Source organism: Anarhichas minor, unplaced genomic scaffold (assembly GCF_050575085.1).
Source record: "Anarhichas minor isolate MPS153535 unplaced genomic scaffold, ASM5057508v1 ptg000014l, whole genome shotgun sequence".
NCBI classification, from domain to species: Eukaryota; Metazoa; Chordata; class Actinopteri; order Perciformes; family Anarhichadidae; genus Anarhichas; species Anarhichas minor.
In genome coordinates, this window is record NW_027466460.1 from 5,663,014 (window position 1) to 5,807,192 (window position 144,179).

A 144,179-nucleotide genomic window follows, 5' to 3' on the forward strand; every position below is an offset into this window, starting at 1 on the left:
ACAGCACACAGAAAAAAGGCTGAATGTGGGGAATTTGTGCTGATAGATAAATCTGTCTTTTTTTTTACTCACGGAGTAATATGGTCACTATTTATTTGCAGCCTTTCAATGTGTTTCGGTGAATTATTTGCCTTTTAAAATGGCTATCATGGGCTTGTCTGACTCAAGTCCATACATCTGTCCTTCCCTGTCTGTCCCTGAGGAGACACATGGATGTGGGGAATGTTTTTAAACATTTGGTGTAGTTGCATGTAGTTCTACCTCTTCAGGTGCATTAAAATGAGAAACCTCTCATGCATTTACCTATGCCATTAATATTTCCTTGCATTCATGTTATCTGTTTATTAATAGTAGGTATCATTCAAGCTGAACACATCCTAAGTCCAAAGAAAAGAGCCATTAAAGCAGGGACTTTCAGTGCTCCTACAGGCTCCACTCTGGGTTTATTTATAGTCTGATGTCTGCAGCAACGATCTGCTCTGCTGTGGCACGACTGTGTCACTCGGGGCTGGTGGTCCCTAGTCACGACACGAAATGATGCCAAAATTCTGCACCACGGGAAGTTGACGTCACCGCGGTACAGTCACCTCCTCGGTGACGTCACGTGACGGAGGCTGGGTGGCAGCAGCCGGGGATGATGCCATCTGTTGGATGGACTCTGCCACTCACCCAGCATTACGTCATCGGGGAGAAACCGGTGCCAGCTCTGCCATTGGTATAGCCTGAGAGTCTGGATGTGAATACACAACGAGCCGAGAGGTTGTCTGGCCTATAGTAACTCTGACTGAAGCTGTTGGACAGGAGCCGTTTGATCGAGCAGGGAGCTTCAACCTTTTGGAGATTAGCTGACAACAGTATCAACACTTCTCCCCCATACATTTTGTTTGGCTTATCCAATGTGGCAAATAGGAATATAGGCCACAATTGTGGAATTGTAATAAAAAGTAATGAGTTCACTTTGAATAACAGCATAAATAAGACAAATACTAGTGTAGTGGCCATTTGTCGACTTAATCCAATTTAAATAAACAATAATCAAACGCCACTGATGCACCGTGGTCGATATTCTTACGCAGCCAGAAGAGAGTGGATTGTCCATGCAGGATTCCGATTTTTGTGTTTATTGAATAAAGCAAAACAAACGAACTAACAAAACTCCTGTCGTGCTGTCTCTCCTGTGATGTGATATGCTGGTAAAAACTATACGCCCACCCCGGTGCATGCTGGTCCTATCCTTCTACTCATATATATAGCAACAGGTGCCCACAGTAATTACCCAAAAAACAATATAACTAAACAAATTACTATTAAAGAGAAAAATAATCTTAATATATAAAACATCTACAATAATTAAACAATACTACTTATAAATGAAATAACAAAATACAATATCAAATAAATAGCTCCAACAACTAGAATACATACCAATAAATAAAAGGACAACAGAAGATAATTACCATTTTGGCTAACAATGCCAACATTGATATTGATCAATGTGTATTGTTTCTGTAGGAATTGATAAATACATACATTTTAAATAATATAAAATGGCACAACATAACATACGATTATTTTAAGGTAAACGTTTTAGCTTTAGCAAAGAGGAAGTCTGTGTTGCAGCCAGGTGAGACACACACGCACACAAGGATAGACACGCATAAGATACATATAAAACCTATAATACAAGTGACAATACGAAGGTATAGCAAAACAAAAACAAAAAAGCATAAAACTAAAAAATAAGAGGCTCATGACTCGAGCCAGAATACTGTATGTGCTGTAGTTGGAACAGAATCTGCCAAATAGTTTTGGTTGGACGTTTTGAAAAGATTGAGCGGCCAAGATGTTCGAATAGCTCAGAAAACCATAAGAAATAGAACATGTGTGTCTGTACAGTGTAATGTTCAGACAAGCTGCTGTCCATGGTGCTGAAACGTAAGAGGACAGGTTAGCACGTCTATATTCGAGGGTGGGCTTCAGGTGGTTTAAAAACAGGCTGTTTATTTGAATCAACAACATTATATCGCGAGAATTGGCAATTAAGGTCGGTTATGGCTGTTAAATGCTTCCTCTTGTGTGCACTTCTGAACTTCGTGTTCAACGTGTGTGTATGTTTGTGTGTGTGGTGAATACAACATTAGTGTGTGTGTGTGTGTGTGTGTGTGCAGCCACAGTAAAGCCTGTGCTCTTAAGGGATGATGGTGAGGACCCCATTCTCACATGAGTAAGCGCGCCTCCCGGCAAACGGGAGAGGAAGAAGGGCTGCATTCCCATTGACTGAGAGAAAGAGAGAGAGAGAGCGAGCGAGCGAGAGAGAGAGAGAGAGAGAGAGAGGGAGAAGCAGTACACGGACTCCGCCTATACCGCCCTAACATCCAGCTCGAGTCCGACGACGGCACCACAGACCAGCCGGTGATCCAGGGCCCCCCCATCAGCTCGACTCAACTCCCGGTGTGAAAAAACGGAGATGGGCTCCCCGTGAATCCGGGCGGTGGAGGGCACAGGCGGCCAGGCGGGGGTGGGGGGGGAACGACGACGAGAGAGTGGTGGGAGAAACACCCAGAGAGGACAAACAAAAGCACAACCGAGGGTGCCTGCAACCATGAGCGGCTTGCACTATTCGCCAGAGCTGCGGCTGCCGCTGCCTCTCTGCTCGCGGACCAAGTCGTGAGGTGTGGCTCGGAAACGCTCCGGGAAACCTGTCAGCCGAAACGACTCGCCGAGGAGGAGGAGGTGGGGTGGTGGTGGTGGAAAAGATGTCCGCCACGGTGGGGCCCCAGGGTGGCCCTCGCCCACCCACCGTGCCGCCATCCATGCCGGATCTGCCGGACCTCAGCCATCTCACCGAGGAGGAGAGGAAAATCATCATGGCAGTGATGGCTCGGCAAAAAGAGGAAGAGGATAAAGAACAAGCCATGCTAAAGTAAGGGCAACCTTTTCTTTTCTTTTCTGTGGAAGTTATATGTCATGTAACGCATACCAATCCCCGTTCGAAAGACGCCCCTTGTACACCGAGCTATCCATTAATACCCGGTGTTGCCATCGCTGTGGTTAACACCACACACCCATCACGTCCAGTAACCAGTGTGGCTAGCCGATGCACTTGCAGCTCCGTCTCGAAGAGGTGGTGGTGTGTTTCTATATAAATGTACCCAAAGGCACACAGAGCAGCAAGAGCGCAAGATGTGTATCTAAAAGAAATCAGCATCATCAAGGATACAGCGAGTAGCCTTCTGAGGCGCGATGCTGTTGTAATCAATCGATACATTAAAATAATAATCAGCCACAGTCAATGGAGATGACCCGAAACAGGGTCAAACGCGTTACAGGTGAAGATAGGGCCGCGAGGATGGGGTGTGACAGTGCTGGTGGAGAAGGGGCGGGGGGTTTGGGGGATGAATCATAGCTTTATTCATCCTTCACCTACTCGTTTTCATCAATGGGGACTGCACCCCATCCCTCAGTTCACACCGCTCTGATTCTCCTTTTACGCACGCACGCAGGCTGGAGTGACTTTATCACTGTAGATTTTTTTGCAACCGCGGAGTGAATGTGTGTGCACCCCCCCTCCTCTCTCTCGCTGTATGTGTGTGAGAGAGATCGCATTGACAATAATGGGAACAACAATGACATTATAGCTCATAGGCCTGCAGCGACACGATCCGTTTCATAAGCCCGACAGACGGACGGTGGAGAAGCGGTGTGGACGATCATTTGTGCTCCCCTCCGGCGAAGAGAGGAAGATGGGGTGTGGTTGGGAATCTTAGCAGCCCTGAGCCAGACACGATACAGACGAGAAAAGAGCCCAGATATATTGTAGCACTTTTGAAAACCTCCTGTATGTTGATCAAATCCCAAGAATCTGAGCTATTATAATAATAATAACCAAAAGGATGCTCTAGTATAGAGAAACATAAGCTACTAAAGGAGCATTGTTGGGAAATGACAGGAGACAGCCATAGGTCACTTTAAACTCACTGTCTCTGTCTTATGTTATGATAGCTTGGTGTGCTACAGCTGCCTTATACAAAGGGCTGGTTGCATTGCAGTTTGATGCCCCAGGGGTTTCTACCACAACCAACGGCAGTGTGATCCACTAGAGCTGCATCCACACCTGCACTGAAACACAGTGAGGGCCCAATCTCTGGCTTCATAATGAAGGATGCTACCGTAGCAGGCGTGCAGCAGCATCCCAGAGCACTCTGGCCTGCTTCGATTCTAATGGCTGTTTTCATTTCCTGACTGCAGCGTGAAGGGAAGCAGGGCGAGAGCTGCATCGGGAGAGGAAGTGATGTATTTAATGTTCCATGAGGCACAGGCTCAGGTTCAGTCAATAATGGCTTCATCATCTGGCTAACCATCAATGGGATCAGAAAACAATGGGCAAAGGAGAGATTTGTGTTAGAGAAACATGTAAATAAGGTTAAGTTAGCAGCAGTGAAGCAGCCTTCAGAAGCAGAAGAAGAGGGATGTGAAGACGATACAGACAGTTTCGCCATTTTGTTTAATTTCGGACACCTTCATGTGATCATGTCAACTTTTTTTGATTTCAATACGTTCCAGACAATGGTGATGCATTTGCTAAAATACAGCACCTGTGTCACACATGTTGTCACACCTTTGCAAGGCAGTCCACTCAAAAACAGACCTAGAAGAAATCCAAAGTCATGGACTTAGGATCTTCACACACAATTAATGCAGCAACCCAAATGTTGAAATCTCTGGAAGAAGTATCTTCTTCCAGAGATGTAGAGAGGGGAGAGAGGAAGTAGAGATAGTGCAAAGATAAACCTTCATTTAAAAAAAATATTTATTTTTCATGATAGATGAGAGAAAAAGCAGGTAAGGGACTTATGCTCAAGGATGTAAAAAATCATCTCATGCTAAGAATACACAAGGGATGATGGGAGGCTCAGAAATGCAGCTATTTTTCTCTTTGCACCATTCATATTCATCATATTATGAGTTGGAAGTTGGACGCATCCCAGTCCAAGATGCCACATGCTGTTGTTTGGGTAGTTTTTCTGCCCAACAATTTCCTGTTTACTACTGATTACCATATTCAGCAGGACATGGGTGTGTCTTTGGCCGTGCTTCAGAAAGAGAGATCATGATGTCCTCAACTGAAGCTCTAGGCTGCCATGTCATTTTCTACTTTTTCATTCCACGAGTGAATTGCTTGATATGAAGAAGGCTATGCCCCATTAGTGATGTGCTCTGGAAGATGGGCAATTTCCCTACAATCTTTGTTGTTACCTAATCACATGGGTTAAAGGAAAGCTTTTTTCTTAATCTGTGATTTGTCATGTTCTAGATGAAAAATTGTGTTGGGGTTTAAGCCTTGTAAAGTAACTTTTTTTGCCTTCACTTTCAAACTTCAGAGGTTGAATCATATCTTACTGAGATTGTGACGATTTTACAGATAATTTATACTTCATATTATGTCCTTAAACGGACCAACAGGAGCTCAGGTTGTGAACCTGAAATATCACTTTAAGTCCGGTAACTATACAAACGAGATTAATTACAAGGATAAACTGAATTTGAGTATTTTGCACCTTTTGTTTTGTGGTGTGAAAATAAACTAACTCTACATTTTCTTTTGTTTTAGGGAGCCAGGAGCAAACGGCTCAGTTCATCAAGCTGAGGGGGAAGAACGATGGCCTCTTCACCAGGGACAAACATTCAGCAACTGTAGTTTGGAATTAAGACATTCGTCCATTTGTAATATCTCCATTTGACCATCCTATACTTAAGGTTACAGTTACATTAGCTCTACTCCTATATAAAGCATTTACATATGACAACCAGTAGAGAGGACAATACACTTCTGATGTGTTATTGTGACTGTCACCTTTTTCTTTCTTTTATTTAAATTGAAATAAGACATCCATGTAAATGATGAATGTGTTATATGAATTTGTGTATATTCTGCTGTGTAAAATTTGTCAATCTTCTAAGTTTGCATCCATGTGTTAACATTATTGTTAAATGTTTCTCTTTTCATCATTTTCTCAATGTGATTTGGACAATTTTGGCAGTCACCCTCCCCTGGGTGACTGCCTTGCAAGCAAAAAAAGCGACAACTTACAGAAAAAATATGAAATAAGTGTTACTGCAAGTTAATAAACACGTTTGCTGATATTTGTTTTGCTGCTGTTGTTTTTGTTAACTGTCCTCTGCCTTAGGATTGCAAGTATCCAGGCTCTTTTCTCTAATAGAAATATTGAGAAATAAATAAATATATATGTATATATACATGTATATATGTATATATATATATATATTAGTGCTGGGCAACGATTAAAATATTTAATCGTGATTAATCTCATGGATTTTTTGCGATTAATCGCAAAATTCAATAATTAATTCAAAAGTAGCGTATTGCGCACTTTTATTTTAAAAGTACTGCTATATGAACAAAAGGGCAATAATATTTGATTTACAAACACTTTAAACACATCAGGTGCTTTTTAACAGCAGTATTCCCTTTACACAATAGCGATCATATTTCTTATATGATATCATTCTTATATCATATGTATATTTTCCCTTTAACTCACGAGATGCAGGTAGCATGTTTTATACTTAATGTGAATATAATTCATACTTTGTTGGCATCATATTCTGAAAACCGGATGTTCGTCTGAAGAAACCGGATGTTGTCTCACGTTAATCTTTCCGCTACAGCAAGTCCATGGAGACCTGAGAGAGCGCACATCCAAATGTTTACAGACACACACTACCAGGCGCTGACGATTCCATCACATGACACAGCCAATAGTGCCTATGATGGCCTAAACATTTAGACTGACAGACTTCGTTTCTTGCAGAATACATGCACAGTCCTACAAAGTTATAACAGCAAACAGTTCGCCACCCATTTCAGATCACACGCTGCAGAGGCGTTAACCAGGTAAATGTTTACCCAGTGATACTCACTTGTGGCAACGTGGCCTTATATGAATAAGGCACAGTAAGTGTAACGAGGCAGCAAAAGTCCCTGTCTGTTCTCCTGGTCACACTGCACCGATCCACCACTCCCTACAGATTAGCCACATTCCTCTAGAGCAGGGGTCTTCAACGTTTTTCAGGCCAAGGACCCCCAAACTGATAGAGAGATGGAGCAGGGACCCCCGACTATATATATATTGTATAAAATTGTGTTTTATATTAAATGGGCCTAGTGCCGTGTATAAACATACCTCTTTATTGTGCATTCAGTACTAAGCTATTCAAATAATACACAGGTTCATATCTTCATGTTTTCATTTTAAACAGGTACAGTGAGTAGGGTGGCCGTGCCACTGCCATTTATAAACATACCTTGTCAACTGATACCAATGCCAATATCAACATTGTCTGTCAATTGCATGATAATCATGCACACAAGCTATTCAAATTGATGTTTTCATTTTAAACGTGGAAATGAAAAATGAGTGATGGCCTATTAGTACCACTGCCATGCATAAAGATACCTGTTATCTTTCATACAATACTGAACTATTAAAATAATGGACAGATTCATGTTTAGAGAATTCTTTTTTTTCTTTTTCTAATCAACCAAAAATTCCGCGGACCCCCTGTTGAAGACCTCTGCTCTAGAGTGATCTGGTCAACACTTTCTCCTTCCCACTGTGTCCCAGGTCATCAGCGGTAGGCCACCGAGACAGAGCAGACTGGCTGCTGTTAGCCTGCCAGTATCACCGATAGTCTGTGGTCTTCAGGATCACCCACAACAGGGATGTTCCTCCCTGCCCCCCCCCCCCCCCCCCCCCCCCCTAGGCAGCATGTGGGAGAAGGGAGAGCAGTGGGGTAAGCGCTGGACACAGTGCTTACATCACCAGCACTCTGGGGCCCTTTGTACTCTCAGATCCAGGATTACTGAGCCGCTTTCAAACAGGCAGCAACACAAGCTGTGGAGGGAATGTTCAGGGAGACACAGAAAATATTTAAGGTGTTATGATAAGATGTATGTTTGGTTAAGCTGGGGCGTGACATGAAGATTGTATTGAATGTTTGAAGGCACAAGCTGTGATCCAAATGTAAACAAATGGGTCGGCCCACAAAAATTAAAACCTGTAATCGAATGGCTCAGAGAATAAAACTACGCTAAATTTACGTTATTGACGTTTACTCTCTGATTTCACTAATGACTTTGTAACCACCGCTGCCCTAAAAGTGGAAGTCCCAGGCTAAATGCTAAAATATAGCATACGGGTCAGGTCACACTAACAAGTGGCACAGCGAGGTGACGTCTATATGTGCGCCTTTGTGACACATAGTGATGCAAGAAGCAATTACCTTGACGAGCAAGTATTGACTCAGCTGACGGGCTAACTGCTAACATGCTAACCAGTGTTGTCAGCTTCACAGCGATATTCAGCTTAAGTTTGATAACATTAGCCGGCATAAAATATATTTATATATTATATATATTTACCATATAAGACTGAAGTAGAACAACACAAAATAAAAGCATATACATTTTCTTAATTTTTATTCTTTCAACTTTTGGTTTTGTTTGAAAAAAAAAAACTTCTTTCAAAAGTTATATAGCCTCACTTTAAAGGTGCCAAATTTGAAATTCATAACATGTCTATTGTCTCCACACGGCTCTCAACATAGACCTAACAGTGCACTTGAGGGAGAACCGGAGGGTGGGTGCTACGCTAACGCGAGGCCGCCGTGAGTTGTGGACGACGTTATCAGCTGTAAGCGGTGTATGAGAACAGTGAAGAGCAGCTGCCTTGAGCTAACCAGTGGGGCACGCTCACATGCACTAACATGCACTAAAAGGCATGCATGGCCGATCCAGCCATGTAAACAAAGCAAGGAGAAGCTTGGATAACAACATACACAGAGCGAGAGCGACTTCATTCTGCATTACTCAACTGTGTCTTTACAGAGCAAATAGTTGTTTGATGCTATATTAATACTCTGAATATCGTATAGAGAACCTGGTTCGATAACATTACAAATGTGTGTGAATTGTGAATGGTACAGATACATCTGAGTCTATATTAATACAGGGTTTCCCTGTTAGGAACATTTTCTTTTTCTTATCTGTTTCTGTGAAACCTAAATTTCAGGAGCAGAGGTGGAGGCATCAGAGGTGGACACTGCCTACGAGAGGATGAAAACAAAACAAGTCAGCCTCAGATTACAGGTTTAAACCATTTTAGGAGCTCTCGCATGTACCCGACCTCTGTGACTTCACATTCCTCTGCCTCTGTTGCCCACAAGGGTGGGCGCTTAGGAGCTCTTTGATCATTTGTGAGCCCTCATTTTCTGTACAAGGACCCTTTTAGGTGAAAAAAGAGAAACATCCGTTATAAAGACATACCACACTTTGACCCACTCTCTGACAATTCTAAAACAAACTCCCTGCCAGAAGGTTTTTGTCTGTACTTGATATCATTACATAAAACTCATTAGTTCTGGAGTGGAAGGTATTGTGGTGTAAATCCAAAACCGCAGGAGGGATTATCTTCACATCAACTCCTTACCAGACTATGCTGTAAGGGCTATGTTCAACTAAAGCACATTTCATGTGTGTTTACTTGTTGTTTAAAGGTATTGTAAGAGACAGAAAGTGCAATAACAGTAGGTCTTACAAATGCCACATCACTCAACCTCTAATTTACATAAATCCCTTCGAGCCTGTTGTGAGTTATGCCTGTCAAGTTCTGATTCAAGCACTCGTGATCTATGCCTCTACTGAAAATAATCATTATGATCATTGTACCAACCATTCAAATATCTGACGTGAAAGAAGTCGCTTGTAGTGACAAACCCAAGAGAAAACAGCCAAATCCACTGTTACCGTCAGTTCAGTTCTAGCACCTTACCGCTTATTGTTTTAGTTTTCCAGCCCTCAACTTTACTTTGGTTCAGACTTGTTGCTCTCAACAGCCTACTTTCACAAAAAAGCCATATTATCTGACCAGAGAATTCACCAGTGTTGTTGTTGCTGCTGTTTACATTCCTCCTCATGCAAAGGAAAAAATGGTCTTCGGGAATGCACTTCTGTTTTTATTTGTTTTTCTTGTGTAGCAGAAAGGAACACCTGTATGGACCCTTTTACAACCGAGGTCATCAAAAAATATGCTTGCACATGTTGTCAACGAAAGTTGTGTTTTGCCTCAGTCATCCAGACAGGTAAGTAAGCTTGAAACATTGAATTCAAATCTGTTAACCTGAGCCCAAGAAGAAGACACATTTCAAGTATCAATGAGCCCATTTTTTAAAATCTTAGATCAAACAGCAGCTTATCAGAACCAGAAGGGGCACATTTTCAGCCAAGAACATTTCCCTCCTCTTTTAATTCTAATGTTCCCTTCCCCTCCACACCTCAGACTTTCATGCTGATCATACCAGTGGTGAATTAGTGGTTGCCGTCCATACAGACTACCAGCCACACATCATTCCATACATTTAATAGTTTATAGTCTCGAAGACAAATAACTTTGCAGATGTTTTTAAACTATACAATAATGGGAATGGCTAGATTCTTCTGACGCACATGCCTGGAAAAGGCAGGGTGGCTCCTCCTGACTGACAAGGAAAGTTGGTAGAAAAGGATGCCATGGAACAGAATTCATTAGAAAACAGTGTATCATTAACTGCCGTCATTAATGCTGCTTTGTGCCATCCCACACTGGTTTTCAAAAGCAACAGAAAAAAAAAGTTTGAGTATTCCCCTAAGGCTGGAAAAGATCATTTAAGATCAAACACCTGAAGAAACTTTTAAACACTTACATTAAAGTGTCATTAATTACTTGCATAAGAATTGAAAAGAAGTACTGTGACAGGGCCTGAAAAACTATTATCCTTGCCATAATACGTTTTTGCGACGCGCCTCAGGCTTACACCATACAATTACAATAGGAGTGCCACACTTTGCTGTCATTTAGAGATGTGTAAAACAAGGTTGGGCAAATATTTTCACAGCCCAACAAGTCAAGACCGTGTTCTTGGCTTTTCCCCGATGATAAGCGGGGTCAGCAGAGAGGCTGGTGATGGGTGTTTGTATGTTTAGAAAGATGATTAGGTAAAGTGAGAAGAGACCTTTCTCCGTTTGATCTAACCTGACATGACAGGCGTGACAACCTGATGAACCCAGATTACCTTGTAAGACGATCTGTCACTAAAAAGGCATTCTAGGACTGCAGAGGTGGTGTAGGGTGCTACAGAGACCTGATATGCTTTAGCACTGGCTTTCCTTATGACATGATATCTTACCTTACAGCTATAGTTCAATTAGTAAAGGAGTGATTTATTTCATTACAGATTATTTTTTGAGTGATTTTTTCCGGGGGTCCATTAAACTTGTTGAATTCAAATCTTCCCACTTTGTCTGTTTTACTTTCATGTTTCACCTCTAAATCTAACTATAAAACAGTATGAATTAGTATGAATGTGTGTCCAGCGCATATTTCGTTCATCCAACCTACTTCATACTTGGCGGGTGTATTATGGGTACCAAAGGACGTGCAGTGTCGAAATTGGTGCAATTTGAACACATGACATATCCATTATTATTAAACTTTGGCTAAACAAGCTATAAATTGTTTGGGGGTTCAGGGCCGAGCATGATGTCCATAGTGGGTCTTTACAGGCCGCGGTGCATTGACTGCAGCTCACTTTAAAAACTAAGGTGAAAGACCTCCATCTCACAGATAAACATGGACAAACAAAAAGCTTGGCCTGACACTCTATGTTGAAAAAACTATATATTGGTCTAACCCAGGGGTTGGCAACCTTTTTGATATGAAGTGTCATTTTTAAATGTTTTTGCCATATCAACATTAAGGTTAACATTAAGTTCATTTATGACACCACATCAAAAATTTAATCTCCAACGGATCAGAATCAGAATCAGCTTTATTGGCCATGTATGCGTATGCATACAAGGAATTTGACTCCGGTTTTCACTTTCCTCACAACGTATATGTTTACAAATAAACAAGAAAAATATAAAAACAGAGCAACGCCGGCAGGCTCTTAATCCAATACTTTAATCTCTCCACAAACTCTTGTGGAAAATATTTTTCTTATAAAGTACGAAGTTGCTATAGTAAATGTAGGTTTATTAGCTGCTTGCTGTGTCTCGAAATTAAACTGATGACAGTAAAGGCTTTAAAACCACAACAATGAGCTGAAAGTTTCTGAAACGGTTAAAAATAGCTGTGCGGTTATCTCTGTGGGTTTGTGGCTCGATATTGTGGTTACTTGAGAGTGAACATTAACCCGGAAGACCAGTTTACTGAAGGTGTCCTTAGCAGATTGAAAGGTAGCAATAGACAAAAGAAACCACAGCTTAAAAACACCAAAAATCATTACCGTCCATAATACAACAGGTGCAAGTCTCTTTTTTTTTTTATCCCTGTCACATGGTCCACACTGGTAATAACAAATCATTTCAATGATATATAGACGCCTTTCATGGGAATTGGAGCCTTTCAAGTTTTCAGTTTCAGAGTTTCTCTTTCCCATAACAGCTGCTTGGCAGTTACCAAACCCTATTCTACTATTGCTGCCAATATCAATTTTTACTTTCATGGCCAAACATTTTTTTGCACAGTAGATAGGCAAAGAAAGCTTTTTAGCAGATAGAAAGGAACAGATTGCTCCACGTTTTGATTGTAATGTGAACTCCAGTCATCCTGGATCCCAATTGGGGCTGGTAATCGGTACTCCATACACACCACACACCCGGTGGTGTGTGGTTAAGTCAGTGGTGAAGTCGAGCGCAGTGTATTTGATGGAGTTTCTACTTCAGCGTGCAGAAATGCCACCAAAACGGTCGAAAGTATGGCTTTAGTACACACCTGTGGCGGCTGAGGAGGTGGTTTTAACACAACTGAGTGCTTCACTTCAGCCGGGTATTGAAAAGTAGCAAAAAAAGGTACAAATGAAGTACTCTATTGGTATCAGCATCACTTTAAGAGTACTGGTTATAAACAATACCCAGCCCTTATCCCAATACAACATCCCAGTCTTGTGCATCTACCAGTGAGGGATCAGATGACACTGTTGTGTTTGTGTGACTATCTTCTGCGATACACCAGTTGCAAATTGAGGTCACTTGAGTTAAAACATGCTGACAGATTGGCCAGCACAGACCTGCCTGGATATCAATAAACCACAACATGGCATGAAACGATTATTATCTGAGGGAGAAATGCGGGCCTCTGTCTTTCTGTAAAAGGGGATGATTCTTGTTCTTAGTTACATCCAAGTTCTGAGTTTAGTTAGAAAGTGAATTTCAAACTGAGAAGAAGAAGAAAATCTCATCAGTTAAACTATTTAATTAAAGCACAAATAAGAAATACTGTAATTAGAAGAAAACTTTGATATGAGAAGAGACATTCTCACATATCAGAAGCACTTAGGTGACATTTCTTCTTGAAAAATTGCGGTTTGTTTTCAGAGCTTCACAACGTTGGAAAACACGGATGTTTTATTATGACGACCGATTAGTTGACTAAGAGGGAGCAGCCCTAGTACACAAGGCCAGAGTGTATGAGAAAGGGTAGCTGCTCTTCAAGACATTCAACATAATTAGTTTGAGCACACAAAAATGCAACAGCAACAGCAGCCTGAAGCAGCAATAAAGGAACACGTAGTTATTCTGAGCAATTAACTGTGTGATCCCTGATAATTGTGCCAACACCAACAAAGTGATCCAAAGTCATATTAAAAAGCCCCTTGGCAGCACAGAATCATGTTGTGTAAACAGTGTGGGAGAATATTGTATGATGTATAGCTCACAGGGCTCAATACTTTGTTGAGTAGTCTACTGTTTCAACTATTGATTAGATTGCCAATGCATGGCCATGGTCCCCAAACAGGCTGCAAATAAAGCTGATGAGCCTTAAACCTAAGTGCCTTAAAAATGCATTCTTTCCAATGGACAGCAGAGGGAAACTTCTCTGGTTGCAAAAAGAAGTACAGTTGTATCGAAGTCTATGAGAAACTACTTCAAACTACTACTTCAAACATTGTAAACATCTTCATCAATACAGCATGATGGTTATTTAGTAACGTATGTTGCCATTTGGAGTAAAATAGAGGATAAAGCACGGGATGCTTTAGGGTGTGGCTACCTTGTGATGGACAGGGTGTTTTCCGTTTATTAGCATCACTCTCATATATCACTTCTGGTTCCACAAAAACAAACTGGCGATTATGGCCAACTTAGTTCTGAATATTTGAAGAAACTGTTCAAAGTTTAAAAATGAATGCTGACAATTGTATTAATAATTGGTTGTTGCTAACAGGCTGATACCTGCATGCTTGAAATTCATCACAAACATAATGACTTTTTTAGCCTATGGTTAGTTTGTGGTAGGCTATAAATGCTAAAAGTACAATTAGTAAGTTAAGTTTGGGGTCAGTTTTTGTTTTTTGGCTGAGGTAAATTAGCCATAGACTGCCCATAAAAGCCTGATTTATCTAGTTTAATTACAGGTGACAGTTTAATTCCTCACACACCTATGTGCCCTGACAGCCGTTATACATTCTGAATGGCAAACCACCACGCCCTGTGTGGTCACACCTGTGATGGCAGTAAGCAGCATCTTTCCTCCTACCTGTTCGGCCGCTCCCACCTCCAGAGAGAAGGCTATAAAATGCCTCCTCCGGGCCGCCTAAACTCCATCTCCTCCGCACCACTCTTTGGGTTTGACAGGGTTAATTGAACGCGTCAGTCAGAAGTCACCATGTCCACCATGTACAGCTCTGGGTATTCCGGCTTTCCCCTGTCCTCTTCGCCCAGGATGACAGGCTCCCGGCGGGGAACGAGCGTCCACGGTGGTGCAGGTGGCGGCAACGTCCGGGTGTCGTACGCCTCCAACGGCCTTGGCTCTGGCTTTGACTTGGCAGGGGCGCTCGGAGGCGGCGGGGGCGGCGGGAACAATTTCGCCGTTCCGGGCAATGGCAAAGGGACCATGCAGAATCTCAACGACCGCCTGGCCAACTACCTGGAAAAGGTGCGCTCCCTGGAGTCGGCCAATTCGAAGCTGGAGATTCAAATCCGCGAGTGGACCGATAAGCAGAGCCCCGCCGCCAGCGACTATAGCAAGTATGTGGCAGTCATCGAAGACCTGCGCAGAAAGGTAAACTTTCCCCTGTAAGAGTTTCCCTACTGCTGTAAAACAGTTAAACAATAACCTAAACATAATTATAATAAGTGATTTTCCCCGTTTCTAAACTTACCTCCAGCCATTGTTGTAAAAGAGATCATTATAAGATGCCATAGATTCAAAGCAATTACAGTGTAATGCAAGTCAGGTGTACAGAAAACCATTTTGCTGATCAAAAAAGAAACCCGCCAGCCGAAATTCTAGATAATAACACGCCCTTTGGTTGTTTTACATAACATGCCCTTTTGGTTGTTTTACATGTGGTTAAGAGACTACTGCTATTTGTTTTTCAGATCGGTGTTGCCACACAGGACAATGCCGGGCTGATGCTGCAGATCGACAATGCCAGACTGGCAGCAGAGGATTTCCGAATCAAGTGAGTGAAAAGAAGTAATCGGCACCTAATTAGCCTTATTATGGTTTATAATAACAGACACCTGGGACTTTACAGTTACAATAGCCTGCAGCATTTTAACTCGACATTGCATTTGTTCAGTAGTTCCAGGCTTTGTCGATGTTTTGTCACAGGGGTTTAACGGTGAGCAGAGTGATTAAACCGGTGTAACTGGTTTTGGTGGAGATCAACCTTGTCTTTTTTGTTGTTAGTAACACTAATTGAGCGGGTGCACCAACACGAATCTCTGTGCCTTTTTCTTGACAGGCTTGAGAATGAGATGGCACTGCGCATGTCGGTGGAGGCGGACATCGCCGGGCTGCGCAAGGTTCTGGATGAACTGACCATGGCCCGGTCTGACCTGGAGATGCAGGTGGAGGGCCTGAAGGAGGAGCTGGTCTACCTGAAGAAGAATCATGAAGAGGTGAGACTAGTACTGTTAGGAATAGCATCACACCATGTCAGTGAGCCCAAGTGACTTATCGTCTGCAATAGATAACAAAACATGAATCTTTTTCAGAGTAGTTTATATATCAGAAGGAAATATGAGTGATCTCTCAAGGTTTTTGGAAAGTTTTACAGTTCCAGGGGGCAAATGCAATATTAAAATAGTTTTTCACATTTAGTCAACTATTTGCCAAACGCCTCCCAATGTTATCTTTCACTTGTATAAACAACCGGTAGTGTAAAACTTGTTTGGATTGGCTGCTGTGCCTTCAGGTTGTGTACTGTACTGCAAAGTAAAAAAACAATGACTGATAACAAGACATGTCAGATGTTAGTCTGATTTATAGATGCCAAAAAAAGCTCTTCTAAATGATCATCAACATGAGAGATGCATAAAAACATCAAACAAGGCTTCATATAGAGACATTTTGTATCAGTACGTTAATTAAAGTGAACAAGTTCAGAACGGTGAATTCTAAAATGAAGTGAAAGAGCAGTGCAAGTAAAAATGAGAAACAAAGTCAGTGAACTGACTTAGGAATGTAAATGACAAAATATTTATCCATTTTAAGTTTGCTAACGCTTCATGTGGGTTTTATCTTTGGCCTTTGACTCTGTTGTGCCGCCTGTAGGAGATGGCAGGAATGCGTGGCCAAGTTAATTCCAGCTCTGTTAACGTGGAGGTGGACGCCAAGCCTCAGGCGGACATGGCCACCACCATGGAACAGATCAGAGCTCAGTATGAGGGCATCACTGAAAAGAACCGCAGCGAAATGGAGGCGTGGTACCAGGTCAAGGTGAGGGGAACGAGACAAATCATGTTAACATCATCTCATCTCGTGCACGAATATACTGTATAGTAGCCTGAATAGCGTTTTTGACAATTTTCATGTTCAATTTCACGTCTTCCAGTTTGACGACGTGAACAAGCAGGTGGCATCCAGCACAGAGACCCTCCAGACCTCCCAAAGTGAGATCAACGAGCTCAAGAGGACCCTGCAGTCCCTGCAGATTGAGCTGCAGTCCCAGCTCAGCCTGGTAATTCAGATCTCACATGCACACATCATTTTTCACCCCAACACAACATACATCTTTCTAACCTGTTGCGTTGCTCAAGTCTTTCATTTCTGATCTGCGCAACATATCATAGTAACATATCTTACAACATGTTTGACACAACACACTATACATAATCAGTAAGTCTGTAAACTTGTCACTCACCGTTTAAAATGGCTTTCTCACTCTGCTTTTTTTGTTTTGTTTTACATCTGAGTGGAAAGAGTTAAAAAAAACAAGTAATTAGGGCTCATCCATCCATCCATCCATTATCCAAACCGCTTATCCTGTTGAGGGTCGCGGGGCGCTGGAGCCGATCCCAGCTAACATTGGGCGAAGGCAGGGTACACCCTGGACAGGTCGCCAGTTCATCGCAGGGCACATATAGAGACAGACAAACATTCACGCTCACATTCACACCTACGGGCAATTTCGAGTCTCCAAATAACCTAAGCTGCATGTCTTTGGACTGTGGGAGGAAGCCGGAGAACCCGGAGGGAATTAGGGCTCAATAAACTGATATCTCCTGTGTTTTTTCTCCCATGCAGAAATCTGCCTTGGAGGGCCAGCTGGCAGATACAGAGTCCCACTATGGTCTGCAGCTGGGCCAGCTGCAGACCAGGGTCAACACCCTAGAGGAAGAGCTGAAAAATATGAGGATGGACATCGAGAGGCAGGCCAATGACTACAAGGTGCTGTTTGATATCAAGACCAGGCTGGAGCTGGAGATCGCCGAGTACAGAAGACTGCTGGATGGAGAGCAGTAAGGGAATTCTTTATTGAGATGTTTGTCACAAAAAGTCAATCAACTTGAAGTATGATTTCTCTGTAGCTGGACTTGAATAAGACAGGCAGGTACAATGTGTGGGGAAAGTAACTTACATGGATCTGTAGTTCCCATATAGAATGAAATGTTAAATACTTTTATTCGCTTTTGCATTGACTGTAAGATTGATACCACTCTTTTATGTTTGTATGGTAAATGTAAAGCTACAACCAGGAGCCAACTAGCCTAGCTTAGCATTGAGACTGGCTAGCCTGGCTCTGTACAAAGGTGACAATATTCGTCTAACAACACATTTAAAGCTCACTAATGACCTTACTATAAACAAACAAGATTTAATGTTTTAAGTGTATAACATTTCTGTATTCGTATGTTTTAAAAACGACGAGACCTATGTTGTATTTTCGAAAAACATATACCAAGCTAACTGGCTGCCGGCTGTAGCTTCATATTTAGCATACGGATGTGAGGAGGTGTCTGTCTTCTCATCTAACTTACGATTAGAAAGGGAATATGATTAATTGCCAGAATTTTTTTAACAATCATATTATCACATTGTATTAATTGTAAATTATTTTATGTCTTCTAGGAGAGCTGTAGTAGTGGAAGTCAAACATAAGTTTACATCAACACTTTATTTTTTCGGTCTTTGTTTGTAAAAAGTAAAATATGCTACAGATTTAACTTTGTTTTGATTTGCTCTGCAGCTAAATCAGTCTTTACCCAGAGGACGAAGATTGTGACTGAGGAGATTGTTGATGGAAAAGTGGTGTCCCGCACGGAAGATGTAAACACAGAGGTCATCAACAAGTAGACAGACTGGATGCCAAAAGATCCGGGTCAAATAATAAGTTAGAATAAAAGCTGTTTTCCTGTCTCTGACACCCAGCAAATGTTCCACCCACGTCTACTGAAAAAATAAATATATAATATTTTTCTCTTTCCAAATATCTGTGCAGTTAAGATTTAGATTTATTATCAGAAATATTTATTCTGATGTATTACCATGAAAAAAGATGGCAAAACCAATAAAATGTTTTAAAATATATAAGAAGATTGTATATGTGTTGATTACTAACCTGATTATTAACTGTGCTTTCTTAGTATTATTTCATAACATTTATTAAAATCCCACTAACAACTTTACTGACTGTCATCTAACCTGCCTTCTGAAATACCAAATGTAGCTACACATTAGGTGACCCCTGAAAGGAAATGCACTTCTTCAAAATGGAAACCATTGCTTCTCTGGCCATTGGATTGAATGGCTACATGGAGAGATAAAAGAAACATGTCCTAATTTGTATTTTTTATTTTTTTCCGGGAGGACATCTGTCAGTGTGAAAGCTTATGGAAAATATTTGTGCATTTTGTTATGGGGAATATTGTTATCAAATTAAATGTTATCCAAGTACAATTATCATAAAGAAATAAGACCATTTTTCAAGATGATTACCAGTCTCAAGTGATGTGAACACTGTAAAAAAAATCCATGTGGTTCAACTTAAAAACGTAAGTACAATTGCTGCCTTAAACTTTCAAGTCAAGTCAAATTGGATTTACAATTTGTTTCAACTCATCACTTTGAGTTTACTTTAGCTTTGGATTGCTCTTTGTAAGTTCACATGAATGTATAGTATGAGTTTATTCAACTTAGCAATGCAAGTTAAAAAGATATATAACTTATCATGCATTCTGTTCACTTGTCCCAACTAGTGATTTCAACTCACATATTTTAGTTAGAAGGCAGTCTTGACATTACTTTCCTAGTTAAAATGACCTAAAAGTATGAGTCGTTTCAAATGACTAGTTATAAGAAAACACCATGTCTTGAGGCAAAAATCGAATTTATTTTCTTGCATTAAAATAGTTTTTACATTAAAACATGCAGATCGCCAACAACTTCCATACTGTAGTTAAACAGAATATTCACAAAAAGTTCCACCTCAGCAGAGAATAACCTTAAAGTCACTGTATATTTAAACATTAACATACAAATCTCCAAGACCAACCGTAAACAAATGAGTGTCCAAGTTGTAGGATTTAGTGGTATCTACTGACGAATGAACTGAATAACCCTCCACTCACTCGTCCCTTTCCAAGCATGGTTGAGAACTACAGTGGCCTTCAGGTAACGTAACAACAAACCAAACACTGTGTCCATTCTGGGCTACTTCAGAAACATAGCAGACTCCGTGCTCATTCTAATGTGTCAAAAACACAACATTCATATTTTCAGGTTATTATATATTAAAGAAAACTATATATATATATATTATATTCCAATTTCTGGAATAAAAGAGTGGGTGTGCGTTCTAGTGAGAGACTGCACTGAATGTGTAACTGTATGAAAAAAAAGAAAAAGAACAATGAGCACAATTTTAACAGGACCAACTGACAGGATTTAGCAAATCTTGAGTCCTTTTCTGTCTTTTACAATTTGTACCTCAGGAGTTTGTTTCTCAATCCATGTACTCTTGCAGAGGCTTGTTCTGGTTTGATCTTCATCACCACTCGCTGGAGAAATTCAAAGGAATACTTCATGGCTTGTGGATACTCAAGATTCACAGTATATAATGCCCATAAGCATGGCAAAGCTGCATGGCACATCTTTCATGTTATGGAGCACAATTGTCTCCTCGATCACAACTGCGACGTTGAAGACCTCGCCTGGAACTGCATCCCGTTCCGGACCTTCGTAGCCTATCAGAAGGCCAACTCGCATCCAGTCTCACCATGAGCCTTGAAAAGCAGAAATAATAGTGTTTGACCTTTTACATCTTTAAGTACATATGCTCTACAAGCAGTGAGGGAAAGTAATTAAGTGCATTTACTCAAGTACTCCACTTAAGTATAATTTTGAGGTACTTATACTGTACTTGATTATTTTATGTTACTTTCTACTTCTACTCCACTAAATCTTAGAGGTAAATATTGTACTTTTCACTCCATATATTTAGTTACCAGTCACTTTACAGATTCTTATTCAGTGTGGCTTTGTAGCACAAAGGCAGTAAAACTGCCTTTGTGCTACAATCAAAACGTGCACATCAGACATTACCTTTATATTTGTGCACATCAAAACGTGCGGCCTGATCGGGAGTCGTGTGCTAAGTATTTTTTAGAGAGAATCACCCAGCGGTTTTCCCGAAAAACGGAGCAAAATTTCTCCATTCACTTGAATGGGGTTTCGGCATGAAGAGAGCTAAAAAAAACACTTAACTTTGGGCCCATATTGACTAGCCACATCAACGCATTCGACAGAGTCTTATCTTTCTATGCAGGTCCTGCATTATTTTGAATGCAGGACTTACACTTGTAACAGAGTATTTCTTCCACCACTGTCTACAAGGCTAATTCATGTCACTAAAATTGTTCTTCGGATGTTCGTAAACTCCTTTCTATTTATCTATGAACAGCCTGTGCTCAAATTGAGGGTGACTTTCCTGCTCTAGTAGAGAGGCAACAAACTTCTTACTGTCATTATACAACCTATAGGACATGTTATTCCATCTTCACATGACTACACAACGATGCCGACTTTGCCGTTGAGGTCATTTAAAAAGAAAATTCAGATTCCTCAATGCATCAGAGGGCCTACATAATATCTGACAACACAATTATGTTTTGCATTAAAGAAATACATAATGTCTTACGTCACACATCCTGATGACGTCTGATGGATCTTCGGATATGTAATGTGGCAGGCCAAGCAAAGCAGCAGTCCTCCTCCTTTCATTTGTGTCCTACAAGACCGAGAACTATGCAGTGAGATGACAATGTTGTAGCACACATAGCATCAATTTACAAATAATCAGCAACCCCTTACATCTTTCTCAAGACAGTTCAAAATGTCTTTGAGTGCCTGCTTCTTTCCAGACATGGTTGCAGCTTTGTAGACCTCCAGCAGTCTTGGGACCAGGCCATCAAGTCCGTCAAGAAAACACTCGAGAAGGTCTGTGGTGACGACTCTCTTGAATTCTGCCCTTATCTGAGGAGACGCAAACAGATAGTAAATACTAGTCAAACAACATTTCTGAATAGGACACGCAGTTTACACAGTATGACAAGCAGTGCGACTGCCTACCTGTCTCTCAAGGAACAGAGCTGGCCATCTGGAAAGGACCTCTGCGACGAGTGGCTGATCTCCAATAATCTCTTTTCGGCGCTGGGAACGTAGCTGTCATCAGGTGTTCCACCAGCTGGTGATCAGGGTCTTTGTTAAGCATTTCCACCTCCAACATCTTTCGCTTTTCCTCCATGTTTTCAGAACTCTGTCCTTCTGGTGGATCTGGACAGTAGTTGACCTCACCTTTCTTTGACTTCTTAACACGTTTCCCCTTTGCAAATGTCCTTTTAAATGAAGAAAATATTGTTTCATCTTGCTTGGTGCTGAAAAATGACAAAGTTCACAGCGAATTTTAGCAACTGGACTGGTTACTTTCTTGTGCTCCTTTATATGCTGTGTAAATTCCACATGGGATTAGAGATATGTTAGACAGTTTGGGTATATACAGCTGAAACCCCGTCTTCCACGTCCATGATTGTCTTTGTAATGACTCACAATTGTTTTTTCATTGTATGAGGCAAAACTGCAGAACTTACAACTCCACTTCATCAACAGCAACCAAACTCAATGAATGAACCATCGGCACCTGAAACACAGAAAATCAATCAATATAACATGATATAGCAAAACCTTTAGTCATATGAACTGCAAACTTCATTAAGAGAGTAAAATGCACACAATAGCCACAGTAATCAGAGAACAATGAGCTTCTAATCAATTTATGATTTTAGGATCCGAGGTAGTTTCCATAACCTATGGTGAGTTTTCTTAAATTAACAAAATCATAAGAAACTGAGGGAATTCATGAGCAGGAATGACATTAAAATAACTTGCCCCGTGGTGGGGGAGATTTTTAAAAAAAAGCTAGAGTGGCGCGAACACAGATAGCTCGCTAAAGTACGCTACTAGCTAACTAGCTAGCGAGCTAATTATCTTCACAACCATGTAGGTTAAGCTACACCATGTGCGCTGAGTTACTTAGCTAGTTCCCGTTTTCGAGTGGCCGTGTTTAGCCAAAAGCAGTTTAAGAAGCCAGCCAGCAGAAATTTAAACAGATTAAAATATTCAATTTAATTAGGTTTCAAATGTACTAACTTAGCTACTGACATTTTAGCCAGACAACAAATAGTCCATAATCTTACCGTAGCCAACTGTCTGGAGACCGCCATGTTGCTAAACGTCGACTAAGTTACATTGAGAAGCTGCCCAAAAACATTAGCTTATTTAAATTACTTTTTTCTAAATGCCCTCTGAAACATTCTTGATAGGACTTCGTACACTATTGTTCATTAACCTTATATCGTGTTCGGGTCCAATTAGACCGGTTATGAGGCTTTACACGGCTCAAATGTGACCATTAAAAACGAACTTTAATGCTAGACTGTTTGCCATATTGAACCAACTGCATTACACTTTAAGCGTTATGCATTTACAGACAATATAATAACATGACAGCAGATACTTTCTATACATTTACGAATTGGGTTGACTGATATTGCTGACGCATCCACTCACCTCACTTCGCCTTTCTCCTTCCGAGCCGTCGCGCCGCTTGTCAATGGTCGGTTGGTTGACGTTCATCGTCTCGCTGGCTAACCATATTCATCCGCCGCTTGGTTCGCTGAACCGACGTACTGCGTGGTCAGGTTCAGGTCACGTTCGTGATCCGGCTGCCAAAACGTATTGGTCCGCCGCGTGGCTTAGGTTAGTTCGCCGTCTGGTATTTACATAGGTTGGTGACGCAGCTGAGCAGACAGACAGCTTGCGACCTGCTGCGGCACCCACCTGTCACTCAAAGCGGCCACGCTCTCGATTATGCATAACTTTCAGCCTCAATATAATTGAAATGTATTAGTTATATTCAAGTCACCTCTGTACAGTTCATGAAGGGGCAAATTAACCGACGAGACCAAGAAGATACGTTTTTTTGTAGCAAGCTGTATGCATTTGTATTTCTGCTTAGAAGTTAGACAATTTAACATGGGGTCCTATGGAAATTGAATCGCTTTTAAAGCCTCAAGTGGCCGTTTGAGGAACTGCAGTTATTGGCACTTGTTTTTGACTGTTGGACATAGCCATACTTATAACTCACAGTATTCAGTTCATTTAACTTCTTGAAATTTACATTTCATTGAACTGGCTTAAATACCTGAGTTGGAGTACCGAAAACTTATACAATTGAGTTCAAATTGTATAAATCATCATGATAAGTTGAAGTAAATGACAGAAAGAAGTTAACATGACTTATTGTTCAAATCCTTTTTTACAGTGAAGTGTTTCTATAAATAAGGACCACACTTACCATCCAACTTGTATATAACTTGTTGTGAAATATATTTTTTTTCTACAGAGAATAAACTTCTGCCTTCATGCTCTGTGTAAATATTTATAAAAGCCCGAAGTGAGAGTTACTTCAACCATTAAGATCTGTTTTACTAATTATTCACCCTTCCAGCCTAAATAATTTGCCCACAGTCCATTTGCCCACAGTCCAAAGCTTTTGGTTACTAAATGTTAGCTAATGTTAGCAAACTTAAGCTAGATGCTAGATGCATGCAAAAGGCCCCACCAACTCTTCTAAATAGGACAAGACACAGCATTTATAGTTGTTAAGCCTCTTTTTGTTGTTGTTTTGTGTATCTTTAGTCATATTGAGTCTCCGTAGTTGCTTTGTGGTTATGTGTGGCGTTGAGGTTGTGTTGCCCCACTTCAAAGTTGTTGTGAGTCTCTTTCTGATTGTTTTTTGTTTCTTTGCAGCTGGTTTGCGCATCTTTGTAGTTGTTTTGGTCTCTTTGTAGTCTTTTTTTGTCTCTTTGTCAGGGACGTTGGAAGTTGGTTAGAGTTGTGGGTGCTGAGAGAAAGTCTATATAATGACGTCATATTAAATGCTGCGCAACATTCATGTGTCTTGTATTAATTTGAATGGCCAACAACATCTCACCCCAGTTTTAGAATGATTGAGACAAGAGCTATTCAAAGATCTATAGAGCGCTCTATTTCTACTTGAATTCACAAACAAATACATTTTGAAATTTACCGCAAACATTATATAAATAGTATCAGTCGATGATTTGTCAAGTCTTAACAGGAGGGATGGCTCAATAGAAGCATATTCATAGGAATATTATAGAAAAACTACAGTAAGAAGTGCATCTCTATGATCCTCTCACTCTTCCCTTGACTATGTTGCTACTTGTCACTTTGGTAATGAAAGGTGACACTACTCCATCCATCCATCCATTTTCCTCCGCTTATCCAGGGTCGGGTCGCGGTGGCAACAGGCCAAGCAGGCTGACCCAGACTTCCCTCTCACCGGCAACATGTTCCAGCTCATTCTGGGGGATCCCGAGGCATTCCCAGGCCAGCTGGGAGATGTAATCCCTCCAGCGTGTTCTGGGTCTTCCCCGGGGTCTCTTCCCAGTTGGACGTGCCTGGAAAACCTCCAGTGGGAGGCGTCCAGGAGGCATCCTAATTAGATGCCCGAACCACCTCAGCTGACTCCTTTCGACGCGAAGGAGTAGCGGCTCGACTCCAAGCTCCCTCCTGATGACCGAGCTCCTTACCTTATCTCTAAGGCTGAGCCTGGCCACCCTACGGAGGAAGCTCATTTCGGCCGCTTGTAGCCGCGACCTTGTCCTTTCGGTCACGACCCAGAGTTCGTGACCATAGGTGAGGGTAGGAACGTAGACCGAGTGGTAAATTGAGAGCTTTGCCTTCCGGCTCAGCTCCCTCTTCACCAAGACGGTCCGGTGCAGCGCCTGCTTTACTGCTGCAGCCGCACCGATCCGTCTGTCGATCTCCCGCTCCATCTTATCCTCACTCGTGAACAAGACCCCGAGATACTTGAACTCCTTCGCTTGAGGTAGGCACTCCGTCCCCACCTGGAGGGAGCAATCCACCGGTTTCCGGCAGAGCACCATGGCCTCAGATTTGGAGGTGCTAACTCTCATCCCCGCCGCTTAACACTCGGCTGCAAACCGCCCCAGTGAATGCTGGAGGTCACGATCCGAGGAGGCTAACAGGACCACATCATCTGCAAACAGCAGAGAGGCGATCCTGAGACCCCCGAACCTGACGTTCTCCACCCCCCGACTGCGCCTAGATATCCTGTCCATGAAAGTCACGAACAGGACCGGAGACAAAGGGCAGCCCTGGCGGAGGCCAACACCCACCGGGAACGTGTCTGACTTATTGCCGAGAATGCGGACACAGCTCCTACTGCAGTCGTACAGAGACCGGATCGCCTGTTGTAATGGGTCCGGCACCCCATACTCCCGCAGCACCCCCCACAAGAACCCCCGAGGGACCCGGTCGAAAGCCTTCTCCAAGTCCACAAAGCACATGTAGACTGGTTGGGCAAACTCCCAGAACCCCTCCAGTAGTCTTGCGAGGGTAAAGAGCTGGTCCACTGTTCCACGGCCGGGACGGAATCCGCATTGCTCCTCTTGAATCTGAGGTTCGACAAACGGTCGGAGCCTCCTTTCCAGCACCCTGGCATAAGCCTTCCCCGGGAGGCTGAGTAGTGTGATACCCCTGTAATTCGAGCACACTCTCCGGTCCCCCTTTTTGAAAATGGGAACCACCACCCCGGTCTGCCAGTCCATGGGCACTGATCCCATGCGACATTGAAGAGGAGTGTCAGCCAGGACAGCCCAACTATGTCCAGCGCTTTCAGCATCTCAGGGCGGATCTCATCCACCCCCGGCGCCTTGCCACCGAGGAGCTTTTTGACTCCCTCAGCGGCCTCTGCCAGGGTTATGGCTGAGCCTCCCCCTAGATCTTCAGGCGCTGCCTCCTCTGCAGAGGACATGTTGGTCGGGTTTAGGAGTTCCTCAAAGTGCTCTTTCCACTGCCCGACGATGTCCCCTGTCCGGGTCAGCAGTTCCCCCCTGCTGAGAACAGCCTGGGGTAAGCCCTGCTTTCCCTTCCTGAGTCGTCGGATGGTTTGCCAGAATCTCCTTGAGGCCAACCGAAAGTCCTTCTCCATGGCCTCCCCGAACTCCTCCCGTGCCCGAGTTTTAGCATTCGCGACCACCGCAGCTGCAGCCCTTCTGGCCTGCCGGTACCTGTCAGCTGCTTCGGGAGACCCCTGGGCCAACCAGGCCTTGAAGGTCTCCTTCTTCAGCTTGACGGCTTCCCTCACCTCCGGTGTCCACCACCGGGTTCTCGGGTTGCCGCCACAACAGGCACCGATGACCTTCCGGCCACAGCTCCTAGCGGCCGCGTCCACAATAGAGGCTTTGACCATGATCCATTCGGATTCCATGTCCCCAACCTCCCTCGGGATGTGTGAGAAGTTCTTCCGGAGGTGGGAGTTAAAGACCTCCCGGACAGGGTCCTCCGCCAGACGTTCCCAGTTCACCCTCACTACACGTTTGGGCTTGCCGGGTCTTTCCAACAGGGTCCTCCGCCAGACGTTCCCAGTTCACCCTCACTACACGTTTGGGCTTGCCGGGTCTTTCCAACCGGTTCCCCTGCCATCTGATCCAACTCACCACCAGGTGGTGATCAGTTGACAGCTCTGCTCCTCTCTTCACCCGAGTGTCCAAGACATACGGCCGCAAATCAAATGATACGATTACAAAGTCGATCATTGATATCCGGCCTAAGGTGTTCTGGTACCAGGTACACTTATGAGCCACCTTATGTTCGAACATGGTGTTCGTTATGGCCAAACCATGGCACGCACAGAAGTCCAATAACAAAACACCATTCGGGTTCAGATCGGGCAAGCCGTTCCTCCCAATCACCCCCCGCCAGGTTTCTCCGTCATTGCCCACGTGAGCGTTGAAGTCCCCCAGGAGAACTATGGAGTCGGTAGGCGGCGCCCTTTCCAGGACCCCTCCCACCGACTCCAAGAAGGCCAGATACTCTGAACTGCTGTTTGGTGCATAAGCACAAACCACAGTCAGGGCCTTGCTCTCCGCAACCCGTAGGCGCATGGAGGCGACCCTCTCGTTCTCCGGGGAGAACTCCAACACAGCGGCGCTCAGCCGAGGGCTCGTGAGTATCCCCACTCCCGCCCGGCGCCTCTCACCGTGGGCAACTCCGGAAAAGGACAAAGTCCAACCCCTCTCCAGGAGCTTGGTTCCAGAGCCAGCGCTGTGTGTGGAGGTGAGTCCAACTATATCTAGCTGGTACCGCTCCACCTCCGGAGGTGACACTACTCTATATATTAAAGAAGCTGCAAGTATAGAATTGAGAATAAATAGTACATAGTTTAGAGTCCATTATAGATTCAAGATTAAACTGACAGAAGGGAAGAAATGAGAGAAAAAGGTTATTTCAGATTTAGATTTGTTTAGTAATCTTTTTGCCTTGCAGATACAGCCTTCTGTCAGTAGGAGGTACTGCAGCCCCCTCAGCACTGTTACTTCCAGCTTCCATGCTCTTTGTAATCGTTCCATGTTTCATGTGTGGTAATGCTGAGTATCTACCTGGTTGGTCCATGACTCTCTGAGTGTCATTTTGTAGGTTAAGGCCCCTGGGCCTGAGCCTGATTGGCCCGTTCAGTAACACATCCATGGTAACAGACATCACTGAACCAGTGTGCAGACTTTATGACCTCTCCTGTTTTGCTAATATTGCACTATTTTTAAGCATTTAGCATGATTCCGTAATTTTCACTTGAGACCACAATGGCTACTGTTGAATAAACGTAAACGTTACACAGTCTGGCTTTCACTGACCATATAGTAGCAAGGGGGAGGTTTGTGTGAGCTCCCTGTACATGCAGTGTTTTAAACTGTCCAGTAGGTGTCAGTAAATTATCTTCGATAAAGTCTTGGATACGGAGACGTGCACCTTTTTCTGTGGGAATGTCTTCTTTATACAGTAGCAGTACTTCCCGATCAGAATGCAACGTAACCAATGAAAATATTTCTATCATTACTGAATATTATAGTAGGGATTCGTTCCAATAGTCACTGACAGTAGAGAACCATTTCACATTAGCTTAACTAGGTGACAAATCCAAGTCAACCATGCCTTAAAGTGGCAAATGTTGTATTGAATGTTATCACCAACAGCACATTTGAGAAAGTCTCTGGTTGAACCACTGGGTAAATCATTTAAACATTACTTTGACTTGCATTTTTCCAAATTGAAGAATTATGATATAAATGCTCAGAATTAATTTTTTTGTACTTCTTCAAAACATAAAAATGTATTAAATCCACATAACCTCTCTCGGCAGACAATGTTGTTAACCTGCAATTTGATCCATTTCCCCCAAAAATTAACTTTGCTCAATACTCCTCGATCAAAAGTTTTAGTAAAAAATGCTTTCCAGATTGGGGTGATCATAATAAATGTAGAGTCTGATAGAAGGCTTCGTGATATCCAGCAGGGAGCTCTCTTGCCAAAAACTAGTCTGCACCAACATCAACAATCCTTACTTCTATTTTATTTTCTACATTCTTGTTTTGCACGGCGTAAAATAAATTTGTATTTTCTCAGAATCCCCTGAGAGAATGAGACAGCACACAGAAAAAAGGCTGAATGTGGGGAATTTGTGCTGATAGATAAATCTGTCTTTTTTTTTACTCACGGAGTAATATGGTCACTATTTATTTGCAGCCTTTCAATGTGTTTCGGTGAATTATTTGCCTTTTGAAATGGCTATCATGAGCTTGTCTGACTCAAGTCCATACATCTGTCCTTCCCTGTCTGTCCCGGAGGAGACACATGGATGTGGGGAAAGTTGTTAAACATTTGGTGTAGTTGCATGTAGTTCTACCTCTTCAGGTGCATTAAAATGAGACACCTCTCATGCATTTACCTATGCCATTAATATTTCCTTGCATTCATGTTATCTGTTTATTAATAGTAGGTATCATTCAAACTGAACACATCCTAAGTCCAAAGAAAAGAGCCATTAAAGCAGGGACTTTCAGTGCTCCTACAGGCTCCACTCTGGGTTTATTTATAGTCTGATGTCTGCAGCAACGATCTGCTCTGCTGTGGCACGACTGTGTCACTCGGGGCTGGTGGTCCCTAGTCACGACACGAAATGATGACAAAATTCTGCACCACGGGAAGTTGACATCACCGCGGTACAGTCACCTCCTCGGTGACGTCACGTGACGGAGGCAGTGTGGCAGCAGGCGGGGATGATGCCATCTGCTGGATGGACTCTGCCACTCACCCAGCATTACGTCATCGGGGAGAAACCGGTGCCAGCTCTGCCATTGGTATAGCCTGAGAGTCTGGATGTGAATACACAACGAGCCGAGAGGTTGTCTGGCCTATAGTAACTCTGACTGAAGCTGTTGGACAGGAGCCGTTTGATCGAGCAGGGAGCTTCAACCTTTTGGAGATTAGCTGACAACAGTATCAACACTTCTCCCCCATACATTTTGTTTGGCTTATCCAATGTAGCAAATAGGAATATAGGCCACAATTGTGGAATTGTAATAAAAAGTAATGAGATAACTTTTAATGACAGCATAAATAAGACAAATACTAGAATACATACCAATAAATAAAAGGACAACAGAAGATAATTACCATTTTGGCTAACAATGCCAACATTGATATTGATCAATGTGTATTGTTTCTGTAGGAATTGATAAATACATACATTTGAAATAATATAAAATGGCACAACATAACATACGATTATTTTAAGGTAAACGTTTTAGCTTTAGCAAAGAGGAAGTCTGTGTTGCAGCCAGGTGAGACACACGCACACAAGCACAGACACACAGACTTAGGCTACGCATAAGATACATGGTAATATACATAAAACCTATAATACAAGTGACAATACGAAGGTATAGCAAAACAAAAACAAAAAAGCATAAAACTAAAAAATAAGAGGCTCATGACTCGAGCCAGAATACTGTATGTGCTGTAGTTGGAACAGAATCTGCCAAATAGTTTTGGTTGGACGTTTTGAAAAGATTGAGCGGCCAAGATGTTCGAATAGCTCAGAAAACCATAAGAAATAGAACATGTGTGTCTGTACAGTGTAATGTTCAGACAAGCTGCTGTCCATGGTGCTGAAACGTAAGAGGACAGGATAGCACGTCTATATTCGAGGGTGGGCTTCAGGTGGTTTAAAAACAGGCTGTTTATTTGAATCAACAAAATTATATCGCGAGAATTGGCAATTAAGGTCGGTTATGGCTGTTAAACGCTTCCTCTTGTGTGCACTTCTGAACTTTGTGTGCAAAGTGTGTGTATGTTTGTGTGTGTGGTGAATACAACAGTAGTGTGTGTGTGTGTGTGTGTATGTGTGTGTGTGTGTGTGTGTGTGTGTGTGTGTGTGTGTGTGTGTGTGTGCAGCCACAGTAAAGCCTGTGCTCTTAAGGGATGATGGTGAGGACCCCATTCTCACATGAGTAAGCGCGCCTCCCGGCAAACGGGAGAGGAAGAAGGGCTGCATTCCCATTGACTGAGAGAAAGAGAGAGAGAGAGCGAGCGAGCGAGCGAGAGAGAGAGCGAGAGAGAGAGAGAGAGAGAGAGAGAGAGAGAGAGAGAGAGAGAGAGAGAGAGAGGAGAAGCAGTACACGGACTCCGCCTATACCGCCCTAACATCCAGCTCGAGTCCGACGACGGCACCACAGACCAGCCGGTGATCCAGGGCCCCCCCATCAGCTCGACTCAACTCCCGGTGTGAAAAAACGGAGATGGGCTCCCCGTGAATCCGGGCGGTGGAGGGCACAGGCGGCCAGGCGGGGGTGGGGGGGGAACGACGACGAGAGAGTGGTGGGAGAAACACCCAGAGAGGACAAACAAAAGCACAACCGAGGGTGCCTGCAACCATGAGCGGCTTGCACTATTCGCCAGAGCTGCGGCTGCCGCTGCCTCTCTGCTCGCGGATCAAGTCGTGAGGTGTGGCTCGGAAACGCTCCGGGAAACCTGTCAGCCGAAACGACTCGCCGAGGAGGAGGAGGTGGGGTGGTGGTGGTGGAAAAGATGTCCGCCTCGGTGGGGCCCCAGGGTGGCCCTCGCCCACCCACCGTGCCGCCATCCATGCCGGATCTGCCGGACCTCAGCCATCTCACCGAGGAGGAGAGGAAAATCATCATGGCAGTGATGGCTCGGCAAAAAGAGGAAGAGGATAAAGAACAAGCCATGCTAAAGTAAGGGCAACCTTTTCTTTTCTTTTCTGTGGAAGTTATATGTCATGTAACGCATACCAATCCCCGTTCGAAAGACGCCCCTTGTACACCGAGCTATCCATTAATACCCGGTGTTGCCATCGCTGTGGTTAACACCACACACCCATCACGTCCAGTAACCAGTGTGGCTAGCCGATGCACTTGCAGCTCCGTCTCGAAGAGGTGGTGGTGTGTTTCTATATAAATGTACCCAAAGGCACACAGAGCAGCAAGAGCGCAAGATGTGTATCTAAAAGAAATCAGCATCATCAAGGATACAGCGAGTAGCCTTCTGAGGCGCGATGCTGTTGTAATCAATCGATACATTCAAATAATAATCAGCCACAGTCAATGGAGATGACCCGAAACAGGGTCAAACGCGTTACAGGTGTAGATAGGGCCGCGAGGATGGGGTGTGACAGTGCTGGTGGAGAAGGGGCGGGGGGTTTGGGGGATGAATCATAGCTTTATTCATCCTTCACCTACTCGTTTTCATCAATGGGGACTGCACCCCATCCCTCAGTTCACACCGCTCTGATTCTCCTTTTACGCACGCACGCAGGCTGGAGTGACTTTATCACTGTAGATTTTTTTGCAACCGCGGAGTGAATGTGTGTGCCCCCCCCCTCCTCTCTCTCGCTGTATGTGTGTGAGAGACATCGCTTTGACAATAATGGGAACAACAATGACATTATAGCTCATAGGCCTGCAGCGACACGATCCGTTTCATAAGCCCGACAGACGGACGGTGGAGAAGCGGTGTGGACGATCATTTGTGCTCCCCTCCGGCGGAGAGAGGAAGATGGGGTGTGGTTGGGAATCTTAGCAGCCCTGAACCTGACACGATACAGACGAGAAAAGAGCCCAGATATATTGTAGCACTTTTGAAAACCTCCTGTATGTTGATCAAATCCCAAGAATCTGAGCTATTATAATAATAATAACCAAAAGGATGCTCTAGTATAGAGAAACATAAGCTACTAAAGGAGCATTGTTGGGAAATGACAGGAGACAGCCATAGGTCACTTTAAACTCACTGTCTCTGTCTTATGTTATGATAGCTTGGTGTGCTACAGCTGCCTTATACAAAGGGCTGGTTGCATTGCAGTTTGATGCCCCAGGGGTTTCTACCACAACCAACGGCAGTGTGATCCACTAGAGCTGCATCCACACCTGCACTGAAACACAGTGAGGGCCCAATCTCTGGCTTCATAATGAAGGATGCTACCGTAGCAGGCGTGCAGCAGCATCCCAGAGCACTCTGGCCTGCTTCGATTCTAATGGCTGTTTTCATTTCCTGACTGCAGCGTGAAGGGAAGCGGGGTGAGAGCTGCATCGGGAGAGGAAGTGATGTATTTAATGTTCCATGAGGCACAGGCTCAGGTTCAGTCAATAATGGCTTCATCATCTGGCTAACCATCAATGGGATCAGAAAACAATGGACAAAGGAGAGATTTGTGTTAGAGAAACATGTAAATAAGGTTAAGTTAGCAGCAGTGAAGCAGCCTTCAGAAGCAGAAGAAGAGGGATGTGAAGACGATACAGACAGTTTCGCCATTTTGTTTAATTTCGGACACCTTCATGTGATCATGTCAACTTTTTTTGATTTCAATACGTCCCAGACAATGGTGATGTATTTGCTAAAATACAGCACCTGTGTCACACATGTTGTCACACCTCTGCAAGGCAGTCCACTCAAAAACAGACCTAGAAGAAATCCAAAGTCATGGACTTAGGATCTTCACACACAATTAATGCAGCAACCCAAATGTTGAAATCTCTGGAAGAAGTATCTTTGTGTTTCCCAGGTCACCGTCAGTGGGAGGAAGTTAACCTTTTCTGCGATCTCGTGTTATTCTTATTAGCTTTGAATTAATATTAATATCTCTGAGATAGGAATGATCATGATAAAGAACATGCTGATTCTGCGACAACCATCCAACTTTTACGTTGACATTTTCCATACACAGTATCTTGAGTGATGAATCAAATGGCATTGTGGCAAATACATTGGTTTAAGGGTATGCAGCAGTGTGAGCACGCATAATATCTCTGTGGAGAACATAGTTAAGTGTTTTGCATGGATTGCATACTTAATTTATCAGATTTTTAGGAAAGAACGAGCTCAGTTGTGGTATGAGAAATATAATATTTGAAGCAAAAGTGAGTTTTGTGGACCAATCTGCCACCAGAACAAATTGTTAAGTACCTATAATGCTGTATGGCGTTACAATTATGTGTAGTAGTGGGCAACAAGTGTGTTGAGAGAACCATTTTTTTGCCACAAACCAGTTGGATTACTGGAGAGTTTTGGTCTCCTGAACAAAAAAGATACTGGCATTGATGGGCGGTAAAGTCTTTGAATTATACACGGAGAGCATCATACGATAAGAAAAACCATGCACACTAACAGGCTTCATTTGGTCACAAATCCATTGATATACATTTTTGTCATACCACATAGTTTCCACCATCTTTATTGGGTTTCGCTGTCACACAAATTATCTTAGTTGACAAAGATACGTTTGGTTTCCAGACTTTTGTATCATTTGTCACAGGAGTTGGCCAGTAATTCAAATAGGTCTGGTCCTCAATGTTGGTTATTATTGCATTGGAGAAACAATCAACATTGCGGGAGGGATTAAGAACTTCCTGCATAACTAACTAGCTACAACAGAGAAATGGCAACAAGCATGGATTAGATCAATACATTTATGCAGGTGGTTGACTTAATGAAATATCAACTCTTAAACTGTAGCCTGGTCTCAATTACTTTTCGATTGTTTTCACCCAGCAGGCTGCTGTTCCTGTCCGTGTGAAACCAGAAGTCAACATTGACTTATTTTAATTTATGTCTGCTACTTAAATAATGTAACAAATATTCCTTATTTAAGCAAAACCATGATGTTTTACGAAACATAACCAACTAGTTTTGTTCCACTTTTGTTTTGTGTCAATTCACATTGTTTATCACATGTTTAAAACTGCGAAAGTAAACTGATTAAAAATAAGTTTCCCATGAAACCTAATTGATAATGCGTTTTTCTATTTATTTGTAGAATACAAGGTTGTGAACTGTCAAATTGAACTGTCACGTAAAAAAATGCCAACTGCTCCTAGCGACGCTACCATGCTTTTTGTGTCGGACAGAAATGGGCTAAGTACAAAATCAGGCCAAATGATTGGAGATGGGCCACTAAAAATACCAAAAGCGTGTACAATTATATTCATTCATCCATTTATGTTCTATTTATGTTGTTTTAACAAGGTCATAATACATGTATGTGTAATTTGCTACAGCCAAATATTTGTGGTCTATCACCATATGTTTGAGTTTCTTGTAAGCAATGTAATTCAAAGGAACGATCTATGAAACGTGTTGAGCAAATTCATCTTCACTGAGAGAGTGGACTTGAATAACAGCCAACACTGCTTTCCCCCCAGCAGTGAAAACTCACCTCCAAAAGATCATTCTGTAACTTACGTCAATACTATTCACCTGGTCAGCATTGGTGGCAGCGTTGCCTGAGACCTGAGCAGCTGGCAGTGATAAGGTTATAGTGATACAGGACTTTATCTGTCATGAGAGACTCTGAAGTGTCCTGATCTGTTACTGAGCCAGAACACCTGGTTCTGGGCTAATCAATGGCTGAGAAGGCATGCACCTGGGGTGTCCTTCACTGATTCAGGGCACTAACGAACACTTTGTCCATGTCTAATACACTATGGACTTCCGAGACTCCCTCCATTGACTTGCTAAACCTTCCATTGACTTCCTAATCCAGAGGATGTTAGTGGAGGGGAGCTGTCATGCTGTGGGGAGTGAACGAGATGCTGAACGCAGCAGTGACCAACCTCTTTGATGCCGTGATGTTAAAAATCCTCCTTCTTGCACAACAGGAAATATATTCCCTGCAACCCAACGCTCCACGTTCCCATCTACCCATGGGAGCTTTTGAGGTTTCCAAAATGTAAATATAGAAATCATGTGTAAAATATTGATGCGCTCACCAGCGAGGTTGCAGACATTTCAGACGGGAGTAGACGCGCAACGCAGGGCCTTAAGGTTGGAGTGTGGTTAATGGAGGCAGCCTCTTGTGTTGATGTTAAGGCAGAGCTAAAGCACAAGTAAACACTATCCGTAGTAGTTGTACTCCTTGAATTTATTGGAGCTGACTGAGCTGACATCTGGCTTTTGTATTATTTGTTATTAACATTTATCAAACACTTTTCTGATCGGTGGTACGAAACAAGGAGTCGATTGGCTGGAGTTTGTTCCTTCACACCAGATGGACAGAAGAAGAAATCAGGACCTAGGGCACAGGGAGAGCAGGGAGGATTTAGAGGTTTTAAGGATTAGAGTGGTGGAAAGAGAGAGAAAAGGGGGAGACAGAAAGAGTGGGAGGAGCCTCTGACAGGGGTCACACACACACTGTTAATCTCTTTACCAGGAGTCCCTGAGGCTGCAGGCTTCAGGGTGCATATAGAGGCAGCGTAGCCCCTCTCCCTGCCTCCTGTCTGATATGGCTGCTACTGTCCACTGACAGGTCATCTGGTAGCCAAGGTCAAGAGTAGGTTTTAATTTATTAGAGAAACAGATTGACTTCTGTTTTGATATGGGACTTAAAAAGATAGTTAAACCTTATAACTGCACCAGTCAATACCTTTATATCAACACTACATAAAATGAATTGCTCATATGAACCCTGTGAATTATCAATTGACTGCAGTTCCTCTCAGCTCTATGGAGCTTATTAGCGTCCTGTAACATAGTCATTACCAAATATTGTCTTATTTGGGTCGCCAAATACATTTTCAGAACTTTAATCGTTCAAATCGTTCTTTAATCGTCTTTAATTCAATATCTATATCTGCCGTACACCTTTGATCCACATGAAGACCCTGAATGTTTGTGCTGTTCCGATAATTGTAGCCTACATTGAATCTACATGAAAGGCTAGTGCTCTTGTTTTACAAAGGAGTGCCTTTTGGCGCCGCATAAATTAATTTGGTGTCATTTACAAAGAATTTAACACATGATTATGTTTTCAATAACACATGCATGTAAGCAGAAGTTACACGTTTTAAGTCTTAGAAAGCAGTGCAGAAAAATCTCTTTATGTTTATCGCTTTCAAGAAGGTTATGTTTTCAGTTTGGTTTGTTTGTCTGTTTGTCAGCAGGATTACAGAAAACTACTGGCCTGATTTTCATGAAACTTGGTGGAAGGGTGTAGCCTGGGCCGAGGAAGATCCAAATCACAGGGCGGATAGACTTATTATTTTGAACTTTCGTTAACATTGCGAGATGGGGCATTTGGCCTTGGTGGAGGTCTGTGTTCTTCGAGTGGCGTTCTAATTTAATTGAGTGTTGATGTGCTCTTTAACCACATGAAGAGGCCTCTGGGCCTTGTTGAAGCTGAACTGGACTGAACCAGAGCCAGAGTTCAAACAAATATGGACAATCTAGTTTACTTTGTGAAAATGACTGATTACTTCAAATATTCTGGTACTTGTTGTAAATAGCTCTTTGTTTTTAGATGTTATCAAATGTTTCCTTCATTGCTACTTTCCAGATATATTTACTGTATATAGTGACATAGTAACATCAACATGCATTTTAATTCACAGCAGGATTGAATTGTTTGAGCCAGGAAGAGAGAATTTCTCAGACAAAATAGTACCTTGGCAGGGGTCGAACTGTCTATTGTGTCCTTTTATCAAATGTCACTCACTTTTGTATAGTTGCCTGTATCTTTCTATTCTGTATAATATAGATATCCGTTTTCTTGCCTGGATAACGGTCACTTGTTTGCATAGCTGAAAATTGATGCAGCTAGCATTATGTCAAGTTACCAAATTGTATCTCTTGAGTAAGAAAAAGAAATCGGATTCCTACTAAACTCAATTTAGTACTTTCAGCTGAGATAAAGAGAAACATTTTCCTGAGCAGACTTAAGAGTTTTAAGGTTTCTGTGAGAAAAATGCTAATGTTGAATTATGGATCAGGTCTGAAAATAGCGCACACTTGGAAGTAGTTCCTGAAATATTTAAATATTCAGTTCCCTGGCTGCAGTTGATGTTCTGAACCTCATTTTTTCTTGTTAACCTCTTTCAGTTTTCACCCACTGTTGAATTCCACTAATTACAGTGTGCAATGCAGATCTATGATTGTGTGTGTGTGTGGTGTGTGTGTAAGGATTTGATCAAAATGTAAATTGGAAAGCATGTTAATTACTATATACACATACGTGAACACATGTACTTATACAAGCACTCTTTGTCACACACACATACACATTCCCACACTCACATACACACACCCAGTATCTATACAGTTCGTCTGAGAGCATGTGTACTGCAGTACTTGCAGAGGACTTGCAGAGGCAGCACACACAATGCACCACAAACCCAGATGGTGTTGCTGTTTTGTCGGTCTGTGGATGAAAGCTTGCAGAAGGAAAGTGCGCTCTTGCAAAGTACAGTTTGTACAGTTTGTCCTGTTGCTTTGCTGCCAGCCTCCACTGTTTTTCCAGACAGCTGGAGATTGTGCGAATCCGTGTGCTCCATATGTGTGTGTGTGTGTGTGTGTGTGTGTGTGTATTAAGAGTGTGCTCACTTGGATCTTCACACTTTGCTCTTAATTAAAAGAACTCAAAAGCAGTCGGGTGTGTCTGCAACACCTGGAGGAATGGAAACTAGTGCGGGGGGGGACGGACGGTGACTGCGTGTACATGATTTGTGTTTGTGCGACACCAGTGTGTGTGTGTGTATGTGAGCACTCCTGAGTTTGTCTACACATCTGTCATCTATCTCTGCTGCCTGTCTCAAAAAGCTTCAATCTTGTGTTTGCGTCTCAGTTTTTCATTCTCAAATGTAACTGCAAAAAAACAACTAAAGAACACAATCACTAGTACACATTTGGGTATAATTTAGTATGCATGCTCATCGGTGTGTGTGTGAGTGTGCATGCATGCATGCTGGTGTACACTCTTGCACTAAATGTGGGCCAGAACGTGAGTGAAGTTGTCAGAAATCGAAGCACTGATTGAAGCAAAAGTATGCAATTTGTATTGGAACACTTTAAAAAAACATGCACCCCCTTTTGTGCACCAGCCCTAATTACATTCATGGCCCTGGTTTCTTCTGAAAGGGTTACCACAAAAAGTCACAATTTGTCATAAAAGTTCTAATTTAGTGCATATCTAGTGTCTCCATGCCTTCAACATGGTGCCGGCTGAGCCAGTTGCTTGCAGCTAGCGCTGCTAACACTGCAAACAATGGCAACAGAGCTAATAGTCGGTCGGGACGGCGTTATCAGCTGTAACTGCCGTATGAGCGCAGAGCACACCAAACACATTACAACACACACAGGGGGAGAGTGACTCTCTGCTCAGGTAGACATTACTCCACTATGTCTTTACCTAGCAAATAGTTGTTGCATGGAGAACCGTTAAGTGACTCTGTAACAAATTTACAGACGCATGGCAACTTGTGAAGCGCCCTTTCTCTTTTCTGCTTTGTTGTATAAATGGCACACTACACCCGTGCATTGAAAACAGACTTAGATGATACGCTTCATTTTCATCCAATATGATCATTTAAACATTTAGAAACCATGACAGCCCCCCATAGAGACTTTTTAAAACCAGGTGCATAACGAAATGGCATTCCCAGTTTGGTGTAGAAGAACTCGACCGATGTGCATATAGAGCCCCTATCCTCTACCTCGACCAAGCCTTGGTCTTTCACTATCTTGTGCAATTTGGGAACCAGCCTTCCGTTTGTGTGTTGATACAGCTGTGCTGATTTGGTTAATCATTAGCTACAGCAGAAGACACATAGGGGACAAAATGTGACTGAGTACCAGGACATGGCCTTTCTCACTCACAGAGGATGGGAGGAGATGGTGCGGCTGGGTGTGACTCTGAGTGAGTGTGTTGAGATTGAGAGACCTGAACGAGCCTCGGTGAGTAGCCTCTTTAGTGCTCTCAGACCTCCCCAGCATTAAAGTTTAATGAGAATGCATTCTACTTGGGCTGACCAGGCTCTCTACATCTCTCGCCTTCACTCCTTCCATTTCTCTGTGTTTGTAGTCAGAAGAAGTGATGGGATTATATCATGAGCGGCCACACACAACATTGTATGGGACTCAAATTTGTACCCCTTGGTAACACCAGTCAAAATGTCTCAATATGCTTATTTAGATAATGTTAATTGTTAAATAATGTGTCAGGAAGAGTTGAGTTGTGCCTAAATATATGGCTGTGAGAGGGACTGTGGCACACCTGTAATGTACTGCTGCTTTATACAGACCATGTTTGCCTATCACAGCTCCCTCAGAAAGCACAATACAAACACTTGTCAGGCTGTTTTGGTTCCTTAAATAGAGAAGTCCAGAAATACTAAACCTTAATGTAAAAGATCTTCCCTCATTTGGTGTTTTGATGATGGTGGTGGACGGTACTAACTAATAAATCACTCCAACATCTCCCATAGGTGTTGACATCTGGTAAATCACACCATTTTCAGTATTAATCAAAACTGTGTCCTCTACTGCTCTGAATGAAAACATCTGCATTTTTTGTGTTTATCCACTCAGGTTTTCTTTAACTCACTACTCAACCAATAAACATGTGGCCATGGTAAACTGTAAGCACGCTCATCATCAAATACTACAGCATGTCCATCTAACTGTATATGTTGGTTTACACATACCACAGCAGTGCTAACTATTACATAATAAACTTCAATAATAAACTTTATTAGCACCTTTAAAGGCAAATTTACAAGGTGCTTTACATGGCTTAATAAGGACTAAAACATTTAAAGATTGCAATGAAGCAAATTCAATCATAGAATTAATATGATATAAAAAATAAAATAGAATAAAATACCCAACAATAATTGAAGATAAAAACAACGATAATAATAAAACATCAGATAAAACATGTTAATGAATAAAAACGGTGTGCTCGCATTAATAAAAACAATCCAGTTAAAAGTATCAGATCTTCAGGATGGAGAAAGTTCAAACTTCAAGTAAGCAGTAAGCAGTGTTTTTCTATCTACTCTGGTTCAAAGCCAGTTACACATGTGAGCATCCCATTATAACTGATGGGTGTGGTCAAAATAATGCTCTACTGCTCCTGTAACCACACCCACCGGTGATGTCACTGCACACGACACAGCTGGTTTATAACTCAAATGAACTCATTGCAATGATACCCTAACACAATACAAAATGTTCTATGTGTGCATGACTAGACTAGTAACCAGCAAACAATCACAAAATGCATTGGCATTCAAACAAAACTGTCATGAATCAGCATGTGCTGTTCAAACACAACATTTTGGACATAAATAAACCGTGGCGCTAGCAGTGGATCTTGCGCAGCATTAACAATCCCACTCAACAGTTTATTTTATTTGTAGTTTGCTGTGTGGAGTCAGGTGGGGCCTGCAGAAAATTAAGTGAAGAAGAAGGAGGAGGGGGGCAGCGAAGGAGCGGGCTGCCAGCCGAGGTATGTGGGATGGAGTGAGGGGAATAGAGGTCGCCCATGATTACTCGATAACTACTCCATCAACTAGATTCATGTCTTACATCACCAAGCAGGCTGTGTGAGGTCAGAGGCTTTGTGTTTCAGTATTAAAGAGAGAAAGAAACATATATATAGTGATGTGGAAGATAACTTTTTTTTATCAATTACTTGGCGTTGTCAGAGCGGAATCCAAATCTAAAGATAAGAGTGAGGTATGATAGGAAAATAATTAAAGTAAATGGAGGAAGAGTAAGGGATATAAATGGAAAAGAAAGAAAAAATAAATATTAGGAGGAGAGCGATAGAGTGATAGTCTCAGCATTCCATGCCAAAAAAGCACTCTGCTCCATAAATACGGGTAAAACACTCACAACATCAATAAAAAGAGTTATCAACATCCAAGCACCGGCTATGGGAGGGGCTGTTTAGTCTGATGCTATAGGTTAAAGAACTGATGGAGCATTATAGGAAACAGAACCAAACTCACACAAGACTTAACATCAAGTCTGTTCATTTAACCTCTTCAACAGCATGAACCCTTCCGTGACTCAATTATTACAAAATGTATGTCATGCGCAGAGCTTTGAAACCTACATTACTTCATTTTAAATTCTGGTCAATATCTTATTGTTTGTAAAGTTATCAAATATGTTATAGTGAATTCAATGGAAATATGAATTGCATAATAATGCACATGACATCCATGATTTGTTTTAAGCTAAATGCTAACATGAGCATGCTAACATGCTCATGTTTAGCAGATAATGCTTACCATTTTGACCATCTTAGCTTAGCGTGTTAGCATTGTAACCGCTCAAAGTACAGCTGAGGCTGATGGGATTGTCAGTAGAAGGTATTTGGTCCCTGGGTCACACTATTGGACACATTTAAATTCTGGACGTCAGGGGATCAACAAACGTATCACAATTCATCCTGAGGGGGGCATAGCTTCACAAAATTTTAGGGTAATCCATATAATAGCTGTTTAGACATTTCACTCAAAACGGCAAAAGTAAACTTCATCTTCAACGTCAGGAGGATTCATCCTCTGGGGACCATGAATGTCTGTTGACATTGAATGTTTAATGACAATTCATCCAGTTCCTTCACATATTTCAGTCTGGACCAAAGTCGTGGACAAACCGAGGATCAACATTGTCATCTCCGGAGGCCCGTCTAAATTAATTGCAGTGTGAATAAAGGGAAATAGGGGCTCAAAGGGTAGTGGCACTCCACGTCAGAAGGGGTAGTTTTTCAGATCTCAGAGTTAAACAATCCTAACCCTAACCCTAACCCTAACCGTCTATATATGATGCAATGAAAATATGTGTTCTCTAACAAAACGTATTAGGTCACGTGATTTTAGTATGTTTTAGTGTCATTTTAAGAGTTTTAAGCATATTTTGAAGGATAATAACATGAATCACACTTTTCGTTTGGCCAGGATGTTGACATCGTCCCATGCCTGAACAAACACCAGTCTAGATTCTTCTCAAAATAAATGATGGAGGACACAGGATAGATTTAATTTAACATTACTCCCTAGAGCTGTGTACTAAACCAGCAGGTTTATGTGACTACAGCTGTCAGATGTGGCTGTAACACAGGATCCTACAAAGAATGACAGCTGGGAATCAAACCAGGAAGGACTGACCAGATTTCTTGAGAAATTGCTGTCCTATAGATAGATACACACTGGCCATCTGGGTGGTATATTTCTGCTAGCATTATGACGTTAGTACGATGTTATATCCTTTTGACATGGATAACAGCATGGCAAGGCAAACAAGAAAACAAAGAAAGTGTTTGCATTTGGTTAAGCACCCATCTGTTGCTCTTGTTCCCTTCGCTGTCTCCTTCCTTCTTTTCATCACTTTCATACGCCACACTCCAGCAGGAATGGTTCGTTTTTGCTTTTATTTTTGACACATAACTTCAGTCTTCATTTACAATATTGTATATTACTAAAGTTACTTCTTTTCTGAACTGTTCCTTTTCCTTTCTCTCCACCTGTTCTTCCTCCCCTTCCTCTTTCCATCACCCTGTCTCCATCCTCTTTCCGTCATCCTCTCCTCTTCTCAAGTGGTATTTATAGAGTGGCTCCGGATGCATTGGCTTCTCTCCTCCGCTGGTTTCTGGCCCACGCTTGTTTCCGTCTTGGCTCTCTTTGTTCATCCTTTGCTTTTCCACTTGTTCTCCTCCCATCACCTCCTCCTCCCCTGCAGACAGCCGTTTGTCTATACATCTCTTTCTGAGATTGGAAGACTTCTGGGATTGTGTATAAATCGCTCCTCACCTGTTCTTCCTGTTTCCTTTTTTCACCGCAGGGTATCTTCTCCCTGTTTGTGTCTGCTTCCTTTCATTTACCCCTTCTCATCACTCCTGACTTCTCCTTTCCTTGCCTCCTCACAGCGTGTGCCAACATGTCTGTCATCTTCACGGTCTCTTGAGCTCCATCAGAAGCAGAGACTTATTTTTCTCTATCCAGCATGCTTGTTTGGTAAAAAGCCATTGTGGGGCGGCGCAAAGCATTGGAAATAATGGGTTTAATAATGGGCCTGAAAGGTCTTTAACTTTGTGTGGCTCCTCCGACTGAGGAAGAGTCTTCTGCAAAGCGTCACCAAGAATCAGCTGATGAGACAGAAATAGTACTGCCCTACACACATACACAAACACACACAGCTTTCCCCTCTTCCTTCCCCATCCTTGGGCAATGTATTCATAGCGGTGCTAATTAACAACGCCACACCAGCGACTGGCGAAGAGACTGGAGACCCAAGAGGGAGAGATAAAGAGAACAAGAGAGAGAAAGGGAGAGAGGGGAAGGGAGACCTTGGACATGCTGAGTTGAATGTGCGAGGCCCTAGGCAAAGGCAAACCCATACATTTGTTTATGTGGGTTTTCTGTCTGTGTCATTGTTTATATTTGCCTATGTGTGAGTGTATGTAATTGTGTGCTCATTTGCATACTTGGTTTTGACAAGGCCAAAGCAGGGCTAACCCACATCTGGCTCTTTGGCTGTCCCTGCTGGCCTATGGTGTTGACTTGGAGAGAGGAGACAGCTACAGTTCAGCCGGTTCACACCACTTGGATCCCCCTGGTCAATGTCTACCACGGCCACCTGCTATAGGTGTTAGATAGTAACTAATTAATGTAGTGCCAATATGTTACTTTTTTAAGTAATGTAGCCAAATGTACCCTACTATAACAGACACGTTAGCTTAGCACTGGAGCTGTGGGGCGGTCAGCGTATGCCTAACCTCTGCTGAAAAAAGGACACATTCCTGTAACTCTAAAGTTGTTGTATTCAAATGCAGTGTCTTCTGTACAACCTGTACATTCAGAAATAACTTTGGTTTTGTGAGGAGTTGGGTGTATGTTTGAGCATCTGCTCAATTAGCTAGGTTATTAGTTAGCTTAGGGGTTAGCTTAGGTTAGAGGTTGATAAATGGCTTGGTAAAAATGGAAAGCTATTTGGTCGTCATTGGCGGTTGCTAACAAGTGGCTAAATGAGACTACTACAAGTCCGCCTTTTGCTTAGTGCTGGTGACGTGAAGTATGCGACCATGGTGTAGTTAATTTATAGCCTAACGTTAGCTTTTTACATGTGTCGATTGGATTTACACTTCAAGAATCATAAAAGTGGTGTTCATTTGTGAAGATTATCTTGTTGAACAAAACGTGGATCATAAATGTTTGTTTGCCAGAGAGATTATTTTCTGCAATAATCCAAAAGGCAATGGAAAAGGTTCTGTTGATGTGATGCATGTTCATTATGGAAAAATAACTCTTGATGCGGCTATTTGTGAAAATTACAACTTTTAGGACTTAAAGATTTAAATAAGCTCTATTTTAGTGTTTGTTCTGGGAAGTTGATTTACCGAAAAAAATGTTCCTCTAATTTACAGATGTTTATCAGCACATCCATGGCAGTAGACTCATTCGCGTTTTCAGTCCAAAATGGTTGCACCGCAGCGCCATCAAGCAGCGATTGTCAAAAAGCTTCTGTAACCTACTCTTAGATTTAGAGTCGTTTAACAGTACCAATGACAGGGAAGGTAATGTGTTTGACATGTAGCGTTAATTCTAGTTGTGTATCAAGTTACTGCTAGCGCTTTTCACAGCAATGTTTAGCCATTTTGACCTGTCAAAGCCTTAGCCTATAGTGGGTGATGCACAGGTGTGATTAAAGCTGCATTATTTGATTCTGGGTCACCTGGGGAAAGCGGTAGGCTACAATTTCATACCATGACACATGGACAGACATTAGCATTCATTGGTGTTTTGTTTCTGTCCGCCTAGTTGATTTCAATCAAATATTTGCTCCAGCTCTGTTTTGGTCTCCACAAACTCCTGAAAAATAGTTGGCCCTTAAGCTGCTAACGGAATTATTTCCTGGTCCTGGCAGTTTTTGGCTAACATTCCAATAAAAATCCACTTAAAATATTGGTAAACACGGATAGCATGTCCTTACTTGAGAGGACATCTTTCCCTGTGTCTTCACAGAGTGATTAAGTTGGGTGATGCATCCCCTGCTGAGTCATGGTTAAGTTTAACATAACTCAAGATATGTATTTGGATGTGGGAACTGTGTGGTGACTCAGAGGACATGAGTCTGGACTGTCACATTGTCTATTGATAGGGTGCATATTTTAGATTTTGGATGGTGTATGTGTGTGTATGTGTGACAGTATTTGCACATGTTCTGTGAAAATACTGTATATTTTGTATACATTTTTCATTCAGTAGATGCTTTCCAGTTGAGTGTGTCAGTCATGGGCTGCCGCTTTCTCTTTGCACTGTTTGTGAGAGCATGTTACCTTCACACGTTCTGTGCTGTTGGCATCGGTGATGATGCACCAGGTGAGCAACACATACATTAAAACAGGTTTAAAGCCACAATAGGTTTCCACATTAGTAGTTAAGAGTGGCGGGAAGAGTTATGCAGAAATCATGCAAGTATTTTTAAAGGTATAGGAGAAGATTATCTAATGTTGTCTGGTCCGGATTTCACTGAATGGCTTTAACTTGCTAACATTTGAGAATTTCTTTTGAGTTTTGTTGCAGATGGGCAGGAAATTGTCCAGACCAGACATCAGAATTCCACCCGGCTATATCTAGAGATTCTCAGTCAAAGAGGACGAGACCCTGCTCACAGCTGCAAAGCTCCTTTTCTGATTCAGGCGCAGAACACAGATTTGTTTCTACATTGAAAAAGTCACCTTGAGCAGCTTTAACAGTGCATGTCTGCTAAATGTGTGGAAGTGGTAAAAATACTGCACGAAACCTTGGCTCTAAGAACAAGAACAGCTGGTGCACTGACACCCGCTGACTCCCAGTGCTTGACGCCACCACGTTACCATGACAACCGGCTGTGCACCCTCTGTTTCTGACAGCTGTTCCCATGGTGCCCGGGCTTGGCTCAGCCGCTGGACTCCCATTGGCGGGATAGATTGCTTCTCAGGGTCAGAGGTCATGTTTATGACGTTACTGCTGTGCGGTGTCATGTTGTTTTTCCCTTTTGAATTACGTACGGATCACTTTAGCTTAGGTTCGTGTCAACTCCAATGTCCATATATCATTATTTCTGACTGTTATCTTAAGCAAAGCCTACTTGAAACATTTACAATTCTGTTGAGTATATTTGCATGTGCAGACCCTTTTATCTTTGTTTGTCTGGGCAGCTACAGTTATAAAAGATAAAATCCAGTATTATCTGTTCAAAGCCTTCAAGCACAGCCTGAACTGCTGATGGATAAAGAGACCAGAATGTGTGTAATGGTATAAAACAATGCTCTCATGGTATAGTGATGATCTTCGTTGCATTAACTTATTTGAATGAACTTCTGCATTATAGATGGCTCAGATGCTTTGATGTTGAGCCCTACGGTTATTACAGCGATTCCCCTTCGGGCATTACAAAACTTCAGCATTTGAACTTAAACATTACAAACCAAATATTTGAGAAAAGTGCATAGAAGACATGATAATATTCAAAATATCAGCCTCAAGGTTGTGGCTGTTTGTGACGGAGGATATTTCCATTTCTAACCTTGACATCAATGTGTATTTTTCGAGAAAATATTCCTTACAATTACATTTTCTTTCACATTGCATTCAACATTCCACGTCACAAAATAGCTGTCCCTGTTCCAGCCTTTCCATGTGTCAGCTGATTGGCCAAATGTGTCCCAGTTGACCAGTCACCTCCCTGTTCCAGCTCTGTATGGTGGCAGTCTGCTGTTTCTGCTCTAGCACTATTCAGAGCTAGCTAGAAAGGCACGAGTAGAAGAGGAATGTACAATTTTTTGTCATCTCATTTGTTAGACTTTTTTCTTGAGACTGTAACCTTTGCGGGAATAACATAACGTTTTGTTTGGACTGCTTGTTTTTCAAAGACAGACCTTTTTTTCCAACTCAAACGTATTCTGGAAAGGCACAGCATCGTTCCTGGACTTTGGATAGGTCATGGTGGAGGACTGTTATCTCTTTGAACTTTCCTACCACCAGAAGTTACTGACCACGGATCAGGTGTTATGTTTTCTACCTGTTTCCTACCCAGCAGCTTAGCATTACAGACAGGAAGACATGTCTGCTCTCAATAGATCCAGGTGATCTAGTTTGACTAGTAATGAGAATTTAGTAAACTGAATGTCTTTGGTTTTTTTTGGACTGATGGTCAGAAAAAAAGGAATTTGAATGTTGGTTTAGGTCTAGATCTTGGAACGTGTGATTTTTTTTTAAATTATGTTTTTCTTAGATTTTCTCATGCTGAACCACTAATCAGCGTACAGGAGGTGTTCAGTGTCCTGCTTACCAGTGGGCTTTCCACTTATTCAACTTTCTTTTTTGGGTATTTTTCAAATTTTTAGCTCAACAAAAGTGTGATTGCCAGTGCGCTGCATTGTCTTGATGAATTTCTTTTCGACAAACAACTCGCAGACACGACTGTAAAGTCTGTGTGCGGCCAGAGGCTTAACTAAAGTTTGTCTGCTTCCACAAATACGCAAATTGGCTGCCAAGCTGTGAATGAAGCCATCTCCTTCCTCTCTATGTCTCTCACTCAGCGAGGCAATTAAAGTGCCTGTCTGGGTCGCCTATATGAGAGCCATGGTATGGTAATGCAGTATTCCTATGACAGTTCTGTTGAGACAAACATTGTGGGTGTTTTCACATGGCCTGATTTGCAATTCACACTCGGGTTATTTCCATCATAGGCATCCTGGGAAGCAGGGAGGGGAAAGGCTGTGAGCCACAGAGAGCAAAACTGAGCTTCATTTAATTGCGTGTATGATTTTTTTTTTTTTTGAAAGGCACCTTTCAAGTGGCACTCTAATTGCCAGTTATTTTGCTGAAATGTTGTTCTCAAACATGTCCAGGCATAACATCACTTTTGTTTCTGTTAGATTTGTTTATTTTAAAAATGATTAAATTATTCAGAAATTCCGCCACGTCCTTCTGTGTTTTTGTTTTTATGAATGTAATGATATTTAAACAGGAAGGTCTGTCTGAACAGCACTGGAGGGTTGGGTTTATCAAGTATGAAACGTTTGTGAATGCATGATGTACCACTAATGGGCAATCTTCCACTTTTCTCCCCCCTCAGAACACTGCACCAGCAGTTTGAGAGCTACAAACAGGAAGTGCGTCGCATTGGGGCAGACACGCGGCATCAGCAGACCCAGCTGAAAGATGACGCGCCCACCTGCGGTATCTGTCGCAAGACCAAGTTTGCCGACGGCTGCGGCCACCTCTGCTCCTACTGCCAGACCAAATTCTGCGCTCGCTGTGGAGGGCGGGTCTCTCTGCGCTCCAACAACGTGAGAAACCTGACCCGTGACCTTTTCCTTTCCCCCTCTCACACTCACCTCATTCCTGCTATAGCTGATGTGCACTTGGTCGTTCTGCTTCTGTGTTTGTCCCTGTCTGCTTTGTTGCCTCCTGGTCACACTTTGGTCTCACCAAAGTGTGTTGGAAGAATGGCTTGGCACCAATCCTTCAAGGCTCATTTCAAGTCAGAGGCTGTAGTGTTGTGGAATGGTTATAAATCGATCAAAGCACTTTAGCTCACCTGAACTGGAAATCATCTGTGTTGTCCTGTGTCTCCTGTGATGGCACTGCAGCCAATAAAACAAGCAGTGACAGTGCTGGCCTTCTCAAGCAACATGCCTAAATAAAGAGAAAAAGAAAGGTTCACAGGACGGCAGTTGTAGTTGGGTTGTATTTGCCACTGTCAGAATAGCATCCGAGTTTCACAAATAAACAAGTATCGAAATGTCCCAAAAATGTCAAACAACTCTTGCAGCATCATCCTCCTCTTTGCTGTCCATCTCTTTGCTTTCTCTGCACAGCTTCTGTTTCTTGCTTGCAAGATTAGCTGTTAAACTTTGTCACCAGAAACTATGGCCAGTGTGCAGACACTGGTTCCAAATGGCAAATGTAAACATCTTACCTCACTAGTGACAAAGGGAAACTGTGTCTTTTACTGTGTAATATTTAAAATAAAAGTTTTTGAACATACAGGAGACAGACAGTGGAGCTATTATTCAAGCCTACAGGCAGTAAGTGTTTGATTCTGTTGCCATTCAACATTTATTTTGTACTCTTCATAAATTACATAGCAGTAAATGGCATTGACAGGTTGTCATGTTAGCAGTGCTGTAAGGCTGTACTTAGGCACAGCAGTGCTTCAAACTAAATGCTACGTCAGCAAGCTAACATGCTCATAATGAAAATGTTAACATGGAGATGTTTGGTAAATAATGTTTACAGTCTTAATAATCTCAGTTTAGCAGTTAAGCTTGCTACATTTGCTAATTAGCACTAAACACAAAATATAACTGGAGCTGATGGGAATGTTTTTAGTTTTGCAAATATAGTCATGAACCAAAGTATTAAACCTGATGATGGTGCAAGAGTAACATTTAAGAAATCCTTCAAGTAATTTAAGATTATGCCATGGGGAACATGAATATCCACGAATGTCAGAGATATTTCACTGCTGGTGGTGCTAGTTTAAAAGTCAAGGTAACCCCAGAGTCTTCCGTCTCTAAATAGAAAACAACAAATAAACAAACAAAACATCAGTTTACATAAACCCACAATCGACTGAAGACACCGAGGAGTGAGGAGTACCACTAAGCTACAGGCTCTAGGGCCACACTATGATAAAACAAAGGCCCACACCAAACCACCAAATTATAACATTAATTTGATCCAGGTTAGATTTGCGAGGCATTCACCCCTTAACCAAACATCTTTGCACTATTTTAAGACTCGGCCTTCTTCCATTCAAACATTGTATGGGCTCCAACCCAAGACAGAAGTCCTCCCCCTGGGTATCGTACCTGACTATGGGCCCTCCATCCTTGGCCTGCTGGTCCCCAATCTGTTCAGGATCCGCCTAGCCCAGCTGGGCCTGAAGTCACACTGGCACCACACGTATGTAGAGCTCAAAGACCAGTGAGAACACGGGAGGAAGATAGTATCCTTGTTGGTGAAGCCATTAATATTACTTTCACAGCAAACAGGCTGTGACATGGAAATACACAGATGAGACCAGCAGGATATAAATGCAATCTAGTATAAATAACACTAAGTAAAAGATTTATTTGAAGGGAAATTGTAGTCAAATTAACGTCAATCGATATGGCCTTTTTGAAAATAAGAATAATTCATGTTTTAATGTGGAATTGAATTCTTTGACCGAGTGTCACTTAGAAGTGGAATTCATTTTAAGGGACCTAAATTATTTAACACAGTCAAAAGAAAGGGCTACTTTTATGAAACTTGGTGGAAAGGGTGTTTTTGTGTGTCTCTTTGACAGTGAATCAATTAATCAATGACTAAGTTTGGGTCCGATCAAATTAACGGGGTTTACAGCCAATACAAAACATGTTAAACAGCTAGTTCCTTTACATTATATAATTTCATTGTTTTGTACTTAAATCATGGGGACGTAAATAAATAGGGAAAATTATGTCTCACATTGAATAACGTATTTTATATTTATTTATAAAAAATAAGATTTATTGTATCACTCAACCAAAATGGATCTGAATTTCTACATTCACTGACCGATTGAATTCATAAATCCTTACAAGATGTAAGTGAAGACAACACTGTCTTCCGTTTCTTTTCTGTGTATTTGTTTGTGAAAGGTTGTGTGTGAGTGTATACTGTGTGGGTGGGATGCGTTAGAAGTGAAGCTCTTTCTGTCTCAGCGGTGCTTGCCTTTTTCCAGGGTCGTCCAGGCCGGCCAAGCAGAATAACGGGGTCAGGAAAGTGTGAGCTTTGTTTCATCACATAAAAAACCTTCTCCTGCCTACAGTGTGTTCATTTAACCCACATCAACAGCACTCTGCGTTTTGCTCTAGTTAGCAGTTTACCTTCTAAAACGATATTAATGCAGTATTAAAATAAACGGTGCGCTGTTGTTCTACAAAATATCTGGAGTATAAACATCCTGTATAAATGTACTGTATGTACAACAATTTACTTCATCAGCTGTATCCATGTGGTGTATGGATGGGCTATACACAGCTGGTGAAGAGGAATGCCCGAAATACAAATGCTTTTAAACTTTCGAACATAAACTATTATTACATAAATAAACAACAACAAAAAAGTGCAACATATTTTCTTGTCCACCTCTAGCAGTATCTAGCCATGCAGGTAGTTTAGCTTTGTTAGTGGTACCATACAAAATATCAAATGTCATATTGGAACAGTACCACAAAAAGTATCAAATGTTATATTGAAACAATACCACAGTACCATAAAAAATAACAAATGACATTTTGAAACAGTACTATACGACAAAAGGTACCAAAACAAACTAAGGTCAATTCGATTTTTTAGTTAGTCAGAAATAATAGCGTAATGGTTACCACAGTTTGTACTCCTGTGACAAAACCTGGGAATCTGTCATCATATGTTCTAAAAGGTCAGCTTTGCGGTTTGTGTAACATCATCGTTGATATCCATTTGTGTACAACAACTGCAGCCACAAATCAAGTTTTTCACAGGTTTACAAAGAGATTACATGCAACTACACAGGCTTTGAAATTATTTCTGAACATCATTTCACAAACTCAAAAATCTTACTGATCCTAATTTGAGCCTGCTATATAGTCTGAACTCCAATGAAAAAAATTCTGAAAAAAATTAAGTTTTGAAAGACACTTTAATATCAGTTCTCAAATCACTATATCCATTGCAAGGGACTCTGTAAAATTGCAAAATGATAGCAAGGCAATAACCTGTTTAACACTTGTTTAATAACTTTGTTTTTTAGCAGCTTTGCTGTAATAATTGATCAATTCCTAATGACCTGCAGAAGGCATCACAGCAACATGCTGTGCAAATGCCATCCAAACAAAGTGTTGCCCCTGCTTGACATTATAATGAACATACTTTATTAATAATAAAGAGAGGATTAGAAAAAATTGATATTTTAATTCATCACACTGCATTTAAATGTATGTACAGCATTCATGAAGCATTCATGAGGTTAAAACAAAGATGATCAAATAATTAAAAATTTTTTTTTGCCCTTCCACCAACATCGGAACTGCTTTCATTATAAATTAAGCCACGAAAAAAGCGGCATCAATGTGAATATTTGAAAATACCTGGATAGATTTTATGGGAATGTATAGACAGAAAGGCTTGTGGAAGAATGTGCCCTGTTGCTTTTAGTGTCCCAGTTTCCTCTTCATGCTGAGGAGCTGTGACGCATCCTGATGCTGTCTCAGGTCATGAGTCATGCCAAGGTCATGGCAAGCTGGATCATGCACGTTGCTGCAGCCTCACGTCAGTGGTCACATACATTTACATACTGTTGTCCCCACCACCTCACACTCCTTCTTTGAATATGAAGTATGTGTATTGATTCTGCAGAATGTAATTAACAAATGTTTGCACCACGTCCTCTTTTCTCCTTTGTTCTTTCTCCTCTTTTCCTACAATCTGTCTGCTATTGCATTTCACGATTTCACCCTCTCCGCATCTCTGTTTCTTATATCTTTTATGTTCTTTCATTTCTCTCTTTTCCTCCCTCTCCTGCTCTGCTTCCACCGCCACTTTTCTCAATACTCACTGCTACCCGGACTGCATGCCACAAAGGAGGACAAAGTGGTTAGCATCTTCTTTTTTTGTGTTCTCTCTGTGCTGTGACTGTGATGTTTGTGCCACCTAAAAGTTAAAATGCTGGCTGTGTTCAAATCTGGTGCGGAGATCTCTCGAATATTTCTAAGATCAGATCAGTCTAAGACCAAACCTATAATTTCCCAGCTGAAAGAAAAAAAGGGTTAAACACTAACAATATCAGATGCAAGAGAGCAAGCTATCGGATTGGAACGGAGCCAGTGTGTGTGTACAAATCCATTTATGGATTACTGACTTAACTGAACAGAGGGAGTCCCTGATAGGTCATGGTTTTTGTTAACTTTGATTTCTCAGAGCCTTACTGTACTGTGCGGGGTGGAGCTATTGTGTCCTCAGAGGAGTTTCTCCCCAGTGTAAACCCTGACTAACTCTGTGTCCGTTGTCTGTCTCCTCCCCTTGCAAAGTGTCTCATAGTGAAGGACAGGGTAAGGCTTGCTGGGTGATGGATTTTGCTGCATGGGTACACTACTATTGTCCCCCCTCACACTTGGGTCTGTGCTCATTCACAGTATCAGAACAAGAATTCAGACCCACTATCAGTTTTCTCCTCACAGATCATTGTGGTTAAGAGGTCTCAGGGCAGCTGGCTGGTGATCCTGCATCAGTACTCTAATTCTGAGAATGAATGCAGACCCTGACAGTCAACTGGCGGGCAGAGCGAGCATGAGCCATGATAAAGGGCGTCTGAACCTCCTGACCCATCCTGACCCATCCTGACCCCTCTTCCTATGGCTGTAGGCATGGCTGTGCTGAAAGGGGGCCAGTGGATACTGGTTTAAATCCTTGACAAAAATGGAGATGGGAGATTGGCTTTTCAGATGGCATGCATATAAGAAAGCACTCTACCTACAGACCATTTATCTGAATGCATAATGAACGCACACTCATGCCTGTGCATGCTTTTACCTGCCTGTGTGTTTGAGACCAGACCAGCCTTGCCATGGGGAGACGGGAGGGCCCAGGGATATGTCCTACCTTGTCCACTTCCCCTTAATGCTTGGTCGCTGCGAAAAGTCACCAAAGTGGTTTTACCGCTGAGCCCTGTCAAAAGTCAGGAACGGTGAAGAGAATGGCATTGAATGTTAGTTTGGGATGTCGCTGAGCCCTTGAATTGTCAGAAAGAGGATTCATTGTTTGACTGCGCTTATGATTCCAGATAAAGCAGCAAATAAGTCAGAATCGAAAACAGGAAAGTCGACTCATGTCCTTCACACAGGCTTTTGACGTGCTGCCCTTGGTATAGACCTGTAGGCAGTTGTGATTTTTTGTGTGGAAAAAACGGTGTCGCAACTACTTTTACGGATGCAAAACCTGGCCTTAATATCATTGTTTGCTTTTAGAACATGATACACATTACTTGGTGTATTTGATCTCATACAAGCAGGATTCTTGAAATTCGATATCACATTGTCATATCATTTATCAGCTCATTTATGCTACACAGGGACAACAACACGGGTCACTCACGTCCCAATCTGTACACCCTGCCCGATTGGTATCGCAAACTAGTACTACACACCTGCGGTTAAACACTCTTGCGCACCCTATATTTTCCCTGATAATGCTACATTGTGAACAACACATTTTTGTTGAAATCTACAAGAGAGCTAATTAACTTGAGCTGTTAGCAGCAGCTGGGCAGTTCAGCCCTGCTTGGCTAAATAACAGAGCTAACGTCTAATGTACGGCGGTTGCCTTGAGTTACATGATGATTTGTTCAGCCTCTATTCAGTAAAAAAAAGTAATGGGCGAGGGTAAATTGTATTTAATATGTGCAAATGTAATCTTTTAAAATGTAGTTTTTGGCGAGAAACTTGAATAGATAGAGTTGTTTAAAGGAGATGTTTTCACAGCAAAATAAAATAGATATTAGAGAGGAAATTGTTTACATTTTCTTTGTATTTAACACACTGGTATCATATTGGATCGGCACTTAGTATTGGCCGATTCGCACGTTCAGGTATCGGAATCTGTAAAAATGATATTATCAGTGTTGTTAACTAAAGGTTACTTATTGAGCTAATCATTGAAGGCCAGCCGCTTCAAGTTTAAATCCCTTTCAGTATGTGATAGAAAGCTAAGCTAGCTCTGAAGTGTGTGAAGAAGGTGATTTGTATTTCTTAGCCCTCTCTGTCAAGCTGCCCTGCTATTGCTGGTGCTATAGCTTGTTAATGGCTGAGTGTTTGTTTATGTGTGTTCAATGTCAGCTCCAGATGGCTTCCAGAAACTGACCAAACCTCTGACATTCCGTCTCCTTTATAGAGGAGCACTGCCTCCCAGTGGATAACAGGCAGGCGCTGGGTCCTGACACACACACACACACACACACACATACACAGCCTCGACTTAATATTTTCAGAATGAGCCATAAATGCTAGAAATATATTGTATTTGAAAAGCCAAGACAATCAGTTTCACTTCAATCCACAAATTACACCAGAACCCCTTTTATAGTCTTTCTGTTTATTTGTATGTATTTGGTACCCTGTGTGATTTGAAGTAGTTTAATGCCTACAGTTTACCAATAACACACAACACAGACACACAAGCTCAGATTCGCACTGATACAGCCACACAGAGTCTTGCTTGCTTACTGCATTAAGCTGACACAGCACTTTTTTACCGGAAGGGAGGATGCAGTGCATAATCTCCATCATGGTTCTCAGTACTAGATGACTAACAACTCCTCCTCACACTCCACTCCTGTCTTATCATACATCACTGTATCCGTAGTAGCCTCTGTAAACTCTTTGCTCCCTTCATCTGCCCATTGTAAAGCCTCTCCGTTTAAATCACTGTCTGACCCTGTGTCTGTCTTTTCTTTTGCCCTGTCCTTCTTCCACCACCATGCACCTGCACACATTTCCTGGGCTAAAAACAAATGCGCTTATGAGCCTGACAAACATTATAGCAAGGCCTGATTTTGGAGCTGACTATATCCCTTCACAGCCACTGCCTGTATGTCTAATAATAGCACCTCCCTTACTGGATCTTGCAAAAGCCAAGAGCAACATGCTCAAGTGTTCGATGTTTGTGAAGTGCTTCGTAATGCTGTTACAGAAGCTATTATTATCTCCCTCACTGAAAAGTCATAAGTGAAAAGTGAAAGTCACGTGTGGAGTCGAAGTTTTGGCCATGACTCTTATCAGTAAAACAGCAATATTAGACGCTCAGCGCATGTGCTCCGGAAGTCAGGAGATGTAGATGTAGAAGTGGTATTATTGTTAGTGCCTCTGTCGCAAAGACGACCTGATCAATTTCCGTTTTCCTCAGAACCATAACTACTAACAACCATCCAACATTACCACTGGGGATAGTAACTGCAAAGGACGTATATTGATACTCTGATACAATTGGGGGTAGCTACTGAAGCTACGAGGGAAAACAAAAGGGCAGTCCTCTTCCTGTTTTAGTTGCGTTATGGTTGACACACTTCCTTTTGTTCCGAAAATGGAGCCTTCACTTTCTGGGGAGATTCGGCAGGTGGCAAAACAGAATTGTATAGTGAAAGCAAGTCATTATTCTTTAGCCATTACAATGTACAATCAACATTTACTAAGTCAGAGCAAAAAGCTAGCCTATTACCACTTTTTCACATCATAAAAAAAACATTTTTTAACAGCGACGTGTAACAATGTTGGAAGGTGCAAACAAAAGATGTCATCCTGGTGATAGATGCCTCAGATCAGGAAACGCTTATAAGTGTCGCTTTACATGGCAGTTACATACATCGTACAGTATTTGTTGTTAAATTTGGATGACTTGTTGTTAATGTAGAGCACTACGATAAGCGGAATAGTCTTCTCCCCCGATCTTAAGCTCTGCTTTCCTTTCAGGCTGCCTCACCACTGAATGCATTTGGGCTGCTTGCAGAGTTGATCTACTACCTTATTAGAGGAAATAGAGCATTATGTCTTTTGCGGTCGTCTTTCTTCCCACCATTCAGGATTTACCATTCCCTGAACGATGGCAGTTTACACCCAGCGCTGCCTCATATGTCATTCTGCCGAGGTGTGTGTGTGTGTGTGTGTGTGTGTGTGTGTTGAGGGCAGGGTCACTGCACACGCTTACTGAAAGCCAAACACACCCTCCCCAATGCCTCGCCACCCCCAAGGCTCCCATTTATTCTGCCCATTTAAGGAAAAGCTGATGTTCACATAATTCGGGCCTAAATGAAAGCTGTTCTCGTGGTGAGCTGCTGTTGAATGCTGCTGCTGTTGGCAGACGCACGCCTTCACCATTTTGTCAGCAGATGGATGGAGCAGTGCTGGGGGCGGGAGATGAAGGGAAGGGAGTATGGGATGGAGAAGTATGAGTGGCAGGCGTGTTGTGTCTTCATTTGTCAAGTCAGCCAGGTGTGTCAGCTGACCTAGAGGGTGAGGAGAGATGAAAGGAAATAAGAAAGGAAATGAAAGGGGAAGGGAAGGGAAGAAATGACGAAAAGGAAGGTGAAAGAGGAAAAGAGAAGCACACAAAAGGAAAGAAAAAAAGGAGAGGAAAGGGAAGGAATGAAGGACAGTAGATGAATTAAAGAAGAAAAATGTGAAGGACAAGGAAGGAAAGGAAAGGAAATACATGGCAAAGGAAGGAAAGGGAAGGGAAGGAGAGGAGAAGAAATCCAAGCTCAGGTTCATATCAGATAGAAAATGCAATGGTAATTTGAGGCAGTCTAAATGGTATTTGTGCAGGTTTTTAAAAATGTTTTCTCTGCTGTTATTGTCCTTCAGTACTGATGCTCACACTCTGTTTCTCTCTTTCTCAGTTTTACGGGCAAACAGAAACACACACACACACACACGCACACACACACGCACACACACACACACACACACACACACACACACACACACACACACACTGCGTTGTCCCCCTTTCTCTCACTAGCTCTCCTTGATTTGGTTACCATGGAGAAGCACATTTTTTAGGCAGAAGGAGGTTGACATTATTACATGAGCGAGATGGCACTGCTTATTCTCCACACAGACACAGACACACACACACACACACACACATACATATACACACATCTCGCCTGCAGGCAGTCGCCCACGCCACACTCTTCTAGGCAAGAAGGTTTCAGAAATGTCCAACATATAACTACTGCACACATATCCGCATAGACACAGAGACATTCTCACAGCACTTTGCGCTCCACAGTGAAGAGATGAACTCGAGGTGACACTGTAGCGGGCTGCCTCTGGACGGAGGGAGCTGATTGGTCAGCTTAGCTGAGAGTCTGGCGTCACGCTCCGCCTGGTCCGGCAGCTAGCACTACTGCAAATGCATCTGTCACACACACTATGGGCTTTTGCGTCTTATGGACATAAACACACACACACACACACACACACACACACACACACACACACACACACACACACACACACACACACACACACACACTCACACACAATTAATTTCCCCCAACAATATCTTTCAGGCTATCCAAGAACATAGAGCACAATCACTCCAGTGAAGGATTATATGTATTATATCCTGTGTGTGTGCGTGTGTGCCCATGTGTTCTGTAACTTCTTTATTGTTTGCTACCCTCCCCCATGCAGTGTAGGTTTTAAAGAACATAACTAACACATGGAGGCGGGCCATTAGAAAATGAGATCTGTTTTTAATTTCTCTCTTCGGTTTCAGAACACACTGAGCTATTAACAGTCGTCCTATGATGTGCCTTTATTCTATAAGATGCTCTCATTCAAGGATTAAGCTTGTGGATTGGAGCATTTACTCCTCCATACTGGCAGCGACTAGCAAAGCAACCTACACATACAGTCTTACTTTGAGAAAACAAAATTTATTTCACAAAAGAAGTCAAGTTCCAGTTCTGTCCAATTCTGGAGACTTTCTTTTCTTATTATTTGTTTATTGGCACCTGATAATGCAGCCAAACTGTTCAAGAACGTTGCATAAAAATAGTCCAAAGTGTACAAAATGTTTAAACCAGGAACTATCTTATTATGAATCTGTCCAACCTATAGATACTCACACATACTCATATCCAGGTGCTGATTGAACCTATAGTTTACAATACGATAATGCGATATAATACTTAAAAATCAATAAATCAGTCAATCAATTTTATTTAAAGTGTCCTAATACACTTAACTATTACAACCATACACACACTAAGCACATACAATTACAGACATTGAAAGTAAAACAACCACAATAAAAACATCAACATTAAAGGGATGTTAAAAGGGTGATGGACCTGACTAAGTTCAGGGAAAGATGCAACGAATGCAAAGGACAAATGATATCTTATCTTGTAAGATATATGTTTGTTTTTCAAAAAATTTCCATTTTCTTTTTGGATGCGTGCTTACGATCTAGCACCTGGAAAATACAGGCAGAGGGCCGATTCTTTGTAGATACAGACACTTGTTGTGGGTCATAAGTGATGATTGAGAGGGATTATTTCTGCATGAGTCTATACATTGTTTTTTTTAGGAAGCCTTTAGGAGTTAAAAATGGCTTCAACGGTTTCAAATTGAATAGGCATTTTGAGACTGAAGGAAGCGGGGGGGGGGGGGTTTGGTCATGGGCTTTATCTCTAACCTGTGTGGTTGATGGAGGAGGGGGTTAGAAGTTGTGAATTGTGAGCTGCTATTGTCATCTGATGATGAGTTGAATAATGGTGAGGGTCTGAAAGGATTACTGGCCACTGCTAATCTGTGGCCCCTCATCTGAGGTAAAGAGGTGGAGAAAGACAGAGAGAAAGATACTGTGTGGCTGGGCGGCTGCCCGACAGCTGTGGGCCGTGCGGGCAGCTGATTTACTTTAGATTAGTGTGGACATGCGCCAACTAGGATTCAATCAGGCCATGATGAATATGTGCTTTGGCGCGCTGAAGGCTAACTGCTAACTGCTAAACTGACTGCTAACAGTCCATCCCAGTGGGCGTCAAGGAGTAACATTTTGGGTTTTCCGGAGGTCCCAGAGGTGTTTTGTTTTGTGCCAAGATCCTGCAGTGGAATACAAGGGATGCTATGTTTCCTCTTCACTTTGGATTTGTTCTCTGAAAAAAAAACATTGGGATTATAAATAAATACGGAGGGAGATAAATCCTGTTTTTTTGCGGTCGATGAGATATTCAGTAGCCATGGCTACATGTGAGTATTCGATGTTGTCTATAAGGTTTGATTTAGAGGATAAAGAATCAAATGTTATTATATGGTACTGTACATGGCTGTTTGTCATCAATCTTACTTTGTGATGTAGCATTTCATAGAGTCTAAATAACAGAAAAGCATTGCTATTCTAGTCAGTGCATCATCTTTGCACATGCAAAGATGATGCACTGACTAGAATAGCTTTACTCTTTTTCCTTTTGGATAAAAACAATACAGATATGCAGTATACAGTACAATACATTTAGAGTTCATCTTACCTTCCTCATCTTCCACTACAGTATTACATAGTTCTTTGTAGCCCTCTAAAGAGGTATGATTTGATTTTATTACCAACATGAGCATAACAGTTCAATCCCAAAAAAGAATTCATTTTATTAATGGTTTACAATGCAATACGATTCAGAGCACTAGAACCACAGTGCAGGTGTAACATGACCTCTTAAAGGGGTTCTGTAATTTTTCCAAATAGCAGTACAGAGCTTATCGTAGTCTCCGCCGAGCTGTGTTCACAGATAACGGATATGTTGAGACAGCACAGTCTGTCATGTCTGAGTGCTTTCAAATATTTGATTAGCTGTAGCAAAGGAGGGGAAAAGCATGTGGGGGAATATCTTTTTCACAGGTGGCTTACTGACATTTATGTGAGCTGAGAGACGCTCTAAAAGGTGTTTGTGAAAGTTGATAGACACAGATAAACGTAGACTTTTTATGCCCTTAGCCAGGACTCCCTTGGAAAAGAGAGATTTTAAATCTCAATGGTACTATCATGGATAAATAAAGGTTGAATAAATTGTTGAAGTCAACAATGCTGCCTTTGTTTGGTGCGAGCCAATATGTTAAACAAAATAAACTTGCGTTGTGTAATTTGTTCCGATTTTTTTTTGTCACAGGCATGCCTAACCCCTTTTTTGTTAGATGTTCCATTTTTTAAATATTATTCCTTAATGCTACCGAACCCAGCTTGCAAACACGTTTGTCCTTTCAACCTGTGTAGGTAATGTGGGTATGCAACCTGTGCCGTAAACAGCAAGAGATTCTCACCAAATCAGGAGAATGGTTTTCGGGGTCAGGGGTGCGGCCTGGGAGCCTGAGCACCTCCTTAAACAACCCAGCCACTGGAGGTGAGGCCCAGCGGGACAGGAAGCTAATCCGCTCCAGGTCCCAAGCCCCGCCCTCCAGCACCGACACCAACGCAGGGCCGCCCGAAGGGACACAGCCAGCCGCTGGTGTCACTGCTGCCAAGGGTGCTGACACCATGCCCGGCTCCCGCTCCCAAAGTGAACCACCTAGAGAAAAGTAAGTTCTGCGATATTTCTGCCACTAGAGGATATTTAACTTTTTTTTCCATAAAATGAAAAACAATATGAGAATGGGAAACAACATTTTTTCCAAAGCCCAGAAAGCTTGGACTACTTGCTGGCAAAAGCTCTTGTTGTTTTTTAATCCCTGGGGTAAAAAAAAGAATAGATCTGTGTTTGTTCTAGCTTAACCAGGGGAGAAGCTAGGTCAAAGGTTTTAGTCTTGAGAGGTCTTTGATTCAATCCCTTTGTTTTCATCCAGTGGGTGAGTTAGGTAAGAGTTGTTGGCTAGTAGAAGTTTTAATCTGTTATTAAAGATAACCACGGTTTTGCAAATATAGAAATACATGTTCTTAGAACAAATAAAACAAAGTTTTCTCAGCCTTTGTGTTCATTTTACAAATACCTGTTGTAATGTAAAAGATGCATTTGTGTTCATTTCTGTCTCTGTAGACTATATGAAACATTGGTATAATGAATAATCTTCTCACACAGGAAAAGGCCAGTTTCCCTCCATGAACAAAATGGTAAGGGAGGCATGGGGCGTGGTAGTGGCCGAAGACCTGCTGGGAAGTTGCCATCTCAGTCATCCCTGGATGAGCGAGTGGTTCCTGGGGACAGAGGAGAGAGATGTTTGGGAGATGGACGGAGGCTGGAAAAGATCCATTCTCAGGACTACGAGGACAGGGAGGGGAATTTGGGTCGTTCAGAAACACACCGGAGACGCCCAGAGGATGAGGAGCAGAGGGAGCGGCAGCGCCGTGAGGAGGAGTTCCAGAACCGTTACCGTAGTGATCCCAACCTGGCACGATACCCGGTGAAACCACAGAAGGAGGAGCAGGAGATGCGCATGCATGCTAAGGTGTCCAAGGTCCGCCACGAACGACGACACAGTGACCTTGCGATCAACGAGATCGGACTGGGGCCTGGTGAAGGAGGAGGTGGTGGAAGTGGAGGAGGGGAGGTGCCTGAAAACCGTCTGGCCAGGAGGGGTGGAGGTGGGGAGGGAGACCACAAGGCCGCCTTGGAGAACCACCGAGCCTTCTCTGTGGATAGGACCGTGGGGGTTGGAGGGGGAGCTCAACCTGCAGGAGGTGGAGTGAGATCAGGACCTCAACCTGGGGGACCGGTGCCTTCAGATTGGGGACCGAACAAAGGCCGCCTGGAGCCCGGCACAACACGGACACCAAGGGACAAGGGTGGGGATAGCCTGCTGAGGAAGGACTCTCAGAGCTCGGACCAGTCTGAGTCTTTGCGGCCGCCCCCTCCACGGTCATACAAGAGCAAGCGCGGAGTCAACAAGAGGCAGATGTCCATCAGCAGCTCAGAGGAGGAAGGCGGCTCCACGCCCGAGTACACCAGCTGTGAGGACGTGGACATGGAAAGCGTCAGCGAGAAAGGTCAGTCAGACAGATGTGCTCACTCTACTAGTTTACAAAGCTAAATCTATCCACACTTGCATATCTTGCACTGTTTGCTGACTGCCATTTCCTTACATTAGACACTGTTCCTTATAGTAAGTCACAGCTGTCATTTTCTACACACCAAATCTTGTTAATAAGCTGCTGCAGCTCTCACCTAGAGACATAGTTCACATGCTTGTCCTTAATCTGCACACACGATCCTATTCTGTCTACCTGAATCATAACGCACCTTTGATCTCTGCATATGTTGTATTCCTATCTCATCTTGTCGCTGAAGACCGCTTTCAGGCCTTGCCTGCACTACCTACTGTATACCCAGTGCAGCGTGCGCATCATTAGAGTCACAGGTTTGATGGCTAATTGTAGTGGGTAATTGACCTGCAGCTAATACTCTGAAGAACAGAAAGATCATGATTAAATGATTGGACAAATGAACATGAACTTTTCATGAACATAAAGATTAAATTATCCTAAAACAGCTGAGTAAAATAAGTGTCATGATGAAGCTCCTTTACATTGCAACGTCTTTCCTCTTCCCACACTTCATGGCTATTCTTTCCTAGCGTTAGCATTTAAAATAGCCTTGGTAGTAGAATTATTATAATGTGTAAAAAAAAAGAAGAAGCAGGGAGATATTTTGGCTCAGTAGATTATTCTAATACCAGCACATTCTAATTTAGGACTGTAAAACTATACGATAAGTGATAAGATGAAGGACCCACCCAGCATACAGTGAATTACTATCCCTGTGTGTCATCTACACCTCTGTACTGTGGCTAAACCCTGCCGCTCCCAGGACAGCTCTCATTTATTTGAAGAGTCCCTGTGATTTAGGCCAGCAGATTTGTGGAATTAGGTCAGTGGCTCGCATGCTATGTAATGCTTCGCAAACAGCCAGCTGCACCAGCAACCCATGGACCACCAGCTGCAAACTGTGGTTAAGCCTCGCTGTGGTTGCATGCTGCATGGTCACCGCCGGCTTCTCGATACCTATGTGTTTTGCAGCTCGCCACTGTCAGAGAAGCGATGCTAGGCTCTGCTAAAAGCCACGGGAGAGCGTCTAAGTTCAAGAGGCAGTAGGTAGAGTTAGCTCTGCTTTGTCAGCTTATCTCTCTGACTGGTCACAGAAGGGGCCTGTTCCAGATGTTTTAATCCAGATTACTCTAACTCAGGGACTGGTAATGGGTAGATGGTGTGGATTGGGATTATTAGCTGTTTTAAACACTCTTTAGCTAGCTGGGCCTCAAAACAGGATTCCTCCTTTTCCTCTCATCTGTGGCATGAAGTAAGTTTTGCCGGATAATGTGCAGCGTGTTTCCCTATATAGGTTGAGTGAGATGGTAATGCAAGGACAAGTATATATATTTTTTCAAATAAGAAATGGCATTTGAAATGGTTTGTGTCAGCTGATTACATTATTTTGGCTAGACGTGACAGTCTGACAGCAACAGAAGCTTTGGTGTCAAGAGATGGTCTGGGTGTTTATGAGATATCATACTATGTGACTGTAATTAAAGTGTAACAGTCTCACTACTGAAAGATAGGGATATGTGTTGGACTGTAACCCACCTCAAATTAATAAAAACAAAATATAAATGCCATATTTCCATCACAATGGCCAATATCCGTTTGGATATTCAGAATTAGGTCTTATTCTAAATGTAGCATTTTCAGATTAACACACGTGGGGTATTGAGATATTGTTCTGGTTTCAGGAGCGTTCTTTGGACATGTCTACAGTGCATTCGGAAAAGGCATCTGAATTTGGGTATTTACGGCAGTTTGCGACACACAGCCTCTTGTCTGTTTACGGCCAGCTCTGTTCGTTGTACACATATCGCAACACCGACAGACAAATAAGGTAGCGAAACTTGCTGTGACACTAAATGATCCATATTAGTTCCATTGTTAAGTGCATCTCTAACAGGTAAACATGAGCTTTATTAGTTTTAATAAACTAATAAAGCTTTATATGAACTATATGTGAGAAGTAAAAAATACATGAGATTGATGCAGTTATTGAGCAATGTGTGCACAGAGCTTTGATTATAAACTTTGATTATTTTTTTTCAACACTCAAAAAACAGACATGATGTATAAGAGGATGTTGTTATGTCATTTTCATGCAGAAACAGCTATTTATATGTTCCAAGAATCCTCTTAGCAGGATTATTGTAAACAGTGTTTACGTTGTGGTTTCCCATTCTGCCTAATAAATTGCGTCCCACCGGATATACAAGAGTATCTCCGAGAATAAGGCTTTAATAAAACAGCAGGTTTGACTCAGTTTGAAGTAAAATGGAAGCATGGAGTGATTCAATGTAATTGGATTACGTCCTTGGTGTAAAGAAGAACACCAAGGTGATAATGGTGCCAAGGAAATGGAAGAGGAAGTCTGCTGCTAGGATGGCACTGCATCCTAGTGCACTTTTACCACTATTGTGTGTGTGTGTGTGGGGGGGGGGGGGGGGGGGGGGGAGATATTCCTACATTTACCAGAATCACTTCAAAGGTGCCCAGAGAATGAGCATGAATATGAACTTCTTGTACCATACTGTACTGTATGTGCTGGCGCAGAGAGCATTAGCAATGATGTGGAAAGATATTTTATATTACAGTTGAACAAACTTATTCATTGCTCAATCCAAAGCATTTTGTCTGTCTATAAATGTTTCAATCGTAACATGGCCCGTTAACTTATTGGAGAAATATGTTGTATGTCTTTTCCACAATGTAGAGCACCAGAGTAAGCCATTGCTTTAACGCTCACGCCAAATTCTGGTTTTAAGCACTGATGTTTTAGATTCTTTATGTCAGTTTCTATTGTGGTAAAGCAGGAAATGTTCTCAGTTAACTAGGTGGGTAAAGATAGTATTAGGTGGGTGCAAAGTAACAAAAAAGAATTTACTCCAACCAGTAAAGTTATTATAAACCATTTCAAATCCAAGATATCAAAGGGTTTCTACGAGTTATTGTGAGTACATCTTAAATACTTTATGATCTATTGCATGTCATAGCATTAAACTAGCTAAGGCAACTTAGTCTCCTCATTCCTCTATGAGTATGAATATGACCTGATGCGGGGTTGCAACCCCATTTGCTTTCCTCAAAAATGAAAATGATACAAACAGTATTCTATAAAATCTTATTCTCACCCCAAGGGGAAGATAAAATAAAAAAGAACCTTTTACTTTCTGGTAATTGCTATCACATCCTCCTCATCCAACTCTCTCTCGGGTGACATCCAATGTGATGGGTAGGAAAATGTTCAACGACAAGAGAATATGTCAATGGCAGAGCACAGAGACTGCGATATTTATAAAACAGAAAGTCGCTCTGTCCCTGGTTGTACTGGTCTGCTGACCATTCATGGTCTTAGGCCATTCGACGATGGTACAGATCTTTGTTGTCAGCTGTGACACAGCTCTATTCCTTAATCCTCTTTCACACATAGTTCCCCGTAAATTACTGGGATAACTTTAAACACAGGAATAAACACAGGAATTTCATCCAGGAGACCACTTTTAGTGTCCTGTGCGAAAATAAAATTAAAGATGACATTTTGTCAGGTGTGTTGTTAGTCAGTGACACACTCATCCACACTCTTTTGTTAAAGCTAAGTGGTTTCCTTTAAAAGAAGGAAGTTCATTTTGAAAAGACTGACGCGTGTAACAAACTGAGGGCTAGAGGAGTAGGTGAGAATGTGTTGGTCATGAAGGTAGGTGAGCGTGTCAAACAGGTTGACAGGAGTTCAAGATCATGTGGTGTTGAGATATTTTATATATACAATGTTGGAGGGATTTTGTTGAGCTTGTAAAATAGCAGATAGAGCTGCAGAGGACAGGCTTAATGACACACACACACACACACACACACACACACACACACACACACACACACACACACACACACACACACACAGTTTATCAAGAACAATACTATGTTAATACCTGCACAGAGCTGATGCTTTGATGTGGCATAATTTAGAAGAGCAGCCCAGTTTTTGTAATCTGCCCAGCGTGTTCATTCTCCAAAACAAAAAAACCCTACTCAGCAGTTCAAACTGTGGAGTCAGCATTTTTCTCTCTCAAGCATTCTCAATGGACTTTCAGATTTCAGATTAACAGCACTAGAGTCATGTCAACACTTTTTCAGAATTTCTGATCTCCAGAGCAGTCATTTTCATTTGATTCTTATTGAATATTACTGAAAGTGTTTTTGACAAACAGCAGTGCATGTGTTGCATAGTTTATCCCATGAAGTTTAGGCTTGATTCTGTCCTTTCCTGCTCTCTTTTACTGGGAACTTCCATTGAATCTGAAGTTCCCCAGAGTCTTTTAAATCCCCATCTGATGTCATCTTGCTGTTGTTTTTGTACCTGTGGTGGAAAAGTGGCCACAAATCTCATAGGCCTCTCTGGTCTGATTCTGGGCCAGTTAGTTCTTCTACTCGAGCCGACCATCTGTCAGTGTTAATGAGAGCTGGGATACTCTGACAGTCACTGGTGTCTTTGTCCCTGATCAGGCTCTGGCATGAGTTTTGGAAAGGCAGTGAATAACTTTGATTATGAATGTGTTTTTTTTAGCTGCGGTTCTGTCATGACATTTTTAGTGGCTGCTGTTATTGTATAACTTTTATGTCTTTTTGATTCTTTAGAAGTCCTGATAAATTATATATTTTTCATGTGTATTTTTTAAAATTGAAACTTAATCTAGCAAGGATGATGAATCTAATTTACAACACAAATAACACACTTAAAAAACAAAACTTTTAAAACAAGTTAAGAATTTCACATAAAACACAATATGGAAAGTGCATCAACCAAAAATTGACAAGTACATTCTGTACTCAAATAATCCTTAATCTTGTTTTTAAAATCGTACCTGCTTATTAGTCTAGTTTAAAATGTCTCTGTAGCTCACACCAACATGAGGGTCCAAAAACTCAAAAACGCACTCTCTTCTTCGAATGACGAATCTTATTTGTTCGTATGATCTGAGGTTGCAGCTATTGATAGTTTTTGGTGTCGGCAAAGAACATTGATAGAGAGGCAGTTTGTGCAATATTTATGATATTTATGATATTTTATGAATATATTTTATGATTTTACTTTTGTGAAGTGAATTTAAAGTATTTATAGCATTAGGTTTTGCATTTCAGCTAAGATTTTGAAAAAGCTGGACAGAGTGATCAGATTTCAAAGTGGACACTGTCACTAGAGAGACCGGGTTTTAATGTAATCAGGTATAATCGGGATATGCATATGCATTTTTAATGCAAGGTGTAAAGGGAGTCAAAGAGAGACAACATTGCCCCAAACTGTGTCAAAATGTTTCTTTGGTTAATATGAAAGTTATCTTTTGAAACCATAGAGTACATGTACATCTATACTGTACATTAACGATACTGGCAGAGGTCAAGTAAACCCTCTTTGTCATTGTCTTTGTCTTTGTCTTTGTCTTTCTTCGTGCAGGTGACTGGGACTGCCATTCTTTAGATCCTACAGTGTGGCATGTAAGTTTCATTAAAACACGACAGATTCAGAGAGGATGCTTCCTCTGCTCTTTACTACTCGTAACGTAAACACACACAAATTATTCAGTAAATTAATAAAAATCAAATCAAAAGAATAATGTTTCCATACAATTATATTATAAGACATTTACCATTTTCTTCCCTCCTCTCTGTTGTTCTTCCCTGCCCTCCTTCACAATGTCTCATAACTTTTCCCATAGCATCCAGTTACATGGCAGCCGTCCAAAGAGGGTGACCACCTAATCGGACGCATCACACTAAGTAAGAGGTCGGCAATGCCCCGCGAGGCTGGCTCCCTCCTCGGCCTAAAAGTAAGCAGGGAATCACTTAATCATTCAGACCTGGTTCAAACACAGCTTGCAATTAGCTTGTAATTAATGTGTTAGTGTTTGTTTTAACTTCGGTTGAGTGCTCGATGAGTTCAAACTTGAAAAAAGGGCGACAGGGATGAAATGTTTTTGGAGGCCAACCAGAAGTTAGCATCGCTCTGGTTCACTTGATGAAAAGCCGATGGGATTTTGGATCTTTGCAAAAAATACGCTCCATGGCAAACAAACGTTTATGATACTTAATTCTCACAAATGAAAAAACAATCTTTTAGGAATTTTGAAGTGTAAATGCAATCGGCAGAAGTAAAAAGCTAACATTAGGCTATAAACCAACTACACCACGGTCACGTGACTTTTCGTCACCACCACAAAGCTGAAGGCCGACAAATGGTGGGCATGATGACGTTTAGTAGTCTCATTTAGTCACTTGTTAGCAACCTTTTTTAAGGCATGTTAAAGCTTCAAAAATCAAGAGAGGGATATTTCCTGATGTATTTTATGTCGTAGAACAAAACATTCAAATATATTATGCTTGTGTCAACCACATATTTTAATTTAGGCATTAGAACCAAAAACCCATTTAAAAAACCCATTGACCTTGAGACGAGGGAACCGGAAGTGCATAGATGCTTACTCATTTACGGGTTTTAGGACGCACTCCTTTAGCCCTCTATAGTGATGCTTTGTAACTCCTGTAAAAGCTGTGTGGTGTACTTGCTACAAACATTTAAAGTTAAAGAGTATTCCACAAACAACACAACACAAATATGTAGAATATTGCCAGTTGAGCAATTACTGAATCGTGCAGAGAACAAGGAAATACAAGCATGAACCTCTGTTGCTCCTTTCTCTCCTTTGTGTGCAGGTGGTAGGAGGGAAGATGACAGAGACAGGGAGACTCGGGGCCTTCATCACCAAAGTCAAGAAAGGCAGCCTTGCAGATGTTGTGGGACACCTACGAGCAGGTGCGAACTATGCAGCAGCTACTGTACTTTACGTAGCATGTATATATCTGTGTGGTGGTGGACCCCAAAAATAGACACACAGGCAGTTAACAAGACGACATTTCTTAGCCATTGTTTATCTGTGATTGGAGCACTCCCTATATTACTGATTAATAAAGAGTAAGCTACACTAATATTATCAATATTATACTTTTTGTAGAATTCCAGGGCTGGCTGCTTAGGATTGTTACTGACTTGTGTGATCCAAACATTTCCAATAACTCCAGAGCGTTATTAATACCCAAAAGCCAACATTTATTCAAAGATAGACGTAATCACTTCTAAAATTCACATTCTGTTTTCATCGAACAAAATGTTCTGTTTCAATCCGTATTTGTTGGTGTTTAGCCTTTCAAAAATAACGTTTTCACTGCGGTCAAAAATGTTTGCTCTCCAGCTTGTCGCACACAAAGGGAGGCACACACCTGTGTTAACAGGGGGCAAAGACTTTCAAATATGTGGTCTTTTTGGGACATGGGAAAAGTGTCTTGTATCAACGTTTGTACGTTAAACAAGGCACAGTCTGTCATTCTCCAGACGGTAGTGCGCTGGCGAAAGCAAAGTCAGCTTTCAGATGTCAACCACTGCGAAAAGAAGCAACCACTCAGGCTTGAAGCTGGTAATTTCCACAAACATTTCCAAAAACAGTTTGATCCTCCTTGATAATAGCTGCATTAGCATTATAGTTTTTATTGCCTGTCACATGAGGAGAATTAATATTTCAGTTTGACAATTCTCCGGTAGTACCTGGCTTTTTCTAGTCAAATATGCTGCCAGATGGGGGTCAAGCTGGAGCATCAATGTGTGTTTTGGCTATCTTGGTTCCAGGTGACGAGGTGCTGCAGTGGAATGGAAAGTCGTTACCGGGAGCAACTAAGAAAGAAGTGTACAACATTATCCTTGAATCCAAGGCCGAACCTCAAGTGGAAATAGTTGTTTCAAGACCTATTGGGTAAGATTAACGTTCTCAATATATTAAAATCATCAATAAAGTACTTAAAAGTTGGCATTGACAGACACTTTCAATATGTCTCCCTCCTTTATCTCAAAGCTCTATCAACCGAATTATGTCCAAAAACTTCTTGAGAAAAGTGTATAGAGCATATCAGTAAGTAGTGCTGGTTTAATGGGTGGAGCCCTTTCCCCTCATGCCTTCCCTGAAATCCTGAGATCCAAGAGATGAATCCCTTTTTCCAGCTATCCTTCTCTCCTCTACTACCCTACGTGTCTGACATGTAAACGTATATTTGATTGACTGCTCGCTCTTCTTCTGCCATGCAACTGTATGTTGACATGAGTCTTTTACTCATTCATTTTATAAAGATGAATGCACACTAAAGTCCTGACTGTGACAGTTCAAGTGTCTTGAAGTATATCATGTACATTTGAAGCTGAATAATTCACTGACTCTTTTTACAGAGACATCCCAAGAATCCCAGAGTCATCTCACCCTCCTCTAGAATCTAGTAAGTGTTAATATGTGCAGCTTTATTGGCTATATACTCTATGCCATTAACATTGTTTACTGCTAATGCAGTAGAAATACACTCTTTACATTTCAAAGTATGCTCTAATTCTAAGTTTTGGAGTTGATTGTGTTTTTTCCTCTGATTTCTAACAACTGGTGATCTCTATAACAGCCGGCTCCAGTTCCTTTGAGTCCCAAAAGATGGACCGACCCTCTATATCAGTGATGTCTCCTACCAGCCCAGGGACCCTTCGAGACCTTCCTCTGGTATTGCCTGGACAGCTCTCTGTGAGTATCCGGACAGGACTGAGCCACCTGTGTTCACTCCCAACTCATTAAATACAGCAGCTCGGTCAGTGGTCAAACTATGACGCTCCACGTACCCCTCTAGCCTCAGTGTTGCTCGTGCAAGGCTGCCTTTAGATGGCGTATTAATAATGACCAGAGAAAAGAGGAAGGCAGGGGACACTAGTCTACAGAAGAGGAACAAATACAGGATTTTCACCCAGGAGACCGCTGCTCGTGTCCCATGGGAAACTAAAAGTCAATGTTGGCTTATATAAATTTGCTTCACTTACGTAATTCACGCCACATGCTTAGTTTACATATGTAATTTAAGTTACGTAACAAACATACTTATTTTAACCTATACCATGATTTAAAAAAAATCCTAACCAAGTATATTTGTTGCCTAATCCTAACCAAATAGTAACATATCTTACTGAAGCTACATCTTGTACGTCACATACTTAATCTGCATGCTGATTAATCATACCCAGTGTGTTTAGAAATCAACACCAAGGAGTCCCGACCAAACTCCGTATGTGACAAGTTGGGAGTGAGAAGGTGTTGGGCTGAGACAGAGGTATGTGATTCATGTGAATTGATACAGACATGGATAGAGGCTAACGGTCTTCACACATTTTTACAGGTGAAGCTGTGGTACGACAAAGTGGGCCATCAGTTGATCGTCAACGTCCTTCAAGCCATAGACCTGCCACCCCGATTAGACGGACGACCTCGTAACCCCTATGTCAAGATGTACTTCCTGCCTGATAGGAGGTAAGGTCATGTATCTTATTTTGGGGTCCATCCCACATGTACGGTACTACAGTAATGACCAGCAAAAGATCACTATACCAGCAGTAAGGAATATAATCAACACGTCTGCTTGTAGTTTTGATTTGCAGCATGAATCATTTCAACATATCATTTGTTGTCTTTTAAAGTCATTTTCAGAAACATGCCTTCCTCTTGTAATTTATACTCCGTGTGTTCACGCCTTTGTTAGTGATAAGAGTAAACGACGGACGAAAACAGTGAAGAAGAACGCTGAACCCAAGTGGAACCAGACCTTCCTATATTCCCATGTCCACCGGCGGGACTTCAGAGAACGCATGCTAGAGATCACAGTCTGGGACCAGCCCAGAGTCCAGGAGGAGGAGAGTGAATTCCTGGGAGAGGTGGGACACGCATGATATGCAGACATTATTTTTACAATGCAAATATTTATTGCTGGAGCTGTTGCGGCTAAATTACAGTTTTTTGTAAAATTGCTAACACATTTGTGATTTTCTGGATTGGACAGTCAATAGGAATAGAATGTATACTGTTATGTTACATATGTAGTATATTGTGTATCATATCGTATCTGCTTTTCCAGCACTTTACTGAAGATTTTACATTTGTACATGATCACCGCCTTATAGCTACTGTAGAAACATGGCAGACTTCGTGAGGAGGACCTGCTCCTTATGTAGATATGAAGGAGTCATTTTAACCTTACCAAAATACGATTCTTAGTTTCAGGCGATTATACACTAATGAAAATATATTTATAAATATTACTTTGCTAACAAATCCCCCTAAATCCTGCACACTGGCCCCTTAAAACCTCTAGGTCACCAGAGCGCCTCATGTCATGTACACCTTGGGATGTTGACTAGAATTTACAATAAAGCCATGGGAGTGTTAACAATGACAACATACGTTTATCATACAACCATTAAACCTCTCTATCCTCTCTCAGATCCTGATAGAGTTGGAGACGGCCCTGCTGGATGACATTCCTCATTGGTATAAACTCCAAACGCATGACATGTCCTCTATACCTCTGCCCCAGCCCTCCCCGTACCTCCCACGCAGACACGTCCATGGAGACAGCCCCAGCAAGAAACTACAGAGTATGTCTGTTTAAATACTGTTTATTTATAGGCTGTGTGTGTATATATAAATATGTGTGTGTATGTATGATTTAATCCCTGTTTTGTGAACCTACAGTGCTACTGAGTGCGTGGTTGCTAACCTTTCCTTTGCTTAGCTTTCTCTTTTGTGTCTCTCAGTGTGGGAGACTAACAACAGAACCTCTCAACCTTACCCCGTCCTGTTTGTGTATGTGTGTGCGTGTGTGTACTGTATGTGTACAGGGTCTCATCGCATCATTGATACAGAGTTTGATGATGGTTTGATGGTAGTGACTAAAGGTGGGTGGGGGGCATGGTTACTGAGCATTTGCTTGTATTAGCCTGTAGGGGCCCAGCACTGGGTGAGAGAGCGTCTTCTTTGCATCCTCCGGCCTCCTTTTGGCTCCGCTGTATTTTTTTAGAACAAATTGCACCCAAATCAAAGTAATTAACCTTTGCCCTATTAGCCAAAAGCAAAACTTTTGCAATTCATCATATTGCTACTGGACTGCAGATTTTGAATTGCAGCTTTGTAGTGTGCAGCCTTTACAGTGTTGCAGTTTAGCAGTGCACTGTAGTTCCCCGAGGCTGCAGTGAACAGTTTCTCCTCTTCTGCTGGGCCGTAGAAACACTGAAGCACTGAGTGCATGTTAGACTGTAGAGCTGCAGTTGTTCACTGCCATTCCACTGAGTTTCCTGCCATTCTCCTGCATGCAAAGGACACTGAACATGTACAGTAGAAGCTTAATATGTGTTATTTTGGCCAATAGAATCACTACAACTGCTTTGTTGTTTGACTGTTTCTGCTGTGGCTTAATTTCCTGTCAGATGAATGTGGACCTGGTTTATTAAATAGTCATAACTTTTAATAGCTCGCTTTGGCATTTTCCAAATACCAGATGGTTTGAGGAGGTTAGTGTTAGAGAGAGTTACACAATCTCTGACTTATTTGAACATCAATATGCGCATTTTTGTTCTTATGCAAACACTGAACTCAGATTGTAATCTTGCGAACATATTTATACATTTTTTTTGACACATTTGTGCATGTGCACTATACTATGATATGCTACATCTGATCCTATAGATATACAGATAAAGTAGAGTTGGGAAGTGGGAGGAAATGTCGGTTCTGTATTTTAACCCTTTTCTCTTGCTTCTTTTAATTATATCTTTAATTCTCCTTCACACAAAAATGTGATGATGTAATAATGCTATAAAGCAAGTTTATGTTAATATAAGTAATTTAATCTCTGAAATATCAAGTTGTTCCTTTAGTTTGCCATAGCAATTGGCTCTAAATATTACAATACCCATGAGCCGCTGCCACAATTGCTTTGGAAAAGAAGCCAGTCAGATGTGCATTAATTAGAGCTGTTGCAAAATCAAAAATTCCTCGTTGTTGTTTCTGAACAAAACATGCCATAGTTTCTCAATTCATCTGTAATTCACCCAGAATCCAAAAGAGAGCTCATTTAAGCCACAGATTGTGTCACCATTTTTTACAACAGCAGTAGCTCTACTTTTTGCTCGACGTATATATCAGAATTTTAAGCTTGGGGAGAACATTTTTGTTACCGAATAGCATCTTGGGAGGTGTAGTTTTCATGTACACAGGCTTGTTCCTTGACTTTATTTATCAAAGAACTACATAGTTTCTGTCAATGTTGCTCATCTTTTGTACTGATCAAGCAGTTTCATTTGCGACCAAGTCTGGCTCTCCAAGCAGGAACAACAACTGAGAGATGCAAATCTCACTGATCTCAGGTCTGACATTGCAGAAACAGTCAGCTACTCAGGCTAGCTCACATGATAGCTAACCTGTTTGCTAGCTAGTCATCTGCCTGTAAAACATCCGAATGTGATGTTCTACATTCTTTAATAGAATGGCATCTGTAGTAGTAGTCAGTAGCTGACAACTGGTGCATCTTTATCAAAGGACACACACCTAATGCCTGGATGTGTGTGTTTCTATGTGTGTATCCGTGAATCGACAAATCTGGTTGTATGAATGTGTGTGTGTATATGTGTGAATTCTGCTTTCTTTTGCCCTTGTGTGTGGGATGCATCCGTGCTGGATCTTTGTGTGTGTGTGTGTGTGTGGGTGTGTGTGTGTGCTGCGTGTGTGTGTAGGTGCAGAGCGTAACTCCAGGGAGAGAGAGCGGGGCAGTACGTTGGCTGTGCCTGAGCAGCAGCGGCCCGTCCAGCACCGATCCCGTTCAGTGTCTCCCCACAGAGAGGACTCCTGCAGGGCTCGGTCACGGCCTGCACACGTGCCCATGCAGAGGTCAGCAACACCTGCCAGAACAACCTGGTGAACTGCCAGTGGAGTGTGTGTTGTCTAACAATATTCTAGCATCAGTAGGTATCTAAGTGGTAGTCAGTGGGTTAGGTTAGTCAGATCTCAGTGTTTTGTAAAGGTAATATCCATGTAGAGTCTCAATAATGCATACCAGATCACTTCTCCAAACATTTAACATTCTAGCTTTTTAATCAGATTACTGTGTGGTCTGCAACAGTCTCATTCAGTGTGAGTGTTGATACTACACGGTTCCCCTGACAGGGAATTGATGCAGCTTGTTAACATGTATTTATTAAGGCTTTTAATCTCACTACTTTATGACCAAATCACTACCAAATAATACACGTCTCTGTTTATGGCTGTTGGCGTGACAATGTTATTAACTCTTCTGCTAGCTGGAGGTAGCCAAATATGTAAAAGCCAGCATGTCTATTATTCAAATATATCAACAATACATTTGTCCATGGGTCTTCGTATGAGATGGGACGCGTCTGGGATCTACATAAATGCAGGGAAGCAGGACAGAATATAAATGAATACATTTTTCTGTTAGTATCTCTTTCCTTTGCATCTTTTTTCCCCTCTACATCACACATCTAGTGACGTATTGTGCAGGGGGGTTGATCATTATTAGCTTCAGTTATATTTCTTCACAGATATTTAATTATAGAGTGAACTTTACATATTTCAGCAAACCAGAATGAGCCATGTCAACCAAAAACAAGCAGAGGTTATATGCTGTTATTACATTTTGCAATCAGTCTAATTTATAGAAATGCTGTCACTTCCTCAGTAGTTCTGCTTTTCAAGGACGGGTTAGGCCTATTGTAAATGACTGTTTTGAGACGTGGCCAGCATTGTCACTAATAATGACCCAGGTAAAAAACATGAGGGTCGGATGTAGCTGTATTACAATGGCTCACATTGTTAACTTAGTACAATGTACATTACCATTGTACTACTTCCATCAGTACAACAATAGAATACTGACCACTTTACTTTTTTAAAATAGAAATCCTGTATTCATAAATTATTTTCAATCACTCCTCCTTTCCATTGTGTCAGTGAATGTTATGCTACAATCAATGAAACGCAACATTTTCTGTCTGTTTCAAATTAGAAAAATTAATGAATTAATTAAATGGGAAAGGGAGCGATCATGCCCTTTGAGCCACTGGAATGATTTTAATGTGTACCTGTGTTGAGTTTCATTGACGGTGCATTAACAGGGGGGGGAAAGGCCAAGTGGAAGCAATTGGTAATAATTTGTGGATGAAAACAGCATTATCATAGACCAGTTATTTTGTGAAGGTGTGTTTTTGCCTGTATGCTATGTAATTCTAATAACATTGTCAAGCTGAAATTGCATTCTTATTCTTGTTGAAAACCTCACATTTCGAACCAGAATCCAGGCGAGAACACCACGACATCTGCATTGCTCCTCATTTTGCTGAAATAACACAAATTGTTTTGTGTTTGTTCATATTGTGTCAGATCAAACCAAAAGTAAGGGTGGACATATTGAATCATCAGAATCACTAACTATGGACCAAGATTTATATACCAAAATAAAAAAACATAAATTCATTAGATATTTTTGATTTCTTCAGGAGCCTGGATGAGATCCACCAGAACAGCCACCATTCCCACTCCACCTCCCGCTACCACGACTCCCACTTAGAGCACCAACGCTCGGGTGACTCGGACTATGAGTACTCTGAGGACAGGTAACCTGTTGTTGGTATCTGGAGAATCTGGGGATCATTACGGTTATGGGATGGGGTTATGAATATGTTTTAGTTGACTTTCTACTTGTTAAAAATTATTTTAAAGGGATAGTTTGGATTTTTTGAAGTGGGGTTGTATGAGGTTCTTAGTCAGTGGAAGCTGACTACATGTCGGGCGGCACACCCCCAGTTGGGAGAAGCAGGCAGGAGTACTAGCATGAGAGCAAAGTAATGTATTGCTGTGGGGCAGCAGCAAAATAAATATTAGCCACCAAAAAAAATATCACTTTAAGCGTATGATATATTTTGAATATTTTCAGCACTTTATCTTGCCGTGAGACAGCCCTTTTCGACGGGGCACTGAAGCCGTTATATCCATCTATGCTCTCTTCAAAGCCAAAAAGACTCCATTGACAAAAACAGTCATTTCCACTTGCAGAACACAAGAGTTGCAGTTCTACCGCTGCATCCATTAGTTAGTTTGTTTGTGTTAGCATCGGTTGAAGCAGCGGTAGACCAGCAACTCCTGTGTTCTGCAAAAAAATAGCTGCTGTTGTGAACTGAGACTGGCGGCTTTGAACAGAGCAAAGATAACAGCTTCAATTCCCCTTCAGAGAGGGCTGCTTGACGGCAAGGTAATGTGGTGGAAATATTCTAAATATAGCGTAAACTGATATTGATTTTTTTTAGGTAGCTAAAATATGTTTTGCTGATGCTTCTGTCCACAGCAGTACATTGCTTTGCTTCTGTGCTGGTACTCATGTCTGTTTCTCCAAACTTGAGGCATGCCAACCGTCATCCACTGTAGGTAAATACACTGGATAAGTACCTCATACAACCCCACTTAAAAAAATCCAAACCATCCCTTCAAGAATAAGATGCCACACATTGGATCAGTGCTCCTAGTGGGGTCAATCCGCTGCTCTGGTCTTCATCATGCAGAAATGAAGTGCTTATGGAGCCTGTACACATTTAGTTCTGTTTTATAAAGGTTGAGTCATGTTTGGGTCAATTAATGTGATGTTGCCAAACTAATTTCTACTAATACTACTAACAATGTGAAACTAGCCATTGCAACATGAATGCAGATTGAATTGAAATCTCAGAATTATGATTTCCTGGTTTCTCTCATTCATAAATTCACTTTGCCTGTCTGAGTTGCCATCCTCTTCTGTTGTGTTTTCTCGGGTTGTTTGTCATTTGTTCACCCATCGTCATGGCAATGACAGTGAGGTCCTGGAGATGCACAGGTCTATCCGTGGCGGGAGTGCCGAGTGCCTGCACACGAACAGGTAAAAATGATAATAAAAAAGACAACAACCACCATTCAGCTTTATTTCAATAAAATATGCCATTTTATCCCCATTTCCATTCCCACTATACTTTAACAACTTCATCTTAACACAATTAATGTTGATATTTTCAATGCAGACAGAGTGTGTTGTATCTTAAATGGACTGTACTGTAGAGTGTATGTCTGCTCATGCAACCACATGAGCACAGAATTTAAAGTTCCACATCAGGATCGAGTAGTAGTAGCATGCTCATAAATTCAAATTCATGTCTGACGATTGTCTATCACCACAACTGTCTCATAAAAACACACACAACATGCTGATCACTGTGTGAGGGGATTAGAGACCTGCTCGGCGGTTGACCTCAAAGAAGGCAAAGCTCTTTTGATTAATTTCTTTTATTTATTTATTTTATTTGAATTTGATGTGTTCACTCACAGCAGTTGTATATTTTTTCCACTTTTTTTTTCTTGCCTTGCTTTACGATGCATGAACTCTACTCGCACAACCAGGGGCATAGGTAGATACAGCAACACACTACCCCCCAAAATGCCCCTGTTAGTAAATGGTATCCATAAAGACATTTACAGGTAAGCATTTAGCATTAAAATACTTGCATACCCTTCTCTGTGCCTTTCCAGCTTTCCCATACTCATTTGTGGAGTTGGTGGGTCATTTAGTTGCAGCAATGTTCTCTCAATGCAATAAATGCCCATATGTTGCCCAGACCACTGTGCTGCTTGTGCTTGCTTTCGTCAGAATGTGTGCCATGTAGCTTTGTCATGGTGCCACTTGAGCTAACTAAATGGTGTTGCTTTCCCCTCTGTATTATACAACCCTTTAAAAGGACCATACTTATGCTCTCACATGTTGTAGTCAAATCACAAATACTTTACATCCCTTCTGGCTATTTTTTAAAACATAAAAGTTTTTTAGACACTTTTCCTGCCTTTTAGGTAGCAGTTGAGAACAGGAAGTCATCGATGTCATGATGGCCAAGAGAGCAATTAAAGTGTTGCTTTCCCAAACTATATTATCAAATAATCAAACCTTCAAGCTAAACAATACCAACTATGAATATATGGTCACTTCTGTTTCATTGTTAGCTGAATCTCAAGTCTGGGATGTCAAGTTACCTAGAACAACGACGAAACATTATTGATACACACTGATCACCACACATTTTTGATGCAGTTGTTTACTAGTCAGGCTAGTGGCAAACATTTTGTACAGACATTCATGATTCCCAGTTTCCTCATGGTTCCCATGGGAATGAATCCTGGGTCAAGTACCAATAGCATAGCAAACGCTAACTTACCGGCTAAAGCTAGCTAACTAGCTTGGTTGGAAAGGTTCATACATACTTGACGTTACGACGTTAAATGTGATATTAATTGGGATGCTAATTTTTGCTAGCGGAAAAAATGCTTAAAAGAAAATGTACTCACCGCATAAAATTGAACAGCCGACTCCTTAAGTGTCTTTTAATGCAACCGAATGCTAAACACTGTTGTAGCAATGAATCAATGAAGAATGCAAATGTAAGGCACTTTGGCATTGCCATCACTTTTCAGACCTTTAGTCACTAACTACTGGCTTGGCGTTTGGAAAATGTTTATTTGTATGACTATATTAGGAACTAAAGTTGAGAAGACTGATGAAAAAAAAAACTTGCTCTTGCGAGTACCCCAGACTTTATGTAAATACAATACTAAGTTGTTGTTATACTCCTTAATGTTGTAATGCCTGGGAATTTGTCAGACTTATGTAATGGTTTGGAAATGGTCAGCAAAATGTAAAGAATATGTGATTGCAGTTATCCTTGCATATTAGTGCATATTGAAATCCAGCATACTTGATGATCACCATATAACCACCGGACAGACAGACCTCCTGTAGAAGCAATTTCCTCCAGTTCTCTCTGTTCTGCTCTAATCCTATTCATGGCACTCCTATACATTTTACAGATCTACTGTAGCTTTGTTTCCTTGCCACGTGCCGCCTGGACGGCTTTAGATCTGTAGATTGTGTTATATAATCAGCATTACATGTAATCTCCTCGTATATGTGTGTGGGGTCAATCCACAGGGAGGGCAAAAGGAACTATCTCTTCACTCTTACATAATGAATTCCTCACTCTGAGGTCACAGATGGGAGGATGCACTTCATTCATCTCATGTGTTCGTTTAGTGACTTGCTGTGTGTGGTGTTTCCGTTGATCACCAGCAGACACATTTCTAATCTAAAGCTATCCAATCTTTTTTTTTTTTGTGAACTGGGAGTTGAGAAGAAAACCATATTTTTTGTTGTGCCATAATATGGTAATGTGAATTGCGCCATAATGTGAGAATGTGAATGTTGCTGAATGTAGCCTGCATAGTTTCATGCTTGTGTTATCTTCCCCTTCACTTACTTTGCCTCTACATATTTCTGTCAGTTGCATGTGTCATTTTTGTTTTCCTTTGCCTTCCTTTGCACGCGGGTCTTTCCCCACCTCTTGTGGGCGGTGCTCTGGCACACAGCTCCACCCTCCCCGCATGCCAAAAGAGAAAGCCGCCCCTCAGGCAGGAAGGGGGCAGCACCATGCCTCGTAGCATCCTTACTCACCGTGTGCTTAGGTTCACTGATGAGGTCACGGTTAGGTAAGAACACACCCACTTCACGCACCATCTCCCCCGCTCGCCCTCCCTCCACCCACAGCCTTATCTTTCTCCCTTTTTTGGGATGACAATGCATAGTAGAGACTTAAGCATGTCCGTGCAGAGCAATAAACAAACACTAAATCCTAAGCCCTTGTGAGTGTGACGCATTTGGCCTGAAAACATTATGTGCAATGTCATGTGATGACACGGAGCCAAACATCTGTTGAGAGTAACTGTTGTCACGGTGCAGCATGACGTGGCAAACGTAGCCGAGAGTAAACGTGAATGCTGGCTGTCTCTCTCCTCTTCACTCATTCACCCTCTCACACACTTGCAAGCAGGCCCCTCTCCCAGTTAGACCTGGTTCCCATAGCAACTCACCAACCTTCCATCTGAGTGGTCTCACAGAGTATGGCCGCGAGGAATGACTGGCTATGATAAATCGAGATACAGCATCAGAGCCATTACATGTTACTGCACTGTCTGATGGCCTTCCTTATTCTCTCTGTGTCTCTCCCTCCATTTCCTTTCTGCCTCTTTTTCTAAACTTTACTTCACATTATCCTCTTTTTTTTCTCACTTTCTCTGCATTTTCTTTTGTCTATCTCCCACTCATCATCCTTTTCTTCACTCACATTATTCACAATCTCTTCTTCCTGACACCTCTGCTCCCACCCTCTGTTCTTGTACATCTTGTCTTCCATCTCTATTTCTTTCTCCTCTCTCTCTCTCTCTCTCTCTCTCTCTCTCTCTCTCTCTCTCTCTCTCTCTCTCTCTCTCTGCTGCCATGTTGTGGTGGTGCAGCGACCTGCAGCCGCCGTTGGACAGAGTGAGGAGTGCCAGCACCACTTGTCTGAGACCAGACACCAACTTTCACTCCCCTGACAGAGACAGGTATAAAAAGAAATCCACACATTTTGAATGCGGGTCATGAATCAAGTGAATTTAATTTGCACAAGATTCTGATATTTTGTTTCACAGATAAATACAGAAACGGGGATTATAGACGCTGCTTTTTTTACAGATGAGTTTTTCTGGACTGCATGATTGAATCATTCAACATTTTGGGTTTAGGATGCTGCATGTTTTCCCGCAAGTTCATGTCATGTGTCCCTTTCATACATAAAGGAATTTGCATTGCACACTTCCATTGGAGAACATTTACCTGCTGTTTGAATTTGGAAGTAGTTAGATGAGAAGATGTTAAGTACGGTAAAGCTGCAGCCAACAGACAGTTAGCTTAGCTTAGCACAAATATTGATGAGTCTGGCTCCGCTTTGTAATTATTTTTATGGTAAGCTAACTGTTTCCTTGTCTCATTTGCCTTTCAGCAAGCAAGATATAAAATGTATTTCCCAAAATGTCACACTATTTCTTAAGATAAATAGATAAACAACATTAATTCATTTCCAGTACATTTACCACTTTGTACCAGCCAGTCTCAGTAAAATTGTCTTCTCAGACAACAAAACTGCATTGTCAATTACATGTCAAGAAAAACACATTTTCTCCTGGATTACATTTGTTTTTGATGTGTCCCGTGTGAATTCACTTAAGTAACGTATATAACTTAACTTGTGTACGTAACTTTAGTTATGTAACAGGCATACTTATTTAAACCCAAGCCAGGATCTTTTACTAAACCTAGCCAAGTTGTTTTGTTTAAGTTTTACAACTTTAACCACATTTAACCACTGCCTTTAATCCAGGAGAAGATATGTTTCCCTCGAAAAGTAATTGATAATGAAGTTATGTTATAACGGAACGTAGTTTTTAAAAGACAGGGTTGCTTTGTGCAGTTAGTGCTTGTGATGCTCAGATTTCTAACATAACCTTAAATGTGCCATCAGTCAAGTCAAGCTTGACTGATATTGTGCCATAAAACTTAAAGAGAATTCACAATTTCAAATCCTTGACCTTCGCACACTTAACAACCTCTCCCGGTGTTCCTAACCTTGGGATGCTCCTCTTCCACCCTTCCGCCCCTCTAGGTGCTCCAACTCTTTGCCCCGCAAGACTCCCCCAAGCCCCAGGATCTTAGTAGAACATGTGGCCCCTGAGGAAGACAGGTACCAGGCCTTCCTCCTGCTGCTGTCCCCAGCTCTTAAAACACTATATGCTACAGCTCTGCAGCTCTGCTTGCCTGCTTGTACCTTCAAAGCCCATTCTGTAGCTTAGCGCTCAATCTAAAATGATAGCGTTGCACAGATCTTGTGTCTGTTCCTTTCACCTGTAAATATTTGTCTAAAGCTGTGTAATCCCTCTTTTATTCTGCTCCACCTGCCCTTTCTGCTGTGCGCCCGTTCTGAATTTCCCCGACTTCTCTGGCTTTAAAACGCTTTCTTTTCTGTAACACTGTTGCTGGTAGGAAAATGTTTCTGGAATGTGCAATTCTCAGCTCTGTTGCTTTTACAAACCACAGAAACCAAACCAGAAAGTCTCAGCTTGTGCCTTTTACATTATATCAAACACATCAGTCAGTATTCACTTTTGCCATTCTGTGGGTCGTCACTCTCCATATTTTTATTCTTTTATTTTCTATTCCTCTCTACTACTCCTCTCTCTGTGGTTGCTGTTTGCTAAAACAGGCAGTGTAACAATTCATCAAGTCCAAACTGTCACAGGGGCAGCAAAAGAAGCCTGGAAGGGGACAGGTAAGATCATTCATTCATTCATTCCTTCAAAGACTCACCTTATTCAAACTCTTCTCATTACTGCTGCTTTTTCTCTTCGTCCCTGAGGGATGATATCTACCGCCTGTGACTGGTTGTTGTTATTGACTGGTTATTGATTTGTTTTCCTTCTTTTAAGACACGGCTTGTGCAGTATGTGCCCTTGAATGATAGCTGAAAACCAAAAAAGCTCCCTCTTAACACTATGCAGAAACACATTGGAAACATAATGGAGAATAATCCTCTTCTGATTCAGTATTACCATTCATTTGTTACAAATAGAGTACAAATGTTTAAAGGTGCTAAATTCAAAATTCAGAGCATATATCTATGATTGAGGGATTGCCTTCACATGGCTCTCAGTATGGCGACTAAGTCGGCAGTCAACAGCGTACGGTGCTAACAGCATTAACAGTGCAAACAAAGACAACAGTGCTGACGGTGTTTACCTGGGGGAACCGGAGGGTTACACTTCCGCGACTACAACTCCACAGCTGTAACCACCGAGCAGTGCAGAATGGCAGCGATTAGCTAGCCAGTGGGGCGCACACTAGGACTCACATGCACAAACAGCTCAGATTGCAACACACAGAGGGAGAGCAATTTCATTATCTGCTCAGGGAGACATTGTTCTATCTTCACATTGTTAAATAGTAATTTAACACCTTTAAAGTTAAAACTTGTTAATAACTCAGGAGCACCATCTACTCTTCACACTTGCAAACGATTGGAAGACTAATACTCCAAATACATTTATTTTGTGTGTTCAGATGATACAGCACTATTGTGTTTGTTAGGCACTAAAGAATGCGAGTATTCATCATTATTGTACTGATAGATTGGTGAAGTGATTTTGTAATTATTGATCCAAAGAAGACACAAAATTATTTTTGGTCTTCCATTGAGCTCTTATCCTCCACCTGTTGCTGTCAATAATAGCACACAGATTGAACCACTTTAAATATTTTAAGCATCTATGGGGACGCTGCTTTATCTTATGGTGCACATATAGATTATATCTGTTGCAAAGTACAACGACACATTTACTTTCTTAGGAAAGGTCATTTGGACCAAACAAACAGATCCTGGTTTTGTTTTTCCAACCATTAATAAGTGTTGTGCTGTATGGAATCAGGGCATGGTACAGTTGTCTCTATGCTCAGCTTAAAGTTAGACTGGCTCCACTTCTATGGCTCTGCTCAATGATTGTGGGTCAAACGCTTGAGTCAAATCAGAGTTTAGGTTTTAAGAATGTAAAAGGGAGCGATTAAATATTTTGCACTTCATCCACTTACTTGTAATGTCTGTAATATGATTCGTAGTGGGCTTTTGTTTTGTTGTTTGGTTAAATGTTGTGTTTTGTTATGTATGTGAAACATTGTACGTCTTGGGACGCAAAACAGATTCTAGAGAAATATTCTGATAGTAAACTTAAATCAAATCAAAGTTAACTTAAGAAAAAATATCTTTGACATAATTACTGTATTTTGCTCAGCTAAGCACTTAAGATAGTTCCTAGTATGTTGAAGCAGAGTGCCCCAGCTGTATTTGATCGATGATTGTTTGAGTTTAACGTCCGTTGCACGCTCTCTGCATACACTTATCATTATGGACCTGTGCACAGTCTAAATGGCACACAAAATAAGTGTTGTATTAGTCTCTTTTGATTTTATTTTGCTGTATTTATAAGGTTTTATATTTTCATTTCTTTTTATTTGCTGATGGCAGCCGTATCCAGCCCACCTCTATCCTGAGGGGCAGTAGGGGGAGAGGGGGCCCGTTGAGGCCCTTTGGCCAGACAGCCTTGGCTGGGTCCTGCCCAAACTCGCCACGGCTAGACAGGTGCATGCTCCAGCCAGCACTACGCCTCCACTCCGTGTGCTGATTTCCTCTATGTCACACTGAGTGTGGTAATACTGTATGCACAAGTATCACATCACGCCAAAATCAAGTTTAAGTTAATTCCAAGAAAGAACTATAACAACCATGTTAACTGAGGTAGTCATGTCAATGTATTATACTGTTCAACAGTGGTTTATGTAGTCAATTTGGGGTTCCATCAGGTATGGAGCTGTGGATAGTAACGTTTATTTTATAGTATAGTATAGTAAAGTAACTGGGATATATAGAAATACTGAGATACTGTGCATACTGTCTTTAAACACACTCAGTGCCACTTCCTTTACATCTCCTGCTCCTTTACTTATTCCGATCTATTCCTCTCCTACCTTTGACCTACATTACTGAGCATCAGTTTATTGTCTCTGTGATTCAGTTTTCGGGCTTTACTTCAGTTAGTGATGGACAAAGTTATGATGATATGTTTTTATACCTCTTCTGCTATCTTCTTGTGTCTTTATGTTCCTGTCTGTCAGAGCACACCCTCATGGCAGCCCCTCTTCTCCAACGGGGACGCCCTCATCAGGTCGCAGGGGCAGGCAGCTGCCTCAGCTCCCTGCAAAAAGCAGCAGTATAGAGCAAGGTATGTTGTCCGCAAGGATGATGTAGGTTTGATTTAAAAACTTGGGGGACACAATAAAGTCATAATGGGTGAAGTTAGCATATAACATTATAACAAAATATACATTTAGTTCTCTGTTTTATTAAATTGAATATTTCCCAAAAACATAAGGCAAGAGGTTTTCTTTTCTCCTTGAGTAGTCGGATGTATTTAGCCTTGAAAAGCTCCTCCAATCAGATTAGGGTAGGGCAGCCCATCGACCATTTCACAGTTTTAAACGTTAACATTCTAAATGTGTCCCTGTATATTTCCTATTGCAGTGTATGTGAATGAAAGTTCACTTACACCCAAAACTAAAATACAAAAATATTGATAAGGCCTTGAGCAAAAGGTTAAATTGAAGTGATCTTGACGAGCAACCCATTCTCACTCCCATCTCTTCAACTATCAAGGCTTTATCAGTGTCTCTCGGCATCTGGTAGCGTTTAGCGTAGACGCAGCAGGCTTTTAACTTATTCCAATGTAATTATTCGACGGTCAGATCAACTGACATAGAATGAAGAGTGAGAAAGTCAGCATATGGTGGATGGGTCAAACAAACACAGGACTTTCAACCAAGGGACCGCTGTTCATGTCCTGTGTGAAACTTTAACTTATTTTACTTTACTCCTACGGAACTAACGTACTCAAGTAACGCCACTTATAACAAACAAACAATTTTCTTTCTGTCACTTGAGTGCCATCAGTGCACATCATGCTCCATCTAGTGTCAGAAACCAGATCCTGCATCTTCAAGATATTCCCTGAGGTTTCTCTTATTGGGAACACACTGCTGTTTCTGATTTATTCTCCCTTGTTTTTATATTTTTTTTAATATAACATAAGATATTCTTCATATCTTAATCGTTTTTGTCTCTTTTGTCTCAGCCCTCGCAGTAGAGGAGCGAGCCCGACAGCTGCAGATGAAAGTACATTCCTACCGGCCTTCAGCCTCCCACGACCCTGAGACGGACCTCAAGACCAAACGGGAGGTCAGCATCTGAGTTTCCCAGTTGTTTTCAGATCCTCTCCTCCGTCTCTTGCACTTGATAAATGATATGTACTATATGTCTAATTCCCCCCTCGTCTCTGTCCGTAGATGTACGCAGAACAGAGGCGTAGCAGCGACAACATGTCGGCCAGATCGTCAGACAGCGATATGAGCGATGCGTCGGCCCTCTCCCGAGCCAGCAGTGCCTCCCGTCTCAGTAGCACCAGCTACATGTCTATCCAATCAGAACGACCCGGAGGACGACTCAGGTCAGTCCTCATTGGCTGTTGGTCATATGTTCAGTTAAGATGTTGAAGGTGCTGTGGATTTCAGTCAGTGTTATATGCATGCTAATCACTGTGTGTCTTTCTGTTTTATTCCTGCATGCCAACTGCTGCATGTTTCTGTCCTTGTGCATACTCCTCTCTCCTCACACACACACACACACATACGCTGAATGGTGGGAATCAAAACAAACTGAACTCAGATCCAAATCACTAGAGGAGGAGAGGAGGGACAGGAGGATCTCGTGGGGGGTGAATGGAGAGGAGGAGAGGAGGAGGGCTGCAGGAAAGAGACGATTCTCTGATGAGTTGAAGCGCAGGAGACACACTGTAGCTGGAGACACGGGGGAGTCCAGGTAAAGATCAATAGATCACAAATGGTGAATTCACTGATGATGGCAGACGATCCATCTTCTTACTGAACAACCTGATCTGGATCCCCAAAATAGATTCCCTAAATCCCCCATTTTTTTAAGACTACAAAACACAACGAAAACTTTATAATGGCAGCAATTACAGACAATTCCTTATTGATCTCTCGAAGGAAAAAGTAGTATTTTCATGTTGCTTGCAGCCTTCAAAGGGAAGTTAGAGGTCAGCTTGAACTTGTAGTCTTGCTCAAGGGCACTTCAGCAGAGGGGATACTCACTGACACTGGGGTTGAACTTGGATCTTCCAGCTGAAAGACGTTGTCCCTTCAGTTATTAACATGAGAATATCTGGTTGAATGGAAGCATTTCCTTAAATGTTGGACCCAGTGTCTCATTTTGTGCTTTGTCACACATCCACACATTCTAAAGCATCATCATTACTAACTTACCTGCTCTAAAAGTTATCACTCCACCGATTTTACACATAATGATTAGTTTATTTGTCATGAAGAGTCCTCCTCAACCCTGATGATGTCATCAGAGAACTACACATTTCAACAAAAAACATGCGTTACAAACTGGGATCTAATGGAAGATGCTATCATGTTGCATTATGGGAAGTGTAGGATCCAAGGTTTTAACTTGAACCATAAAGACAGAGCGCAACATAATCTGAAAGCCACTAAAGCACTTGCAAACATAATACTGCATAGCTTTCTGATTCATCTACATTCCACTATAACACAAGTTGCATTCTGTCAAAATGCTTTAGTTTAATTAACAGAAATAAAGTAATAAAGTAACATTTTGACTACATTCTTGCTGCACACATATCGTTAGTCATACTCAGTGTCATGATCCCACATTTTTCCAATTCTTCCTGCTGATGCCTCCCTTTTGGTTCTTTAAAGGCTCAGTTTTTCGGTTTTTCCTGTTGGTAGTGCATCCCAACATACAGCAGTGTCTCTTTGTGTTGTTTGCTAGCAGATGAATGTCACAAGGAGGCACCGTCACACAAGTTTGTTGTTTTCCCAACCGGTGTAGGTGGGGCCTAATTGTGCTCTGTCTCTGTACAACCATTCGATTTTTAAAGTCCCCCAACCACGTGGAGGTAACACACTGAATGGCCATAGAAACTTATTTCTATGTTTCTATTTAACACCTTAGTGTTAAACAACACTTTTGTCAACGAAAATTGATATGTTAACAAGAGTTGATAAAAACGAAATTAAATGAAAACTCTTTTTTTTATGAATATAATTACTCATAGATTTTTTAAATTTGCATGCAACATAAAACAAGAATAAATTGTACAAATCTGAAGTCTTCACAACGTTGTATTTGTCGAGGACTATATTAATAAATGAATATCGATTTTATAAAGCACATACCTGCAAACAAAAATATGAAACTGTAATTCAAAATGAAATAAAACCAAAATTTGCAAAAATAAAAGTCAAACCGAGCTAAAATAAATAATTAAAAGGTAGATATAAATAAAAACTCACAAACGATCCCTGCATTCTCTTTATGTGCACACACACATCCCCGGCTGACCAGTAGCAGTGTGCTGACATAGACAAACGACCCTATCCCAGTGGTCGTCAGTGGGCCAAGTGTTGATGTAGTGCAGCGTATTAGCTGGCTAATGTATTGAGGTCTGGGAGGAGAAGAGAGGGGGGCCCCAGTCTTAATGGCTTTAGCCCAGATCAATCCAAGTAGACAGTTGTAAAAGCACAGCCCCACGGCCTTTGACACACTTTCTAGAGTCAGAAGTGAGAGAGAGAGAGGCGGGCAGAGAGAGACAGAGAGACAGTGGGTCTCTCTTTTTTATTGTTATATTTATCAATAAAATAGCAAGCCCTATCACAAACATATGGGCAAAAGTATGAGGATGCCCGAGTATAACCCTGTTTTCTAAGGCTGTCATCACACAAACAGTAAAAAAAACAGATAATGGAGTCAGCAACCATTTATGAAAAGGGACTAAAGTGGCTGATTTATAATTCAGACAAGGGACCTGTTTTTAGAGAGGAATTGGTAATCTAGTGATGAACAAGGACGGCTGGCCTTGGGTCTGTTTTCACTCAGAGTCGCATATTATTATCTGTATTCGGTGGATACTCACATCTGCTTCAGGCCAGTTGGATAACAGAAGTGACTGAGTACATACAGATGAAGGAATCACTTGTACCCTTCTTACGTCTTCATCTATTACCTATGTTGTTCAACCTGTTTCACTGCTTGATATGCCAATATTTTTGATCTACTGCTCCTCATCAATTTCATATAATTCACTGAACGCTGCTCATGTTCGCGCTTTTGCTCAAATCGAGTAAAATTAATCTTCAGATTTTCCGCCTTTCATTGTATTGGTTTGCATATACTTAGGATCTCTTGATGTTGGATGAAAAGACGTATTTCAAAAGGTTGACCTTTAAGAATTGAACCACAAAAACTTATTTTCAGGATCAGCAGGAACATCCTTTTCCTGCTGATGTCCATCCAACAGTTTCATGGGTATTAGTTTGGTTACATTCCTTCTTAAAATACAAAAAAGACAACAAATATGATACGGCTAAAATTTTTCGATAGGCTACCCATAAATCCAACATTGTACATATATGCATATCCATTTACATTTTGTAAAATATTGTTTGTCATTTATATTATATTTGGCCCTTGTTTTCTGTGTATGTTTGTGCAATCCCCTCTGCATGTCTCAGATCCTTCCGATCCCTCCTTGCATGCATCCCGTGTTGTGACTGCCAGGACCCCCTCCATCCTCCAGACCTGGATCCTCCCCTCCCATCCTCTCCCGCTGCTGCACGCCGTTCTCTACCCCCCCTGCAGGGGGCGGATGAGAGGCCTCAAACCACCCTCCCCCTTTCCAGTTGTTCACTGGTTCCCGTGGACCACTGGACTGTGGCTGTTAGGGGCCCACTGGGAGTAGGCGCTATGGGTGATAGGGGCAGCATAGCTGGGCTCTCCTGCAGCACTTTGACCCCCTCTGAGGGGATGGACATGCGATGGCTCATCCGAACCCCTCGGAGGCAGCATCGATCGCTGGGCAGCTTCTGCCCGCGTGTAGTGGCTCGTTTGAGAAGAATGAACTTTAGTACATGATATGATTACCAGCTTTGGACTGCTAGAACATTTAACCATAAACAGGCTGCTCTCTCTTATCCTTGGCCCACATGACAGCACAATTGTGTTGCATCAAAACAAGCAAATCTGTATTTCAAATATTTTGTAATTTAGGATATGTCATCCTCATTTATCTTTGGGATCCCAGGCTTATACCGTTATTTGATTCACTTGTTGTGCGATTAAACATCACTCCTCAACAACAGGTAGTTTGAAATATTACAATCATGCACCACTTCTTGTCAATACTCCTGTTTTTGAAGGTACAGTACAGAAGAAGTTACAGAGACCTTGATAATAGCTCTTCTCCATTACACCAGATCACAGTGTCACTCAGCGTCTTCTCTCTCAAGTCGGCAGATGCGATCGTCGGTGGGCCGCAGCATGCTGAAGAGCTCCAGCGTGAGCGGAGAGATCTACACCCAGGAGCGCACCGACGGCAGCCAATCAGACACAGCGCTGGGCACGGTGGGTGGGGGCAGTAAGAAGAGACGCTCCAGCCTCAGCGCGCGGGTGGTGGCCATCGTTGGCAACCGTCGCAGTCGCAGCACTTCACAGATCAGCGGCCCAGGTGAGTTGCCATCGCAACCCTGAAATAGTCACTGGTGACTGTATATCCCACTAGCTATTTGTTATATGAATGTGGCACATTTGCTCCTAAAAAAAATTAGGATAAACAGAAAATATTATGATGAAATGTTCATTATATTGGGGGATGACAACAGCTACTTTGACCTGTATGAGTCTGAGTGACGAGTTTAGAAGTAATTGAGATTATATTTAGGCCGAAAGAGGGGTTTAGTTTGTGGCCACATTTGTTTGAATGACGCCCATCACACCCAACTCTTAAAAACTGTTGTACAGAAATTGTTGTGTGATGTTACATCTATATACAGCAGGGGTTTCAAACGACTGGCCTGAAGGCCACGAGACAAGTTCATGTAGCTGGAGGCATTTTATGCCTTTTTTTATGGTCAAAAGTAGACGCATAACAGAAAACCAGCAGAGTAAATAGATGGGGAATGAAATTGTACCCTTTCTAGATGCAAACTGGGGAGTTTTGTCCTGAGGAGCAGACTGTAGTGAAGCACCACAAAATGCAAGTGTCCTTTTGTTGTGTAAAAGACAAACCTCTACTGCCTTAGTGCTTTTTATAAAGAAAAACAACCAAATAATATGTTTCAGAACATCTTGGCTGAGCAGCTTCGCTCCCAGTCCCCAAACAGTGTCTGACTGGTCTGACTCCAGCATGCACTTTTACCACTGAGACTCATGATGCAAGCCAAACACTGTACTCCTCCTTCTTTGTAGCAGACATAAAAAGCTTTTAGAGAACATTAAGCCTAAGGGGGCCTCTCCTCCTGATGTAGAGAGGGGAGAGAGGAAGTAGAGATAGTGCAAAGATAAACCTTCATTTAAAAAAAATATTTATTTTTCATGATAGATGAGAGAAAAAGCAGGTAAGGGACTTATGCTCAAGGATGTAAAAAATCATCTCATGCTAAGAATACACAAGGGATGATGGGAGGCTCAGAAATGCAGCTACATTTTTCTCTTTGCACCATTCATACAAATATTATGAGTTGGAAGTTGGATGCATCCCAGTCCAAGATGCCACATGCTGTTGTTTGGGTAGTTTTTCTGCCCAACAATTTCCTGTTTACTACTGATTACCATATTCAGCAGGACATGGGTGTGTCTTTGGCCGTGCTTCAGAAAGAGAGATCATGATGTCCTCAACTGAAGCTCTAGGCTGCCATGTAATTTTCTACTTTTTCATTCCACTAGTGAATTGCTTGATATGAAGAAGGCTATGCCCCATTAGTGATGTGCTCTGGAAGATGGGCAATTTCCCTACAATCTTTGTTGTTACCTAATCACATGGGTTAAAGGAAAACTTTCTTCTTAATCTGTGATTTGTCACGTTCTAGATGAAAAATTGTGTTGGGTTTAAAGGGGCACTGCACTGATTTTACACATGGAGTTCAGTTTAAATGTAATGTGGGGCACTATGCAGCCTCTGAAAACAGCTGTATAATGTGTGGCTCTGGAGGAATGTTCTCAAGTCTGAAAGAATAACTATCAAAGAAATGTCACTTAAAGACAGGATACCCACAAAAGTTCTCTTAAACCTCTGTGATTTTCTGTTCTAAAAGAAACACTCTTTGGAGTATCAGCAGTGAAACGATTTAAAGAATCGTTTGACATTTGACATTTTTCAGCTGGCTTAGTTTAGAATATTATTGAGCATAAAGACGTGGGCGTGGTAATGATCTTCTCATCTAACTGTTGGCAAGAAAGCGAATAAGCGTATTTCCCAAAATAGAGAGGAAATTTGCCACCTTTGGTGTGGAAGTCCAATCAGTGTTGATGGTAAATGTAGTCAATTGGCAGTGTGTGCTATATTGACGGAGAAAGCTGAACAAATCTGTTGTATTTCCTGCATCCAGTGCCGTCATTTGAGGTGACTGTAACATAGTTAGATGCAAAGAAGAACTACAGGCTGCTACTTGAGCTTGGATTTTGTCTATATAATATAATATAATATAGCACGCACTGAGGAGTTTATTGCTTAAATTGACTACATGTACCATCAATACTGATTGGACATCCACATAAGAGGTGGTGACATTTCCCTTTGAAGGACCTATATGGGATCTATTAGCAGAAATAAATTATGATATTCATAAATATGTTTTCATTAGTGCTTAGTCACCTGAAACTTAGAATTGTGTTTTCGTTACATTAGAATGAGGCCTTCATATCTACATAGGGAGCGGGTCCTCTTTACAGGTTCACTGGCATGTTTCTACAGTAGCCCAGAACTGACAAACCATACACTGGCTCTAGAGAGAGCCTTTTGGGTTTTTATGTTACCTGAAAGCCACTGTAGTTTGTCAACACCCTTGTGAAACTGCAACCTTGAGCAACGTGCAATCTGACCCCACACCGTGGCCGCCCAATCTTACACACTGTCCCTTTAAGAATTCGACTTGAATCATAGTGTTGTCTTTTGAGGGTTTTCAAACAGACCTTTAAGGAAAAATAGTTGCTGTCAAGCGTTAACAATAGATTCATCTTTTGAATTTTAGGTATAACTGATTTCATCAATGCTGTTTTTCAACAGACTTGTACCTTCATGTACCCTCCTTCTACTGTAAACTCAATGAGCATGAGACACATCTGCACATTCTGTCTGTTGAAATAAAGGTGAAAAATAACTACAACACCTCTGACTACAACATTGTGATGAATCCTGTCTGTACTCTTTTATCCAGAAGGGAAGAGTAAGAAGGAGAAGGGTGCACCTATCCAAAGGAGCACAGAGACCGGCATGGCAGTAGAGCTGACCAGGAACATGAGCCGCCAGCCCAGCAGAGAGTCCAACAATGGCAGCATGAACAGCTGCAACTCTGAGGGGAAGTCAGTAAACCAACCACTTCCTTCTTTAATCAACCATCTACACACACTCTATACCAAACTCCCTCCCTTATCATTTTTTCTCTCTTAAAGGAGAATTCCAAATGATAGTGTAATTATATCTGTTATATTTCCACCTGTGTTTTCAGGCTGCAATGTTTATATATATATTTTTTCATTAGTTTCAAAGCAAATGCTACACCGTTAAAGCTACTGTAGCTGCTGTCACACCCAACTAAACCACCCTGAATAAACTGTCGTGGATGTGACAGTTTGTATGCCAGCATGTTGTGGATTATATCCAGGCGTACACTTACAAATCTCGGCATGTATGTGTCAGGCGACTGTCGGTAATCAAATTCAGGCCTGGTGTTTTCTGTGATGGATTCTCTTGTTTGGGCAATTTTTGAGATTGTTTTTCATGCTTTAAATAATGAAGCAAACGGGTTCTCCTGACAGCAGCAAAATGTGTTCTGAATCCTCAAAGTATTCTGACTGTGTGGGGATAATTGGCCATTCTGTTGTGATCATTAATTCATGTTTATGTGCTTTCTGTGTTAGTTTGATCTTCTCGGGAGTCAATGTGGGTGCCAGCAGTCAGTTCAGTGATTTCCTGGATGGCTTGGGACCAGCTCAGCTAGTGGGAAGACAAACACTGGCTACTCCTGCAATAGGTAAGATACTGATATACGCTTCTCTTTTGTATTTTGTATTTTTATGTTCTCTTTTGTGTTTGTTTGTATATGTTTTTTAATAATTCATTAATCTTTTTTTTCTTAATTAATTATTCCTATTCTTTTGCATTTATAATATATATTTTGGATATTCATTTTAGTATACATATATAGCTTTGATTTTATTTTTCAATTTCCTATTTATTATATGTTATTATTTACACAGTAATTGTTAATTATTTCATTTTTGGTTTGAAGTTAAGACTGTTTCACACACTTGTGTACTAGCCTTTTGATACCCAGGCAGAAAATCTGGGTGAACTCAAATATAAAAATAATAATAACAATAATAATAATAACAATATTAGATTAGATATGTATTTAATGTAATGTTATATTATATGTACTATATGTAACTAGTAACTATATACTGCAACGGTACAAGATAATTGATGATATAATTATATAGTGCAATATAAATCTCTTCACACATGTTTTTATGGGCTGAGTGTGCAGTCACTACCGCCCGTGTTGTTTATTTGTTCTGACTTGTTATACTTGTGGCAACCATTGATCTCTTGCTTTCATATGACAAGTCTTCTTTTCACTTTTCTGTGCTTCCCAGGTGACATCCAGATTGGTATGATGGAGAAAAAGGGTCAGCTGGAGGTTGAAGTTATCAGGGCTCGAGGACTCGTACAAAAGCCAGGATCCAAATCCCTCCCTGGTGAGAACCTGACCATCCTTGAGATACCAGAAAGCAACGAATCACTCCCTCCCTCTCAATATATCAATCATGCAATCTTCAGATTAGGATATAGTATATACACTCTACAATCAGTGAAATCCAGTAAATACACCCAGCCAAAGCTTGCTATGTACTTTCCCTTCCCATAATGATGCAACCAGCTGTGAGATCTGATCTAGATTATATTGGAGAGTCGCTGTGTTCCCCACTAATGGCTTTTTTATTGCTTTGTCTCTGCCTTCAGCTCCATATGTCAAGGTCTATCTGCTAAATAATGGAGCGTACGTAGCCAAAAAGAAAACCAAGATTGCACGGAAAACACTTGACCCACTGTACCAGCAAGCACTGCTATTCGAGGAAAGCCCACAGGGTAAAGTCTTACAGGTGAGCCCTCACCATATTTCTCTTCATCACAAATGTAAATGTTTTATTCCAACTTCATAATGATTAAATATTGTATAGTAGGAGGAACTAGACTGCTGTGTAATTTGACAGAAAATATATGTTCTTAAGGTGATTGTATGGGGCGACTACGGCCGCATGGACCATAAAAGCTTCATGGGAGTTGCACAAATCCTATTGGAGGAGCTGGACTTATCAAGCACAGTCATTGGCTGGTACAAGTTGTTCCCCCCGTCATCCTTGGTCGATCCGACACTTGCCTCCCTAACGCGACGGGCTTCCCAGTCGTCACTGGACAGCTCCTCTGGACCTCCTGGAGTCCGATCCTAGTGGACCAACAGCTCTACACCTCTCGACAAGTAAAAAACTCATGAAACCTACTGTAGAGAGAAACTAACAAAAACAAAAAGATGGCGGAAATGTAGAGCAACAACAACAATCAGAAGCATCACAACCAGAAAGCTTTGTTGAGATCTGACAATCACTCCTGTCGTGGTTAATTTTGTCTGTTGTAGGGAGCGCCACATTTCAGTGTTTCATATCCATTAAGAAAATATTTTTTCTCTGTGTATGCTGAAGAAGCAGGGCTGTCGACAGACAACAAGAAGTAGCTCTCGAGACGGGAGACGACAGAGAATCAAATGAAGCAGGGTGATTTTTAACTGAATCAACAATAGCAAAGAAATGTACGTTAAGCATCGGAATGTATGGACTCGAGACAGAGATAATCACCCTCCACACCTGCAGGTGGCGCAGTCTTCTCTGCAGTGGCCTCCTCCAGAACCCCTACAGACTGCCGGCACTCCTGCCTTCAAGCAGGGCGCTTGCGCGTGGGTATTCAGTCTGGAAGCACAGGGCCTTCTTCTGGTGCCTAGACCATGGAGCCGCATCACTGGTCCCTCTCTCTGTTGAAAACTCCTCTTTTCAGTATGTTTACCGTGGCTGCTCTGAAGCCACACTATTTTAGCGTGTTTGCTTTCTCGTCCATTTCTTTTCCCTTTGTTACTACCGGCACAAAATGTTTTTATAGTACGTGAAATGCTCATGATAATGTTGTCAGTCTGGTGTGTGCATGGAGTGAAAAAACAAAACACAAGAGATAAAAAACGATTAAATGTCTGCAAGTGTTATGTAGGGGGGGGGGGACTAGTGATGATGACACAGCTTAGATTTTTACAGTTGACAGTGAGATTTGCGTGCAGCGTTGTTTTCCTCGTTTCACCACTGGCAAAGGTCCAGGCCAGTCGTCTTTGTATAGATGTATATTAAGCCTCCCAGGAGGTTGACCAATAAATACAATTTATGTCACTTTGAAATATCACAAGGGTTCAACATCACTGTACAAAATACGAAAAAAAAGTAAACGCAAGAGCAAGGACCGTCTAATTTTTCACATTTTTTGGGGAGTGCATTCCCTCACCCCAGCACGTTTTTATCCAACCCTTAGTTTACATTATTTTAAAATTTAAAGAAAAGCACAAGAGCTTGATTTTTTACAACAAAAAGTTTAACTTTTTGAAAAAAAACAAAAACAAAACATGTAGTTAAAAAAAGAGAGAAAAAGCAACAATCCTGTCACTGGTTCCATTCATTTCTTAGTCAAGTTGTTAGGAAACAGACAAATAAACTTAAAAATAAGAGTCACACACAGTTTCGCTTCTGCATCTCTGTGAATGTGAAAGTAACCAATCAGACTAATCTGTTGGGACACCATCACCAATGCTCATCCTCTGTTCGGCCCGCAGACTCCTCCCAGCAGGAACAATTGCGGGGCCAGCATGACTTTGGAACCTGTTCCAAGCTGCATGCACATTTTTGTAAAACAAAACAGATACAGAAAAAAAGATGCTGAACTAGATACGTGTGTTAGTTCCACATACTGTAGGGCCGCTTGTATGTTGCATGCAGTTGTACAGTTTGCTTGTACTTGAATATTAAAGAGATAAAACCAAGAAACCGAAGCCATTCCCATTACACAAAGACATATGAACACAACTGCAGTCAATTCCACATCCCTCAGTCCGGTGCTGAATGTCTCTCAAACTAAATCCCAAGATTACGGTGATGTCTTTCCTAGACCCTCTGCTAGATGTACAGTAGAACTGAGCAGAACTCACAGCCCCTCCTACTGTTATTCCACATCAGAGTATACCTCCAAGGGGCTGAGATGATGTATAAATAAATATCTACAAATCAGATCCACTTATATGGAAATATGAATTATGTTTCAACATAATGATTTCAGATATGCTAACACATGAACTGTTAAGTTATATAAAGAATAAACGCAGATGCACAGAGAGTCACACACTGTAAATACTCAACAGCCATTCACTGGAATTTCATTGGCTTCAGTGATATTTGCAAAGGGGCCAAGTCATATAATGAGGAGCGATTAATACGTCACTAGGGACCATGCAGTGGGACAAAACAAGACGATGGACTTGGGCCACAAACTGGCCGCAAAAACTACAGGTGTACCACTACTCTAAAAGTTGTCGTCTGAACACTTTGTGCTTCAAACCCACTGTCTGAACCCCCCGGCCATGCTCAGAAGAGTTGACTTTTCTTTTCATCGTCCGGTGAAGCTGGTTTTTTTCCTTTTTTTATTTTTCTTTGTCAGTATTAACAGGAAAAAAAAATTGCTGATTGTTTACAACTTCTGTGTTCCACTGAAACAAAAAGAGAATTAGAAAAAAAGTAAAGCATTCACTGCAACATTACTTGTTTGTATAACAGATGTGGCTCAAATGATGTGTATGTTTTATATTTAAAAAAAAAAAGTTAATTTTTATTATTTACAAATAAAAAGAATGTGTGGAAGAAAACTGCCTCTCAAATTGCCTTTTCAGTGTCTCCCATAAATCTCGACGCTAAAGAAATCCATTTTTTTACTATTTATTATTTTTTTCAGCCTGCATCTAAGTTTGACATAATGTCAAAAGATCAAAGTGAAAAACCTATTTTGAAAAAAACAAGACCACCATACCATAGATTTTACATCACTTTACTTTAAATGGGTTTTGATTTACAGCCTGCACATTTATTGTTTTGGTTCAGTCCCACAGCTCTCATCGACCTTGTGTCCAACAGCAGCAGGCAGCTGTTTTCAGCGAAAAATGAAGCATCGCGTTAGTTCATGCAGGACACGGAAGTCATACGCCCCCAGCTGTAACCAGCTGACAGCCAGCCGACTGAATCATCGCTTCCAATCGGCCACACACCAATCACAGCCCACTCTCACCTCAACGAGGTTCATTTAAATATGACTTCCTCCACACTGATCCTTTATACACTAATGCTGTTACACACCATACTGCTGGCAAAGCTTTGCCTCCTCCACCCCAGCCTCCACCCTTCTTTAGTTCAGAGTTCATTCTGAATAGCAAAGGGTTGAAATGGTATTCAAGTTTACTTTGGGCTCAATCCCGGGGGGTGATCCCTGTTGTGGCTTGGTAGCTGCTTGGCTAAATCCAGGGAGCATTTTAAGAGCGGAGCCACCAGCATCAAGTTGAACTGTATTTCCATTTGTTGCAATAAAAGGTTAAAAATCTATGAAGAGAGTTTCAGAGTTCCTGACTGAAAGCTCTGATAAACCTATTGAGTGCTATACCAGCACCAAACAGCAGACATACAAAGTTAGCAACTAGCTGGTGAACATACAGTTGTGGATCATTTAGCAGCTAGGCAGCCAGAAATGTCTCACAAGACATGGTGGGCAGCAAAGAAATGAGCTAAAATGAGAAATAAATTGACATTTGGATACAAACATGACTTAAAATGAATGATAATGTTGCTCTGTGTCTGCAGTCAGCATGCTAACATGGTTGTCAGAACAACCTAAAGATATGTCAATGTTGTGTTCTTATAGCACTCAATAGGCGGCTCCCAAGCAGGGGCGCCGCCAGGGAATTTGGGCCCTATAACAATATATCACATTGGGCCCCACCATCACAGGCCAGACCCCACGGCATACACGACATACATACGTTGATGGGCATTAGATCTCTGATCATGCTGATTGTACAATTGTAAGCACGCCCTCCTCATCTATACGTAGCAAATGTGTTTCTGAATCACTGGTCTTGAAACAACATAGGTAAGGAGTCATTGACAGTTAACATAGCATTTTTAGCAGCTCAGTGGTAACTGCGTTTTCTGGGGCGTTAAGAGGTTCTGAAAAGTCCAGCAAACAAGTAACCAAGTTGGCAACACTATTTGTGCATGAGTTTATTGAGATTATGTGCGTGCCCCACAGTAAAAGGAACTTGAGTGTCAGAAACAGACAGCTCGCCTTCAAAGTAAAAGTGATGCATTTTGCTCCAGCGATCAATTGTATAGATATATGTAGTAAAGTATTGTATAGATGAATAAAAATAATAAAGAACGCTTTAGTTTTATTAGTCCATTGTAAATAAAATATTATAATAATGATGACATGCTATAATTTCCTATTGGATAATAAACCCTACTCTTCCAATATGTTTAAGGCCCCTGTCAGTCACAGGCCCTTTGAATCATCCTAACTTAACTCCCCGGATGCACCCCTGCTCCCATCTGCAAACAAAAAAAACATCTGAAAAAGCAGCTTGCAGAACATTTTACTTCTAAAGTGTTCTATTTTAAAGTAATATATTGAGCTGCATACTTTTACTTGTAAAGGAATAGTTTTTCCTTCATGGTATATATACAAAGCATTTCATTAAAGTGAATTTTCTTGATCTTTTATCAGCAGGGTTTTGTTTTTTGTTGGCGAAAGAAAATGCCAAGGAAAAATAGAATCTCATATAGGAGAGGTACATTTCTGGACAGCAAACATTTTATTGTCTAGTCGTTGTTGATTAAAACACATGACAGCCGTGTACTATGGTAATATAACACCAAAACTCTATGCCTCGGTTGCTGCTACAGTGCGTCTCACTGAAGAGGAAGTTGAACCAAAACGGCCTCATGTGTGACCTCACATATAATATAGTGCAGCAGAGGGCTTGGGAGATTTATGTTCCACATCCTCTCGTTAAATAAGCAGAGGGCCCCCCGAAACAACATCTGCATGCAATCTCGACTAACCCTCCCACCAGCCCCGCCATGGCAGCCGGGTTGCCGGTTCCCCGCCCTGTCAAAGCATCAGGGGTCACGACCTCCATGTACAAAGTATGGATACGGATTATGGTGGAAAAGAGAACCACAGATCATACATGTCAGAGGCCATGATGAAATTTCCATGCTGCTCCCAGGAAATGGGTTAATCTTTCTAATCAGGTCAAAGGTCACACACAGCGATGGAAACGGGGACCATGACTGGAACTTCAATTTTAATATTATCTATTGAGATGACCTTTCAAAAGAAACTGGGCAAAAATAAAGTAGACAAACAAAATCTTTGAGAAAAAGTACATCTGAGCCGAATCATGTCTCCAGACATGAATAAAGACTGTTTACTTTGAGAAGTGTTCAACGTGAGGCTTTTCTTCTCCATTCTAATGTCTTGTTGAAAGTGCATGACAGTCGGCATGCGTTGGTTGCAGGAAGCCAACTCATCACGTGACCAGATTAGATGATATCTGCACCGTTCGCAAAATCATCACAGCTTTCTCTCAGAAGGAACGAAAGGAAAGGTTGAGTCCGACTTGAACATGTACAGTTACAGTACATTTCAGCAGTTTTGCCCTCAGTTCATTTTTTCAAGTAGACACAATTTACACGAGTTTCTACTCTTGTATTTCTTATATTCTGCTCCCCCCATGAATGTTAATTGGAAAGACAATTTTTAGACACAATTAACCATTGTGTGACAATGTGATCTGTGTAAAGATGGGTGTTATGGTGTTGGATTACATGGGTTGTACAAGTGTACCCAATAAAGTGGCCACTTTATTGTATGTGTATTTGATGTTAACAGTGAGTGAAATGCATAAACCCAAGACCTCAATTGACAAAACAATCCCAACTCAAAGAACCAATTACTTTTTCCAGAGCTTTCAACCATATCACAATGTCTCATCCGTAAATTGAGTTTAGTTAGTTGTCGAAGATGGATCTGTTGTTGTTTTTATGATTTTTACCCACGCCACTTTTTTAAGTCTTCTTGTCTCATGTCAACATGTCATAAGATTTGACTATATGACAACTGAGTGAACTTCGTTCCCTAATGTGGTTGAAAACCCTGGAAAAAAGCAAGTAAGTGGACCCTTAAGTCGAGAACAGTTATTTGGAAGGTCAAGAATAAGCTTTCATGCTGAACTCCAAGACTTACATTTCCCCGTTTTCTAGCCAGACATATTTGGTATCTTTGGAAACTTTGGGATATCCACAAAAATTTCAGAGCAAAGGATGCAATATTTAAAAGTACTAAGGAGGAAAGTAATTACCAGGCAAATAACATGGTCACTTAGTGCAACAAGAATATGGTATCACGCCCTAGATCCCCAATATTACACGCAACCTCCATCAAACTGTGTGATGTTACTGTTACTGTGTAGTATCATATATGTAAAGAGCAAACTGAGAATCAGAACTGAGAGCAAAAGAAAAGTTTTGCATCCAAACCCTGAGAGATTGTCGTGTCTACAAAGGCTGCATGGTGCTGCGGCCTCCAGTAGATGGAGTAGTTTTGTTGGAAGACAGTGGGAGACGTTCAGTCAGTCAATGCTCTGAAGGTAGAGTCCTGCACTCTCACAGCTTCTAAATATGAGAGTACATCGTGGTCTCTGGCCGTCTGTTATATACTTAATATTTGAGACACGATGCTGACTAATGCTGATAAAATACCGAGCGAGTCCGCTTGGCCCAATAATGTGTTCATCAAGTGTTTTCTGTGGTGGACAGTAGGCTATTCAGCGCTCTGATGCATCCGGTCGCGCACAAAAAAAAGTCTAGAAGAGACTGTGTAGCCTACATGTGCGCCTGCAGGAGAAGTCACGTGCAGGCATAACTGATATGGTATTTGTCGAACCACTTTCACTTCTTGACCAACAAGCCAGTTTACTGTGAACAGACTGACACGGGTCTTCACTGTGCATCGTTTCTAATATATTAGCAATATTACAGTTGAATCATGAGACATCAGACATGTGTATTTCACACATGCTGGTGTTAGCGACTGCAGGTGACGGAGCAGTTTTAAAACATTGAGTGCAAAGCTTGATGGAACTGTAGGATTTACACATTACTATTAAAAGTGTCTTTGAATTTGGTTACGGCATAATTTTTTTCTGCAGATGTTCAGTGAGCCGACCAAGTGGAAAAATCATCAGAATCCATCACCTGATAGGTTTTTCAGAAACGTGGTGTAATTTGGAACTTTTTCGGGAAATTAAATTACACAATTGAGCGACGGTTTACCATTTGCATTTCTGCTTGGCGCAACAGCACCACATAAAAGAAACTCCTGGAGGGTGAAAGATTTATTCTTAATGTGGAGGTGAGATAACATCAAACTCTTTATCTTCGCTGGCACTGATGAGCTTCTGCCGTGCAGACGCGCAGCTTTTTATTGAAGCAACAGGCGATAAAGCGCACTGGAAGAGGAGAGCCGAAAATGAATGCTAAAAATATCTTCCCCTCAGCTCTGCCGCACACAAACTGTAACAACCACTTGCTATTTTGTAACATTGCAGCATCGTGCACAGGGCAGGCACGTGGATACCTTTACGCGCGGCGTTGGTGGTGGTGTATGCCTTGAGAAGAGGTTGATGCAAGAGGAAAGAGGGCGGTCAAAGTGTGACGATAAACAAAGTGCCTTGCTCTTGACAACGGTTTCACTCCCAGCGCCTATTCGACTGCGCCTCGCACGTGGAAGGTATTGTTAGTCCAGGGCACAGCTCCCACCACACGCATGCTTGAAAAGACCTCCGCGCACTTGATGCCTGCTTTGGTGATGCCATGCCCCGCAACCACAGCGGAGACGAAGGCGGCACCGGGCTCTGGATGAGGACATCGCCGGGTAACCGTACCGAAGGCTACGGCTTGAAAGATGTTGAGTCCGGACGAAAGATGATGAGCAACGCGGGAGACGGTTTGCTGTCAACAGGTGCTGCCGGGTCGGAGAGCCTGAGGGGCAAGCAGGGAGCCCGGCTGAGCCTCCTGGGGAAGCCGCTCATATACAGCGCGCAGAGCGGCCGGAGAAACGTGCACTACCGGCGGCTCCAAAACTACCTGTACAACGTGCTGGAGAGACCGAGAGCCTGGGCGTTCATCTACCATGCTTTTGTGTAAGTTTATTTTCATCATTTGCATGTCGGGTAGTCTGTCGTTAAGCTCCGGAGTCGCACACCAGTTGATGTTATCCACCCACTCGGCAGGAACTTTTTTCACACAGAAACACTGACAATGACACAAATGCAGAATGCAACCTGGGTTTATCTAACAGGAACAGATCGCTGCGTGAATCATGTTTCACATAATATGTTTTTACACATCACTTTGTCACTTTTGTGGCCGACACGTGATAAAACGGTAGGTGTGAATGCGCAGCTCATCTTTAACAATATAGGCCTATGTTACTGGATGAGCACCCCTTCACCACAGGGGGTTTCACATCTTGCATAGGAAATCCCCTCTGTGCTGTTTGAATGAACCCATTGAAATCCATGTGCAGTGATGCAAAGATATCCGAACTGTACATTATGTCCCTTGATGACTGTACAGGACTCTTTGTTTTTGCAGTGGATATAAACATGTTATGTTGAACACACTCAACTCTGGGGTTAGTGTGATTGCAGTTTCACTAGATTATGAATATGTTGTAGTAAACATCAAAGACTGTCGTTTTCTTCATTGTCTTCTGCATATATAAAGTCACTTTCACATCTAACACTAAAAAAACTAAACTCAGGGTCTGTTGGCTCCTGAAGTTCAAGAATCGAGAACATTTTCAGCCTTCTGTCTGCTCTCCATCATTCTTGCAGCTGCATTTGATTTCCCGCGTGCAACTTGTGTTTGTGGCATCACGACTGTCTCTGAGAGGAAGGAAGTTGAAACACATGTCGACTGTAGACTAGAGCACCATCTTTTTTGGTGTGTGGATGTGAGTTTGTGTGTGTGTCTGTGCACCAGGAGGAGTGGATGGAAAGAGTGATGGTGTGCTGCTTGAGCTATTGTACTTAATCCATGCAGCTCATGAAACTGATGACTTGATACTTAAAGCATCGTTGAAGAAGCAGCTTGTATAAAATGAACAACACCACGTGTGTGTGTGCCTGATACGTGTGCTACTGTAATTCACTTTTACCACTGTTTCAAAACGTGCACCTCTTTACAGGCAGATTCAGACTCTAGACGCAGTCACAGTGGTACAGCCAAATTAATAGTGAAAAGTGGAAGTGCTGGAAGGTTAGTGATGTAACTACAGTAGCCGGCAAGCTAATGGCTAAACACACAAGCAAGTCAAGAAAAAGCTAGCGCTGGTCTGAGCTTCTTTTTATTTACCCTGGACTGTCTTCTCCCTCTGGCATTTAGCTCTCACGATTGTACATCTTTTTAATTCAATACCTTTTTTTTAATATGTTTATTTATTTTAATTCAAAAGACATATTTGGTGCCGGACATATTGACTGTCAAACAACTGTCTAAAAACTGTCTCTTTAATGGACCAGTTAATACTCCAACAGAGCAGGCTTAGTGTTACATAAAAGTGGATGGCACAACAAAGCAATTAAGCTGCAATAGCATCCTTCAATCTAGACTTCCGGCTCTGTGTTACCTGTCTTAACAGTGCCGACTAAGGTCAAGAGTTTAGGGTGACTCAACAGTGATAATTTGTGTGTCAAAGTTCTACAAAGTTGAATTCCACACAGAGATATGGACACAAACGTGTAGTGAGGGTGAACTGGTAACGTCTGGCGGAGGACCCTGTCCGGGAGGTCTTTAACTCCCACCTCCGGAAGAACTTCTCACACATCCCGAGGGAGGTTGGGGACATGGAATCCGAATGGACCATGTTCAAAGCCTCTATTGTGGACGCGGCCACTAGGAGCTGTGGCCGGAAGGTCATCGGTGCCTGTCGTGGCGGCAACCCGAGAACCCAGTGGTGGACACCGGAGGTGAGGGAAGCCGTCAAGCTGAAGAAGGAGACCTTCAAGGCCTGGTTGGCCCAGGGGTCTCCCGAAGCAGCTGACAGGTACCGGCAGGCCAGAAGGGCTGCAGCTGCGGTGGTCGCGAATGCTAAAACTCGGGCATGGGAGGAGTTCGGGGAGACCATGGAGAAGGACTTTCGGTTGGCCTCAAGGAGGTTCTGGCAAACCATCCGACGGCTCAGGAAGGGAAAGCAGGGCTTACCCCAGGCTGTTCTCAGCAGGGGGGGGGGGAACTGCTGACCCGGACAGGGGACATCGTCGGGCGGTGGAAAGAGCACTTTGAGGAACTCCTAAACCCGACCAACATGTCCTCTGCAGAGGAGGCAGCGCCTGAAGATTTAGGGGGAGGCTCACCCATATCCCTGGCAGAGGCCGCTGAGGTAGTCAAAAAGCTCCTTGGTGGCAAGGCGCCGGGGGTGGATGAGATCCACCCTGAGATGCTGAAAGCGCTGGACATAGTTGGGCTGTCCTGGCTGACACGCCTCTTCAATGTCGCATGGGGGTCGGGATCAGTGCCCATGGACTGGCAGACCGGGGTGGTGGTTCCCATTTTCAAAAAGGGGGACCGGAGAGTGTGCTCGAATTACCGGGGTATCACAATACTCAGCCTCCCGGGGAAGGCTTATGCCAGGGTGCTGGAAAGGAGGCTCCGACCGTTTGTCGAACCTCAGATTCAAGAGGAGCAATGCGGATTCCGTCCCGGCCGTGGAACAGTGAACCAGCTCTTTACCCTCGCAAAACTACTGGAGGGGTTCTGGGAGTTTACCCAACCAGTCTACATGTGCTTTGTGGACTTGGAGAAGGATTTCGACTTGGTCCCTCGGGGGTTCTTGTGGGGGGTGCTGCGGGAGTATGGGGTGCCGGACCCATTACAACGGGCGATCCGGTCTCTGTACGACTGCAGTAGGAGCTGTGTCTGCATTCTCAGCAATAAGTCAGACACGTTCCCGGTGGGTGTTGGCCTCCGCCAGGGCTGCCCTTTGTCTCCGGTCCTGTTCGTGACTTTCATGGACAGGATATCTAGGCGCAGCCTGGGGGTGGAGAACGTCAGGTTCGGGGGTCTCGGGATCGCCTCTGCTGTTTGCAGATGATGTGGTCCTGTTAGCCTCCTCGGATCGTGACCTCCAGTATTCACTGGGGCGGTTTGCAGCCGAGTGTGAAGCGGCGGGGATGAGAGTTAGCACCTCCAAATCTGAGGCCATGGTTCTCTGCCGGAAACCGGTGGATTGCTCCCTCCAGGTGGGGACGGAGTGCCTACCTCAAGCGAAGGAGTTCAAGTATCTCGGGGTCTTGTTCATGAGTGAGGGTAAGATGGAGCGGGAGATCGACAGACGGATCGGTGCGGCTGCAGCAGTAAAGCAGGCACTGCACCGGACCGTCTTGGTGAAGAGGGAGCTGAGCCGGAAGGCAAAGCTCTCAATTTACCACTCGGTCTACGTTCCTACCCTCACCTATGGTCACGAACTCTGGGTCGTGACTGAAAGGACAAGGTCACGGCTACAAGCGGCCGAAATGAGCTTCCTCCGTAGGGTGGCCTACGGGTGGCCTATCTCTAAGGCTCAGCCTTAGAGATAGGGTAAGGAGCTCGGTCATCAGGAGGGAGCTTGGAGTCGAGCCGCTACTCCTTCGCGTCGAAAGGAGCCAGCTGAGGTGGTTCGGGCATCTAGTTAGGATGCCTCCTGGACGCCTCCCACTGGAGGTTTTCCAGGCATGTCCAACTGGGAAGAGACCCCGGGGAAGACCCAGAACACGCTGGAGGGATTACATCTCCCAGCTGGCCTGGGAACTCCTCGGGATCCCCCAGAATGAGCTGGAACATGTTGCCGGTGAGAGGGAGGTCTGGGTCAGCCTGCTTGGCCTGTTGCCACCGCGACCCGACCCCGGATAAGCGGAGGAAAATGGATGGATGGATGGATATGGACACATTTATTCAACTCTTGTGAGTGAATCCACTGATTGCAGTAATTCCAATTGACCTTACAACAACATTGAGCTATTTTTAAATGCTGCACTATGTGGAATGTGTGACTGGGCATTATATTATTATATATAGGGATATCCTTTAAATTAACTTTTTACACAACGTCCTAGCTGTTAAAGATAATATATAGTCTCTCCTTTCTATTTTACTGTCGTGTCATAATTCCGTATACAGGAGGATTACATTTTTGGGGTGTGAAAGTGTTTCGGACATCAATTCAGTCCCAGTCCTTTATGAGGCGAAGAGGTATTGCAATGATGTCAATGAGCACCATGGGGGTCAACCAGTTCAATGATGACCTCCCTTATCCTCTGTTATTAGAGCCATCATTTAAAAGAGACACCATTGCAGCTCCACTTTGGTCTACACCTTTGCTTAAATGTTGAGTCAAAAATGCTAATTTACATACCTTATGAAAGTGTTGACTCACGCACACCCACAAGCGTCCTCAGACTTGCACTCATTTTCTCTTCACATGAGCGCTCATGAAAGTTAGGAATTCACGGATGGTTGGCTGGCAATTTGGTGAATGATTTGTCTTCCAGTCCTGTGGCAGTGAGCTTGAACTGGAGCAATGGAGGTACTGAACTCCCACTCAGGCCTTTGCTCTCTCTCCTGTGATGAATGCTGCTGTGGTCAGTGGTCTTGAAAGTTTCACTGGTCTGCTGATATGACAATTGTTGCAGCTGAGAGCCTCACTGTCATTGCTTTCAGCTACAGAATAAGATGATATCCAGGGCCAGCTGATGATAAAGCTAGTTGTGGTTTCAATTTCCGGGACAGAGGATGTCGCATGTGTACAGATTGTAATGCCCTCTGATGCAAATTTGTGATGTTGGGCTATACAAAATCAATTGAATTGAATTTACTGCAATAAAAAAAACCTCAAATGTATCAATGTTTCTTTTAACCAAATGTATGTAAATTGTGCACTCAATAACTGCTGTTTAGCAGCCAGTTTGTACAAAGGAAGGAACAAATTGAAATTTACTGGAATCCAGAAAAGTAACTATACCCCACATGCAGGGCAAGCCTTATCTCCTCAAGGCCCAAGGGGAGGTTTTGTTTTGGGGCCCTCTTTACATTTTAACCACGTAAGTCTTTAACATACACAGATGGTTTTAATGTGTTTAAAAACCTACTAATATGAAAATAGATGTGCTGTGTGTTAGGGACTCCAATGGAAGGGTTCTGCCTTTAGGTTGCCTTGTTTGCTTTTGCCAGAAGCCGTTCCTGATACCCCCATTGAAAAGTTAACTGCAGTCCCTGACCGGCTGTTCGCTGACACATTTTCAATTCTGACTAGAAAAACGACTGCTGTGACGTTTTCAGAATTTTGGCATCGGAAGTAGGCTGGCCGTTAGTGAGATAAACTTAATACAGTGTAATTAAAAGTACAGTAGTTCTGTGATTTCTGAACTTTAAAAAGCATATGTATGCATTGATTTATTGTTACACCACCAAGGGTTTTAGAACATAATCTAGTCTGCTGCTGTACTAACTGTTTTTGTACCTTTTACATTTCTTGCCTACATTAGAGCTAAGATGTGTTTTTGCTTTCCACGGACCAACTGTAGAACACTACTATACCCTTTATCACCAGGGTGCATGAAAATGATGATTACAGTAAAGTGGTTGTCACTGCAGGGAGCTGCATAGTAAAGAAGAAACCTGTATGTTTCTTTACTGTATAGTTTAGTCTTTAGTACAAGCTAGAATCAGAATACAAACATAGGTAAAAGATCCTTAATCCTGCAATGACTGAGTTTTTTGGCCACTTAATGGCAGCAGAAACAAGTTGTGAAAACGGCATATAATCACCTTTTAGGTTGATATGTCAAACCTTGGGTCCTGTGTGTATCCACCTGAGGAATGTGAACCCAATATTCACCCTCTCTTAGCTTAGTTTTCTTTAGTCTCTACCAACTCCTGAGGGAAATATCTGTCTCTTTAGGCGCTAAATGCTCCACTAGTTGCAAAATGTGTTGGTGCTGAGTTGGCAGTTTTTAGAGCTTTTTCGATGACAAAACAGATGCTTTTTGAAGCTAAAAACAATGCTATGAGAGTAATGGCAGTGGACCAAAACTGTAAAGTTGTGGCCCAGCCAGCTAAACAGTGAGCTGAAAGTTTTATTGTTATCCCACAGGGGATTATTTAGCAGCTAAAGAGAATGTTTTTTTCATATGAACTGGAGAAGACCAAAACAGACCTAAAAAGAGAGTGAATATTGGATTTGTTACGTTGCCAGAAACACAACTCCAAATGAATCCCGCTCTGCTTTACCGTCAAAATTACTGTAAATATGCAACTTTTTGCTAACTCATTCGTCATATCAACTCTAGAGATGATAATATGTTTGTGTTGTGTTTACATATTGTTTCCCTGCCCCCAAGTGGCTAAAAAAACTGATTAATACAGCTCTAAACTATCATTGTAATCCATATGTAAACCAATGCTTGTCCATATTTCTTGCCAACATGTATTGATTCCATTTATGTGATATGTATGCTTTGTCCACAGGTGTATGTTTACATGTTTTTTAAATTGCCCAAATGTGTTTTTATTCTCATCAATATGGGTAGAGTTAATTCCAATATACGGCACATGGCAGGCCAGCATCAGCTGATATTTTAAGCACACATGCTGGTACATAACTTTGGATTCAGTGCTGGTACATAATGTGAGAACATGATCATCATATTCTGCAGTGTCATTTTGTGTATAATACACTTTGAATATGTCATTGTCTAGGGACAGTACTCTAAAACACAGGTTTATGGCCGGACACATTTAATAATCCTCAAATATAATCCTCTTTTATACCTCCATGTCATCGTCCTTTTTTATCAACTGTATCTCATAAATCAGTTAATCAAAGCTTCTGTGATAAAAGTCTTCATGTGGTGAAAATGCAATATTGTCATTCCTTCCTCATGAGGATCATGATACTAAATTGGCCAAGCTGTTCTGCCTGGACAGCTGAAGCGCCATTTGGATAACTCACAGAAGTTCAATTTCACCATCCACTGGCAATCCACTTTCAGGAGGCAATAAAAAAAAATCTCTTTTCCTTCCTTATCTGCCTCGTCTGAGCCGACACATTAGGAACAGGTCAGAGGAGCAAATATGCTTACGAGCTTGGCCTCGCAGCATCCAGTTATCCTCTGTTTGACATGCTCACACAACATATCCTCATTGGCTTTGATGCTGAAAGAGATATTTCACCTTCAACTGTGTTTGCCTTTCTAACACAAATGCCTCCCGGTGAAATTACTTCTTGAAAATTTTAACATAAAGGATTTACAACATCAGGATCAACTTTGACGTTTATGTTAGCTGTATGGTTATTTGATTTTTCAAAATACAAGCCTGCAGGAAATGCAATGTTAGCATTTAAGAAGGACTACAGAGATACTGCCGCCCCATTTGACCCTGTAACATTTTATTCTATGCATTGATGGCTAAATGAATGCAAATATCTTGCTCACGTGTGCACTGTTTCTTCTCTGCGGTTGCATTTTCCTATATACTGTATCGCTATGGCAAACATGTATATTTTTATCCTTTCCCAATGTGTGACAGCAGCAGGACTGAGCCAGTCTTTGTGCTGAGTTGAGTTGTGCCTGGGGTCCCAGCCTGCCCTCCTTCCTGCCTGTACACACACATACACAGTGCTGCCATTCATCTCACCTCTGGATTAACAAGCTCTTATCCTTGCAAGTATGTTCGGGGGCAGGGAAATGTGGGGGGAAAAGGTGTTCCTTCACCTCAGGTTTCTGAACTGGCACGCTGAACTACCGGAGTGGTGACATGAACTCGCTGCTCTCACTTGTTAAATAACTATCAGTCGCTTTATTGTTAGGAATACTTGAATTTATAGGCTGCAGTAAAGGATGCTGGCATGTCCTAAAAGCTGTTTGGTAGACATTGTTGGGTTTTTGAAGCCAACAGACACAATAAAATGTTCAGTAGACATCTGCATGACTAATGACACAGCTCGGAATCTCAGTGCTGTTATGTATTATATTTTAAACTGTTCATAGTCCAGCCATTGACATTCTGTCACTTGGAAATATCTGTTTTCACTGTAAACCCTGTCTTCATTATCTCTGTGAGAAGCATATGCCCTCTGGTGCGGTAGAAGTCTCAGTACTGAATTTAGAAAGCCCTCTCTGTAGGTGCTGGCGTCTATATACATGCCTATTTTCCATTCATCTAGCGATGTTCTTAACCTGTGTGAAACATAAGGGCGTTTTGTGTCAGCACACAGTCGGGGCCCATACTTTCGTCTTTTCAGAGTGACTCAAAGAAAAGAGAAGCTTTTTATGAACAGCGAGAGTTTACTTCAGTACACGTTTCGAAGAGAAACTGGCTGGTTTGATCAGCACATTAAAGACATAAAGCAGAGGTGTGACGTCTTTGTCCAAATGGTGGTTGCTTGACACTGTCAGTGAAAGGGGGGGAGGGGGGGCAGCAGAAGCTGTCTCAAGATGGTCATGGGCGTTGCATACGTGTCTGGTGTAAATTTGTCAGTAATGATGAGAGGAAGTGAAAGTCTGATTCAGATGTGGAAGGACAGTATTTGTCCTTTTAATGTAACTGTTTCTATGGTAGTGTATGCATTTAGTTGTGGTTATGTAATGCTCAATATGTCAATATGTGTTAAGGCATGTCTTCAATTATTTAGGTTTCCATATGTTATTCCCTTAGCTGCAATGTATATTTTACACTACTGATTCCGAGCATACCATCATTTTTAGAGATGAAGTTCCTGCATTTCAGTTGGTTTTTAGATGCATCGCTTTTCTCACATGAACGATTATGACTCGATGCAGAAAACCCAATAATCGGAAATTTAAAACTCAATTCTCAACGTTATGATCGCCTGTAACAATTCTAATATGGTTCCTTACTTACTTTTCAGCTCAATCAAAACAAATAGCTCACAACGGGTCTTCTTGTTGGTGATTATTTTCATTATTTGGAACATGAACAAATTAAGTTCCAATCATGATGTAAGTTATTAAAACCAACCGATCACATGCATTTATTGGATGGATGGATGGATGGATGGATGTATATGCAAATCACTTTGCAAGTTTGAATCCAATCAGAGGACAGTCACAGCTTATTGGGGCTCGCCTGCTGTAGGGCTCATGTTTCAGTCTTGCGTTTACTCAGAGGGAGTTTCCCTCGCTCTGCTTTCAGAGATGTTCTTTCTGTAAACACAAAGACAAGGCCTTGGTACAGTACAAGCCTGTACACATCCATTGTGGGCATTGTGCTTCAGCTAAGAGAAACATAATTGACCTAAACAGCACCTGTTTGCCTCCTTTGACAGGCTGCTGCACTTCAGCGCCTCCCACAGCAAGCTGGCAAGGAGTTTATTCACTTCTATTAAATAAAAATGCTCATTTTCACAGCTTTATATTCACATTTTCCTCCAAATCTTGAATGCCCAGATGCCTACCTGATAGTGTAGACACATTTTTGTCTCCAACAAGTCCCATGACGAACCAGTGGGCATCAAAACTGGTTGCAGCATTCTCCCGGTGCTGGGAACTGAAGCTGCAATCGTAGGTGAGGTTTTATTTCCACCTGGCTGCCCTTTATGCCTAATATGAAGGTTTTGTGGCTGGTTGTCCCAGCAAGTCATTTTACAGTTTGTTGAGATGTGTTTTGCCACACAGAGTGCAATCATCTCATCCAATCATACCAATTTTCCTTATTGACTCTCTTTTCTCTCACCCCTTGATATTTACTGCAATGCCTCCTCCAGATATTTCACGTCATTCTTGGCAGTCCGCTCATCGAGTCTTCTTTCTCTCCCAAGAGGGAGGGAAGAGATACGGAGGGAGTCAGGCCGCTTGACTAATTTGGAGATCTGAGTGCTACAGTTCATCAGATATGGAGTGTTACACAGGCAGATTGAGGCCTAATAACTGGGTTTATCTGATGACCGCTGAGGTGCTTCAGAAGACCCCCAAGTAAAACTCGCACCTACACAACCAGCCAGCCTCCTAATATGTTTTTGCGCAAGCAACAGCAGCAATCCCTCAAAGCGTCTGAGAAATCCTGAAGTAGAATATAACATTTTGAGTGCTTTCATGTTACTATAACAATTGATGCTGCCATCTTGAGATCGCTAAAGACTAGGAAAAAAAAGACGTCTTGTGAGTGTTAATAAGAAATTTATCAAATAAATCAGAGAGCGCTTCTGCCTTCTGTGTGCATATCTGTCATCCACTGATGGTGCCGGCCCTACTGGCCATGCTGTCACTGCTGTTTCACTGTGGCAAGCAGTTAATTATGGCTGATACAAGCCATGCCCTAGCCACTGCTACTATACTATATTTAGACATGCAGCAACCAGTTTAATGTTCATGGGTCCGTGGGCCTGTCATGTCCCTGTGGGAACAACACAGCTACCCCTGGACACCCCTTACCGCCCCAATCTGATACCTGATGTAGGTCTTCAGGTCTTTTAATTTAACATTGCGTGTGTTTCGGGGTTTCAACTTTCTGTGATTTGAGTTATTCTCCAGGATGGAAGCAAAATGTGACCATTCCCACTTTTATTTCCTGTGTCTATTTTGCATAGAATAAAACTCAATCAAACACATATATCACCAAATTGTAAAGACTACACAACTTAAACTGATATTGCAGCTAACCCACTGTATCAAAAGGCATCCTTGGTCCAAAAATTGCACCACTGTGGCTTGTTCTAGTGTGATGTAGGCTGCGCACTACAGTAGTCATAATGCGAAGGGGTTGGGGGTTCTATGCAAGGACAAAGGATTTACCACCATCTACACTCACAGCCAGGGTGAGCATGCGTGCTGAATATTGGCCCTTACCGGGGTGGGGGTAGGGGGCGGCATGGCAGCACATCAGGGGGATACAGGTCCGGGCATTGCTCCAAGGCATTCTGCTTGGCACAAGCCTGGTAATGCTGCCGTGTAGTTGGTGACATGCCAGATGCCCTCTGACCTTCCTGTCTTACCCACAGGGGCACCACTGCAGCTGGATAGCAGTGCTGACCCCAACTCACCGCCCCCACAACATAATAATAGACATTTTACACGGCAGGAATTTTGTCACGTCATTGTTTTAAGCTCAAAAGAAATTGATGACATTAACGATGGCTGACTACCATTAAGTGTCCCAGTAAGCTATTCCAGTAAGCCAGCATGCACAAAAAGTAGAATGCAGCTATACATATTATGTAATACACCGGTGCTTTTCCTATTATGACATGTCACTATGTCTTCTGTTAAAGACCTATGTGTCCACGCTAGGAGGAAGTGAAAATAAGAAGGGTAAAGGAAAATGGAGGCAGACAAACAATGAATGACTGAAAACAGAAAAGGGGGACGTTAAGACAGTTGAACCTTTTTCTGGTTTCTGTCTGCCTGTGATGCTGTCATTGCTTCCTGTTTCCTGTTGCATTACAGCAGTTTTTCGAGAAATCTTTAGCTGTTTTCCAACATTGAATTTAATCCCAAATGCCCATCAAAATGGCCTTTTTTCCTCCACTGTGTGACAACAAAATAGTCTCTTTGCGAGGCTTGTTTGCACTGCATGTTATGACAAAAAACTCATGGGTTTGCCCCTCCTGTCCCCTCTTCTAGCCCCTTCTGCAAATACACTACAGCTCTGTGGCCTTTATTTCCCTCTCCTCTTTACTCTTGCTCCTCTAGTCCCTGTCTTCATGTTGAAGTTCAGACATACAAAATAATAAAAAATAAACATCAGTCCTATCCCCGTTACCCAATGTAGCAGTGAGCCCATACACATCCCCTCTGTTTGGGAACATAAAAAGCTCAGTGTGGGAACCTCCGTGAAGGGCAACCTCACTCAACTCCAAAACCAACAGCCAGCTTGGATAATACAGTATGTGGTTGTCGAGATCACCAGGTAATGCAGAGTACTCAGGTCTAAATTATCCTTTTGAAATCAGTCATTTTGTGATCTTCTGGGATTTTGCCATAGCCAGGTTAGTGTTTTATGACTCAAAGTCACAAGCGTCAGGGGTCAACTCATTTCTGAGTCTGAATTCTGTGAGAGGAAGCCATATTTTCTGGTCAACTACAATTTTTTCCCATAGTTTTTCCCATTTTTTCCCCCAGGCGTTTTGAACCAGTGAGAGTCTACAGAACTACGCCAAGGCTTACAGTCCCACATACACGACCCGTTTGTCTTTGGAAAAAAAAGACAAAAATGTACTGGAAAATGGGTTTACAGGACTGAGGTTAAAGTGCTGAGGTATGGATGAGCGCCGGGATGGTTTAAACCATTACATTTCTCTGTTAGCACTTTCTTCTAGCTCACTTGTCAGAACATATTAGTGGTGAGTTTGGCCCCGAGGTCACCTCAGGCAATGTCTTCTGTCATCTAAATACAGAGTGTTGTGTGGGTTTTTTATTTCAGGAGGGGGGTTGGGGGCTGAAGGAGCGCACATGCTGCCGACATAAAGAAGTCTTCATGTGCCTCCACTTTTTAAAACTTTTTTTAAGGCCTCTGGCAATATGTGTGTGTGTGTGTGTGCGCGCAACGTGTTTCCATCAGTAGTGTTATGTCAGCTCCTACAGCTGCAGCAACTCTGCCTTTCTTAATGCTATTGTATGTACTGTATGTTATGTGATGAGTACACATAATGTCAGCATCTATTGTAAAAAGGACTTAAACTCTCAAGTGAAATTAATCCCATACACAAACATCACAATGGTGGCTAATAATAGAATGACGGTTAGCTCAACATATATCACCAGAGCTCCTCTATAGCTGCAATGAGTTTCCATTACAATATGAGATGAATAAAAGAGCTTCATAAAGGCTAAAATCATCTCGGCCCATATTACAGGTGCATCAGAAAAGGCAAAATAATTGAATATGCCATTGAGAAGATGGTCCCTGAAATAATGAGGATAATTATTCCAAACACTGCTGTGACAAAGAAGAACATTAATGTGGGTCTTCAGCTTGCTAATTATATAAAGTTTTATTTCCTTACTTTGTCTGCCATCTTAAGATTTCTGTAAGAATTGCATTTTTCCCGATTGGATGGCAAGCACTTCTGTTCTGGCAACTTCTCAGAAACCCCCTTATTGTCAATATACCTTGGAAAGCCATACATCCTCTGAATGTCCAAGATCTCTAGTTTGGTGCTTATAAAGTTTCAGTGATTATCCTAGAGGTCACAACAGGTATTTTATACAGTGACGTCAAGTTTTTAAAAATTGTCTCACTACAATAAAATTGCTTCTTTGGGGACTAACATCACCGTACATAAATACAATTGGGCTCAGCTTTCCAGTCATACACTATTTCTATAATTGGCGAAAATAACACATTTATACTGCATGCAAAAAAGCTCTGTCTGTAAAGGGGAGACTCGTGGGTATGCATATATCCTATTTTTATTCAGACATCTCGAGGGGAGAGGTCAAAGGACCTCTTCGAAAAATCGTCATGCCAGTTTTCCCTCGACAAAATCTTCTCGTGAACACAATATACATGACCCCATTTAAAGGCAGCAATATTCTTCATGTGGTAAGCTAAGCTAACTGACTTTTGGCTGTAGTTCACATATTGGACAGTTATGAGAGTGGTATCAATCTAATTCTTAGCAAGAAGGCGAATAAGAGTATTTCCCAAACTATATCATATTTTATCAAACTATTTTTTAACTGTAACGCATATCAACTGCAGATTTAAGTCTGCAGCTACTCTGGGTTTCATAAGGGAAATGAAAATGGCCTTTACCCAGGATTGCCTTATGACTGGACCTTTTGAAATGCCTCTAATCATTTGCACATTTGTGATATGCTTCATTTATCGCCAGGACAGATTATTCTTGTACCTCATGGTAAAATGATACTTGTTGTTATTCTCACCTCTTGATCAAAGCTTAAGGGTGGCCAGTGTGACCAGTGTGTGTATTTGTGTTCTAGTAGTAGAGACAGTTGCTGCTTTGAAGGGTATAAAGAAGTGAATGTGTGTGTGTATATGATGGAGAGAGCAATGGGAGCATGGCAATCTGTCAGTGTGTACTGTGTTTCTTTCAACATTAGTATTTTTACAGACGATACAATATCTCAACTGCGCCGTACTTGATGTTCTGAAAACCAGGGTCAAATCACGTGCACTCTAAATCCAGCATAACCGATGTTGACTTTGTTACAAACTGTGCGTGCAGAAACCTCGTACCCGATGAATCCCAGACAGCAGCTTGAATGTCAGTTACTATCCCAACATAAGTCTGTTAAATTGACTTTGAGCTGCTGCCCATTGCTTTTGTTTGCCAAGTCATGTCTGCCTGTTGTTCCACAAATCAACTCATATGTGTTTGTCTTTGCAAAATAAGCTTGACCCCACAGCACGGCAGCTCGTGTGTCGGGGGGAGGGATGGGAGGGTGGGTTAGATTTTGGGAATCAAGCTGAGCAGGAACACAGAACAGCTGCTTGTTGGAATAACAGAGTGGCTGAAATGACTGCACCACATGGGTCATGTTACCCACCCGGACTTTTAATAGGCTACCTTGACTGCAGAGAGAAAAGATTAGTATGGCGTACAATAGGGGTGGGGGAAAAAATCGATACAGCATAGTATCGCGATATTTTGCGTGGCGATATTGTATCGATACACGGACGCCAAGTATCGATCTTTTATTGTATAAACTATAAAAAATGTTTTTTTTTTTTTAGAAAAATCAAATCAATTACTTTTTCAGTCCACTAGATGGTGCTGAGTTATTTTCTGGTGAGGTCAGCAAAGGTCCCGGGTCAGCGTGATTGGTAGGAAGTTGGTCAAAACAAAGATAGAGACATCTGGCCTCACAACGGGGTTAAATCTGCCAACAGTAGCCAGGCTCATGGGGAGAGTGCGGCGCATAACTGTCTCTTTGCCCTTGACGTCCACGCATCGCAAGTTATACTGAGTTATATAACTCTTATATCCTACTTATATAAGTTATAGTTCATATACTGAGTCCACACGTTTGCATTTAGTTAAGTTGGACTATGTAATAATACAAACTGACCAACAATGTCATAAATGTTGCACCTGACAAACTGAACTGTCTGTCTGCTTGACAATCCTATTTTGCTGCAATAAAAATGATTGAAGTGAGATGAACAGACTGAAAACTTTATCTTATCAGATAAAACATGTTGACACAGTTTTCCTTTGGGGACATCATTTGAAGTTGAAAAAAGTAATAAATCGCAATATAGGCCTATGGTATCGCAATACTCAGAATATCGCAGTATCGTGATAATATCGTATCGTGACCTAAGTATCGTGATAATATCGTATCGCGGGACCTCTGGTGATTCCCACCCCTAGCGTACAGTAGCCCGATCACATATCATCGATGAAGCATTTCAAAAGGTGTGTTGACAGAGGAACAAATCGCCTTATGCTGCGTTCACTTTGTGCGTTCAATTTGCGGCGCGATGAATTCGCGTTTGGTGTGAACACGGCAGTGTTCTTTATAAAGGTTTGTTGTAAACTGAGAAGCTTTGGACGAAGCACTTTTCCAGACATGTTTTCCCCCAAATGATTTTTTTTCTAAGATATTTCCTAATTAGGAGGTAATATTGATAGTTCATTGAATCTCCATCAGACTGTTTTGTCACAGCGATTAAGTCATGCTCTTGCTCCACTGGAGCTCGATTCTACATATGGCTACTGTGGTTTTTGGAAAAATATTTGTCAAAGTCATTTATATTTTAGACTGGCTGTGGTGGTGAGGATTGTGAAATAGAATTATTGCTCTTGGCAGTTTGCAGGGAGATGGAAAACCAAACGTCATTATTGGTTTTATAGGAGAATTAAATATATTTTAATGAGAGATTTTATTCATAACTTGTATTTAGATCTAATCCTCAAACTATAAGTTCTGCATATTTGTTCTCCGCAGCTTGCATGTGCTTTGTCCGTTTTCTCCTTTGCGGAAAATTGACATTAAAGACAGCCAATTGTTAAGCACACCCTCAGCTCTTGCCAATTTCCTGTCAAGATTAAGCACTAGTGTACTTTGTAAATACCCCAAAACCACAGGCATTTCAATATAATCTCACTTTAAATTGTTAAAGTAAATCATAAGTTACTGTAAGCGAGCTGCATGTCTACGTACAGTATTTCTCTGTATCCTCATTACTACCTTTGCCAGCTGTCTAATACTATTCCATTACGTTTGGTGTTGCGTCGTGTGTGTGTGTGTGTGTTTAATGAATATTCCTCTGACAGTTTGACTGGTGCATTACCACTTGTGACAGTCAAGTGGCAAACAAATCCCTTATGTGGTGGACTGTAGATCGAAGTTGGTGAATAAATGAAGCAATAAATGCAAGGAGGATACGCTACTATACAAATCAAACAGTCCCACACGAGAGTAGTGATACCAGGTGAGAAATATAATATCAAGTATACATTTAATATAACTTCAGATGTAAAAGTATGAAAATATTGATAAAATCGGTCATTACTGATGAAAGAATACTATTTTGCGTTCCTCTGAACATTTAGCAATTTTATAGTGATGTTGAAAATCCGAAGACACTATGCCCTATCGGATACTTTTTAGATGCTAAAGTAATCGTACAGTAAGATTATACAGGATTTAAGATAATAAAGTTTTAGGTCATTTTTCGTCCCTGCATATTTTTTACCAGTATGCTTGTAAATCCTTAATACTTACTTACGTCTGCCGGTGGGTCGGTCATAGAGTGCTACAGGGATGACATATTTTTGTAAGCCAACCCCGGTTGTTCTCATCACACTGGTTCCCTCAACAAAAAGCTAATTCGATTTTTCCATTAGAGTTTTGATTATTGCGGAGAATAAACTCTGCAAAGCAAATGTGGCAAACACAAGTTTGTGATGCTTACATGTTTTGTTCAGCAAGATAATCTTCACAAATGAACACCACTTTTCTGATTTTTGAAGCGTGAATGCAATCGGATGAAGTAAAAAGCTCTTGTTAGGCTATAATTAGGCTGTATTTTTATGCATTTGTCTTATATGGACCCTGAGTCTGAAATAAAGTTTGATTGATTGATTGATATTAACGAATATAGCACGCTCGCATGAGCGCAAGTATACACAACAAGGCTGTAAAGGCCGTTATATCGAGCCACTTGTTAGCAACCGCCTTTTTTAAGAGACAAGAGGTGTATTTACTGACATATTTTATAAGGTAAAGCAAAACTTTAAAATCTTGTTTTTGTGTGAAGTGCAGACCTTATTTCAGGCATCTAACCCAAAACCTATTTTATAAAACTCATCGACTTTGAGACTAGAGAACAGGAAGTGCAAAAATGCTAAATCATTACCGTCTTTTAGGACTCATTCCTGCACTCTCGTACAAAAGGAAAAGAAAAACATAAAAAAAACGGCTGTCAAACAAACATTCTTAAAACCAAAATAACTTTATTATGCCAGGTTATGCCAGATATGTTAGGCTGAATTTTTGGAGGAATTGGTGAATTTGGTGGAATTTTGCTGTCATAAAAAATATGGTTTCTCAAAGGTCTCTCTAGAATAGCTCGAAATATTTTTTTTCAATTTATTATCCTAACTTCCCTGACATATAAAGCTTCCCTGATAAGTGCTGTCATCAGCAAAGATGCTGTGGGGCTTCTCTATGACACCTCTACACACAACCACTGGTCATGTTTAGCATCACCCAAAGTATTGTTGTTCATAATTCATCCTGCTTTCAGGAACCAGCCTGTTGTCCCTCAGAATAACTTTTTAACAAACAGGGGCGTGTGACTTCAAATATGGTCAGCATGCCCTTTATGTAACATCATGGCATGATGCTGTCAGATGTGTCGGAGGCAAGTCTTTACTGAACCCAAAACATACTATCTTCACAGGTCTATTCTGGTTTTAGAATGTCCGTTTGCCCTTTGAAAAACATCAATTGAGCCAAATGAATCCTTCACACAGTGGAAAATAGAAAAAGCTCCCACCCAGCTGGCATGTATTAAATCCCACATCGTCCCAGTTCTTTCTTTCAAAACCTATTTTTTGTTGTTTTTGTTGCTAATTGAGTCGATTTTTCCCTGGCCTTTTTTTGACATGGGATTACAGAGGAATTCTTACAGGGTTAGGTTGTTTTGACTAGTTCTGTTCCTTTGTGACTTTGGCCAGTGCATTTGCCAACGTGTGGCATAACTTGTTGTTCTGCCTATAATCATGCTTGGAGCCAGTGTCTTGTTTTAGTGTGAATTTTATGTTCTACGTTTATGACTGAATACACACTGAATAGTTTCTACCAATTACGCAGCTGTAAGTAGGTATTACTGTCATAGTATTTATATACTCTATCCAATTGTGAAAATACATGTTATTGATTTTCTGGCACTATGCATGTTGCAATGCATTGATTCATATTCCAACTTTGGCACTACGTTGTTTTACTCAGTTTATTTCCCTATTACTGAATCCGGTTAGCTATACTTATAAAATGCCTGATAAAAGCAAAGTGAAAATGATTGCAGCTTCCCAAAAACAGGTCTGAGAAGGTTTAACAATGGTAAATATATTTTTTGCATCTTGCAAGACTGTTAAGGGACACGCGAGATATAGAGACCATACCGTCTCTGTCATAATGAATATATTCTTTCAACCTGAGACTCTGCAATCTTGTATTTATGACTTTTGAACAGATTGCACTGCTCATGCATTAGTGTCGCTCTTACTCGCTGTCTCTTTCTCTCTTTGTGCACCTGGATGAACATTAATGCATGCCAAGCAGCTTCCTCCTCAACCATCTGCTGCTTCATCCTGAAAGGCCTCTGATCCTCGGCCTTATGCTCAGTCTGCTTTAACTACTTACCTGTCTTCCCTCCAGGGCTTCAGGCAGCGACCTAACCTTTACGGTAACCTGAACATGCTTGCGCCATTTAGTGCAAAGTTCAGCATTTCTATCACCAGATCAAGCTCAGAATCCCTACAAAGCTGTAGAGAAGGAGCTGGGATCAATCAAACGTATGATCAAACCACCAATGCAGTGGTTCCCATTTTTTTTTTTTGCTTTATGTCTTCTTCCCTCAACGCATGTTGTGTCTGTGACGTTAATGTCTGTGCCGCTGTGGTACACATATCATGTCACACTGTAAATGTGACCGGCGATCACCCGTCAGCTGAAAAACGACCTGTTTATTCACTGATCGATTGGTGCATCTCTGGTTTTCATGCACTCTCAGATTAAATATATAGTGTCTAGGTGTCAATATATTGATATCTTTTTTTTTGTCAAATTGTAATTTCAAATTTTTCCATTATTTTATATTAAATCAATGGCAACTGCAGAATTACCATCTGGGGTACAAGTACCCCTGGTTGGGAATCACTGCACTAATGCATCTAGTCAGGTCAGGCAGTTGGACGGCATGTTATATCCATGAAAGAGCTGTATCCTGTCCTGAGCTGCAGCCTCTATTTTTCCTCCGTGTCGACAGAGTTATGACCTTCGCCGGCGGAACGACTTTCACTCCAGTGAACAGCTGCTGTTTACCCCTCTTAATCACAGGCAGCTAAACACCCACCAGACCACTAATGAATAAAATTGCATCATATCATGCTCACTCCAATGTAACTTAATGATGCTCCATGCTCTATCACACACTCTCGCTGTAGCCTTCTTAACTGGGCCCACCCACTGTTCATACAGGCGTTTACAAGCATTGAAGCACCGCGTCTTTGTGGGCAAGCGTCTAGAAGACTTGTCTGTCTTCGGCATTTCGAGCAGTAAAACTACCACTGAGAGCTGTTAAATTCACTGTTTCACACACTGTTTTCCTCTTACATGTATTCAAGACCTCTAGACTTGCTTTTTTTACGGATAACTAATTTGCTGTTGTTAACTTTTACATTGTTATGGTGTCTGCTGTTTCTTTAGAACTTAGGTTTGGTTAAATAACTGCGGAGAAAATGTGTATTATGAGTGAGTAATGGTGATTCAATTGTGGAACAAGACTCATTGCAACTGAACCCATCAGTGACGGAGAGAAAAAAGCCTTGTTTATTATGGTACTGTAAACACGGTTTGAAGTTGCATGCTTATTGGGTTATCTCTAATTAAACTGGTAAAGCGGAGGACTAGTTAAAAACAGCACTATGTGGTCAGGCAGGCTCTACAGACAACAGCCATGTTATTGTTCCATGACAAATGTTACAAGATTTCTTTCTTGGAGAAGACATGTTTTCAATTTGAGTAGCATTGACAGTAAATACTAGCACAACAATTCTGATGAATATGAAGTGAGGAGTGTGGGGAAATGAAAATAGATCTTCAGTCTGTAGCTAATATTTGTAGATATATGTAACGTAAATGTCATGGTGGATGGTAGGGCTGAACGATATGAGGAAATAATCTATTTGCGATTCTTTTTTGACAAATATTTCAATTGATATACGCAATTTAAAAAACAAACGAAAACGTTCCTTACCTTCTGTATCATTCATTATGCATAAGTAATACATTATTTATTATATACTATGACCAACACAGCATTGGATACAATCAACATAGAGTAAACTGCTGTTTTATGTAGGCTTGTTCTACTTGCTTTTATGAAATGAGATGAAATGATGAGAACAACATATCTTTATTTGGCTATTGAATTGAATATATGAAAATTATACATGAATCTTACAGATCTCCAGTCACTTTCAATCACACAAATCACACAAACTTAAGTGCAGAAATATCAAAAGAACAAGTGTGTGTGTGTGTGTATATATATATATTTATTCTTTAAGATTACATTGCCATGTCTGTTTGAATTCAATTGATCGTTCTGCTGGGAGTTTTTAGAGGGGTTTGGAGCATAAGTACCTTGTCCACCTGCAGTGTGTGCCTCCAAAGGCTCATCTGCTCATCTGCTCCACATGATCATTATGTAGGGCCATGGTAAATCATAGAGGGTGGCAGCAGCTCCACTGCTGCTATTGCCTTGAGACACATAGCAACACACCAAACTCATTTCTCTATGCTCTGCATTGTCCTTTCTGTTATTATGGACTGATTGGTGGAAGAAAACGGCGCCACGGGTGTTTCATGGCAGTGTTTGATTGATTAGATGATAATAGTAATGCCTACACACTGGTTTAACCCTACACTGTATAAAATATGGACCTAGTTTCCATGACATTACCAGAGATTTCTGAAGATCCCCTGTTAAGCTCAAAGTGGGTTGCTGCAGCAAAGCGTAACTCTAAAAATGTGCAATAGGTGGATCGTCAGAGGAGCTAGCCTTTCTATTCGACCATTAAAAGCGCTTTTACACAACATGTCATTCACCCATTCACACCCATCCATACACAGCAGGCACAGGGAGTCATTTTGTTGCTCCCGATTCTTTTGCTGGGCAAGTGTCTTGCTCAAGGACACATCGACATGGACTGGAGGAGCCGGGGATTGAACCACCAATCTTCTGATTGAAAGAAGACCAAAAACGTTTTTCGTGCCAGACTGTTATCATGTTTATTTCTGCTGTCAAGTTGGGCATTTTAACATTGGGGGACTATGGGGATTGAATTGCTTTTGAAACCAACCTCAAGTGGCCATTTGAAGAACTTCAGTTTTTGGCACTTCTGCGTTGGCTTCATTTCTCAGCATCGGAGGTTGCTGCTTGGCTATATAACTCACCTTGCCCCATAGTGTCTGTGACATCCTTGTGTGCTCACTGGTGCAGTTCTTTTTTGAAGGGGTAAATGACACTTGACTTGACATATTGTCTCAAGTCAAGTGTCACCACTCCAAGATGTGTAAACAGGCTGTGTAGCATCTAGTATGTTGAGTCATACAGTGCGCTCAACCTTCTGAGTAATGGCAGTTTTTCACAAGTTAAAAATCTGTATTATATAAGAAAAGAAATGCTGCAGCCTTAAGCACTGCTGCTGTGGCCAATTAAATACAGGCACATTCCTGGTAGATTATTTTCTAATGTAAGCAATGTATTTCTATCAATTTACCTTGTGATCTTCACCATGAAAGATAAAATGATTGTTACTGTGATTGCTTTGAAAAGTAGGAATCCTTCCTAAAAGCATTAAATGCCACTGTGCGGTGTGTTTTAGCATCTTATAAGTCTTTAAACTGATGGATCTATTATTCAAACCAGCCTTCCTTGTATTCTATTATATGACAGGTAGCTGAAAGAACACAGCCACACCAAGGTGTAAGGAACATCCACGGAAAAATGCTGAAACTGAAATGTCAATGACACAATCTGACCTAATAAAATTCGTCCAGACACTCAGGAGTCTATAGGTCACTTAATGGTTGAACTCTCAGTTTACCATATGCCTGGACCGACTCAAAATACGACTTGGGGTCAATCTTGACACTCAAACCGATTTATGAACAGACCTTCGTTAAGGCTGACCCTAAAAGGTTTTATATAATAACTTCCAATTTTACGAGCATTCCTGAGGAGCAGAAAGACACAGAGACACATCCAATTGTCTCAAAGAAATTTGATGCAAAATAACCTGTACCTGAATTGATATGTTAGTCCTAGTTAGACTTTGTATATTATATATATATATATTTTTAATATACCTCAGAGAAACAAACTCACTTTATTTGTAAACTATTCACTTTTTTTTTTACTGTTTTCTTTGAATTTGTTCTAATCTAGTCATACACAACTCCTCTTACTGGCTCTTTATATTGTGTCTCTATACATTATTATGCAAGCTTGACGTTTACCAAATCTCGTAAATCTCGTTTACCAAAACAGTGTAAACATCTAAGTTCATAAGTTATGTATAGTTAAGTTCATGATAGCCAACTCTGTTTACAATTATTTTAGTGTCCTGCCATATAAACTGGATATTGATTGTTCTGCCTGCAACTTGTATTTCAACACAACACAGACTTCCAGCCTGTCTCTCCAAGAGGGGGAAGGGACGTTCTTTCCTTCCCTATCTTGCCTCTCACCCAGGACACTGATTTGTGCTGAAATGTTGCGTTTAATCCTATCCATTCATTTTATTACGCATATAGATACACACGTACATATTTCCACATCTGTCTGCGTCATGATACCAATGTCTATCTCTGTTGTATGATTGTTTAATTCATTCTCTATTTAATTGACCAGGTTTTATTCAGCGATTTATATTAAACTATTTGGTACCGTTTTGCAGCTGAGAAAGCCTAGATTTCAAATATGGAAGAATTAAATAGACTGCATAAGTAATAATGGTGTAACGGACCATTGTTGATCCGTGATCCGTACAGACACCCCCTCCCCCTCACGGTTCGGCACGCATGTGAAACACGAATTAATTACACAGTTTAACGTTAACCATCACAGTGTGAAATAAAGATTTACCGACGATCGCTACCCGCCAATATTCAGTCAAATATGTGATCAGGACATCATTTATGCTTCTCTAGTCGCAGATCTCTGATAACGTTAGATCATAAACAAACAATCCGTGTTTAAATTGACACGAATGATGGTTCTGTTCAGGTACATTATGATGCATTCAGGCTCTGTTCAGTGAAAATTAGTAATGGCCGAAGATAAATTGTAATGTTTTCACGATGTGTTCACATGTAATCTTGTAAAATGTAGTTTTGATGAGTTAACTAAACTAAATAGTTTGAAGGAGACGTTTTCATAGCAATATAAAATAGATATTAGAGAGGGAATCATGACCTGTTTACACTAGCTCTAAGGTGATTATAATGATTATAATTTGTTTTAATCAATACAATTATAATCTATTAAAACACCATAGATGACTATAACAAAGTAAAAGGATAACATTTAGACAACAAAAAGTTATATACACTCGTTTATTCTTTTGTGCTGATCCGATCTGTGACTCTGATCCGTGATGCGATTTGAACCGTGAGTTTTAGGATCCGTTGCACCACTAGTAAGTATAGTATTAATTCTGTAAAATAAGGTTAAATAATCAAGACAGTGGTTAATATGGGAGTGGTTTCCGATTCCCGCCATAGAACTGCACCCCTTTTCTCAAGAAGATAAAGCAAGAAGTCGTCAGAGGACACTTCTCTGCTCTTCAACTAGTCTGGAAAAACTTCCTCTCTAGTTGTACACAAATCCTGCCTCCCTTGGTAGTGTTGTCAGATATCCCCCTTAAGGCATCAACGTTTTTTTTCTCAGTAGAGTATTTAGCATTTTCGTGTTTTTGTCTCGCCCCTGTTGTGTAAAGTCCTTTACAATGGAACTAACCCTCGTCTTAACCTTCTGAACACTTGATTTGTGTATAGGTGTGTTATTTCTTATTTTAAAACAAATAAAGCTGATTCTGATTCTGTAATGTAAAGATAGACAACAATAGACATTTTGGCCACGATGCGAAGTGAGGAGTTGCAGGCAGAAAGAGACAGGCAGTGAATGCACAGGGCAAGAGAGAACAAAAGTGTGAATTGGCTTTTACTTGAACACTTTAATTTAACACTTGCCTTCTGTAATGTTATACTATTAGTAGTACTTTTTCTTCTGGTCACTACCTTGTAAGCTATAGACGAGACTGAAATGCTTTGATGATGTAATATATTTGCTCTTTAATATGAAAACACCAGCAGTGGAAAAACCAGAAGAAAACAAAAAGGGTACATGCCTCCTTCCCTCAGTATGAAATAAAGGAGTGGATCATGTTAAGAGAGTGATTTATGTCATTTGAATATGAAAGGCAGCTGCCTGTGCTGGCAAGCCACTTTGCCTTCTTCGCTTCTCCCACACATTCACTGTCACGCTTTAAATTTGAACCCATCAGCTGTTTCGCACCCTGCGCTGCATCAATACACACACGCACACATAAATGTATCATCTAATACATCAACACAAATACTTACCCAGTGACCACTCATGCTTACATTAAAGACACCAGGCACAAAAACACTCGCACGCACTTGAAGCCCACACATCATTTAATCCATATGCACATCTGTTCACACTCCACACAATCACCTACAGAATATACAGATGCATCCACTCTGCATGCACATTCCCTCTGTGTGTTATCACTGGTCAACAGGTCAGCTCCCATATGACAGACGGTGGCTTTCCGCTGTTGACACCTCCTCCTTAGTTTTTGTATGTCGGGATGCGTTCTACCAACTGGTTCAGTCAAATCAACCAGCATCACATACATTTAGTCACATAATGCAGATACTTTAAAAAGCAGCTTGTATGTTGCAGACATGAATGATGTGTGATGATATGTGACATTTGTCCACCTTGGACAATGTTGGGCCAGGCCATTTTTACCTGTCCGTCATGCAAAAAAGGACGACCTCATCGCCTAGAGGTTTAAGGGGCTGGCCATACAATATTGACTTCCTGTTTTTGATGTTAAATGTAGGAATTGTTCTTGCTGCTGTTCCCTTCTGACAAACGTTTCACCACTGTAACAATACTTGTTTTATATGTCCATATGGACTGGGCACTGATGTGCATCTCACAAAAAAATGACATAACTGTTGTGTCACATGACATTTCTGACATAAGCACATTTTCTAAAATATATTTTACATGTTGTGGACATGAATGATTTAAAGATAGGTGACATTTATGTGATATGTGACACTATCTAGAATTGGCCCTGCCATGTGAAAGGACAGCCGTGGTAAAGCATCGCTTCATTAAAAGATAGGATTATGGTAAAGGCAGTAACTGTTTAACTGATTTCATTATGTTTAAATTCCATCTAAAAATAATGCACTAGAGAGCCTCTTGAAATTATTTGAGACTTGAACTCGTGGCTGCTGGACTGAAAGGCAAACCAAAGCATCCATCCACTACAGCGACCTCCATAATCTTTTCATTGTGCTATTTTAATACCACTGCCAGTTTCTAGTTGTGCCTGCTCCATGTTATCCTTTGCTGGTGGGGAGATATATTGTATTTCTCTCCTTTTTGATGCACGGAGCACATATTTGCATTTTACAACATTATCATTTCATGAGCAGGCTGAATATACCAAACCCCAGCTCAGTATTAAATACACAAAAGCAGAATTTGTCAGAGAAGCAAGTGCTGGGTCTTTGTGTTGCAGACTTATGCTGCAGTATGCATGCTCCATGCAGAGAGAAAGAGGCAGAGCCAACATTGGGCATCCATCCTCTAAACATCTACAGCCTTAATTAGAAGCCTAATTACACAGGGAAATAGGATGCTAGGGGAGAAAAGAGAGAGGGATAGAGGAGGTGAAATGAGGAGAGATGGAGGTGGTGGTGGCAGTGTTCAAAAATAGACCCCTGCCCTCTAAATCCCCCCCACCAACACCAAACATCCCGTCATCTGCACCATGTGACCTGCCAGGGGACCAAAACACAGCAGCTGCACAGGCTGCTGAAGCCAGCCCACACGCCTGAGTCAACCTCTCTTAGGAGCCCCCTCTATTCCAAGTTATACCCCCATCATGGCCGCCGCTGCCGCAAACTTAGTTGCTGTTAAATGCTCTCCCCGTCTCTCGTATCTCCTGAGATATACAGTATAATGTAGCTTCTTCTTGCCATGAATTCTGTACCTTTACCAATGAATTTCCAGGGACAGTGTCCTTTTTGCTGTCCATAGTAGTCCACAGAAGTCTGTTGGTTTTCAGAGTAACTGGGAAATTGTTTCTTGAGAGAGAAGTTACTTTTTGACTTTTTCAGATGTAATGTTTCAATGCATTGAGCACTAAAATTGCATTCCTCTCCTCTGTATTGGTCCTGGTGGCAGAGATCTCAGATACCTCAAACCCTCAGCACATCAAACTGAAACTATCTGCAAGCTCTGCAGCTCGAATACCAAGAGGTTGACGAGTCACACCAGGATGTGATTAAAGGTCTTGGTGATGTAAGGCGTTTTTAGATGTTGAGGATGAATAGATGTAATACGTTGATGGGGAAGAGGAGGTTGTTGGGTCTGGGATGTGTAGGAGGCTGAAAAGGATCTGTGGGGGATCTGTCTCAGGCATTGCATAGCCAACTTTAAGACGGAGGAGGACAAAATGAGGGAGGAGAGGATGAATGGGTATGAAGATGGATGAGTATGTGATGGAGGGATGAAGGTAAATGGATGAAGGAAAGAGTAGATCAACAAAACTGGACAGGAGAGGAAGCTTTGTTTGGTCTCTTGTGGCCAGCAAAGCAAACTGTTAAACATGACTGACTTATTATCACCTATAAAGTTGCAATAAACTAATCAATACTTAGAATAATGATGTACTTGGGATAATGACCGTCCAGATTACAATCTTTTTTGTCAACTTATCTCTTCTCAGATTTCGACACGAAAAAAAAGAACCCTAAAACCATTAAAGTGAGGGGGACAAAAAGTAGATTTTGAAAAGTGAGAGGAACATGCCCCTCCCCCTTCCCTAGTGGAAATTACACCCCTGCTCTTACATATGTCTTCTCACACAGTATCTTCTCTCTCTCAGGCCCTTTCTCACTTCCTCACTGTCTCTTCAAAACTGTCACTGTTGCAGGTTTCCAGTTATCTCACCCCGTCTCCCTTCTCACTCGCTTTCCTCTCTCGTTCTCCTCTCATTTGCACAGCCAAGCTATTTTCCCAAAGCAGTCAACTCTTAATTATTAACATGGACCTTAATGGAGGCGATGCAGAAGTGTCTTACAACTTGCATTCTCTCTACTGACCAGCAGGGGGCGACTTCTCCAGATGCAAAAAGAAGACTGTATGGAAGTCTACAAGAAATTGCTAGTTTAACGTATGATCGTCATTTAGTAAGTTATGGTCCTACTTAGAGTCAAATAGACCATAAAGTGGAGTATGCTTTAAGGCAGGCTTACTGTTATTGACACGTCGCTGCCGCTACCGGAGCCGTATCTGGTGTCACTACGTCACACCTCCACATTCCAAATAGGATAACTTCCATTCATCGGTTGCAAAAAAAACATGGCGATGGCCGTATTCCAAGATGGCGACGGCGAAATCACCAAACTCAAGGCTTCATAACAGCAGTCCACAGACCAATGGGTGACATCACGATGACTACGTCCACTTCCTATATACAGTCTATGGTTATTTCATGCTGGTTAATATTACATGTTTAGAGCAAGTGCTCCGGAAGTTGGGTGACTTAGTATAAAGAGCAACAAAGTTCTTGTAGCAGGGCTCCAGACTAGCTTTTCCTCGCTACCAACTTTCTTAGTTGGTCACAGGATTTGGTCATACCCTTTTTACCCCACTATCCTACATTTCAGAGGGGAATACTATACTTTTTACTTGACTAAGTATATTTATAAAGAGTATATGAAATACACTGCATTATTAAACAGTGAATTAAACCACCCAATGAATAAATAATTCATGAAATTAGCTCTATTGCAGCCAGCTAAAACATTAAAATGCATCTGACTTGTTACTGCATCAAATACTAATGATCTAATATTAGAATATATAATATGTACATTTTACTCAAGAAAGATTTTCAATGCAGGTCTTTACCTTGCAACAGTGTTTTGAAATTGTGGTATTATAGGACTTACATGATAAAGATCTGAGTAGCCTACTTCTTCCACACCTGGTATTAATCAATGACAATGGCTCAGTCACTTTCATCATTAGTGGTGAGTGAGTAGGAACCTCTCCATCCCTCCCCACCAGCCTCCTCCTCCCTCTCCTCATTTTGCTTTTTTAAATAATCTATAGACTGCTTCTCTTTTGGAGCACGGAAACAGCCAAATAGATCGTTTAGTACATTTTTCACCCGCTACGTACACAGGCATCATGCGGTGTGCACTGCATGTGTGTGGCGTACCAGCGCACATGAAAACCAGGCCTTTGCATATGTGATGCGAGCGCTCAGAGGAAAGGTCTGTGACTGGTCAACTCTGGCTCGTCAAGTTGTCTTTTGAGACGTTGGAGGCGGGGATGTAATAGAAAGAGGCTGAGGTCTCCGCTCCATAATAATCATCATACTCACACACTCACAAAAACTGCAACCATATTGGTTGCTGTCTGGATCCCTGCCGTAGCTGGACAGGGAGGAGAGATTGATAAATGCATGACTTTCACCCAGGAGACCCGTGTTTGTGTTCTGTGTGAAACCAAAAATCAACCGTTTACTTATTCATGTTGATTGCTTAACTTATGTACGTAACTTCTATAACATTACAATTTATGTTACAACTGTCCTTATTATAACCCCTACCATGACCTCTTCCGAGACAAAACCAAGTAGTTTTGTATGAACTCAGAACGGTGTGAAATAACATGTGGAAAACTTAAAATGCAATGAGAGTGAGGTGTTAAATGGCACGTGAAAATCTAATCACGACACATTAATGTCCTTAAATGTGGTGTGCTTTTTATATGCCTACCAGAATATTTTTTTAATAGAAAATGATAGAGATGGACTTAAGGTATTTAATAGACTAAAACACAAACACTTACAATTAGCGGACTGTACACACACCTACCAAAAACCCCCTGCTTCTCTCCTCTAGCTTACAACATGCTAAGGAATGCCAAAAAACGTCTGTATGGAAGCACAACAATGGAGGATTATTTTTTCTGGACAGGTTTCATTTGTGACTAACGAGGTGTTGAATGATAACCTCCTCCCAGTCTTTGTGTGCTGCTGCGACTGACAGCCAGAGCTACTGCTGTGCGGCTGAAAGCTTCCGTCTGTTGCAGCTCACACTCTAAAACAGAAAGTGCAGAAAGAAAATGATTTCCAACGCTGTTATCCCCCCGACTAGAACTGCTCAGGATTTCATTTGTGTTGTTACTGTGCACCTGTGAGAAACATGTTTTAACATTTCACCAATGCAACAAGTTACACACAGTTAAATGTTATTTTGGACATTTCATTTACATCATTTACAGTCATTTGGGGAATTTAGTCTCATTCAGTCTACAATGGTTTGTTTAGAGTGCTTTTAAAAAAAATTAGCAGTGAGTTTTATGCACTGGTGCATTTTCGATCCGTCATGGAGGATTAGACTACGTTGAGCATTATCGTAGGGCTGAAACATTTTGAAAAAATATCGAATTGTTTTTTGATTTATATTCCAATTATGATATGATTTGCAATATTAGAGGGAATAATCATTTTTAAATCATTATTTTCATTTTCATTGCAAAACATATTAAATGATTTTGGTGTGATTTTTGCGGGGATCTGTACCTAACAAAGATATGTTCTTGAGTCTGTAGAATATGATGTGTTGGTCAGGACTTCCCTGCAGCATGACAATATTTGAGTGGTATTTTAACACACATGTTGCCTTTAACAAATATTGCTCCTCCTGCGATTTGAAAATTGCAGTAGACTCTCTTGCTTTCTTCGATTAATTGTGCAAACCTGCATAATCGTCCCCAGTTAATCTGGAAAGGTGATTACAGAGAGAGCCAGTCGGAGCAGTTTAACTGTCTTCATAATAAAAGTTATCGTTTGGTTCGATCTGTTTGTTGGTTAACAGAATTTCTCAAAATCTGGTGAACACATTTCAATGAAATCTGGTGAGAAGTTTTGGGCCAAGTAAGGACTCACAAGTTTGATAGTGCCACCGCCATTTAGAAACCAACTTACTTTTGGCTCATAAACATGTATTTATTAAAAGAATTGCATGTCATGTTCCAAGATGGTATAAATTTATTCCAATAAAAGTTGCTCACCCAGTATATAAGCCCAAAAGGCTCTCTTCCTGGTTGTCATCCATGTTGTGCTGTTCACTGCACATGCACATTAGTGTGTCTTACCATTTACTTTATACTCAGAAAAATGTCATACACATCGATAGCTTTACTATGCTCCAAAGAAGTTTAACAATATCAAACATTTATAGTACAAAGTCTAATGCAACAGCATTTTTTTCAAATAAAGTGCCACAACTCTGAACACAATGTGCACTTAAATTGCAGTTAAATTTGATGGCTTTTCACCTATAGTTGGCGCTCTATTTACATGATCAATGTAAATGACATGATATAGCAAAGATGGACATGGATGCATGATTGGCATGCAAATGACCATGCAAACCTTTTAGTCCTTATGCTGCGATTTGTCTTTTCATCCTCACCACCACATCATCTCTCTCCTCTCCTTACTGCTCAGTAATTGGTACTATTCAGTAAGATGAGGGAGCAAAAGGTGTCAGTGAGCGTGTAAGAGAGCAAGATACATACATTGTGTGTACCACTCAGCAAACGTGGATTTGCTTAAATGCAGCCTTTCAGCCTGCTAGATTGGACCTGAGAGAGAACTACTATTGAATAGCAATTGAAATTCTGTGTGAGGATAGATGTTACTATGTCACACAACATCTGAGTTTCTAAAAGAGGACCTTTCCCACCTCCTGATGTGCTGTTAGACCTCGGTTTGGATGGGTTTTCTGCTTCAGTTTTAATCCAGGCAGCAAATGGATGCTCTCTTATTCTCAGCTCATTGACATTTTTATTTGAATATCAAAAATGGGTTTTTCCCCTCTGCTGTTTCCGAGCTTACTGCTGAGCATACAGCAGCTAAGACAGCTTTAAACAAGACAATATTTCCCTGGAAGATGAAGGCCACACTACTACGTTTCCATTTTAAAACGCATATCTCTTGCTACGTTTACACCGAGCGTCCACACTACTCCGGAGGTATAGGGCTCTGAAAACAGAGGAGTTTCAAAACGCTTCCACGGCCAGATAAGTTTGGAAACTCCGAGGTTACCTCGTAGTGTGGACAGGCCAAACCGCATAAGTTTGGAAATAAAGATGAAGATCTTAAGTATGAAGCACAACCTTTAATTATTAAAGAGTACTATAATACTGTATTTTCTGTAACCAAGCAATCTACTTCCTGTTTACACTGGCACCCGCATGCCCACTGTACGTGAATAGTCATGTGCTAGTGTGGACGGAAATCATTTCTAAAACGATGCTGAAATTGTTGAGATTGTTTTCATTTTCTAACCCAGTTTCAAAACCTAAGTATCAAGCCGGTATCAATTTCTCATTTTAATAAGCATATTTACCAAAATGTTGAACTATTGCTTTTGTCAGGTATTGCTAGGTTTGCCAACTTTTTCACTACCAAATAGTGGACAAAAGGTGGTATGCCGCAGTGCCGCAGCAGTGTGGTATGTTGTTGTGTGAATATACTCGTATTCAGTTGGAGAGGCAACCATGTGTGTATTCCAATTAATATTTAGCTTTATTATTATTTAGTATCATTAAATCAGCTAATGTGGATAAACCTTTAAAATATATGATGTAAGAAATCACAATTTGGACCTTAGCAAAAAACCAAACACATTTAAAATGCAGAAAAAAAGAGGCTTATCATGACTCACCAATATTTGTCGCTGCTCTTGACTGATTCAAGCAGTCATTTGTCATTTTGCACTGCCAGAGGTAAATCTTTACATGAAATGATGTAGATCTTTAAAACAACTGACTTAATATTCACCGACAGCTGATTGCAGTCGAGCTTGCAGGTGTTATGAGCTAGGCCATTAGCTTTAAGAATGTGATTGCTGCTCAACAACAGGTAAACAGAGTGGGGTTTTTTTTTGTACCAAAGTTGATATTGGCCTTATCAGCTGTGATGTGTTTTTAATATCCATCCAACATTTTTCGTCAGGAATTGGCACATTTACTCTGCTATTAGAGTTGGGTTGATTTATGGTTTAGTGCACAAGCTCACGGCATTATATTTTAAGCAATCCGGCTGAACTGTCATTTGACATGTTCTGGCAAATTAAAAAGTAGCCTACATCACCAACCTGTGTCGACAGCGTCACAACTCTAATTCCAACTCGCATTAGTAATTAGTGAGGCAGAACAATTCCTTTGGCTTTCAACAATTGAATAAACATGATCAACTAATGACGGCCAAAGATCTGCTCATAGAAAACTCTGCTGCATATCAAATCTAGTGCTTCCTAAACTAACAGCCAGCCAGGGGGGTGATGTTTGTTTTTGTTTTTATTTTTTACAATGGCATTATCAAAATGTGTTGATCTATCACCTCATTATGCTGAGGAAACCTAAAACAATGACTCCTTTCCTTTCAGTGGCACCGAGGATTTGACATATGAGTCACATTCATATCACAACAGCACTATATTTTTCAATGGAATGAAAAGATGGTTATTTAATCTGTAACGACTAAACCAGGATTATGTCCTATTTATGTTGATCTGAAAATAGGGTACGTGATGACCGACACCTTTTGATAAAACCTTTTCTAAAGCATATAGTGGGGCATAATAATAGTTATATGGTTAATTATTTAATATTGTAGGATAATAGTAGTAATAGTGCTGGGTAGAAAAGCCGTGTCATATAGTTCTAATTAAATATATAAGATTTATTCGTTTTTATTCGTTTTTATTCAATAAAAGGCTGATGAATTTATACAGTATATTATCAATGAAAAAGTAAAACTACTGCTCTTTCATGATAATAGAAATTGTTCTTGTGGCAGTGATGAACAAATATTCATATATGTGGTGTTAATGATACAATATGTTCTCATTGTGTTCAAGAATAAGGTGGTCAGTATAACCAAAGGTTAATAAACAGTGTGTGTGTGGGGAGATGTCCTTATAAAGTGTCCTCACTGGTACACTGCTGCCTTGTGAGGCCAAACTAATTGGAGCATAGTTCAGCAAACGGAAAGAAAGAGCAGAGAAACGGAGGGAGGGAAAGAGAGATGGAGCTGAGCTGGACAAATAGATGATATGACAGTGGTGGAAACGGAAGGGGGAGAGTGTGTATCACAATACAAAGTGTGTGTGTGTCTATGGCCTCAAGAGAGAGACTATAAAGGAGCATTGAATGAGTAAAAGTGTGTAAGTGTGTAAAGTAGTGTTTGCATATCTTAAAATTATTTTTCAGTCAAGACGGGAAAATGTCAATCTCCCTAACAAGTGAGCTTTTAAACCTAGTTTGGGTTCTTCTTGGAGAAGAGTGAGCATCATAGTCACGCAGCAGTTTTTAACAGCGCTGCACTTCATCATGTGGATGTCTTGAAAGCACACCGTTTATATACTTTTAGCAAGATTTACTCAAGTCACTCAATCTGTTTTTTAGTGCCAGCACCAACAGAGGCTTTTTGTTTGTTTACCGGACCACTTTGACTGTTTCTAACATTCAGCCCACACGGATACACCTTGTTAACCCTGAACCAAGGCTGCTGGGCTTCTGTATACACTATCAACACTAGTGCTGTAAATCCAAATTTACAGTCAAGCAGCTTGTAGAGGCTGAAGTCTGGTGGTTCTATACACATTTAAGGATTAAATCATTAGTGAGAATAATGAGTAATGGTGAAAGGGATTTAGGTGAGGGCGCAGTTTGTGTTAACTGGTTTCAGAATGGCTCTGTTTAGTCATAAAGTAGCTCTTGGCTTTTCGTGTTTTCTTATGTGAATAATAGCAAATGATTGAGCAGCAACATAGATCTCTGTGTCCGAAATTCAATCTATCGGTCTGACGATAGACAAGCCTCTGAGGGCAAGGGGCTATATTTCTGGGGTTCCTGTGCAGCCAGCGGATATCCGAGCCAACACTTCCTTTTCCGTGCCCTTCTTATTGTTTACAGTCCGATTAGCAACTTGAGATGCAAGACTAGAGTGTATGATTGGATCGGATCGGACCAGATCAGATCTTAAATACTCTTAGGAGACTGACCTGGTGCTCCCACTTGCACTGATTGACTTTGCCTACCAGGGACCTACGGATACAAGGGAAAATGCACACAGCAGGTCCTGCTAAAGCAGGGGGGGGGGGGGGGGGGGGCGTCTCACATAAGGCATATACATTGCTTTTTGATAAAAATCCCACAATGCAATGTGCTCCATTAGGCAAATTATTGTAATCAATGTACATATCTACACCGATCAGGCAAAATGATGATGAATAATAGGTGTCTGAAATCTCATTTTCCTGCTCACTATTGAGCAATTTATTGAGTGTTTTTATCAGGACTAGTGTATAAAAGAGTGAGGGAATGAGAGAATTTCACGCTGCGTATTTCTTTGTATTAAAGTGGTAACCATCTGAGGAGTCATTTGGTGGCCTGCAGTTGCCTAGATGTGATGGCAATATCTCTGGAGTGTAATTCAGTTTATTAAAGTGGGTTTGTTTGTTGGCTTGTTGGGTTGGCTTAATTGAATAATTGTTTTACCATAGTTGACTTCAGTTGTTGGCGACCTATAATCCATGGTTTCCGTAGTGGATTCAATTAGATGGGAAGGCTGAGAACAGCACAGCGGCATTATTTGACGCTTGCCATTTGACAGCCATAAACTGTACTACTGCAAGTGAAGTAGTCTCTGAATTATTTGATATGTGTGATTCAATAGTTCCATATAAGTTTGGCCCAACACAACTCCATGACTGGAAGAAAAATTGTGGAAGAGTTGGATGATGAGGAGGAGCTCCTGTGCCTAGAATTAATTAAGGTTTTTGTTGTTGCTGTAACAGGATGTGAGGTATTTGTCCGGAAAACCAAACTCCTCGCTACGATGTCCAATCAAACTTCTGCAGCGTCCCCGGTGCCTGGCACGTGGTCATTTCTTTAGGAGGTGTGCTGTGCGTATACATCTGGCACCACATGTCTGAAATCAGAACAGCTCCTCTTCAGCACAGCAGGCAATAATACAGCACAAAGTAGTTGCATATTACTTGTTACTTGAGGAAACATGGAACATCTCTGTCTCAAAAAAGCTCTGCAGTCCACCCTTACCCAGTAAGACCAAAAGCTCACCTGTCTTGATCTGACAGAGTGCACCTTTGACCTTTGATATATGATTACACTCGGTCATGCACCAGCCACTGTACTACAGAAACGGCCTTCTTTTCAAAGCAGCTGCACTTTGTCTGTATTTTGTCAGTGGAATTTCAATGGTGATTGGGAAAGAATCTAATAATGATAAAAATAAAATCTTTGATGTGAGGAACAAGGGTCAGAGATGTGTTGTGCTTATGGTGTGTGTGTGTGTGTGTGTGTGTGTGTGTGTGTGTGTGTGTGTGTGTGTGTGTGTGTGTGTGTGTGTTTTAAGAGCAGCCAGTGGAAGGTCTCAAAGTAGCGGCAGCTCAGTGAACTCTTTTTACTTTGACTGCTTATCTATTGATCAGGTTTTTATAAGAAATAGTTGTGAAAGTCAGTTGGGATAAAAAAAAATTTTCAGTGGCAATCTGGCTAAGAAGGCAGCAAGTTACACAGTTGGGGTACTCGTCACAGAATAAAATACGCCACAAAAACACATTACAAATGGTACAGGGTACTAAGAGATTAAATGTACCCATGAACAACTTGTATTCTAACAACAACAATTTATGGTAAAACATTGTTTGATTACTTTAATCTCCGAAGGATTTGTACATGGACAATCACTCAGAGTTGACATGTGCATGTTATCCACATTTGGCTGAAATTGCACAATGCTTTTAACTAATTATGTGGAAATTATATGAAATATAAAACAAACTATTTAATAGAAGACACCAAGTTTTGGCAAGAATTAAGTGGGAGATAAGCCTATACTGATAAAAATGCTGTAGTACCTCATAAGGGTTGCAGTATTGCCATTAAACCACACTACAATCTCAGAATTGATTATGTTTTTGGTTTTCTAACTATGCAAAAAACAACTTGAAAAGACAAGTGGAACCACGGCCAGAGACTCTTTGTTTGGTTATTTCAGTAGTCTCCGTGTGGGACCTGGGTATCGAACGCCGTTCCTCTGTTTGTAAGACAACCTGAGCCACTGTTACTCTGAGCCACAGCCTCCAATCAAGCAAGTGGGTTATGAGGTTATGCAAGGTTTTCATGTCTTCAAAGTGTCAGATACCACCAAAAGGATGGTAAAGATCTAACTTTAGTTACTGGACAACTACAACCATAGCTTCATGTGGGGCCAAAGAAAACCTTGCAGTGACCAAACATACAGTTTGACTGGAGCCCTAACACGATATCATGATGACGACTTGAAGGTCTTGGTGATAACTTTCCTGAACAGACAAGAAATCAATCTAATCATAATATACAGCTGGTACATAGAGTAGTTATTATTTGACAAAATGGGACATCCACTATTGTAATCTCTGATACACTTGAACACTGTTGGACAGCATTGTTTGTTTGTGGGCAGCCGGCAGTATTATATGAAGTGTATGTGTTAGTAGCTAATCCTGATGCCCTCATCCGAGAATATATTTTATAATGAGATATTGATTGCCTATTCTCAATACAACCCACCTCATCACACTCAGGCCAGAATTACAATGTGTCTGCCTCCCACATGTCGCCCTGGTCTCCTTTTGATTTATATCTCTGGGTCGTCGTCACTCTGCATGTATTACAGTATTTAACATAACTGCAGCATTGTGCCACGTTGGCCCTTGCTCCTTCCTGCTCCGTGCACAGTAGCATTGTTCAGCGTAATGGTCTGGCTCCAGGGCATCGCTTAATTTCAGCAAATGAGCTTTTCTATTCACTGCGATGCCTCTGCACGCATCTTTTTCTGAGAGTTGCCTCTGAGCCTATACTCTTCGTTCTTGTTCTCCAGCTCTCAGAAACGAGGTTTACCTCCGCTGAACTGCTGCTGGTGCATCTTACAGACAGGGCTTTAACACTGTACACCTATTACATTGATTTGTCTTCGAATACAGTGAAAGTGACTTCTTCTTCTGGTATCTTCTGATATTCTTTAGATTTACCTTCACTTTTCTTTTACTCTTGCTGTAACTTAAAGGAATACTTTACCCCCAAAATGACTGTTTGTATATGAATTACTTACCCTGTGTTACCTTGATTTCTAGAAGAAATCTTGATGAATTGGAGTAAATCAGGCCACGTTTAACAACAGCAAAACTATATCAAACTTTCACATTTCGTGCAGTATAATCCAGCTGTCGTTTATCCAGTGATATGCTCACTACTTCTCAAACACATGCATCTTCGCTAAAACCTTACTATTTAAAACACTTCCGCATAAACAGTCTCACGCTTACACAGGTGTAAGTTATTATGTGCTGTCAATTATAGTTCTCAGAAAGAAAATACAAATCGTCAGGTCAGACTTAAAAAAAAAATCTTAAATTGGAATTGCACAAGAAAATTTCAATGGGTGCATCTCTACTGTGGAGGCATGCATGGAAAACTAAGTTTTCCTCATAAATTCAAGATAACACGGGGTGAGTAATTGATTTACAAATAATCATTTTTGGGGATAAAGTATTCCTTTAACATGGACTCAGCCAGTGTATTCACCACCATATTTCTTTTCCTCCTCTCTTTTCTTCTTTGACTTTAATCTCTCTGGATATCTTGCCCTCAATCCTGCTCTTCAGTCAGAGTGTATGCGTGCTATACAACTAATAATACATGCACAAGTCCCCTTTCTTTGGCCATAATGCAGTGACACACCGAATGGCTACAAGCAAGATAGATGCGTGTGTCCTTTCAGCAGTGCTCTGTGCGCAGTGATGTCTGAAGGGGTGTGAGGAGGGGAGGGGAGACCTCTAAGTGACTGGCATGTATGGCAAATGTACACACACTAAATAACCATACGAACCAGCAGCCACACGTAATATGTAATAATTGTCTTCCAGGGTGCAGGGAATGGCTGTTGTTGCCTTTTTAATGGTCTCTCATATTGAAACGCAGCATGTCTTAGGTGCTGGTGAGTCACGACACAGGTTATGAGCATGCTCACTCAGTAAGTGCTGCAGTCTGAATGTGCGGGGGAAGGGTTTCATGTATGTGAATGTCACAATTTCAATGTGTGAAGTTTCCAGAAAACCCACTGTAACAGGCTCCCTGCTACCCGGTGGGTCTGATGAGCACAATGACGCCAGCACACGGTTAAATGACGGTTTGCAATGTTCT

The 144,179-nt window shown here is 41.5% G+C and overlaps 3 protein-coding genes across 9 annotated transcripts in view; all 3 read left to right on the forward strand.

Annotated features, from left to right (window-relative positions):
- Window positions 1-14,735: 14,735 nt before the first annotated feature.
- Window positions 14,736-17,813, forward strand: LOC142949518 (keratin, type I cytoskeletal 19-like). The gene is made up of 6 exons (XM_076091205.1): window positions 14,736-15,122; window positions 15,443-15,525; window positions 15,811-15,967; window positions 16,623-16,787; window positions 16,903-17,028; window positions 17,595-17,813. The coding sequence occupies exons 1-6, from the start codon at window positions 14,736-14,738 to the stop codon at window positions 17,811-17,813; spliced, it is 1,137 nt and encodes a 378-aa protein (XP_075947320.1).
- A 14,007-nt stretch (window positions 17,814-31,820) lies between these two features.
- On the forward strand, window positions 31,821-97,607 carry LOC142949520 (regulating synaptic membrane exocytosis protein 1-like). Of its 6 annotated transcripts, none has more exons than XM_076091207.1 (34): window positions 31,821-31,987; window positions 49,152-49,365; window positions 53,672-53,683; window positions 54,118-54,138; window positions 61,856-62,157; window positions 62,655-63,559; window positions 69,057-69,097; window positions 69,319-69,429; window positions 70,313-70,412; window positions 71,280-71,403; window positions 71,871-71,917; window positions 72,092-72,207; window positions 72,851-72,981; window positions 73,211-73,382; window positions 73,949-74,102; window positions 74,346-74,402; window positions 76,236-76,389; window positions 78,015-78,131; window positions 79,361-79,423; window positions 79,939-80,016; window positions 81,949-82,068; window positions 82,873-82,962; window positions 84,060-84,137; window positions 84,657-84,722; window positions 86,469-86,582; window positions 87,116-87,222; window positions 88,129-88,232; window positions 88,340-88,500; window positions 92,387-92,604; window positions 95,312-95,456; window positions 96,015-96,127; window positions 96,753-96,854; window positions 97,120-97,259; window positions 97,389-97,607. In XM_076091207.1, exons 1-34 carry the CDS (start codon window positions 31,821-31,823, stop codon window positions 97,605-97,607), a joined length of 4,863 nt encoding a protein of 1,620 aa, XP_075947322.1. The 6 variants fall into 6 exon arrangements, with proteins under 6 accessions (XP_075947322.1, XP_075947321.1, XP_075947324.1 ...); XM_076091206.1 differs by lacking the exon at window positions 81,949-82,068 and adding an exon at window positions 88,719-88,871; XM_076091209.1 differs by lacking the exon at window positions 79,939-80,016.
- A 7,348-nt stretch (window positions 97,608-104,955) lies between these two features.
- The window catches only part of LOC142949521 (potassium voltage-gated channel subfamily KQT member 5-like), a 100,881-nt gene continuing 61,657 nt past the window's right edge, over window positions 104,956-144,179 (forward strand). Inside the window, exon 1 of one of the 2 annotated variants that reach the window (XM_076091213.1) lies at window positions 104,956-105,490. In XM_076091213.1, the coding sequence (XP_075947328.1) occupies window positions 105,162-105,490 (329 nt within the window). In that variant the 5' untranslated portion in view covers window positions 104,956-105,161. The remainder of the gene's footprint in view (window positions 105,491-144,179) is intronic. The other variant, XM_076091214.1, reaches the window with a different exon arrangement.

What these genes read in the sequence shown, in the direction of transcription:
- LOC142949518 (XM_076091205.1), top strand. Translation starts at nt 14,736, where the DNA reads ATGTACAGCTCTGGGTATTCCGGCTTTCCCCTGTCCTCTTCGCCCAGG. An exon ending in AGGCGTGGTACCAGGTCAAG is followed by an intron (nt 16,788 to 16,902) that starts GTGAGGGGAACG and finishes CACGTCTTCCAG; the next exon opens with TTTGACGACGTGAACAAGCA. An exon ending in TGCAGTCCCAGCTCAGCCTG is followed by an intron (nt 17,029 to 17,594) that starts GTAATTCAGATC and finishes TCTCCCATGCAG; the next exon opens with AAATCTGCCTTGGAGGGCCA.
- LOC142949520 (XM_076091206.1), top strand. Translation starts at nt 31,821, where the DNA reads ATGTCCGCCTCGGTGGGGCCCCAGGGTGGCCCTCGCCCACCCACCGTG. An exon ending in TTTGATGGTAGTGACTAAAG is followed by an intron (nt 74,403 to 76,235) that starts GTGGGTGGGGGG and finishes GTGTGTGTGTAG; the next exon opens with GTGCAGAGCGTAACTCCAGG. An exon ending in AAGCAGCAGTATAGAGCAAG is followed by an intron (nt 87,223 to 88,128) that starts GTATGTTGTCCG and finishes CTTTTGTCTCAG; the next exon opens with CCCTCGCAGTAGAGGAGCGA.